This window comes from Sciurus vulgaris, assembly GCF_902686455.1.
Source record: "Sciurus vulgaris genome assembly, chromosome: 7".
NCBI classification, from domain to species: domain Eukaryota; kingdom Metazoa; phylum Chordata; class Mammalia; order Rodentia; family Sciuridae; genus Sciurus; species Sciurus vulgaris.
Window position 1 is genome coordinate 156,086,005 of NC_136467.1, and position 129,010 is coordinate 156,215,014.

The 129,010-nt window shown below is 42.1% G+C and overlaps 3 long non-coding RNA genes across 3 annotated transcripts; 1 reads left to right on the forward strand and 2 right to left on the reverse strand.

The window, feature by feature from the left end:
• Positions 1–16,639: 16,639 nt before the first annotated feature.
• LOC306666577 lies at positions 16,640–117,667 on the reverse strand. Its single transcript, XR_013765336.1, has 3 exons — positions 117,649–117,667; positions 18,327–18,945; positions 16,640–18,296 (listed from the first exon to the last, which is right to left on the reverse strand). It is a non-coding gene; the product is annotated as an uncharacterized lncRNA (long non-coding RNA).
• On the reverse strand, positions 27,644–49,041 carry LOC306666575. The gene is made up of 3 exons (XR_013765334.1): positions 48,423–49,041; positions 39,040–39,114; positions 27,644–27,928 (listed from the first exon to the last, which is right to left on the reverse strand). It is a non-coding gene; the product is annotated as an uncharacterized lncRNA (long non-coding RNA).
• On the forward strand, positions 49,929–54,590 carry LOC306665302. The gene is made up of 2 exons (XR_013764965.1): positions 49,929–51,274; positions 52,514–54,590. It is a non-coding gene; the product is annotated as an uncharacterized lncRNA (long non-coding RNA).
• Positions 117,668–129,010: the final 11,343 nt, after the last annotated feature.

The following is a 129,010-nucleotide window of genomic DNA, read 5'->3' on the forward strand; positions in this document are numbered from 1 at the left end:
GCGATGGCTTGGTTCCTCTGCCGCAAATCCATCCATTTAGGCCATACGGCTCTCAGCTGGGGAGATCCGCTGTCCACAGGCAGGATGGCACTAGACCCCCATCTTGCATCACCTTAAAAAAAAAAAAAAAATCATCTTGGAATGGATCAAAGACCTAGATGTGTGATCCCTGAAAACTATTAGAAAGCGGGAGACAGCACAGTGCGCATGCCTGAAATCCCAGCTACTAAGAAAACTGGGGCAGAAGGACGCCAAGTTTGAACTTTGAAGTCAGCCTGAGTAATTTAAAGAATCCTGTCTCAGAAATAAATAGGTCAAGGATATATATAGTTCAGGGAGGAGGAATAGTTCTAAACGTGTTTAGGCAATGCTTTTTTTTTTTTTTTTTTTTTTTTTTTTTTTTTTTTTTTTTGGCGAGGGGAGATAAGACCCTGAAAACAGGCAACAAAAGCAAGCATAAGTGGTATTATGTCAAACTAAGATTCTTCCACATAGCGAAGGAAATGAGTGAAGAGACAACCTGCAGAATGGAAGAAAATACTTGCAAACTATTCTTCTTACAAATTAATATCCAGGGTATATAAGGAACTGAAAACCTCAACAGCAAACAACCCAGTGAATACCACCAAATAACTCAGTAAAAAGATGAGCAAGTGATCTGAGTAGACATTTCACAAAAGCAGATTTACAAATGGCCAACTATATGAAAAAATGCTCAGATCACTAATCATCAAGGCAATGCAAATCAAAACCAGTGAGATATCTCCCTCCAGTTAGAATGGTCATAATCAAAAAGACAAAAGTTAAATGCTTTCAAGGATACGAAGGAAGGAAAGAAAACTGTTCCACTGTGTTGGTAGCAATGTAAATTAATAAACCTTGGAAAACAGCATGGGAGTCCCTCAAAGAGCTAAAAAATAGAATTTCCATATAATCCAGCAATTCCACTACCAGGTATGAATCCAGAGGAAATCAGTGTGTCAAAGCGACCTCGTGTTTACTGCACCACTGGTCACAGTAGACATGATATGGAATGAAAAGGTGTCTAAGAACGGAAGAATGCATAAGGAAAATGATATAAATTCACTATTCTTTTACAGAGTAGATTACAGAGACTAGGGAGGGTAGGGAGAAGGGGAGCCAGAGGGAGGTCTGGTAATAGGACCAAACGCACTTAGATAGGTGGAATACAGGCTAGTGTTCTACAACACAGCAGGTGACAATAGTTTGCAACTATTTATTACATATTTTATAAAGAACTAGAGAGGAGGAGTTTGAAGGTTCCCAACGCAAAGAAATGATAAATATTTGAGGAGATGAAAATGTCAATTACTCTTATTTGACCATTTTGAATACTATGCACTTATGGAGTTATCACACTATCCCATGAATGTGCATATTATTACGTTTCAATTAAAATTGTAAAAGAGGGAAGGTGTTCTTTGCTAGTGAAACTATTTTAGACACTTTGCTAAAACATTTCATAGAATAAATGGAATAGATATTTTTGGAGTATTTTCTATGCATATAGGTGACAAAATCACATTTTGCAGGGGTGGGGAGGACATGCAGTAGTACAACTTTAGGAGCTCCAATCTTTTAACCACTGTGGAATTTCATTGTGTGATTATACCATTAAAGTTCTAACCATTTGTTAACATAGATATTTGGGTTGTCTCTGATTATTTTCTGTTAAAGAAATGCTGTAATGAACATCCATGTGTATGTGTATAAAAGTACTAGGATTGAAATTGTTGGCTCCAGTGTCATTTGCATGGTAATGTTTTATAGGAACATTTAAATTGCTCTTCAAACTGGTTGAGACAATGCTGGATGGCAAGGACCTTTCTTCACAGTTCGTCCAACAGGGATAATCACTCTTTTTAACGAATACTTGGGTGATACACTTTTACTTAACCATTAAATGTCCTATTTCGCACAAAAATGACTTCTCTGCAAATCCAGCACCTCTAATTGTATCAGGCACGTTGTGGCACTCATTGTATCTGTCATGAATGACCACTTGATGCCACATTGATCTATTTATCTGCCTTTGCCCCCAAAACTCAATGTGTTCTTTACTGTAAATTAATGCAGAAGTCCTCCACTGTTGTTATTTTCCTTCGTATTGACTTGGCTATTTGCATTTCCATAGAATCATTGTCAATTTACACAGAAAATGTTGCTGTGGCTTTGATTGCAACTGTATTTAATCCACAGATCAGTTTGGGGAGAATTGATATATGATATATTGAATTTGCCCACTACTGGCTTGGTCCTTCATTTATTTAGTCTTTCTTAAATTTCTCTCAAAAAGATCTTATATTTTTCAGCGTAGAGGACTTGAGCATTTTCAAAAGAGGACCCCCCAGAACCTGTGACTGTTACTTTGTAGAGGACTCTGCAGATATGATGGAGTTAAGGAGCTCGGGTGGGGCGATCACCCGGGATTATCCGGGTGGAGCCCCGTTTTAATCACAAATACTCCTTTAAGAGGGTTAACCTGCAGTTGCTTGAGTGTTCAATTAGTGAACTTGACTGGGTACTTGACTGGGTCGATTTTAATTGTACGACTAAAGCCACGCGTGCATTCCCAGTGGGACTGCAGTGCAGGGGTGGCCTCGGTCTTCCTGTGTCGGAGCCATGCTTGGCATTCACCTATGAGGCCCCCGGAAAGCAAGCCCGTGTGTCCCTGGGGTCCCGGCCGCCTGCGTGCGGTCGTGGGCAGCGGGCTGGGGCTCTGACTCTGCCCAGAGGCAACACTGGGGTTTCCGCTTGGATCGTGGGGGCGGTGGAGAAGTAAGAAAACGGGCGAGCGCGCCCCCGGCCGACGGCAGCCGCGGCACGTCCCTGGGTGGGCTCGAACCACCAACCTTTCGGTTAACAGCCGAACGCGCTAACCGGTTGCGCCACAGAGACGCGGCCGGCGGGGGCCTTCCGCTGCACGCACAGGAGCTGCGCCTCCGCGGTCCCGCTCGCCGGGCGCCGTTCCGAAGGGACCTTGCGCCCGAATCGCAGCGAGCGGCCGTGGCTGATGTCACCGCTCGTGCGTGGCGCGTTTCGGATCGGCGTCACGACGACAGCGGTGTGGCGCTCGGAGGAGCGAGGGCAGGCGAGGCGAGCAGACGTGAGCGGAGGACGCCCGAGAGGACCTACTCCCGGGGCAGCGGGGCCCGCGCCGGGCCTCCCGCCGCCCACGTCAGCGAAGGGCGGGAACCCAAGCCCTCCCGCGGCTGCCTGCTGTCCGCCCGGGCTCCTGCGGACCCGGCGCTGCAGGTCGGCGCGAGCTGCGGCGGTCAGACCCGTTTCGTGCGCTCAGGGCCGGGTCCACTCGGAACCCCGACCCTGGCAGTCCTCTGTGCGCTCTCTGGCTGGGGCGTCTGCCGAGAGCCGGGCACTGTTCCGGTCACCCGGACGCCGCCGACGGCGACGGAGCCCGGAGCCGAGGTTAGGAGGGAGCAGTGCCTGCGCCGGGAAGAGGCGAGGCTGCGGGGCAGCCTCCCTAGCCATTGTGACTACAGGATTTTTTAAAAAATTCATCCTATTAAAAAGTGTATCATTCAATCATGTGTTTGTATATTTTCTGTAGGGTGTTTTGGTGTTGGTTTCTAATTCCAATTCCATTATGTTCTGATAAGATGCAAGGAATTATATCCCCCCCCCCTTTTTTTTAATTTGCTAAGAGTTGCTGTGTGAACTAAAATGTTGTTTTTGAAAATATTCCACAAGCCACTGAGAAGAATGTGTACTCAGTTCTTGTTGCATCAAATGGTCCATCGATGTCTGTTAAGTCTATTTGATTTACAATAGGTCCAAAAGAGTCTTCACTTAGCTCCAAAGACTCTTTACTGGATTTATCTCCGAATGACCTATCTACTGGTGAGAGAGGCGTTTTGATCATTCAGTATTATTGTACTAGGGTCTCTGCGGCTTCAATTCTCTTATGTAATTAGGTGTAATGATGTTTGGGGCATATTTACTTACTATTGTCATATCTTCTTGTTGGCTTGTTAATTTTACCATATGAAGTGACCTTATTTGCCTTTTCTAATTAATTTGGTCCTGAAGTTGGCTTTGTTGGCTATGAGAATAGCTAACCCTGCTTGCTTGAGGCTCTGTTTCACTTTCAGTCCATAGCTTTCTTTGCCTGTAAGTTTAGTCTCTTGCAAACAATATATAGTTGGCTTTTGTTTTTTAATTCATTCTTCCAGCCTATGTTTTTCAATTGGAGAATTGAGACCAGTTATAGTCTGTTATTATAAAGAGATTTATTAATTTCCATCATTCTGATTTATTTTTAATGTTTAGTTTGGTCCTGTATCTCATTTGCTTAGCTATTTTTCAAATGAGATATTTTTCATTTGTGAGCTCTGAGGTTTGTTTTTGATTTCTTCCATGTGGGTTATTTCTTCAAGTGTTTTTTGTGGTGCAGACTTAGTAGTTAAGAATTATTTTCATTTCTGCTTATCTGGAAGCTTTTTATTTCTAATACAATTTTGAAGGATAGGTTTGTTGGATATAGCAATCTTGGTTGTCAGTTATTTTCTTTCAGGACTTAGAACACATCACATCAAGTCCTCCTGGATTTTAGTTTGTGCTGAGAAATTGGAGGGTTTTTTTTATTGATTTTCCTCTTAATGTGACCTGTTGTTTTTCTCTTGAGACAAAATTCTTTGTTCTGTATGTCAGTCATTTTAATCATGATGTAGAAGTTCTTTTTTGATCTTGTCTGTTTGGGGTTCTGAATGCCTCCTATTTTGAATGTCCATGTCAGTCTGAAGGTTCTGAAATTTTCCATTACTGTTTCCCTAAAAAGGTCATCCATTCCCTTAGCCTGCCTCTTACTATCCTCCCCAACCCCAATGAGTCTTTTTTTTTTTTTCACAGCAGGAACTCATTTATTGAGGAAATCACACAGCTTTTATGTAGGGTGGGGGCTAGGCGGGAACCAATCAGCTTAAAGGTCAGCAAGGCATGGCAGGGGGTGGGGTGGTCCGCAGGCGAGAGTCCCATAGGACTATATGGCAAGCACGAGCTGATCACGTCCACAGAAGTTAACCAATCCCTGACGGAGTTCTGATTTATCCTCATTAACCTTTGAAACCACCTTTGAGGCCTTGATCTTGCTCCCTCGCCAGGGAGTAAGGAGTCAGCCTGAGTTAGTTAACGTGTCATTAGTCCCAACACATCCCCCTTTTTTGTTTTATATTAAGGGTGTGTCTGTCTTAGGTTGCCCCTGGGAGGGTCTCACCCATCATGGAACATCGCCCTAGCAGTTTGGGGGTCCGCCTTACTTGAAGGTGTGCCTGTCTTAGGTGGTCCTCCTCTGAGGATCTTACCCGTATTTGACTACCTCCTTAGCGCTTCAGGAGGGCCCTCAGGAGGAGCAGGGCTTACGGGAGAGACACTTAGACCCCAGTGTCCTGATACGAGTGACCCATGATCCTATAGGGCTCCCAATCATCATCATGAAGGGCGGCATAAAGCTGTCGGACCACCATGAGCTGCACAGACTCAGCCTGGCTTTTCAGTAAATGGATAAGCTTATTGATTATGCAAGGCCCAAAGGTGAGCACAAGGACAATGGTGATTAGCGGTCCCCTAAGCGGGAGGAGGTAGGGGAGCCACCCGTGTAACCCAGTCCAGAGGAAATTAGAGTGGAGCTCGCCCCTACGATGTCCCAGACCTTCCTGTAGGCTTTTGATTTTACCTTGTACAATGCCAGAGCAGTTGGCGTAGAAACAGCACTCTTCACCAAGGAACAGGCAAAGCCTTCCTTCCTTCGCCGTTAGCAGATCTAAACCACGATGATTTTGCAGGACGACAGCGACCAAGGAATCAAGCTGAGCCTGTAGATCTAAGATGGTAGAGCTGCAAAGTGCAATGTTAGGAGCTCTGTGTCGCTCTCAAGGAAGTCCACTGTCCAAAGTCATGAGGTCAGAGACCTGAATCTCAATCACTGTTGTCCCATTTTTGCTACTGCGCATTACACGCTCTCTTAAATGTCATTTTAAGAAGTTTACATATATCGAATCCTGAGTCTACATGAACATTAGTTAACACAATTTAACATTATATCTAAACATGAATTAAAGAAAGGCTGAGAGAGCTTTTAACTTTCGTGTGGCAAAGTGGCAAAATGTTTTCATGTTTCACAGTATTAACCTTTAAACAAATCAGGTTCTAACCTTTAGAAATACATTTACACTAAAAATTTTTATCTCGGTGTAAAAAGTAACAAATTTTACATATACCCTATTGATAACAGGTCCTATAATAGAAGATTAAATGATAGAAATAAATCCCCAATAAAATGTACTCTTTATAAGATTGAAATTACCAGTACAGACAAGTTTAGTTTGGAGAACAGCAGCTTGATAAATTTCCTGTTTTAAAAACTTGTATACCTGGAAAATATGAACACATACCTTGACACTCCTACATTACTAAATTTAGTTTTTAAAGAAAAATTTAGACTCTAATGTAGCAAAATACTCCAACAGCTCTCCAACCATAACTGCACAAACCTCAATTTTTAAGACTAATTGTTCTAAAGAATAAAACTTAATAGACACAAAGTTAAGAGTGAATTAATGTTTCCAAGAAATCCCCGTCATTTTACCATATAGACCAAACTTTGGTTTATATCAGAACACCAGCATTTCACCTTAGGAAAAACCTTAAATAGCTTTAACTGTGTCACATACATACAACCAACTTAGTTACATGCCAACTTATTGAAACTTGCCCTTTACAGACTTTCTTAGCACTGATTTAGGCCCTTGTGTATTTTATCACATAAGCACTTTCTTACCCAGAAACATTTTGTTCTTCACTAAATATGTTCCCATATCTAGAACCTTTTATTTTTTCTTTCCTATGTGTTGACCTTTTTGTTCACATTCTGAAACAACTCTAAGAAATTTCTTGACTTATATAAATTACTCCATTTTAATAAGATTAAATATTTTGTTATTTATAGTACTCTAATTGAAACACAGTTGAAACTTTTGGAACCCTTCGTATATAGAATTGTACCTATTAGGACATAACTCTTAGTAACCTTGTTTTTAGTCAAGATATTAGACAAGTGTTGTGAACAGTATTTGCCATCTTTTTTTTGTTGAAGGAAAGTCCTAGAAAAATGGATGTTAGACATTTTATTAACATCAACATTTTATTAGTTTGACCACCTAGAGACTAACGAGTTATTTTCAAAGGCATTTTACTTTTATTAGTTTACCCAATTTGAATTGAACCTTTTTAAATCATGTGAGTTAAAAGTATCTGGATCCATTTTTAAATTTTAATTTTAGGAGCGCTCAATTTTGATACAGACAAAACACGACATCAGACAGCACAACATACACATAACACAAAATCAAAGGCCTTGTAACTTTATAGGTGACTCTCCATTGCAATGTAACAGATGTTCAAAAACTCTAGTTGAATAAAAATTAGAACTGATCAAAAAGTCATGAGCTCAAAAGAATATAGAGTTAAAAAAAGAAAAAAAAAAGAGTCCTGGAAAAATGATACGACAGTTAATTACTTTAATAAAGAACCATAAAATTTACTTTTGCTGGAGTTTAGGTAAGACTCTTTTTACCTTTTTTTTTTTTTTTTTTTTTTTCTTCCTTGGGTTTGAGATCAGTCTCCTACTGAGCCTTCAGTCTTTCTCCATTTACATTTCAATGTAAGCCTTGACTGAGATCTGGATCTGAAAGGGGCTAAAATGTTCTAGCAGAAACTTGATGCCTAGGGCATTTTAACCCTTTTTCCTGGTTAGTAATCAATTCAGGTTTAGATGCAGAAAATTGTGAAATAATTATCTCCTGTTACTTGTGGGGAATGGGTTGCTTATATCATACTCCTTACTAGGACATGCCACTGATGGTTGGGCTGGTTACTCCCTCCACACCAGCATATGTGGGACCTCGTGGCAGGAGGACTAGGTGGGCTGGGCCGGGAATGGAAGCAGAAACAGCTGAGTCTAAGTTGGAGGAGGAGGAGGGATTAAGAGGGGGAGAAGAAGGAAGCATTCGAGTTTGCAGGAAGAGCATAGAAGCACAAGAAGGAAGAGACTTAAGATAAGGAATCCCTTTCCATCTGCCCGCTTGCTCATGGAAGCTGTGTGCCAATATCTTTGGTAGCCACAATCCACCTTCCCATGGAGTGATCTTTCATCCCTGCACAGGCCAATTTGTGATCGGTACTCATTCCTTCCCAAACTAACATTTTAACATTTACAGGGAAGGCCATACAGGGAGGGGGGATGTTAGAGTCAGTGAGTTCCCTCCAGTATCATCTTTAGGTGGCGGCTCTTTGGGGAGAAACTTGGAGCCCCCTTTGGGAGGTTCTGGAGAAAGCAGGCTTTAAGGGCGGATAATGTAGGGACTCCGAATGGGGGACCCTCCCCTAAATTGATTTCCCTCTTCCTAACAAGTTGTTCTACACGATCCCATGTGGACCAGTCAAAAAGATTAGCAGCAGGAAGCCAAGGGGCCACCCGAGTAAAGGTGTCTCAGGCTTTCTCCATCTGTGTATCAGACAACTCAAGGCCCCTACTATTCAGCATGAGTCTAAGAGCTGAGAGTTCAGGGTCACCATGTGTGGTGTGTGTAAGGAATCCCACGAAAACCACACCAGACACGGGAAATCACATAAGGGAGTTTATTAAGCAAATAGACTGTCTCCCTGCAGGATAAGAGAGAAAATGAGAGGAAAAGAAAGGGAATGAGAAAGGGTGCGTGCAAGAAAGTGTGAAAGCCAGGAGGATAGAGAAAGTGAGGAGGAGAGACAGAAGGATGAGAAAAGATGGCGGGGTAGCTACAGTAAACAGTTGAATTCCACCCGGCTAACGGGACCAATATCAGAGAAGGACACTTGCAAGCTGACTGGTGAACAAATAGCTGGCTAGGATGTTCACAGATTGACAAGTGGTTGGGAGGCGGGGAAAATGTCTGTAACAGAAAGGGCAGGGGAGCAGCTTTATACATTATATTCCCCCGTTTCTGTTTTTCTAAGAAAATCTTTTGCTCTCCAGTTCTTTCTGAAGCCTTCTCTCTCCTTCCTGCCTAAGTGGCTGGGGCTGGTTTTGCAGGTGAGATGTAAAAAGTCCATTCTCCTTCCAGAATTCCAGAGGCAGATGGTTTTCATGGACTTCATTTCCTCGATTTGACTGATCCCCTATTTCTACACTAACTGCCTGTCCCCAATTCTGACTCATTCACCCCTCTAATTTTAGGAACTCCTTCACTGCTGTAGGGAAAGGGTGTGATGACCAATCTGGCTTCTTCGAGCTGGAAGGGGGCAGCATGGGGCAAGCAGTTTGGAGTTCCCTTTTTAGAAATCGGGTCAATTGAGGGGTCCAAAGTATAAGTCCAGTTGGGGAAGAGCAGGTTGTAAAGGCATCTGGGGATGGGTGCTTTCTGGAGCCATTCTAACATGCAGCAGGGTTGTGAGGCAGAGCCTTATCTCAGGTAAGGCAGGGCTTCCTCTTTTGCCATGACCAGCATGACCAAATTCTCAAGTTCAGTGAGGGACAAAGAAGTATTAGAAAATAAAGGTTTATAAACACAGATTTTGAAGATTAAGCCGAGATCAGATGGAACTCTGTTCTCTGATGGAAATGCAGATCTAAAGAGTTATGTCAGCAATCTTTATATATGTATGTAAGCATTATTCTTTGTTTTCAGGAAAGTTACAGAGACTAGAACATTCACGTAACTTTTTTCAGAGCTGCAAAGTGCAATGTTAGGAGCTCTGTGTAGCTCTCAAGGAAGTCCACTGTCCAAAGTTACTGTAAGGTGAGCAGGAACCAGAGAAGGAAGCGGATGAAACACTGGTTATCTAGCAAAAGAATTCCTTCCTGTCCAAGAGCTGTGTGCCTGAGATCTGCCACAGCAGTTAGGCATCTTGTGCCCCTGCACAGGAGCACTCCCAGGCACCAGGCATGCCACAGCCATGAGGTCAACAGAGACCCCAATCTCAGTCACTGTTGTCCCATTTTTGCTACTGCGCATTACACTCTTTCTTAAATGTTATTTTAAGAAGTTTACATATATTGACTCCTGAGTCTCTATGAACATGACTTAACACAATTTAACATTATATCTAAAACATGAATTAAACAAAGGCTTTAACTTTCCTTTTGTGTGGCAAAGTGGCAAAATTCTTTCATGCTTAACCTTTAAACAAATCAGGCTCTCAATAACTTTTAGAAATACATTTAACATATTTTATATATACCCTATTGATGACAGGTCCTATACAGAACATTAAGTGATGAGTTTAAAATTACCATTACAGACAAGTTTAATTTGGAGAATAGCAGCTTGATAAATTTTCTGCTTTAAAGGCTTGTATACCTGGAAAATATGAACACATTTACTATACAAAGAATAAAGTTTTTAAGTATGTTACTTCATGAAATAACTTAATTAGATGTCTCTAACGAACACATTTGAGTAATCCCATACATGTCGACTCTAATTCACTCATCTTATTGTAAAAAGACAAAAACAAAAACCAAAAAAAAACAGGATATCAGACAAGTGTACCAACAGTATTTGCCGTCTCTTTCCTGTTGAAGAAAAGTCCCAGAAAAGTTGATGTTAGACATTTTATAAAAATCAACATTTTATTAGTGTGACCACCTAGAGACTTATGAGTTAATTTTAAAGACATTTTACTTCTATTAGTTTACCCAATTTAAATTGAACCTCTTTAAATCACGTGAATTAAAAATATTTGGATCCATTTTTAAAATTTTAATTTTTATGTGCGCTTATGTTTAACACAAAAGTAAAGGCCTTGTAATATTTATCTCCATTGCAATGTAACAGATGTTCAAAAATAACTCGAGTTGGATAAAAAGAACTGATCAAAAATCATTAACCTAGGCCTGTAGGATCAAAATTGTGAGCTCAAAAATACAGCATTTAAGAAAAACAAAAGTCCTAGAAGAAAAATGACAATGGCCATTAATTATCACATGAGAAAATGGGAAAGAGAAGGGCAGAGAGAAGAGGAAAAGGGGGAGATAAAGTGTTGTGTTGCAGCCCAGGAAAATTTTAAATGGCACTATTTTTTCCTTGGGTTTGAGACTGGTCTCCCACTGTACCTTCCTCCATTTACATTTCAATGTAAGCCTTGACTGAGATCTGGATCTGAAAGCAGTTAAAATGTTCTAGCAGAAACTTGATGCTTAGGTCCTTTTAACCCTTTTCCCTGTTTAGTAATTAATTTAGGTTTGGATGCAGAAAATTGTCAAACAATTATCTCCCGCTACTTGTGGGCATGGGGCTGCTTATATTACATGGGGAAGCAGGGGAAGATGGAGAAGCAGGGTCTGGAGGTGCTTGAGCCTGCAGAAAGAGCCAAGAAGCAAGAAAGCAGAGACTTGAAGATAAGGAATCCCTTTCCATCTGCCTGCTTGCTCACAGAAGCTGTGTGCCATTACACAAACGGATTTTGATGGCTTTAAGTCAGGGGTCGGGCGCAGGGTTCCCAGGGTTGAATCTGCCAGATTGGAGGATCCAGATTCCATGATGGGGACTGATACAGCCGAGTCTGTGCCCTGGTGTCCCGAGTCCACAGAGTAGTCGACTGGAGACAAGAAGGCGGCACATAGATGGTGTCGTCACACAAACATCAACGTGGGGCCAGGCAAAAGCCGAGAAGAGTTGAGGACCTCATATCAGTTTTCGAGTGCAAGTGCCTAAGCGTGAGATGAGCCTCAACCCTGAGAGAGAATCTCCACCATAAAATCAGGAATCCACCCAGCAGATAAGACTGACTATAGGGGCCAGCCGTAACTATAAAAGTTGTGGCTGGGGGTACCCCCACACCTCAGCCGCCTCGAGGGTATAAATCGGCCTAGAGGAACCAGCCTAGAGGACTCACCAACCTGAAGTCTGGTGATGAATGCAGAGCAGAGCGTCTGGGCAGAATGGAAGGTGGGGCCATGTCTGGGGGCACTGGGGCATCGGATGGGGTTCCACTCACTTAAGAGACAGTGGAAGATCCCATCCCAAGTCAGGGCACCACTGTAAGGAAATCCCACGAAAACCACACCAGACACGGGAAATCACACAAGGGAATTTATTAAGCAAACAGAGTGTCTCCCTGCAGGGTAAGAGAGAAAATGAGAGGAAAAGAGAAAGGAAACGCACAAGAAAGTGTGAGAGCCAGGAGGATAGAGAAAGTGAGGAGGAGAGACAGAAGGATGAGAAAAGATGGTGGGGTAGCTACAGTAAACAGTTGAATCCCGCAGGGCTAACAGGGGACCAATATCGGAGAAGGACACTTGCAAGCTGACTGGTGAACCAATAGCTAGCTGGGCTGTTCACAGACTGACAAGTGGTTGGGAGGCGGGGAAACGGCTGCAACAGAAAGGGCGGGGCGCAGCTTCATACACTGCAGTGTGTGTTTGCCCCATCTTTTCGGGGATGCCTTACCTCAGAACTCACTTGGCCCGATCTGCCGGTACTTTTGGTTTCGAAGCTGCCTCTTCGCTTTGGCTGCGGATCAGCCTTGAGGGGCCCAATGTTGGGCGCCAGATGTCGGGGTCTTAAGCCCCCTTGCTCTTCTCGACCAGCAACAAGGGAAGGGGGCACTCCCCAACAAGGTCAGACCAGGACAGGTAGGGCCGACGGACCGCCCGCCCCAGCCCTCCAGGTGGAGGACGATCAGACTCGGGAGGCCCGTCACAGCAGGGGCTCCCAATGATTCTTGAATCTGGTCTCTGATGTTGTCGCAGAGTTCTTCCACGCTCTGATCATGGTTACTTGTTTTCTCTGATCCCGAGTATCCAAGACCGCTCACTTTTCCTCCTAGCTCTGAGACTGTCTTCAGAATTAGAGACTTTCCATTGAACATTTGACTTATTGTGTCTTTCATTTCTAAGCTTCGTCTACTTCTTTTTCAGAATCTCTATCCCTTTATTGAGTTTATTCATATCCTGTACTGACTTCCGTGATTCATTCAGTTGTTCTTCTGTTTTTTTCAGAATTCACTGGTCATTTTTATAATCCTTGTTTGGAATTCTTTATCTGATATTTCTACACTTCATTGTCTTTGGAGTCAGTTGCTGGTGATACAGACTTTAGGAGGCATCATATTACCTTTTATCTTATTTTTTGTATTGCTGTGTTGAATTGTGTGCATCTGTTGGGTGAATTTCTCTTCCACTTTTTTTTCTGTGGGCGGGGGGTGGGTACCAGGAATTGAACTTGGGAGCACTCAACCACTGAGCCACATCCCAGCCCTATTTGTATTTTATTTAGGGACAGAGTCTCACTGTCCCTGCCATTGTAGAGGCTGAGTTTGAACTCTCGATCCTTTTACCTCAGCAGCCCGAGCTACTGGGATTACAGGTGTTTGCCACTACACAAGGCTTTCTTTCACTCTTATGAGTGGGTTCTTTTAGAGCATGCCTTCTCTTGTCAAAGTGTCCTAGAGTGGTTTAGATTGAGTACCTTTAGGAGTCAGACTTAACTTTATTTGTTAAGGGCATGGGAGCAATCTAGATTAAGCCCCTCGTAGATGTGGTATACACAGCCTTTTTGTTGTTTTTGCTATATAGTGAATATTCATGAGGGGGGCTAGGGGCTCACCCCTAGCCAGTCCTACTTGGTCTGTTTGGATTTTTGTCTCTTCTATTCTTTGTATTAATTACACAACTGTAGTTTGAGTGTCATTACTTTGTGTGTGGAGCAAGGTGTGTTGGCTTTTTGCTGAGTTTAGTTCAGCAGCAGAGTCTCTAACCTGTGACCTTGTAGTAACCCTGTACATTTCCAGCACCACACAGAAAGGGTTGAAAAACAACAGTGACAACTGATGCAAATAATATACAAAATTAAAATAAAAACTTGGTGCCTGCGATGACATACATGTGCAGCACTACCACAAAACAGGAATGGTGGGGTCAGAAATTGCCAACAGCGAAAATGTAAAAATAACTGTGAATTAGATCTGGCATTAAAGTAAACAGCAGGTGTTACCTATGTCACCCACAACAGCAATAACTGCAACAGTATGGTTGGTGGAGCAGGAGTTATATAAAAACCAAACAGTTCTAAAAGATGGTACAAATATATAGTTCAGTTAAAAAAAGAAAACGTGCTGGGAATGGTAGCACACCTATACCACCAGTGGCTCACGTGCCTGAGGCAGGAGGATCACAAGTTCAAGGCCAGCCTCAGCAACTTAGTGAGACCCTAAGCAACTCAGTGAGACACAGTATCTAAATAAAATACCAAAAAAAAAAAAAAATGTGACAGGAAGGTAGAATAGTTTATAATGTTCAAAATGTGTGAACAGATGGACAAATTAAAAAATGTGAACAGAGAATGCAGAAGAGATGAAGCAAGTGATGGCTATAAAGGAGAAGAAGAAAAAATAGGATAAAGTAAAGGGGGGGATAAGAGAACAAGAGAGGAGAGAGAGAGTGAGCTGGAGATAGACGTAGAGATACAGTCAAAGAAAATGAGGAGGAGAGAGAGCTAGAGATAGATGTAGAGATACAGTGAAAGACAGTGAGGAGGAGAGAGAGCGAGCTAGAGATAGACGTAGAGATACAGTCAAAGAAAATGAGGAGGAGAGAGAGCGAGCTAGAGATAGATGTAGAGATACAGTGAAAGAAAGTGAGGAGGAGAGAGAGCGAGCTAGAGATAGATGTAGAGATACAGTCAAAGAAAGGGAGAGTAAGCCGAGTGTTAACTGCCTCTTTCTGGTTGCTCCCCGAGCTGCCAGCTGCAGTAGCTTAGAGAGGCAGATCTCAATGCTCTTGGATATGTGTACCCAGAAGTGGGATTGCTGGATCACATGGGACTCTGATTTTTTGAGGAGCCTCCATTAGAGCTGGTTGAACCAGCTCTCAGCTTCCCCTCTCACCAGTGCTTGGTAGGGAGGAGTGGGTATACTGTCGCTGGAGTGTCATCTTCACAGAGCAGATGGAGCTGCTGCAGAATCCCATGAGGAGTGCTGGTGGCTGGGGCTCAGGTCTCATCAGGCCTCGGGCTTTGTAGGGTGGTCACTGCTCTGCTTAGATCAACGCACCCTGAGGACCTGGCAGATACTGATCTCTGCTGGGAGTCTATGTTAACATGCAGTAGATTATATTAGGACATATCTGTCAAGACTTTTAAAAGCTTGTTTTTGTCACACTTGTGGAATTGTTATAACAGACTATTAATATTTGTAGAACTTCTACAAATACTTTTTTCTTTCTTTTGTAGTGCTGGGGATTTGAACCCAGGGTCTTGTGCTTGTGAGGCAAGCACTCTACCAACTGAGCTACATCCCCAGCCCTACAAATAGTTTTATTGTTTTAATTAGAGGTGTCGCCTCTAATTAAATTTTTAAATTTACATTTTAAAATTTACAATTTTAAATCTACATTTTTAAAAATTTCATTCCTGCAATGGTCATTCATATCTTGGAAACACAATCGACACTGCCTAGGACATTTGTACCCAGTGAGTATTCACCAGGAACTTTTTTTTTTTTTTAAATAAGTTACAATGGCAACATTGAGCAATGAGTGTGACGTTGCCATCACAGGTGACCTGAATTCTCCCAGGGAACACAACAAAACCTGGACAACAGTTTGCTATTAGAATAAAGACAAAAGGACTTCTGCTGTGAAACGAAGGGTCATGTACACTTTCCACATAAAAAGTGCCAAGTAATGTTATAAACGAAGACAAAGCACACAGAAACACCAGGATGGATCTGGTTGCCTGAATGCTGGTTTATGGGTCCAGAGGAAGGCTGTTTGTATGGACATACAGGATGGTTACTGGCGTATGGTCTGGAGCAAGGTTGTTTCTATGGACTTGCCAGATTTGCTGATAGTGACTATGCAGGTGACATATCATGGAGCATAAAGAATTTAATTCAAAGACTTTTTTTTTTAAAAAGTTCTTTCATAATGGAGACTACTTTTGATACCTCACATAAGTGCATTTGTGATATTTGTCCTCACATGGAAATGCAGTAGCTTAGAGAGGCAGATCTCAATGCTCTTGGATATGTGTACCCAGAAGTGGGATTGCTGGATCTCATGGGACTCTGAGTTTTTGAGGAGCCTCCATTAGTGTGTAAGGGCTCTAGTTTCTCTGTATTCTTTCCAATGCTGACCTTTTCCCCTGTCATAATAACCATCCTAAGAGACGTGAGATTTCTTATTGTGGTTTTGATTTACATTATCTTCATGAATAGTTGAGTATGTGTTTTTCGGAGAAATGTCTACGTTCTTTGCCAATTTTTAAAATGAGCTATTCTTTTGCTGTTGAGTCGCAGGGCTTGTTTGTGCGTTTGGAAATGAGCCCTTTTCCAGACGCATGGTTTGCAGACTTCCTCCCATTCTGTGGTCTTCACTCTGGCGAGCTCCTTCCAGTGCGGAGGCTTTCCAGTCTGTGTATTTCCGGTGTCACACAAAGACGTCACCATTAAAGCCCATGCCGTGATTCCCCGTTTTCTAGCAGTTTAACAGTTTAACATTTCAGTTTTTCATCATTTTTGTTGTGGTGTGTGGGTATAGTATAAGAGTTGCATTTTTTTTTTTTTTTTTTTACATGAAGTCAGTTTTTAGCATCGTTTGATGTTCCCCGTGTGCTCTTGACACGTTGATCAGCTGAGCATGCACATGAAGAGGTCTGCTATGCTCCATTGTCTTTAGGGCTGTTTTTATGCCTATATTGTACTGCTTTAATTGTATGTTTCTAATATGTTTTGAAAACATCAGTGTTTTCATCTTTGCTCTTCTTTCTCAGGATTGCTTTGGTTATTTAAGGTCTTTTGTGGTTCATAATTAATTTTAGTTGTTTCTGTAAAAAATAACTCCATTACTATTTTTGAAGGGAATGGGTTGAATCTGTAGATCACTTCAGGTGTTGGACATTTAAACAATATTAAGTATTCTAATCCATGAACGTGGAATCTTTCCATTCGTGTCTTTTGTGTTGTGTATTTTCAGTGTATAGCTTTTTCATCTCCTTTGTTAAACTTATTCCTAAGTATTTTACTTTTTGTAGCTATCATACATGTGGCTTCTTTATTAGCACACAAAAATGCTGACTTTTGTCAATTTTGTACTTTGAATATTTGCTGAACTTGATTCTAACAATGAACTGATGGGGCGCTTAGGATTTTCCCTATTAGTGACCACAGCATCTAAGCCAGGGACAGCTTACCCTCCTTCCCCAGGTGCAGTTCTTCCCCTTGTGTAACACCCTAGCTAGGACTTCAGCGCTGTGTAGCACAGGACTGGTGTTGTGGGCATTCTTGTACCATGCAGGTCTTGGAGAAGCAGCTTCCTGCTGTCCCCATTCACTGTTACCTGTGGCTTTGTCATAGACCGTCTTTATTGTATTAGGTTACTTTCCTTATATTCCTAGTTTGGGGAGTGGTTTTATTATCAAGGAGTATTGAATTTCATTACACTTTCTGCCTAGGTTGAAATGATCATGCTTTTTGTCTTTGATTCTGTTGTGGTGTATCACATCTGAGGATGCTTCATTGAGGATGAATCCCCATGCAATCAAGGTGAATGAATATGCTGCTGAATTCCATTTTGCTAGTAATTTGTTGAGAATTTTTGCATCTACGTTTATCATGGATGTTGGTCAAATTTTACATTTTTTGGTGGCCACAAGAAAATAAAGACAGGTGAAATTTGAGTAATAAATTTTATTTGAAACAATATATCTCAAATATCATTCCAACATGCAATCTATATAAAATGTAAAGGAAATACTTTACAGTATGTTTTGTATTGAGTTTTTGAAATTCATAGTGTATCTTAAAGGGTTTACACATCTCAATTTGGACTAAAATTCCAAGTGCTCAATAGAGACATAAGGCCATTTAGTGGCAGTTCGCTTCATACACAGTGCAGATATTTAAATGTTTATAGAGTAGAAAGGAAGTCCAGAGTTGTCATGGGACTTTCTTCAAAGTCTTCTTGCTTTACTGTGGTGGAGCTGGGTTTATAATTCCAATCTATTCACCTACTTGTCTTTTATTTTTGCACATGGCATGGTAAGAACCTAACATTTTTTCTCTTCAGTTTTTACCTACTAATCTAATGCCATTTATTGAATGATCCTCTCTGTGCTGAATTAAAGTAACACCTTTCAAATATTCCAAGTTAAGTTCTCATATAAATTGTAAATCTGTTTCTGAACTTTCTCGTTTACTGTCTTTGGAGGAAAAAATAACCTTTAACCTTTAATTTCCTGATTGTACAGCAGAGAACACTTTGTGGTGTGTTTTCATTTACCTGTATACTGCTAGACCAAAACAAACAAACAAACAACAAACAACAACAACAAAAAAACACACACAAGATTTTAAAGGCACATGTATCATATATGAACATGTAATCATGTCAAAACATGATACATACATTGGAGTGGGTAAGGAAGCTGCAGTTTGTGGAGCAGGGCACAAAAAGGAATGAGCTGCAGAGGGTAGCCAGATGCCTGTATATGTGTCCTCTACATATCTCTGGCTGAGGGCTGGGACCCTCAGGTAGGGGCTTACCAGAGTGGCTGGTTTTGTACTGAGAAGATCAGACACACTAGAGGTTAAAAGTGGCTGGAGATCAGGTCAGAATAGAACTTGTTCTATCCTGTGAACTTAGTCAATACACAAAAAAGTTTTAATATTTGAAGTTATACAACTGAGACCTTTTGGAGACCTAAGAAAAGTCTAAAGTAAGATCTACAGGGAACACAGAGTATGACTAAATCGCATCAAATAAGAGGGACTTGGCTTTCCTAAGAAAGTAAAACCCAGCTTACACAATTTCAGGGGACAGAAAGTAACTGAACTGCTAAAATGAGAGGGAAATCTAAGAACCTAGTCTTTATGATTTATCATTCAATCATTCACAAAGCCTAGTACACAATCAGTAATTATTAGACATATGCATGTCTAATAGACATATGCATGTGTCCAGGCACACACACATGTGGACATTCACACAGAGGGATTTGATTCAAAGGGGGAAAAAGTAATCAACAGAAACAGCCCAAGATGTCACATAGCTTGGATCTAGAGTAGGATGGACGTATACATGCACACATCAAACTACACATATATGTATTTGTCCATTTTTGTAAAAAGAAACAAATGAAGGATGGGTCACCTTTAGGGAGGTAGAAATAGACTGGGCAAGATAAGGAGAGGGCCAAGATTTCTGAGTGAAGGTTTTTGTAGTGTCTTGGCTTCTGAATTGTGTTAATGTTCTATATATTAAAAAAGTAAAGTGTGAAAAAAGCAAATCTTTATACTTAATAAAAATGAACCTGACCACATATCAAAGCAGTAATACAACAACAAAAAACCATTCAGGTAGTTTTTGACACAATAGCTACTCCTGTGGTGGGATATATCCTAAGGGTGGAGGGAAAAACTCAAAGAAATCTTAATCTTACCTAATAGTCAGGTTGTTAGCTTTTATTATTTTGGGGCACTGGGGTACTCTACCATTGGCCTACACCCCCCATCTATTATTGAGATAGGGTCTCCCTAGCAGATGGGATTACAGGTGTGCAGCATACACCTGGCTAGTTGTTTAGTGATTTTGAAACTTTTCTGTATATACTGTAGATAACACAGATGTATGTTGAGAATCTGGTCCCTCAAGTATGGGTCATCATGGATGTCAAAACGATGCCCACCACTGAATTAAAGGGAGAAAGGCACCTTTACCATGGAGGTACCTGGGGTCCACCCTTTAACCAAGGGCTTGCGTTCAGCACTGTAACGGGGCACACAGACCCACGTGCCTCCTGACAGGAGCCAGAGGGAAGTGCACAAATCACCTCGGAGGTGGAGAGTTACCAATACCCTCGTTCCTAAGAGATCTAAGTCCCAGTATTCAAGGGTGACAGGCACAATGGCTGCAAACCACATTCAATTGGAAACACTAAGGTGTACAGATAAAGCAAAAGCGTTAACACATTAGGTAGTGACATGGCACAAACATTATAAAAGAAACTGGGACAGTATGAACAGGAGTGAGCGAGCAGATGAGACTCTTCCCTCTGGGCATCTTGTGCAGGAGAAGGCAGAGTTCTGGCACTCCATTCCCAAGAGAGCAGCAGAAAGACAAAGGGACGGTCTGTTCATTTACCATGCATTATTTCCTATTACTGTACAGCAAACCACCTCACATCCAGCGGCTTAAAACACTCACTGTCCACTACTTGGTGGCTCAGGAGCCTCTGCTGGATGTTTCTCCAGGTGGAAATCTCTTCTGAGGCTGAGGACCTTTCCAAACTTACTGTCAGCATGATTTGGTTCCTTAACTCTTCAGGACTGAAGACCCATTTCCCTGTTTGCTGTCAATCAGGGCGGCTCTGTTCCTGGACGCCGTCCTCAGGCCTTACTACATGGGCTCCTCCACAGGCCCTTTGCAACAGGGCAGCCTAGGTCAATGCCAGCGAGCACCTTGTCTAAGCTAGGTAGTCTTGTAATGTACTTGGACTAATGCGTCCCTGTGTGACACGAACTAAGGGAGTGCTTGTATTCTCTGGTCCCACGTAAGCTCAGGAGGAGGACTGGTTACAAGACACCTGTGCAGACCCTGACCCGCTCAGTTCACGCGCGTTAAGTACCTACAGCACTGGAGGCACAAATCTGGGCGCCGACAACACAGGAGCTGTCCGCGCAGGCCTGCTCTGCTTTCACTGAGTGTACGTTGTAGAGGGCTGGGTAGAAGTGCACCTTAAAAAAACTTATGCTTAGTGAGAAGCAAGTTACAAGAAACTAAAACTAGCTTGTGAGTGGTAAAGTGATTTCTTTATGACTGAAAAGGCCTCTCTGGAGAGGCAACATTTTAAGATGGCAATTCCAGGGAGTGGGAACAATTAGTGTAAACAAAACCAGATTTGAGTCTTAGAAGAACAGAAAGGCCTGCAGGAAGCGCAGGGCTGTCGGGTGGCATGCCTTACAGTTCACATGTTGGATGTCAGCATGACATTCCTCGCTACGTCTAGATTCTGTTTATTTAAATAAAAAGGCTCTATGATTTCTGACACTTCTTAAACAGTAGACATTTTCAGGGCACAAATCCCAGCTATGTACAATAAATATCACTTTTGATTTCATATAATCTCTTCTGCTTTCACTGGTGGAATACTTCTACGAAGACATTTTTCTTTTCTAAACTGTTTCGATTCTCAGTGTCGTTTGTACAGAAATGTAGGCCAAAGGCTAGCCTCTTTTCCCTAACTACTGATCCAGAGGATGTCTTGGGCCCCTAACGCCCCTCAAATGAGCCCAATGAAGCAGCCATGACAGGGCAGCACACTCCGTCCCCCCAGCTACTCCAGAGGGTCACTTGAAACCACACACCCAGCCTGGGGAACAGAGACCCTGTCTTACGTAATAAAAACGTGCCCCACTACTTTGCTTCTTGGCTTAACCGCATATTTGAAGTGATTCAACCTCACCATTGTCGTCCTTGTTGCTGCTGGATTCTGACTCCCCTGAGCACCTTCTGAGGCTGTGCTGACCTCCTTGCCAGATGGCATGACAATACTTGTACCTGAGTCACCTGGACAGTTCCTACCCCGAATCTTGTACCAGTTATTTCTCCAAAGATCCCTGGTTCCGTTAGCCAGAGCTGTTTCCACACCACGTTAGTGCAGGAGTCTTATTCTTCTCAGTCATTTCATGCTGTTCCATGGACAGGTGTGTGAGGAGAACTCTGTGAGGAACGCGACCCGAGTTGGGCCGCAGCAGCACATCTTACCTCTGGTGGGCCAGTCCAGCTCTTCAGGAATCCGGGGAAGCAACAGCCTTTCCCCCTGGAAACCTGGCACACACTTCCAGGAAATTCGCTAATCAACAGCTTTCATATTTGAATAGACAAGGCAGCACTTAGCAGTATCCAGGAACAGAAAGCAGAATATGGAGGAAATCAAGGAAAACTGCACTGCCTACCTAGATAGGAGTTTAGACAATGTCAAGATGATCTTGTCAGAAATAACAGAAGGCCAACTTAAGGAGGCATAGGGAAAAGGGATTTCCTTGGCTTGTGTCACTGCAAGGCCACAGCTCCCTCCAGGCAGAGTCCCTGGCCATCTCTTGCAGTCCTTGTCTTCCATCACTGCCTAGTCTGTGCCTGTGGAGTGGTGGGCTGGTGTGGAAGGGTTTATGTGCGTCTTCCCTTAGTTTAACTGGCTCAGCTTATGTGTCTACCCTGGACCCACATCACCAATCAAGACAATGCTATGTCCTAAATTAGCTTAAGACTAACCTTCCAATTAAACCTGAAAAGGAAATGGCATTTCAACCTGGTGTTGGGCTCAATTAACCAAGCCACATTCTACTACATAATGCACGAGGGCAAACTGCCCACTTTGCATTAACTGTTGATATAGTTTAAAAGGATCAAGTTTCAGATGCCTGAAAAGTTAGAAAAATAGAAAGGTTGGAAACACAGAATCAGTACTCAACTATGTTGCTAATACAGAATGGGATGGGGGACAGGTAACTGGACTGCAGCGTTGAGAGCATATCTTCCTCTATGGCTCAAAGGAGGCTGAGGTAGAGTATCACAATTGAGGACAACCTCAGCCACTCCGAGAGACCCTGTCTCAAAAAATAAAAAGGTTTTAAGCTAGTGAAATCTGAATGGGGGCAGAGAGAAAACTGGCAATATTAAAGGCAGCATTTTTGTTTTTCAACAGAGAATGAAAGAACAGCCATGCCCATGTGAAGACAGAAAAATCTTAGTGAAGAAAATGATCAACAGAGGAGACCAAGACAAGGTTCCAGAGGTTACTAAAGACAACGTGACAGAGAAAGATGGTCAGAGATGACACAGGTGCTTCATGTGCTGTGGGTTTCTCCTCTCAAAGAGTAACTTGGAGAATCACTTCAAGGAACTCGTGTGCACTGGAAGGCACCTCTTCCACTCCCCCAGCGCCGGGCCACCTTTCCCTCTCAGCTACTTCTAGGGCACATGGCTAATATTTTGCGAGAAACGTTTCCACCTCACTTTGTTGGGATTCAGCATCATTTTAAGCAAGAAAAAAAGCCTGAAGGCTGCAGGCCAGTCTGGTCACACTGCCATGGGAATGGCAGGAGGAAACTGAACCAATGGCTCCATCTTCCCTTCCTGTTTTTCATCCAGGCAGAGAAACCTCACCTTCTCACAACGAAAGCTGTGACCTGTTCTGTGACAGCAAACAGGTACAGCCTGGGGACGTCACAAAGGGGGACATCAGAGCAACCGTTTTCATACCACCTCCTCCGCCCACTCTAGCCCAAGTGATAAAACAGAGGAAGCATTGGAGCCAAATGTGGATTCTGCCAGGAACTGCAAATTCAAAATGTTCCTTTAACCTTATGGGTAACAATTACCCACACAAATACACAGCTTGTTGCTACTCTAATTTAGCAGAACCCCAAATATGGTTGGTTCAAGCTACTGCTCCACCCTGTGCTATTTTTATAACAGAAAGATCCAGTGTGCAAAGCAAAACACACAGGACAGTCCTTCCAGGTGTCCACTGCTCTCTGCCTTGGCCTCAAAACTCCTGAAATTCTGAAGACTGCCCAGTGTGATCACTACCACCAGGCCTAAGTATCATGTGAATATCTGCTTACCCTAACACAAGTATAGGGGAATGCTAATTTCTTATAGTATAGGGCAGACAAAACTGGAGTTTTTTCACAAATGTTTATTAAGAATTAAGGGAAACAAAACGTTAAGCATAGGAATACATTGACTGAATACAATTTCTCATTTGGTCTGAAATATTGAAAAAGTTACTCTAAACTACTACCTGAGGTAGATTTAGGTTGGCACTGCTTCAAGGGAACCTCCATCCATCCCAGAAGTTACCTTCTAGTTTTGGTTGCAGGCTCCCAAGTGGTCCTCTCCAACCTCAGGTTATGCTATACGAATAATACCAATCCAGTGCTTTCCCCCATGGCTAACGGCCCTCAGACCTGCTTCTCAGCCCCAAAGGTCTCCACCTGAGGGATGGCCCATGGCTCATTTAAAACTAGAGAAATCACCAGTAAGATGAGTTGAGAGAAGGGCATGGCACCGGCCCTGCTGAGGACACACACCTACTCTGTCCCTTCTCCAAGGTCTAATTACTAATAAGCAGCCAAAAGGACCCATCTTCGTCACTGCCATGCTACACCCCTAAGACCTGTAGGTGTTACAACCGTCATACTAGGGATAGGCATGACCTTCACAAAGGAAAAAACACATCCTGTGTGTTTTATCACACTGGGCAACTGTTCATGACATAAGAGCCATTTATAAAAATTGTGGAAACATGTCAAAACAACTAAAACTTAACAGGACATTTTCTAAAAGAAAAAGTTCCAGAATCAGATTCTTTGATATATCATTAAGAGTTACAGCCACTGGCCCTAAGACTATCAGGCTCACTAGCCTGCAGTTAGATCAAAGCTTCCGTCTCACACAAGGCAGCTGTGGGCCGACTCCATGAATCCAATGCCAATCCCTCTGGAGTTCAGGGGTCTGCTAAGAGAAGTCAACCAAAAACAAAGGACTCTGACCAGAAACGAATCATTCACCTGCCTGTAGAGTCCCAAATACTGTAGGAATTTGAAGTATTGTATTAAATGTCTTTTATCTGATGGGAGAAAAAAAACCTGAGAAGTGAACGTTTTCAATTCTTGGTATTTTTACTTCTAAAGAACGTTAACCACTACCCTGTTAAATGGGAAAACAAGCATTTATTCTTAAACTTCCAGTGGATCCACCAACTATTTACTCCCTTCTAGCATTTAGAATCCTGCATTCCAAGCCAATATATATATATACCTTATATTGTGATGACTGCAATCCTTTCCCTGGGATTAAAATGTATTTTTCTCTTTCCTTGGAAGAACTGAAATAAATGAAAAGATGTATCATTATGAGGCTTGATTTGCTACAAACAGCAGGATAATGGAGAAATGCAGGCTGTGAAGTCAGGATGCTCCCAGTGGAACCAGTCTTGGTCCTCCATCGACAGGCACCACTGGGAGTCTCACTGAGCCCACTCAGGTGTGACCTTTCTTTCAGCCTTCCCCAGCCATTCAGCCAGGAACCCAAGGATGGCATTTATCACTAAAAAGGACAATAAGTCAAAAAATATGGACACTGACCACATCACAACCATTATCCTATAATTTGTATTTAGAGTTGCAAAGAAATGAATCCCTAAATTTGAAATTTCAAATACTAATGATAACCCAGAAGATATTTGAGGGAAAAGAGAAATTCTGAGGGTTTGCCTCAATATACAATAAAGCTAAGTATTCTTTTTTATAGGTCGATCCTGCAAAGGGGCTGAAACTGTTGGGAGACTTAATTTAGGATAACTACTTCCTGGCTTCTTGGGCTTCTCACAGCCAGTGAAGGGTTCCTATGTCACTACCAGAACACTAGTCCCATTCTAGCCAAGGGTGAAAGAAAGAAAAGATCAGTATTCTCCTTTCCCAAACAGTGACAAATGCCATGTCTTCTACTGCAAGGTGACAGTCCTTTCCTTTATTGGATTTCTGAATTTTAAAAAGTGAAAATAAAGCAATCATTAAGTGGTTCAGATAAAAGAAAAGTATCTTTACCTGAGTTACCCATCAGGTCTATTATGACCTGCCCCAGCTCTTCCCAGAACAAGCTTCTGGGTATCTAAAAAATGATTTCCATACTGACTCTGCTTAAAGTTCTACCACATGGGTCAACTGAGTTTGAGACCAGTTCGTACAAGTACTATATATACACAGATTCTCACCCACAATTAACAATTAGACTTCTTAATGAGGCAAGCTTCTCTGCAGAATGGGTTCTTGAGCCCAATAAAATAGGAGCTACTAGCAAGGCTTTCCAGACTCAGGTATTTGTGGGTTTTTTCACCTGTTTGAGCCCCCTGACAAGCTTTTCTCATTCAGACACTTACAAGATTTTTTTCTATTTTCTTTTTTTGGTTCAAACCCAAGGAAGACTCTCCAGCTAATGCTCTTGTCACACTCATAACAAATATACAATTTTTCACCAGTATGTCTTCTCTGGTGGGTAAGAAAGTCAGAGTTCTGTTAGAAGCTTTTTCCACACTTGCTGGGGCTTCTCCCCAGATGGGTTTTTCTGGTGTCCAATGAGATGTACATCCTGTCTGAGCTCTGCTGATACTGAAGGCATTAAAAAGCTCTTCTCTGGGGTGAACTCCCCTGCAATGAGGAGGGCTGAGCCCTCCTAGAGAGCTCTCATGTGCACTGCATGCTTCCTACCTGTGTGAATCCTGCGGGGGAGCGAGCTCAGACTCCAGGCTTTCCCAGACTCAGAGCCTCTGTGGAGCTTCTCACTGGAGTGGCTGTTAGGGCGGTACTTCCAGGTGACACATTCCTCATGCTTCCCACAACTGCAGGCTCTCTGGTCCCCACTGAAGTTTGAGCCCTGAGCCAAGGCTGAGATTCGCCTAGGGTTCTCGATCCCAATGAGCTCTACGATGTGTAATTTTATTTTTCATGGTATCATGATTCTTGCCTGGTCAAGACATTTGTGAGGCTTCTGAAGCATGAGGAGGGCTGAGCTCGAGAGCTTTGTCACCCACATTACAGATATATGGTTTTTTCACCCATGTGCACTGCCTGATGTTGGAGCAGGGCTGAGCTCTGGTGAAAGCTTTTCTCACACCCACTGTACTTATAATGCAGCTCCTCCGTCTGAGTTCTCATTTTCTGTTGGGCGACAAAGTCCATACCTAAGAGGAAGCCACTCTCACATGTAGACCACTGATGTGGTTTCTCTTCCACGTGAATTCTCTGATGCACGATAAGGTCCGAGCTGCAGCTGAAGCCCTTCTCATACTCAAGGCATTTAACGTGTGAGTGTGAGTTGCCTGGTGCCTAATGAGGTTGGCACTGCGAGTAAAACTCCTCATGCATTCCAAGCATTTATAGGGCTTCTTCACCTGTGTGGACTCTCTGGTGCACAATAAGGTCTGACTTCTGGCCAAAGCATTTCTCACAGGCACCACACTTGTAGGGCTTCTCCCCCGGTGTGAACTCTCTTATGTACAATGAAGGCTGAACGGTGTCGGTAACTCTTCTCACACTTGTTACACTTATAGGGCCTTTCGCCAGTGTGTGTTCTCTGGTGGCTGATCAGGTCTGATTTCCCACTGAAAGCTTTTTCACACTCTAGACACTTAAATGGCTTCTCACCTGTGTGAGTTCTTCGGTGCCTTATTAGGTTGGTACTTCGACTAAAGCACTTATCGCACTCACTACACAGATATGGTTTCTCACCTGTATGACTTCGCTGGTGAACAAGCAGATCAGAGCTCTGACCAAAATTCTTGCCACAGATGTCACATGTATAGAATTTTTTACCTGCATGTGTTCTCTGGTGTCCCGAAAGGGCCAGGTGGTGCCAAAAGCTCTTCTCACATTTGCTGCATTTATAAGGTTTCTCATAATTGTGGATCCTCTGGTGGGAAATAAGATCTGAGCTCTGGATGAAGGTTTTCTCACAATATCACATCTGTAAGGTTCTCCCCGTGTGGGTCCTCTCACACATAATAAGAGCTAAGTTTTCACAGAAGTCCTCGTTCACGTTCAAGGCACTCGTATATCTGATTATCTATGGAGCAATCTGACGCACATGAATGAAAATCTTCTTACCCTTCTGAGGGCGCGCGTGAACGTTTCCTTTTCTGAGTTCGCTGATCCCGTCTCTCTTCTGAAGTGTACATCTTCTATGGCTCTCTCCTAGGGCGTGTTCCATGGGTCTTCTTGCCCCATCCCTGCCTCCTTAGTCATTTTCTTGGTAAGGACTTAGAAGGTCCATCTATGCCAAGCCTTTCAGTCATGGGCAGTTTGCCTCTGCAAGTTTCCAGCATCATATACATGGATTTCTTACTTGGTATCTCCAAACCTATAAGACAAATAAGATAATATATTCCTACATTAAGAATTTTTAAATTAAAATCACTATAGGAAAAGACAGAAATCTGTATCAGGATCTGTAAGTCTTTTTGTTTTACAAGGATTGAGCATCCCCTATCCCAAAATGCTTGAGAACAGAGTGTTTTGGATTTTGGATACTTTCAGAATTTGGAATATCTGCATACATATAATGAGAAGTCTTAAGGATGGTACCCAAGTCTAAACACAAAATTAGTTTTTGGTATACACTTTATACATGTAGTCTGAAGGCAACTTTATAAAATATTCAATGATTTTGTGCATGAAAAAAGTTTCATTGTGTGGAATTTTCATGGCATCATATTGGCACTTAAAAGTTTCAGTTTCTGAGCATTTTGGATTTAGGATTTTAGAATAGGAATGCTCAACTTGTATTTGGTTTCCTCTCTACTAATTTAAAAATGAGACCACACACATGAGAAACTACCAGTAAGAACTCTTCTATGAACCTGGGGAATCTCAAAACCAGGGCTCTTCTTTCCTTTGCTTCAGCTGAAAACCAAGAGGGCTCTTAGCCACGAGCATGTCCGTTCAGGAGAGGAGGAAGCAAACCTAAGGGCCAGTTCTGCGTCCTTCCCCGGCACTCTCTCCAGGACCTCTGCGTGTCTGACCCCCACATGACACTGCCATCCCGCCTGAGGAGCGTAAGCTGAGTTTTGTACGCCCCTGTTTTACTAAGAAAATGGAAGCAAAATGAAAACAGTGAAACACACACACAGGCAGAGACAGAACCTGCAGGTTCCCTCCACCTCAGCCAGCCTCTCGTGGTCCCCACTGTTCCTTCTTAACCTTGGCTCAGTCCAAGGTCAACCTTGCCACTGGTGCTGGACTCTGCCTGCCTTTTTCACAAGATCATCTGTCCCAAAATTCTACTCTCCTTTGTGTATTCTCATTTTCTTTCTTTCTATTGGATCATTCTACTTAGCAAACTGGCAGTTATCTCTCTTCTAAAAACCAACAAGACCACCTCACTTCAAGCTATGTCCCACTTCTCTGTTACTCTTTACATAAAACTCCTCAAAAGAAAGCGATCTGTTCATTGCCTCCATTTCTTGTCTTCCAAGACTTCTGGAACATACTCTAAACCCACAAGCACCTTCACCACCCCTGTGACTGCTCCTGTTAGAAACCTACGAGCCCTGGCAAATCTGCCTCGAGGTCACCACACTGACTGGTTCTCTACTCGACAGGCATCCTGCCTTTGCTGTCCAACAAGCCAGACCACTCCCACTCAGGGTGTGCACACCTTGGTCACTACTGGAAGGAGGGCTCTTCCTCTGCATCTTCAAGGTTTTCTCCCTCATCTCCTCACCTCTGCACAACTGTCACATTCTCAGTGAGGCTGTTCCTGACCATCCTATTTTAAATCATAACACATCTCCACCCCAGCTGGCCCACATGAAACACCCTGTCTTTCTTTTCCTCTTTTGCTTTTCTCCACAGGATGTTAAGCAAGCTCCTAATGGACAGGTATTTTCCTCTGATATATGTTGGTTGTTTTCTGCACTGCAGTTTCCCTAGAATCTAGGACAGTGCCTGGCACATACCTGTGTTCCAACTTGGAAAAGAAACTCTTATCTGGCATCCATAGGGGTCTTAGATAACTCATAAGGTGCCGTTCAGTACATGTCCATTATTCTGGGGAGAGTCCACAGTTCATCAGAAAGGCCCCTTGTTTAAGAAACTGATATTGGCCTGGAGCTTAAATGTTCATCTGTGAATGAAAACAATACTGAAGCTCCATGACTCCGGCACACTAGAAAGCACAAGGACTTGAGCACCTGCACTCAGAAGGCAGTAAGTCAAAGGACAGAGAAGACTCAGCATGCTGTTACCTCTTGGTATGTGATCAAGTGGGTGGCTTTGTACTACTATGGCTTTGCTAACTACTTTTCTAATTTTCACTCAGCAACTTGTATGCTTTCCTCGTGCAAATCACAGATGATCGCTCTTTTCAATAAGAAAAGTTACAGAAATAAAAAAAACACACCAAGGCTTCACGTGCCAACTCAGATATGTTCTGAAATTTAGTATTAGAAGATAAGGGAAGAACTGAATGGGCTTGCGAGTAGTGTGGTTCCCTCAGTTAAGGCATGCAGATCCATAAGAAACGCACAACTGTGACCAGAGAGGGACAGAGGAAGAAAACATGCTAGAAGGCAACAAGACTCAGGAGGTCAGTTAAGAAAAGAAAGCAGGTAAACTAAACAAAACAGGACATGCTGTGCTAAACACAGTGACTGCATCTCATATTTCAAATACCCATCCTTTCTCTGTGCTCCTGCATGTTCTAGAAATCATACACACCTTCTTCAGTCAAATCTCATCCTTTAGGTGATCCTCAAGGTATCACAGAACTCCTTGCAAGACCATTTCTCTCTGCTCACTGGTAATGGGTGACCTAGGAAGTGCATCTACAACTCGATCCTTCTAGCATATGAACACATCAGCTAATAAGAACTTCTCTCTGCATTTACTACCAAGATGCTGAGTCAGAGTGCCCATGTTTCATACACACAGGTCAGAGTCTCCTAGATGGCCCGGAACTGCATGTCCATGAAACCCTGCACTGCTTATCTATGCACCAAGGGCTTTAGTTCATAGTTATCAGGTATCACCACAAACACACAATGTGTTACGCCCCAGAGCATGCTCTGTCCCTGCCACAATAAAGCGTCAAAGTCAAAAGTGTCACAGAGAATATTACTCCTATTATTACAGTTTACAAGCTAAATGCCGAGAATCAGTTCTTGACGTAGAGCTTGTCATGGTTTGAATACATGGTGTTTCCCAAACCTCATGCCTACAATACCAGGAAGTTTGCAGGTGAAATGAGTGGGTTATGAGAGCCTTAACCTAATCACTGCATTAATTCACTTGACTAGATTAACGGGGGTGGTAATGGTTGACAGGCAGGCTGCAGCTGGAGGAGGTGATCGGTCACTGGGGGCATGCCTTTGACGCTGCATATTTTGTCCATGTGTAGAGCTCTTTCCATCTGTGTTAAGTCATGTCCCCACGTGCTCTTCTGCCATGATTTGTCTCACCTTGGACCCAGAGCTATGGATCGGTTGTTTACATACTGAGGTCTCTAAAATTGTGAGCCAAATAAACTTTTCCTCTGACTATTCTTGCAGGTCTCTCGGTCACAGCAACAAAAAAGCAGACTAAAACAAGTCAAAGAATGTCATCAGAGGACCTATACTGATACTGAGCTAGAGATCAACTCCAACCATCACCTGTCTCATTCCAGTTTATAAAAAATTCATCCTTTATTTCCTCAAGCCAAAATCTTGAAGTCATCCTGCATTCTGTTCCTTCACATCCCACAATCAAGTCATCAACAAATCTGGTGGCTCCATTTCAAAACACATGAATCTAGAAATCCAATCACTTTTCACCACTTCTGATACTACCAACCTGGCCCAAACCACTTTTGTTTCTCACATGGACTATCACGGTAACCTCCTAATTGGTTCTCATCTATTATGGCTTAACTGTGTGCTGCCTCTCAAATCATATACTGAAATTCTAACCCCTACTCTCTCAGTAGCTATGTTTAAAACACAGGGGTCTCCAGAGAGGCCTTAGGGCAGAGGAGGAAGGCGGTTTGTTAGAGGATGTGCACTTGCCTGCAGTGTGCCAGACTGACAAAGCCGGAAGACTGCCCCTCAGTGAGGTGAGTAGCTCAGGGAACTCATGAAACCTAACACTAGACTGTAAAAGAAACAGAGATACAAAGTCAGAACAAACAGAATATAAAAACTATTAGAGATGTGCCAGCTTGGCTGCCTGTAAAGGGAGCAGTGGCACTAGAGGGAGGGGAGAGGACAAGGCAGAGAGGGAAGATGGCATGTCCACCAACCAAAAATTGTTTAAACAAAATTGGCTGGGAAACCTGTGGATTACAGGGGAGGCTGATCTTAATGGACACCATTGGTGGGGAAGTGGTCAGTAAAAAGCTACCAAAAGGGTTGGGATATAGCTCAGTCAGTAGAGCGTTTGCCTTGCAAGCACAAGGCCCTGGGTTCCAAATTCCCGCACACTGCACACACACACCAAAAAAAAAAAAAAAAAAAAAAGCATAGCTACCAAAAACTGCATGCCCAATCAGTGGGACTCAAGGTTGTTGCTGGAACACGACCTTGTGTGTGGCCGGGAACTAGAGCCAGAAGACTGGGAACACATAAAGGAAGCTGTGATAACCTCCAGAGTGTGCTTGAGCCAGAGGTGACTGAGACAGGCAACAAAGAGAGCTGTGCCCTGCACCACACGGGCTCCCAATCACCAGATTGAGAAGTCCCTTTTGTCAACGGCCCTGTAAAAGCTACTGGGAAGACACGTAGATGTGGCTACGTGGGAGCGCATGCACTCCAGGGTGACTCCTGGGGATTACCTTCACAGTGGTGAAGCTGAGACTTGCGGAGGGTAGTCCTTACAATTTAAAGACTTGGGATTTATCAGAGGCCCCAGATATCCAGAGGTCCAGCAGAGATAGCAATCCCCAGTAACAGGGGATGCACTGTATCTTAGGTACCCACTGAGTCCCAAAGGCAACAATGGCTAAACCCGAGTATGGAAGCTGCCACTCCAAAACTCCGCACCATCCCCGATACCGTAGTACACAGTGCTGCCCAGCCTACCCACCCCAGCTGGACGTGGAGAGCTGCTACGCGTGGCGGCCAGTCAGATGGGGAAGAGAGACATCAGACTCAACCGCAGCCCTTGACCCAAGGGTTTAGAGCTAAACTATGAACGTGAGAAGTCCGTCCCTGCCAACCGTTCTGACTGCCACAGCAGAAACAAGCCCTTTATTTCTCATTAAGATTCTCTCTTTCCTTATTTCTTTTCTTCCTTTATATTCAACTTAATTATTTTTATTCTTTATTTTTTTAAGTTTTAACTTTCTAAAATTTTTTTCCAACATCATTCATCATATGATTTTTTGCTTTTTCCACTGTTCAAGATTGCGTGTGTGTGTGTGTGTTTTCTCTCACTGTGTGGATGGACAGGTTCAGAAAATACATATTCATATAATTTAACTTTCATATTAATTGCTTTCTCCTGTACTTACTATTTAGCCTTGATGTGCCTTAGGTGGAGTACAATACTATGGGGTTTGAGCTGTTTCGATCTTATAGTTGCTGGTTTATTCATACCTTGGTTCTTGTCTCTCTTATTACCCCTTCTTCACTCTCTTCGCCAACCAGCAGCCACATTCTCCTGTTCCCTCTTCCTCATTTTGTTTAATTTTTTATTCCTTCTTCCTTATAGTTGACATCTGCAAGCGATCGTCCTTGCCTTTGTTCGCTTTTAAAATATTTCAAACTTTCTTTTGCCTTCCTACCCTATTTTATCTTTATTTAAGAAACAGTAATTCCACAAAATAATAGAATTATATAGTTTATGTAATTCCTATCCCATTCACATTGCTGGATTATTAGCACAGTGGACGATGTAGTAGACAGTTGCTGTTGAATGCCTGATGTAGTTCTGAGTTTTTTATTGTTGGTACTAATGTTAAACACTGATCCCACCATTCCAATACAAGTGGCAATCAGCGTTACAGATGTCAAAACAGACACCAGACATTTATCTTAAGGTTGTGCATTTGGTGTGAATGTTAGTGCTATTCCTGGCTCCCCTCTTCCTTTGTGGGGCATTTCAAGTTCACACAGAAGAGAGTCAAGCAATGTCAATCTCACCCCACGCAAGCCTCAACATTACTTCAACTCATAGAACTAGGGAGACAAAAAAACACACACCAACAACCAGGCTCCAAGAAACAACAATAAGAAGAGGTTCTCAGGTCCTAGCCCTGGACATCAATTCATATACCAAAAACAGAAGTCCCAGAACAGAAAAGATAACTATACACAAAAGGATGTGTGTAGAAGAAGAAGGGAACATATCTCAATTGATACACAAGTCCAAGACCTCTGAATATGTGAGAAAACAGGCAATCAAATCTCTCCCAAATTCACAATCTCCTAACAAAGGATTCTACAGATATGAAAGTAGATGGAAATCCAGAGAAAGATTATAAAACTATGATTATTAAAATATTCAATGAACTAAAAGAAGATCTAAGGAATGAATTAAGAGAGCAAATATAGGGGATGAAAGACGATTTCCATAAAGAAATAAGAGATGAAAAGGAAACCAATCAGAACTCCTGGAAATGAAAAGACCCAATAAATAATTAAAAATTTACTTGTACATGAACTTGAGTACTCAAATATGCAAGGGGAAAAAAAGAGAATATATTCAGAATATTCAAGAATTCTGGGACATAATGAAGAGACTAAAACTGAAAGTCACTGAGATAGAAGAGATCTTGGAGACAGGAGGTGAAGGACATTAAGAACATTTAAAATGAGATAGTAACAGAAAACTATCCCCATATAAAAAATGAGATAGCCATCTAAACACAGGAAATATATGGAACCCCAAATATACCAGATCAGAACACAAGCTAGGACACATCAAAAAATAAAATTCCTAACCCCCAAAATAGGAAAAGAATGTTAAAAAATGCAATAGAGAAACATTAGTGCTCATTTAGAGGCAAATCAATAAAGCTAACTTCTGATTTTTAAAATCAGAATCTAAAATCAAGGAGGGCCGAGGGCCTGGAATAAGATACTATAAGATTAAAAAAAAAAAAAAAAAAAAAATCAAACCATGATTGATATACCCAGCAAAGCCCTCTTTCAAATTTGATGGGAAAATAAAAACCTTTTGTGACCAAGATAAACTAAAAGAATGACCACCAATCCAGCATGATAAAGAATACTCAAAGATACACTGTACACAGAGGAACCCACAAACAAATCCCAAAGCTCCCAAACATGCGAAGATCAATAGAAGAGTAACAAACTGAGTGAGAATTCAGACAGAATGAAATATAGCAAACAAAACAAAATTGCAGAAAACCATCAACACACATTCATAACAACAATGAACCTAAATGGTCTCAATACCCCAATAAACATAGGTTAACATAAACAGCATCTAACTATGTGAGGTTTACAAGAATTATTTCATAGGCAAAGACACTCTTCACAGGCTGAAAGTAAAAGAATCAAAAGAATATCCCATACAAACAGAGTCCCAAAACAAGCAGGAATGAACAGGAATAGCTATTCTCATTTCAAGCAAAAATCAATCAGAAGAAACAAAGAAGGTCATATCCTGGTAAAGGGAATGATCCAACAAGAAGATATAACAACAGCAATAAGTATATATGTCCCAAATGTCAGCGTACCTAATTACATTAAAAACGAACAAATAAAAACGCTTCTTGACATTGAATCCCAGATAGATCCCAATACTATTGTACTGGGTGACTTCAACACACCCTCTCACCAACAGGTCATCCAAACATAAAATCAAAAGATGTTTCCAATCTAAACAGTACCATAAAAGACATCTACAAAATATTTCACCCCCAAACACTTGAATTTACCTTATTCTCAGCAGCTCATGGAACCTTTTCCAATAGACCATATTCTAGGTCACAATATCAATCTAAATAAATTTAAAAAAATTCAATATAATTCTGTGTATCCTTATCAGACCATAATGGAATTAGAAATAAATAGTAAGAAAAATTATAGAAATTATATAAACACATGAAGATTAATATTCTTTTGAACAAAGAATGAATTACAGAAGAAATCAAGAAATTCTTAGAAACAGATGAGAACAGATAGCATATCAAAATCTCTGAGACAGAATGAAAACAGTTCTAAGAGGAAAACATATAGTATTGAGTGCCTACATTAGAAACAGAGATTCCAAACAAATACGCTTATGCTCCACCTCCTCAAGACCTTAGAAAAGAACAAACTAATTTCACAATTAGTAGAAGATAAAATAACTAAGATCAGAACCAAAATCAATGAAACTGAGAACAAGAAAAAATACAAAGGATCAATAGAATTAAGAGCAGATTCTTCAAAAAGATAAGACTTATAAACCCTTAGCCAAACAAACTGAAAGAGACAGGACCCAAATCAACAAAATTAGAGACAAAAAAGAAGACATCACCACAGAAATTCCTGAAACTCATATTGTCATCAGAAATTATTTTGAAAATTTATGCTGCAACAAACTGGAAAATCCAGAAGCCACCAACAAATTTTTAGACACACACGACCTATCCAAATCAAACCTGGAAGATAGAGAAAACCCTAAACAGACCAATATCAAGTAATGAAATTGAAACAGCAATTAAAAGCCCACAACAAAGAGAAACCTGGGACTAGACAGATTCTCAGTTGAGTTCTATCAGACCTTTGATGAAGAACACACACTAGTCTTTCTCAAATTCCATGAAATTGAAAGGGAGGGAACACTCTCAAACATATTCTATGAAGCCAGTATAACCCTGATACCAAAATCAGACAAAGACACATCAAGAAAACCACAGACCAATTTCCCTGATGAACATATATGAAAACATTCTTAATAAAATGTTAGCAAACTACATTCAAAAAAACACCAATATATCATGATCAAATGAATTTCATCCCAGGAATGCAAATTTGGTTCAACATGTCAATCGATAAATGTATTCACCACTTACACCGAACTAAGGACAAGAATCATACAATCATCTCAATGATGCAAAAAGGGTCTTTGTTGTTCACTCTCACCACTTCTACTGAATATACTTCTTGAAACATTAGTCAGAGCAATCAGGTAAGAGAAGAAAATTAAAGGGATATAATATGAAAAAAAAGTCAAACTCTCTCTGTTGCTGCTGACATAATCCTACATCCAGAAGACCCCAAAAACTCTACTGGTGATGAATGAATTCAGCCAAGTAGCCAGATACAAGATCAACACTTATAAATCAGTAGCTTTCATATATTCCAACTGTGATTCTGCTGAGAAAGAAATCAAGAAAACCATCTCATTTACAATAACCTCAAAAGAGATAAAATACTGGAGAATCAATCTAACCAAAGAGGTAAAAGATCTCTACAATGAAAACTGAATAGACAAAATATTGAGTTCTTGTACAGACAAAATATTGTCAAAATGGTCATAATACCAAAAGCAATATACACATTCAATGCAATTGCCATCAAAATGCCAATGACATTCTTCAAAGAATTAGAAAAAAAAAACAGTCTTTAAATTCATTTGGAAGAATAAGAGACCCAGAATAGCCAAAGTAATGCTGAACAAAAGTAATACAGGAGTCATCAATTTATACTACAGAGCTATAGTTTCTGTGTGGTACTGGCATCAAAATGTCTATTTTGAAACAGGAACAGGAACAGAATAGAAAACGGAGACAAACACATACAGCCATCTGATAAGTGATAAAGGTGCCGAATATACACGTTGGAGAAAAGATAGCTTTTTTAACAAATTGTGCTAGGAAAACTAGATAACCACATGTATAAGAATAAAAGTAAATCATCCCTATCTCAATGATTGGGCAAAAGAACTAAACAGACATTTCTCAAGAGAAGAAATACAAATGGTCAAAGGAAAAAAAAAAAAAAAGAAAAAATATTCAACATCTCCAGCAATCAGGAAAATGCAAATCAAAACTACACTAAGATTTCATCTTACTTGTCAGAATGGCAATTATAAAAAATACAAACAAAAATAAATGCTAGCAATGATGTGGGGAAAAGGTACACTCATACATTGTTGGTGGGTTGCAAATTAGCACAACCACTCTGGAAAGTAGTATGGAGATTCCTCAAAGGACTATGAATGGAACCACCATACCACCTAGCTATCCCATTCCTCTGCGTATGTACAAAAGAACTAAAATCAGCACACTAGTATGAGTGATACATTAATGTTCACAGCACCACAATTCACAATAGCCAAGTTATGGAACCAGCTCAGATGTCCATCAATGAGTGGTTTAAGAAAAAGTGGCATAAGTACACAATAGTTTTAGTCAGTCAAAAAGAATAAAATAATGGCATTTTTCTGGTAAATGGGTGGAGATGGAGAACATCATGCTAAGTGAAACAAGCCAGTCGCAAAAAAATCAAGGGTCTAAAGTTTTTCACATTAGATGCATGTATAAACACACACAGGGAATTTCACCTATGTGTATATGTAGAAAGAACAAATCAAAAATAAATAAATGAGTGAAAGGGGAATGTTGGCAGAGCAGAAGAAGGAGAATTGGGGAGAAGAGGAAAGAATAAGGAGAACTGGAGGGGGGGAAACAGAAGAAGGGAGGAAGTGGAACAGGAACTGTGATCCAATTCCATGCATGTATGATTTTGTCAAAATGAACTCAACTACTATATATAATCCTCCATTAAAAAAAAAAAAAAAGGAAGATTAAAAACAAACCGTCACAAGAAACTTCATCTTGGATTTCTAGCCTACTGAACTATGAAAACATGATGTTCTTTAAGGCACCAGTCGCCAGCATCTTGTCATGTAGTCCTCGCAATGTAACACATCCTTGAGCCCCTGCCCTCCCAACACTTTTAACTCTCAACCCTGCAGCCAGTGCAATCACTGTCCTCAATGGTGTCCTCTCCCACTGGGTCCTCACCATGGCCCAGAAGGTCTCTCTGAGCTTTTTCTTGCTTCTCTGTGTTCTAATTCAGCCATGACCACCTCCCAGGTGTTCCTCATCCAGACACACTCCACGTAGGGTTACTGCCCTTCTGTCTACAGCCTCTTCCTCCAGCTATATGCATGGCTCCCTGTCAGTTCCTTCAACGACGATGTCTTCACCCATACTCCAGCACTACCCATCCCCCATACTGCTTTACTCTTCTCCATCGTCCTTATCACCTTTTAAAGTACTATATAATTCACTTATTAGTTTATCACCTGTTAAAATTTTGGAAAGGGTGCTTGTTTCGTTTGGTGCTCTTTCCCTAGTACAGAGAGTAGTGCTAGCATAAGGATGGTGCTTAATAATGTGTTATGCATCAATGAATTCTCATTGAAATTCTATTTCTCTCCTTACCTGATAAGGAGAAAGGACTGAAACGTTATAGGGGGATAGGCACTTGTCTGGGAGAAGGCACATTTCAAAAGACTGAAGAAACTATAACTTACCTAGAATCTAGACAGAAGAAAAGTTGCATTTACTTCCTGGTCCTGAGAAATTGATTTCTCAAGGCAGATAACATTCTGCAAAACACAAGGACATGAAAAGGACAAAAAGCCATAAGTGGAAGGATACATGACTAGATCATTAATTCTTCAAAGGACATAACAACAGGTAAACTTAAGAGTTTCCTTCAAAAAAGCAAATAAAGAAAAATGAAGGAAAAAAAAAAAAGACGATGAATTTCCTTTAAGCCCTCAAACTCAATTGTGTAGAGTAACCATAGTCCTAACTCCCCATGACTCTCTAGAAAAAATAAAACTAAAGAAAAACATTATTATCTAATTATAAATAAAAATTCTGCTTATTTTGAAAAACAGATAAACCACTAGCTAACTTAATGAAGAAAACAAGGAAGAAAACACATTTATAAAACAGGATGAGCAAGAATAACCACTGAAACAGAAACAAACAGGTACAAGACAGTATTGCAGATCTCTGCCTAAATAAATGTAATTTCCAAATGTAACCTGTGAAATATACTGCTTTCTCAAAAAACACAATTTATCAAAAATCGACCCCACTAGATATAGAAAATTTTAAAACATCAATTTGCACAAACTAGTTAGAAATGTATCAAAGATCTATCCTGCAAAAAGGCACTAGGGGAGAGATCCAAGATGGCGGACTAGAGAGAGGCTGCGTTCCTTGTCACTCCATAAATTGGGTTTCAAGCAGAGGATCTGTTTCTCAGTGAGGCAGTTTTGCTGCTTATCGATCCCCTGCTGTTTACCCCATTTGTCTACTGCGATCACCTGCAATCTGCCAGCATATCGACTACTTTTTGAGTGCATATTGCTCACTGCCTATCACGGCCATTTGCCTGCCTCTTGCCTGTCCATTGCCTGCCTTTCAGCTACCCATCACCCACCACCTGAGGTTCACCTGCCGAACATCTGACAACAGCCAGCAGACCGCCAGTGGATCACCAGCTGCCTACTGTTGCCTGAAAGTTCACTGTCACAGTACCTGCAGGTTTGGTTACATGTGGCTGCCGCCATTTTGAGACAACAGCCAGGACATGCAGGACCCCTGGCTGGACTGACAGAGCACTGTCTCCAGGACCCTTCAGCCCGACCAACCACTCCCTGCCTCCAAGACCTCCAGCTGACCACACCCACACCCTGAGCTGCAGCTCCCCATTTGCCAACACATTAGGAAGCCAGAGCAGACATCTTGGATTATCCTGGAAGTGGTAGCTCCCATTGGTAGGTGGGGCAAATACCATCCTGAGATGCCAGCTGGAGAATGGAAGCTCACTGCATCAGGCTACTGATGCAGGCCTCTCATGCATCAGGCTACTGAAGACTGGGAGGTTTGAATACTATATGACTGTTTTTTCCTTTTTGAAAATTTTTAAGTTTTTATTTCTTTACTTTTCTCACTCTATTTTCCTTTTGTTTACCTATTTCCTCAGAGTCTCTTTCTCTCTTTTCTCATGCCAACAACCAACTTATTTTGATTACACTTTCACTCTTTCTATGATCTAAAACTTCTATATACTCTTTTCTTATCCCATTAACAGCTACATCCTCTTTGTCCTCCATTAGAAACTACAGACCTTATTGCAAATCTATTTGTTATACTGTAGATAATAATTGAACTCATCCTCTCCATTTATTATGACAATATTATTAATGTCTTCATAGGGGTTACTTGGGTTAGGGTTGCATATTGTCTGTACTGGGCACTGTTTATATTGATCTTCCCCTTAAACAAAAGGTTTTGGAAACCTATAGGGTCACTATAAGCCTATGGGGGGGAATTGCAATACCCCAGATCTGCACTGCTAGATGGGAAGATACATGAACAACATGAAAAAACAAGAGAAGAAAATGATCCAAACAAAGCTAGATTCTATATTAACAGAATCCAGTGACAGCATGGTAGAAGAAATATCAGAAAAGGAGTTCAGAATACACATAATTAAAATGATTCATGAAGCAAAGGATGAGATAAGAGAGCAAATGCAGGCAATGAATGCCCACTCCAATAAGCAGTTAAAAGAGCAACTGCAGGAAGCAAAAGATCATTTCAACAAAGAGAGCGTCTCAAAACAAAACAAAACAACAATAAAAACCAAACAGAAATTCTTGAAATGAAAGAAACAATAAACCAAATAAAAAACTCAATGGAAAACATCACCAACAGACTAGATCACTTGGAAGACGAACCTCAGACAATGAAGACAAAATATTTAATCTTGAAAATAAAGTTGCCCAAACAGAGAAGATGGTAAGAAATCATGAACAGCACCTCCAAGAGCTATGGGACATCATGAAAAGACCAAATTTAAGAATTATTGGGATTGAGGAAGGCACAGAGATACAAACCAAAGGAATGAACAACCTATTCAATGAAATAATATCAGAAAATTTCCCAAACCTGAAGAATGAAATGGAAAATAAAATACAAGAGGCTTACAGAACACCAAAAGCACAAAATCACAACAGATCCACACCAAGGCACATTATAATGAAAATGCCTAACATACAAAATAAAGATAGGATTTTGAAGGCTGCGAGAGAAAAGCATCAGATTACATATAGGGGAAACCAATACAGATATCAGCAGATTTCTCAGCCCAGACTCTAAAAGCTAGAAGGGCCTGGACCAACATATTTCAAGCTCTGAAAGAAAATGGATGTCAACCAAGAATCTTATGGCCAGCAAAACTTACCTTCAGATTTGAAGATGAAATAAAATCCTTCCATAATAAACAAAAGTTAAAAGAATTTACAAACAGAAAGCTTGCACTACAGAATATTCTCAAGAAAACATTCCATGAGGAGGAAATGAAAAACAACAATGGAGGTCAGCAAAGGGAGGAACTAAATTAAAGGAAAAAACAATCAAGAGAAACTAAGGCAAGTTAAAAAACAAAAATAAGCCCAAATTGACTGGGAATACAAATCATATCTCAATAATAACCCTTAACGTTAATGGCCTAAACTTATCAATCAAAAGACACAGACTGGCAGATTAGATTAAAAAGAAACTCGTCTCATGGATAAGGACATCCACAGACTAAAGGTGAAAGGAAGGGAAAAAACCTACCACACACACACAGACTCAGTAAAAAAGTGTGTGTGGGGGGTTTCCATCCTTATTTCAGATAAAGTGGACTTCAAGCCAAAGTTAGTCAGAAGGGATAAAGAAGGACATTTCATACTGCTTAAGGGAAGCATAAATCAGGAAGACATAATGATTGTACATATTTATGCCCCAAACAATGGTGCATCCATGTACATCAAACAAATCCTTCTCAATTCCAAGAATTGAATAGACCACAACACAATAATTCTGGGTGATTTTAACACATGTTGTCACCACTGGATAGATCTTCCAAACAAAAACTAAACAAAGAAGCCATAGAACTCAATCAATAACTTATACTTGACAGATATATATAGAATATTCCATCCATCACGAGCAAATACACTCTCTTCTCAGCAACACACAGAACCTTCTCGATAACAGATCATGTTACACCACAAAGCAGCCTTAGTAAATGCAAAAAAATAGAGATACTACCTTGTGTTCTATCAGATCATAATGGAATGAAATTAGAAATCAATGACAAAATAAAAAACAGAAATTACTCCAACACCTGGAGACTGACTAAAATCAGAGCTGAAATCAATAAATTGAAACAGAAGAAAAAATTCAAAAAATTGACAAAAGTTGGTTCTTTGAAAAGGTAAACAAAATAGACAAACCTTTAGCCACATTAACAAAGAGAAGGAGAGAGAAAACTCAAATTACTAAAATTCGTGATGAAAAAGGAAATTACACAACAAACACCACTGAAATATATAACATAATGAGGAGTTACTTTGAGAATCTATACTCCAACAAGATAGAAAATACCAAAGACATTGACAAATTTCTAGAGACATATGCTCCTCCCAAACTGAACCAGGAGGACGTACACAATTTAAACAGATCAATATCAAGCAATGAAATAGAAGAAGCCATTAAAAACCTACCATCCAAGAAAAGCCCAGGACCAGATGAATTCTCAGCTGAGTTCTACAAAACCTTGAGAGAAGAACTCATTCCAATACTTCTCAAAGTATTCCAGGAAATAGAAAAGGAGGGAACCCTATCAAACTCATTCTAGGAAGCTAATATCACCCTCATACCCAAACGAGACAAAGACACTTCAAGGAAGAAAATTTTAGACCAAATCTTTGATGAATATAGACACAAAAATCCTTACCAAAATCCTGGCAAACTGATCTAAAAACATATTAAGAAGATAGTGCACCACGATCAAGTGGGGTTCATCCTGGGAATGTAAGGTTGGTTCAACATACGGAAATCAATAAACGTAATTCATCACATCAGCAGACTTAAGGTTAAGAATCATATGGTTATTTCAATTGATGCAGAGAAAGCGTTTGACAAAATACAACACCCCTTCATGCTCGAAACATTAGAAAAAACAGAACATAGCTCAACATTGAAAAGGCTATTTATGCTAAGCCCACAGCCAACATTCTTAATGGAGAACTAAAAGCATTCCCTTTAAAAACTGGAACATAACAGGATGCCCTCTTTCACCACTTCTACTCAACATCATCCTTGAAATACTATCCAGAGCAATTAGACAGACTAAAGAAATTTAAGGGATATAAATAGGAAAAGAGGAACTCAAGTTGTTAGTATTTGCTGATGACATGATTCTATATTTAGAGGATCCAAATAATTCCACCAGAAAACTTTGAGACCTCATGAGTGAATTCAGCAAAATAGAAGGATATAAAAATCAACATGCATAAATCTAAAGCATTTTTATACATGAGAGATGAAACGTCTGAAAGGGAAATGAGGAAAACAACCCAGTTCACAATAGCTTCAAAAAAAAAAAAAAAAAAAAAAAAAAAAAGTTGGGAATCAATCTAACCAAAGAGGTGAAAGATCGCTACAATGAAAACTACAGAACATTAATGAGAAATTGAAGAAGACCTTAGAAGATGGAAAGATCTTCCATGTTCTTAGATAGGCAGAATTAATATTATCAAAATGCCCATACTTCCAAAGGTGCTATACAGATTTAATGCAATTCCAATTAAAATCCCTATGACATTTCTCACAGAAACAGAAAAAGCAATCATGAAATTCATCTGGAAGAACAAAAGACCCAGGATAGCCAAAGCAATCCTGGGCAGGAAGAGTGATGCAGGAGGTATCACAATACCAGACCTTAAACTCTACTATAGAGCAATAGTAACAAAAATGACATGGTATGGGCACCAAAATAGACAGGTAGACCCACTAATTAAAAACTGTTTTTGGAACAATAAAAATAAAATTCATGTTTTGTTTGTATGTGAAACAAAAATAACATTGACAAACTAAACCCAATGAAGAGAGCACAAAAACATTTACAGCCCAGGATCACTATCAATGAGAAATACTAACAAAGATCAACATCACATTAATAAAATAATACACCATGACCAAGTGGGTCAAGGAATCTAAGATTGGTTCAGTATCAGGAAATCCTTCAATATTTGGGAGCCCATTAATATAACAGCTTGTATGGAGAAAAGTCATACCATTATCTCCATAGATGAGAAGGGATGGATAAATAGGTGGAGCGCAGAGAAGTTAAAACAGTGCAACAATTCTAGATAAAGGGTAGACACGTGTCCATAACCATGTGCCAATCCCAGAGTACAACGTGAAAGTGAAGCCTAATGCAGACCATGGAGTCTGAATGACGGTGGTGTGATGGTGGCAGGTTCAGACTGTGACAGGTGCACCACTCTGGGGTGGGGTCTCAGCAGAGGGAGACACTGTGCTACATGCATCTTGGAGGGGACTTTCTACACTCATTGACTGATTTTGCTGTGAATCTCAAGGTACTATAAAAAAATGAAGTTTATTTACTAATGAAGTCCTCAAAAGAAGTACACAAATACTGTTTTCCACCAATCAAATTGGCATACATCAAAAGATACCATTCATTCTACTGTCAAGACTGCAGGGAAACAGACACACCACTTGTTAGAGGTTGTAAACCTGGTACAACCTCTCTGGAAGGAAATGTGAAGATATAAAACGAAACTAGACATACATTTACTCTTGACTCAGCAATCTGATTTCTAAAAAGCTGAAGATATACCTCCAATAACATAAAATTACACAGCACAGCATAGTTACTCACTGTACATTGCTTATAACTGAAAAATATTTTAAAATATAGGAAAGTGGTTGAATCAACTATGGTATAAACAAACATAATGGAGTACTATGCAGCTGTAAGAAAGAACAGTGAAATCTTTATGAACTGAGGTAAAGTGACTTCCAGCGTATTTTAAAAAGTGTAAAAAAACTGCTCTTTTATGTAAGAAAGCAGAAATTAAGCTATATGAACATCTATTTGGCTAAAAAGAAATCAAGAAAAGATAAACGTGCAACTAATGGGTTAGATCATCATCACAAGGCAAGTGAAAATGGGATCAAAGACAAGAAAATGAAATTGGTGTTAAAGGCAGGAGGAAGAAAAGCCACATTTCTTTAATAATGTTTTTGTGTATATACAGTGAAACTTTTATAACCATATTATTTTATGTACTAATAAATGAATAAACCAAATAATTTAGTAGACAAAATGGGGGAAAAACTAAAATACAATTCAAAAACGAATGTGTTTGTTTTCAAATGAAAAACAACCACCCAGAAAAGGGTGTGAAAGCAATTCTTAGCACAGTAATGCAGTGTTGGGACTATATAAACTCAAACCAAAGATAAATAGTCATAAGCAACTACTGAGAGCCAAGTGCCACCGGGCACATTTGTAATCCGAGCAGCTTAGGAGGCTGAGGCAGGAAGACTGCGAGTTCAAAGCCAATCTCAGCAACTTAGCAAGGCCCTAAGCAACTCAGAGAGACCCTGTCTCTAAATAAAATATAAAATAGGGCTGGGGATGTGGTTCAGTGGTTAAGCACCCCTAGGTTCAATCCCCAGTACTAAAAAAACCCAAAACCAACCAAAACCCGAAACAACAAAAGCAATTACTGAACCCTCTAATTAGGATTTTTGTTTTCTTTCCTCATAGTGGTGGGATACGCTAGTTAAAAGTTCATCCTGGATTGAACAAATAAATACATGTGAATGTGCTGTGAGTAATGGCACCCAGATTCCCCACTATCAGGGAAATTACAGATACAGAAAAGGTTAGAATGAACTCCGTACCGTTTAACTGGAATCAGAGGCAGACACCAGAATGAGGTCAGGGAGAAGACAGAAAGGTATTGTATGAGTGAAATGTCTGTGGTTTTTTCTAGTACTATCAGCAGAGAAGTCACAAAAATGAAATCCTCGTGGCAATGAGTAAACCAAGAGCCAGATTTTGGTTCTCCACTGAAAGGAAACAGGACTTCTTGGCAAAATGGCTGATTACAGAGCTGGAAGCTACAAGATGAGCTTGGAATACCCTGTTGTGCCAGAAAGTAAGGAGGTGCTCAAAAAGCAGAGGTGTGCCACAACAGCCCAGGAACCGGGACAAGGAGCTGCCGCTGTGCAAACCCAAAGCAGAGCAGAACAAAACAAGTAAGGACAGCAGTGAACTAGCTCCAGGATCCAGGCCTCTGCACTCACAGAGGAACGGGTAGGCTTTTCACAGCAATGAAATGTAAAAAGAAACGGTGGGGTTTAAAAACAATCGCCCAGGTCTAATCACAAAGACTACATAGAGTAACGTCACAGTATAGGAACCGGAAAGACTTCACCTTCAACCAAAATACCAAGGTCAACATCCCCAGCAACCAGATAAAGCAACTCCAGGTGCCTTCTAACCCTGCAGAGAAGAACACAGCACCTCTGTGGCCAAAACCAAGAAACCAAATCCACTCACAGGAAGCCTCAGGCATTCCCAGACTAAGGGACACTCTATCAACAAATGCCACGGTTATCACAGTCTGAGAACATGTTGCACAATAAAGGGCAACACCATACTCAAACAGAATAAATGATGCTGGATTGGATCCTGGATAACAGACACCCCTCCTTTGCTAAGAACATTATTGGAACACCTGATTAAATTTGAATAGTGTCTGTAGATTAGATAGCAGTACTGTGTGAATGTTCATTTCCTGATTTTGATATTATACTGGTAATTTAAAGGAATATTTTTGATTTTAGGAAATAAATAATTTCCTCAATTAGGGTTCCAGGAGAGAATGAAACACTACAGAAAATATATTTGAAAAACTATTTTCTCAATTCTCCCAAAAATAGCAGGTAGCTAGCAGACTTGTACATGTATACACAGCATCTAGAATACATTTGTTAAATGAATAAAAAATACAAACAAACAAATATCAGGACAAAAAAGGGCCATCATCCTTGGATCTCCAGTAGTCCCGACTGGTCCATCTGGCAAACCCAAACACATCCTTTAAGACTTAGCTCCAGGATACCCTCCCTTTACAATGCTTCTCTTAACCCATCTTAGGAAGAAACTGGTATTCTCAAGTCTAGGGTCAGAATATACAAAATAACCAGGCAGGCAACAAAAGTTCAAGCAGATAGGTTGAATCACAGAGCTTAAGAGTTCAAGGTTTTCTTTATAGTCAAAGTATGTATGAGATAATTAAAGTAATTACTTAAAGCATTCCTAAGAAATAAACAGCGCTGACTATATAGGCCCTTGGTTAGGGATACCTCATTTAATCTTCCCAAGAACCCTGTAAAAGAGGTATTAATACCAGTGTTTGCACCTTACAATAGAAAATCTGATGCTCAGGGCAGTTAGCGAATCACCCAAGAACTCAGCTGGTTAAGTAGCAGTCAGGAGTTAAATACACATTTTCTGACTCCAGAGCCTGCCTCAGCATTGGGCATATTACCTTTTTTGTGTGACATATTAATCAAGAAGCAATTACTGTCAGTCAGTCATGAAAACACAGGAAAGACAGAAAGGATTAGAACATACTCCTGAATTGAAAGGAAGGGTTCAGTCTTACTTTTTTACTATGTTAAGAACTAAGGCCATTCTCTTCTCCATGTGTTTTCTCCCATTCCTTCCTGTTCTGCCCTCAAACCCACATTTATATAAAAACACAGGGTCTAGGGTGGGGAAGGCCTACACCTAACCCCAACAACTTAGGAGGCTGAAGTATATAGGATCACAAGTTTGAGGCCAGCCTGGGCAACTTAGCAAGATCCTGTCTCAAAAGAAACCACAAAAAGAGCTTGGGGATGTGGCTAAGTGGTTAAGCACCCCTGGTTCAATCTCTGGTACCAACAAAACAAACAAAAAAAACCACAGCAAGAGACAGAAGAAAAAAGAAAAAACAGAGCCTGTTATGCCACTTACCATTAAAGTTTCAAGACTGTCGTCTACTGTCTTCCTTTTGGCTCCAAAAGGTCTCAAGTCCAGAACTCCTCCCTCTCCTAAAAGAAAAATAAAAAATGTTCAAGATAACTTCGTGATATTTATAATTTTTCTAGAGCTAGGCACTTAAATACTGATCCCAAACCGGGGCCACAGCACACACCTATGATGCCTGCTACTGGGCAAGCTGAGGCAGGAGGACCACGAGTTCCAGGGCAGCCCGGGCAACATAGCCAGACCCGTCTCAAAATTAAACAAAAACAGGACTTAAGGTGGAGCTCACTGATGGATTTTGCCTGACACGTGCAGGCCCTGAGTTCCATCTCTAGCACTGGAAAAAAACACAAAAAAGTAAATACTGGCCCCATTTACCGTCCAGTCCTGTGAGCGTCCTTCAAGCGTAACTCAGACCTCTCTCCACCACTGCTCACGCTGTCTTCCTGCAAGCAGAGGCTACTCAGAGGCTCCTTCCTGACCTGCTTGCTCCGCACAAAACGTCAAGCTCACGCTGGACTCGGCCGCACAACAAAGCCCGAGGCCCTGCGTTTCGCCCTGCTATCTGCTTCAGTCGTCTCTCTCCCCACCTCTGGTCCAGGGCCCTCCTTCCGACGCACCGCGCAGCTGCCTCTACGCCGGCCCCCAGAAGGACGCCGCGGCAGCCTCTACGCCGGCCCCCAGAAGGACGCGGCTGCCTCTAACGCCGGCGTCCGAAAGGCGACGGGAAGGGAACGCACGGAGGAACCGGCTCCGGCGGCCCGGCGCGTCTCCCTGGAGGCGGGCCCGTCCGCGTCCATACCAGCCGCGCACGCCCGCAGCGGCGCGTCCCGCCCTCGCCCCGACGACCGCGCCCCCGGGCCGTGCGTCCAACTTTTCCGAGGCTACCCACGGTCCCCAGCGCGGCGCAGAAGCTGCGCGCACCCGCCGGCCAGGCCGGGCCTGCACCGCCCCGCACCGGCCCGGCCCCGCGCTCACCCGCGCCCGCCGCCCGCAAGCCGCCCAGCCCACCCGGCCCGGTCCTCACCCGCGCCGCGCCGCCCCTCGGCCTCGGAGGACACTTCCGGTGCCTCGCGGACGCTCGCATCCGGTGCGCGGCGACCGCAGGCTCGGCAGCGGGGAGCGGCGCGCCCGGCTTCCGGAAGGAAGGCGAACGGGCCCGGGACGCCGACGGAGCCAGAGCCACCCCCGCCGCGCAGCTCGGCTGGGGCCGCCGTCCGCGGGGCCTTCGGGGCCCACCAGGCCGCGGCGCGCGGAGCTGTCCGGCCCAGCTGGGCAGCAGCCGCCTCAGCCCCGCCCTCAGCCACGTGACATGCGCCCTGCGCTCTCCGCCGGCCTCGCGGCCAAGGCGGCGGGCGTCGGGGGCGGGGCCCACGGGGGGCGCGCGTGCGCCCTGCGGCGCCGGGCAGGCCGGCGTGAGGGGCGGGGCCTCGCCTGCGGCGACGGTGGGGCGACGGTGGGGCAACGGTGGGGCGACCCGCAGGCGTCTGCGGACGGGACCGGGATGCCGGGCGCGGTGCTCTCGGACTTGGACGGCGACCGGAGGCGCGCGCGGCGCTCGGCAGGGAGCGGTGCGGGGCTGCGTCCGGCGGCTCTCCGTGCGGTCGCCTGCTCCTGGCGGCTCGTCCGAGGGAGGAGCGCCGACACCCGAGACCTGGAGGGGAAGGCTATCGAGCGAGCCCCGGGGTTGGGGGCGGGGGCGGCCGAGCCCCCGGCTCGAGGTGCCCCGCGCCCCGGCCCAGGGCTGCTGTCCTGAACCGTCTCGTGGGGCCTGTAGAGGGGAGGTGGGCATGGCCGCCTCTGCAGCAGCCTTAGCCTTCTGTTTTTCGTTTGTTTTAAATGGAAACTTGTAAGACGAAACTTCCACCGAGGGTCCTCGCAGTCTTTAGGTGATGCTCAGTGACCTTTTTTGAGTGTGTGTTGTGGCTCCAGACACTGTCCTCCTGCATTGCCATTTAGTCGTAACAGGTTGAAAGAAGTGTGTATTACGGTTTGAGAAGGAAAGTGTGCGCAGAGATTAGCTGCCCAAGATCGCACGTTTGTTAACGGCGGAAGCTGAAACTGATGGTGGATCTTGTGCCTGGGGTCACTGCACTTGCGGTTACTTCAAGAGTGGAGTGTATTGTAGAGAAGAATAGGAGTGAAATTAAACTGGATTCTGATCCTGCACTGCGCATAAGAAGGTCTGAATAATTGTTGAGCCCTTCGACCTCTTCTTTAAAGGGAAATTGGCTGAAGCAACACTCATGTTAGTTATTTTATTCATTTACCACTTATTGAGCACCTGATACTGTGCTGGATGTTAGGTATTTAAAGACAGCTAAGACTCAGTTCCATTCCTTTAAAGCTCACAACCTGGTATGGAGACCTTAGGTGTCAAAAATGGTGTGAGGCAAAAACAGAAAGTTATTCTCCTTGTAGGTATGATATGTCAAAATACATACCACTGTCATATATAACTCGAAAGAACAAATAAAAATTTTAAAAAACAGTGTGAAGTAGAAGTTGCATAGGGTGATCTGGGAACATAGGTCAGAGAAGACTGTTGAAGATAAGGTATGGTAAATGACTAGAAACAAGGAGTTGAACTGAGACCGTGTGGAAGACAGGAAGTAAGTCCCAGAAATATCACAATAAGATTCCAGTTGGTGGACTTTATAGGAAATGATGACCTTAACTGGAATTTTAAGTATGGAACTAGCTGAGTTATCCCTGAGGTTAGAATCTTTAAGAAGTTTTCTGTTGTTTGTTTTGTTTAAGTGTGGAGCCGGGGATAGAGAATAAGGACAAATAGCCATGGGACTCAGTGTTAACAGGACACATATCCTAACTGAATTGCGGTAAGTACTGATCCTAAACTGTCTCCCCAGTGAGTCCTGCAAGTCTTTCCACCTGGAGAACCTGTACCCATAATGTGCATGGTGCTGAGTTTTTCTCCCCAAATAAGGAGGGTGTGGAAAGCCTCATTTACCAGTTTTCTCGGTGCCCCATTGAACGAGGGCACAAAGTCATAATTTTCAACCATGCTTACAGAAATCAAAAAGGCCTCCATTACCTCACTAATGGTCTCAAGGACTATTACTTGCCTCCAAAAGTTGTGTACAATCAATCTATAGTTCATGATTCTCTTTTCACTCTCTCTATTTGTTCAGGAATCACTATAATCCATTCCCATAATTCTCTGTCATGGCCCTTGACACTGTCTTCTACACTCCAGATGATCATTGCAGACTTTTTGGATTTGCTGATGTCAGCTCAGTGGTTACAGATAAACTTCTAATTGTATGTTTGTGACACACATCACATTGTATCTCTTAAACTAGTAAGGAAAACACTGTAATAAGAGCAGAGATGAGCCCTGAAATGGTGTTGTCATTTCTAATGTCGTAGCTCCTGTTGACTTCAGACCCATTTAGGAGGCATAGCAGTATAACTAGGGCTGTCATCAGAACTGATCACAGAGAAGGAACCAGTTTGCTTAGTGATATCCCTGAACTCATCAGAAATATCCAGATTTAAATTTTATAGTTGGAGGGAGAGGGTCCCAAGAGAATCATTTTGGAAGAAGTACAAGAAAGATACCAGCTACCTGACAGGGTGTGTCTTTGGGATGTTTAGAACCAAGGATGTTGGAAATTTGGAGTTCAGGGACATAGTTTTCTTCATAGGTCCCCTACTGAAGTGCCGCCTAGTGATTATGGAAGCAGCTAGTTGTGGTTTACAAGTTGTTGGAATTGCTGAGGTGCTTCCAGAAAATCTTATTTAATAATACGAGCTTTCAGTAAAGTCTTTGGGCAAAGGATTGGAAAAAGCTATCTGACAACTAAAGTTAGGGGCATTGTTGACTCTAGAAAATATCCTTCACATAGCGAAGACTTTACACCTGGAGGAATGTTGCAGAAAGAACAGAAAAAGCGTACAAGTAGGACACAGGAAATAAGCGATGCTGATGGACAAGGGACTGAAGGGCTCCCCTCTCGCTGCGACACAGTAACAGGATGAGTGTTCGCTTTGTCAGCTGTGTTCAGCTGTCTGTCATCTTCCAGATGAATGGCTTAAATTCTTTGTTGATGTTGCAGTTGGTGCCATTGGGCAGGGGTGCCAGGACTCATCAATATCCTCAGCGAAAAAAGCTGTGAGAACCATGAGGTGTCCAAAACCAGACAAAGGAGGCCTGGGTTGTGAAAGTTTGAACAGTGGTAATGGTTCTATTCAGACCATTGAAAAAAAATCTTGCTTTTTTTATTTTTAAAGTTAATTTATTAAGTTTTGCTGCCTCTGTATCATTCAGTGTTTTATTTTGAGGGAAGATAAATGTATGCAATTCCCAAGTGTAGAAACTCAGGAATTATTTAAAATGTAGGAGAGAATGTTTAAACTGAGGTGTGCCATTTTTTAGATTACTGAAACCTAACAGAGATATTTTAAGATCATATTTTGAGAGAGCTTTGGGTGCTGAATGGCCAAACATTTCTGAGTTTTTTTGGCCAGTTTTTAGTGTTACACCATTAATCAGCTATTTATCAGATATTTTCAAGTTTTCTTTAGGGAAGTATAACAATTATGAAAAAAACTTTAAATCATGTCTACATATGTTCATTAGACATTAAGTCAAGCTCTTAGAACATTTTCCTGGGTCCACTCAGTAAGAGTTATGCATACTCAGCATTTCCTGGAAGAGGATGTTCTACCAGTTACCAGGTTGTGTTGAGCACCTGCTTGTGTGTGAGATTTTGAACTAGACTCTGCCATTAAGGACCACAGATGTGTTCTCCCTGGTAATCATTCAAATGACTTCTTTTGTTGTCATGGTTGACATGAAATGATAAAGTAGTCAACATGCTGAAGGTGCTCATGCCAGTTGACACCCAGGAAAAGTCACGGCGTGTTCCAGCACTGCTTCTGTCCTGTCCTGCATGTTCTCCTGAGGAGTCTTTGTCTTCATTCATGCTTATGAAGAGACATTTGCCTTAATTGCTGGTGGTACTGCACAAAAATCCTCCACATTTTCAGTGTACGTTTGATCCTTTGTACTTTTGTGCTTTTGTGTATTCTGAGTAGAATGTATGAGGTGTGCCATCTCAAAGCCAGCTGCTACCCTGTCCTTTTGATGAGTCACTGCCCCTCACCGTGACGAGTGATGTCTGAGAAGTTTTGTAGTGTGCACAGAGCCTTTACCCAGAATGTCTCGTCTATAGCAAGCCAAGTCTGAAACCCTGAGGGACAGTCTCTGTGGGTGGATGTTGACTGTGCTCATTCCCCAGACCCGTGGGTTTTCTAACTGCACAATATACACATGGTGTGTATTGTGATTTCTTTTGAACTCCTTTTATTTTTTTAATTGTAGATGGACCCAATACCTTCATTTTGTTTAGTTTTTTTTTTCTTTTTTTTTTTTTAATGTGGTGCTGGAGATTGAACCCAGTGCCTCACACATGCTAGGCAAGTGCTCTACCAGTGAGCCCTAGCTGCAGCCTGAATTCTCTGAACTCTTGAGAATAAGTTTTTATGAGAAAAGGATGTGAAGTCAAAACACTGACGGCACTTGTGGTGGGTGCACTAGATGGATTTTATCTTGATTGTGATTCTGCACTTTTTTTTTTTTTAAAGAACAACATTAACAGAATTCTTACCCTTTAGATTACCACCAATTTAAATAAGTATATTTGTGTTTTGTTAGTATGAAAATACTAATGTAAGAATTCAGTTTCTAAAATCTAGAAGTTAGGGATTCCTTTGTTGAAGAAAAATGGATTGATCAAACCATTTCATCTTACTAGGATTTTTATGCTTTGAAACTGACATGAATATAACATAAAAATGCCAGTATTCATAGTAGAGTGAAAAATAGCTAATATTTGGTTTTATTTATTCTACTTAGCAGTTTTTAAATGTATACTACTAGATTTTTTTTTCTTATTTTTTCTCAAAATTGTTATTCTTCAGTTGTTCTTTAAGATGAAAATAGAATTTAAAATTACTTGATTTTGCATGTTAAGTGTAATTTACAAGTTTAAATTATTTTCCCTTTTTTAAACAGATGGAATTAAATTCTGATCAGTATGTAGAAACTGTTCTACCCTGCTACCTAAACATTTATTTGAAAGTGAACTGCACTGATGAGGAATTTATTAAAAGTACATTCTGTTTTATTTGCTATTACAGTTGCACATGTAAAACTACACGTTGTGTTCCAAAAAATAAAGGCAATGATGATGTTTTACATTTTGACCACAAAGAGATAAATAAATAAGAGTAAGCAGCAGAGCACATGATGAGGAAAACAAAAATAGGTCATTATCAAGGGAGGAAAGTTTCCTTTAAGAAGGTGGGTCAGCAGTGTCAACTACTACAGACAGAGTTAAGCAACCAAGACTTAATGTTTACTGCTATGAACTATGTTCCAAGCACTGTCATAAGCATTCATTACATCATTTTTTCAATAACCCCAGTTTACAGATAAGGAAAATGAGGTTCAGTGATTTAAGCAAGATCATACAGCTGATAAGAGACCCAGTGGGGACTTAGATCCAGGCGGTCTGGCTTCTGAGTCTCTGCTTGATACCACTGTTCTTGCCTCTGAAGAGTGGAGTTTAGTAAGAAAGAGGTCCCTTTCATCTTTACTAGTGGCAGCTTCCAGGGAGCGTAGGGGAAAGAGGGACCCAAGCAATGCCTTCTGCTGAAGCAGACTCCTGGCTATGAAGGGGAACAGAGAGCCCATAACTACCGTAGAACTCAGGACCCACAGGGGCAGGGCCTAGGGCTTCAGTGTGCAAGAAATGTGAGTATGGGCTGGGGAGATAGTTCAGTCGGTAGAGTGCTTGCCTTGCAAGCACAAGGCCCTGGGTTCAATCCCCAGCACCACAAAAAAAAAAAAAAAAAAAAAAAAAAAAAGTGAGTATGTTGCAAACAGGAAAATGGCAATAGACAACAGAAACTCAGGAAGGGGCATTTGATACAGAGAGACCCACAGGAGAGAGTCTGGAATCTGCAGTAATGGAAAGGAATCAGCCTTAAATGGAGAGGTGAATCTTTATTGCTTTGGTCATCATAACCCTATTTGTGGAATTTGGAGGAAAGAGCTCCAACTGGCCACATGTACCATATTCATCAAGCTTCCAGAATGTTCTCACTCATTTACCAGAACCTGGTTCAGAGGAATTAACATTTTCACAAAATATATCCTGATTTGATCCAAAGTTAACCAATAACATTTCAAAAATGAATCACCATTAACTGTTCAACTATTCTCATAGGATAGGGAATAGAATTTTGCTCTTCACCTGATTTTCTGGGGCATCTCAGCTTTTCCCACTCAGGTATAAAAAGAACGAACATATTTACATACTTAAAATTTGGTGTAAAGTTAATTTAGAGGGCTCATCTTTAAATCATGCTATTTGCATTGTACCATATAATCTAGTTGAGCAATGGAAACAAAATTTAAAAACTTGATTCCTACCCTTTAAAGTAATAATTGAAAATGAAATAGATGTATGGAGGTCTATGGGTAAAAGTACTAGTCTTGTGATCATGGAGGTCAACATCCATCAGTGGTGACTTTCTTTTCCACACAACAAAATCCTAAGCTCAGGTTCTTTTTCTATTCAGTATCCACTGTCAGTCAACCAGGATGAACTCTGATTTTCTATCCTTGTGCCTAGTTTTATCCAATGGACTATATACCAGAGGTGTGAGAACTTTGGAGAAATTGGGTTATTCTGACTTGGGCAATGATGCAGGGCAGCGGGGATCAGAGACTACAGCAAAAGGACAGAATGGAGAAGGCAGAGCCTTCTGGAAATCTGAAGAAAAGTAAATGGACATTTGACCATATCTGAAGGCTCTATTCAAAAGTTCAGGAGTCAGAGTCCAAGGTCAGAGTGTGAGCAGGCTTGCTTTCTCTGAAGGCCCATCTCCTTAGCCTGCAGAGGGCCACCTTATTGTGCCTGTACAAGACCTTTTCTCTGTGACCCCACATGTCCAGTGTGTCTGTTGGTCTCCACAAAAAAGCTCAAGTGGGAGGAACTCAAGTTTGGAGGAGAGAAATGGTAGAGGAATATTCCTGAATATATCTTGTTCTACCTCATTAATGGCCCTTTCCTTCCTCATCAGAACTCTATCTCCCAGGGAGAAAGCAAGGAACTAGACCAAGTTTCTGTCTTGGCTCTTGATCTCATGGCCAGCCTCTGGCTGGAATAGGTATGCCTCCTATAGTGGGCATAAGATTTCTTTGAAGGGTGACATTTAGCAACATCTGGACATCTGCATTGAAAAATGATCTCTGAGTTTCCCTTGGTGCAAAGGGTAAACAGGACCCTGTGACAGAATAATTACTCTGTGATACAGGCCAGGTCTCTTAGGTGGTTGTTACTGAGCTAAGCCTGTGAAGTGGTAGTAGGAATACAGAAATGTAGACCTCTGTGTAGGCATATGTGGAAAATCCCTTTTGTTTTAGCTGCTCGGTCAGGTTAGTTTGTTATGGCAGCCCTAGTAAAGTAGTGTGAGCTGAAGAATCACATCAAATGAAATGTGCAGGAGAATGTATTTTGCTGTAAGAACCAGGAACTGAGTCTTTGCTTATGCTGTCACTTCCTGCGGTGGGGAGACGGCTCCATCCCCTCTGGACCCTCAGAGCCTAGTGTAGTACCTGAGATAGGCCATATTGTCAATGAATTATGAGTGGAATAGATGATGGAGTGAGAAAGAAGAGAGACCTTCCACAGCGGTTGTGCAGAAATAATCTGTAGTAACACTCCTCAAGTTTTCTGGTGTCAGGACCCTTTGTACTTTTAAAAATTATTTTGTTTGTCTTCTCAAAAGAAGAAATACAAATGTCCAAAAAATGCGTGAAAAAAATCAACATCTCTAGCAATTAGGGAAATGAAAATCAAAAACTACGCATTGAAATTCATGTCAGGATGACAATTATCAAGAATACAATAAGTGTTGGTGAGGATGTCGGGGAACAGATACTCTCATACATTGTTGGTGGGACTATGGACTAGTGCAACCACTCTGGAAAGCAGTATGGAGACTCTTCCAAAAACTCGGACTGGAACCACCATATAACCCAACTATACCTCTTCTCAGTATAAATCTGAAAGCTCTAACAGCATACTGCGGGGATGCAGCCACATCAATGTTTACAGCAGCACAATTTACAATAGCCCAGCTATGGAACCAACCTAGGTACCCTTTGACAGATGAATGAATAAATAAAATGTGGATGTACACAATGGAGTATTATTCAGTCATAAAGATTGAAATTATGGCATTTGCTGGTAAATGAATGGAGACTATCATGCTAAGTGAAATAAGTCAGACCCAAAAAGTCAATTTTGGAAACTAGTCTAAAATAAGGGAGGAAAAGGAGAGAGAAAGACAAAAGGTGTGTGGGGTGGCTGGAATTCCATTAAAATAGGAGAAAGATCAGTAGACTAGAAGGGGATTGAGAGGGAGGGAGGAGGGATGGGAAAAAGGAAGAACAGTGAAATGAATTTGACCTAAATTTCCTATGTGTATATATGAATATAACAGTGAAATTTACCATTATGTATATTTGCAAGGCATTAATTTAAAAAAGTACAATAGCAGATCGGTAGAGGAAAGAGAACAGGGGGAGGGAGGAGGGGAGGAACAGGGAAATACTGAGGACTGAATTATAGCAAATTATATTCCATGCTTTTATAATTATGCCAAAATTAATCCTAATATTGTGTATAACTAAAAAGAACCAATATAAAAGAAAAAAAAGTTGTGATTGTGTATTCAGTGGCCCCAGAACCTGAACCAGTGAACTATGAATAATATTCTGTTGACATATGAAAAATATTGTGAACCCAAAGATCTTTGTGGATGATATCTATCAACACTTACCATGTTAAAAATAAAAACTGAAAATTTTTAAATGTTAATTTTGTTTGAAGTAACGATCAACCTATATTGTATTACTGTAACAAATGTAAGAAGAACAAATTTTAACTCTCTTTAATGACTAGTTTATTGGAAGACAGCTATATTTTCTGTTTCCACACTTAAATTTTTTTTGTGATACAACAGAAGCTCAAGCCAATATTGTATTTGTTTCTTTTTTTTTTTCATTTTTTCATTTTAATTTATTTTTATTGTAAACAAATGGGTTACATGTTGTTTCTGTTTGTACATGGAGTAATAGCATACCATTTGCATAATCATACATTTACATAGGGTAATGGTGTTTAATTCATTCTGTTATTTTTTTCCTTCCCCCCACCCCTCCCATCCTCTTTCCCTCTATACAGTCCCTCCTTCCTCCATTCTTGCCCCCCTCGAACCCCCCCCATTATGTGTCATCATCCACTCATCAGCGAGATCATTCGTCCTTTGGTTTTTTGAGATTGACTTATCTCACTTAGCATGATATTCTCCAATTTCATCCATTTGCCTGCAAATGCCATAATTTTATTATTATTTATAGCTGAGTAATATTCCATTGTGCATATATATATATTATATATATATATATATATATATATATATATATATATCACAGTTTCTTTATCCATTCATCAATTGAAGAACATCTAGGTTGCTTCCACAGTCTGGCTATGGTGAATTGAGCAGCTATGAACATTGTTGTGGCGGCTGTATTTGTAGTATGCTGATTTTAAGTCCTTTGGGTATAGGCCGATGAGTGGGATAGCTGGGTCAAATGGTGGGTCCATTCCAAGTTTTCTAAGGAATCTCCATACTGCTTTCCAGAGTGGCTGCACTAATTTGCAGCCCCACCAGCAACCACATTTAATTTTTGAGATATGTTTTTATGAGTAGGAAAAATTGCACAGTTTTGTGGTCAGAGAAAAATCATTTTAAACAAATCACATATTGTATGAGTTAAATACATTTAAATTGTAATTTCCAGGTAATTGTGGACATGCTTTGATTTTACAATATGACAGGTGATAGTTTCTTTAGGGTTGGGTTATAATGTTGAATCTGAAGTGCTATCACTAACTTTGATGGTCTTTACCCATGTGAGATTTTGTGACATCTTGGTAATATTGATCCACTGAGGTATTTACCTCTTCCAAATGTCAAAACGTTTCAGTATGTAGTATCAAACAAGCATAAGAGAACACTATATAGTCTCATCAGGAAAATAATGATTGGGATGTTGGAAGCTCAGTTATCTAAATGAAAAATTTGACTTGAAAGCTGATATTTTTTATTCTACAAGATGTACAACTAGAAGAATACTCCATCTATGGATGAGGTATCAAAGTGCAATCTACTGTCATGTATAACTAATTAGAACAAATAAAAAGTGGAAACAAACACTGTCAATCATTTTCTTTGAAGTGACAGTCTCTATGACAATGCCAATAACCAAAGTCTGCATATATCATAGTTTTGACTGTTACTTGTTCTTTCAATGAAGATGGTGTGCAATGAATCCAACCGCTTGAGGTCACAGCTCAAGTCACCAAGACGCCCCCTTATCTTGGTACATAGCAGAAGGCTTTATCTGCACTTCCCATTTATACACAAAATATCGGGAAAGACGGGTGCTTCCGGGTGGAGGCTCGAGGCCAACCGGCGCTCTGCGGCCTCGCCCCTCCGCACCTCGGGAGGCCGCCGAGGCCGATGCCAGCGTTCCCTCGCGCCTCCGGCCCGCCTGCTTCCCGGGTCAGCGCCCACGCGGACCTCAGGGAGCAGGGGTCTTGCCTGAGAGCCTCCCACCGCGGGGAGCCGGCGCCGTGCAGGCCGCGCAGCCCGGGGCCCAGCCCGCCAGCCCCGCGCAGGCCGGGCGCAATCGCCCCTGCGCGCGCGCGACCCCCGCCGGGCCTGCTGCTCGCCGTGCAGGCTGCTGGACTCCGACATAGAAGCGGCAGCGGTGTCCGCGTGGAGCCAGTGGGAGCAGAAAGAACCGATTCACACAGACGTTCCCTCTTTCTGTGTGCGATAAAGTTAAGATTAAGGGCAACAAAAGTCCAGGGGGCTTGCGCGTCCTGCGAGTCCGAGTTGGCCACCCCCGCTAACTGACCCTCTTCGAGGCTGAGCTGGGAGCCTTCAGACTGTGAAGCTGAAGCGCCACCGCTGCAGTAAGCAGCGATGACTGCTCCGCCGGTCAGATTCTGGGAGTCATCTATTTTCTTTCCAAGAGCTGGACTGTTTCGGATTTCCAGTTTTTTAGGAGCAGGGTCACTAGTTCTCCAAAATATCCCCAAGCAAGCCGGCACTGATTCATTTTTAATCCTGCGCTCGGAGGAGCCTCATGTTTGCTAAAGGCTTGGGGCATCCAAAGAGCAGGGTGCCTAGTCCCTGTAATTTACCCCGCTTTTTTTTTTTTTTTTTTCCTATTAGTCTGGGTCTTTAGTCAAATAAATTAACAAATTGATCAAATAAATTAATCATTTGCTCCTAGCCAGCCAACTCTTATCCCTGCCCTCAGTCTCTGGTAGATAAAAATGAAAAGTGCCGCCAAGATTGGAAAACACTTTAATTTGAAAATCCCTTGTTTTTTTTTTTTTTTTTTTTTTTCTTTTGCGGTGGTGATTGAACCCAGGGCCTTGTGCTTGTGAGACCAGCACTCTACCAACTGAGCTATCTCCCCAGCCCCTGAAAGAAATCTCTTTTATCAAAGTTTTAGGACTCTAGCATACTAAGTTCCCGGACTGGACATACAAATTGTCCTTAATGATTGCTGTGGAGAGTCCAGAGACTTTGGTTGAGGTTGGGAATAAAGAATACTGTGGATTCACTTATTCTTTTTGTTTTCTTTTGAAAAAATGGTGACGTGTGTGGGATAATTATTTTAAATTTTAATGTATTTTTGGATAGTAACAAATTCACACAGTTTAACATTCACAAGTTTTCCCAAAAGGTGATCCAAGTGTTCCCAGGCAGTTGATTCCCAGGCCAAAATGCAAGCAATGTTTTGAGATGCTTGTACCTAAATATAGTTTTTGTAATTGACTGCTTTTTCTACACTGTATAAACTTTTTATCGATGGGTTTTGAATCTCTGTTTTCAGTATAAGCTCCCCTAAGTCCCCTAAATATTCTATTTTAGGCATCTGCCATATTTCACTTAATTTGATCCACTTGTCCACCCTGAGGGACTTCGTCTCTTGATGTAAGAAGTGCTGCAATTAGTAATTCCATATGTACATTTTCTGTCACATGTTTAAGGGTTTCTGATGAATTCCTAGAAGTGGAGTGGCTAGGTCAAAGGACATGTGTAACTTTGATAGATTTGCCAAATCGTTCTCCATGGGTGTGGTACAGAGTTTGGAATGCACCCATAGCGAAGGAACCGTCCTCTGTGGTCATGAAGAAAATATACCACATTTGCAGGAGTGGTATTTGCTTTCAGTAAAGATAATTTTCAGAGAAAGTGTCAGTTGTTCAAATGAGCCAATGGTTTTGTGCTCATATTTTGGAAAAGGAATGACAGCTCTTTGAAAATGGCTGTAAGAACCAAGCGGCTCTCTGCGGTCACAAACAACTGGAAGGACAGAACCTGGCAGCCTGTGCCTGTGGGTCCTCCCAACACCTACTCTCCTGGTGCCTTCTTTCTTCCTCCCAGGACTTAGACCACTTTTCCCTTTAGTGGCCTTATCTGGCCTTATCAGAAGTCTGCAGAAGTCTGCAGATGTCTGCTACAGACAGGAACTTGGAATGATTCTTCACACCCTGGGGGGCAGCTCAAGACAGAGCCTGGGGCAGACCCAAGGTCAGGTCCTTCCAGGAGAGAGGCCCAGAGCTGGGCGCATAGCGACTCCTGCCGGGGAGATCACAGAACTGCATGCTCAGAGAGTAGGAGTCTTCATGTGTGGGGGAAGGAACCCAAATAACGACTGAAGGAAGTGTTCCTAGACCCCTAGGACTCAAACGAAAGAAAAGTAAAGACAATTAAATAATGCGATTAAGGAATAAGCGGCATTGTCCTGTGTATCCTTAGTGGCAAGAAGTGAGCGCACTTGTGCTCTGCAATGCTGACGAGTCCTGAGTCAGGCAGCTGGGACGTGTATTTTCCTCTCAGAAGCCAAATCTTGGCAGTAATTACTTGAAGTTGCACTTTATAAAAAGATGTTTTTAACCTCTTTCCCCCCATTCTTTTTCATCACTTTTCAAGGCCAACTCTTGCAATTTAATTTTATTGGATGAGAAAACTAAACAGCTAATCAGAAAATGATATTAGACATGTTCAAGGTCCCAGAGAAATGAACCCATAGGGGATGAGGGCGGGTGGATCGAATTTTGGAAGCTGAAGGAACTCTGATACAAAGTTGCCACTGAATGATTTTACACTGGACTGTAACATGACTAGATTGCATTTTAGAGACAGCCAGCCATGGTGCCTGTGTCAGAGATGGTTAGAAAGAGATGAGTCAAGTTTAAAGGCCAAGGGAAGAGTTAGGGCGTTAGCATAGGGGTCTGGCAAAGATGCTGAACACATTTACAGAGCAGCGTGTTAAGCTCACTCATTCCTGCAACGCACCTTTAGTGCAGGCTGGTTTTAGTTGCATCACCTGCCATGCTTGGCTCTTCAGCCGTGACCAAGTCAGACAGTAGCCTTACATTTCTGTGTGAGGAGAAACGATAAAAATAAAACAGCAAACTAGATACTTCCAGATAGAATGGAAGTAAAACATTTGATATGATTTGAGGAAATCATCTTAAGAGAAATTTAAAAACTGTGAAAAGCCAGGTAGGGTGAAGACCTCCTGAGACTCTAAGAGGAGGGGATAGTTATTCATAGACCCTGGGACAAAGCGTGAGTTATTGACGGGGGAAATGTACGTAAGCTAACGTTTCTACCTCAGATATCAGTAGAATTGCTGGGCTTCACTGTTAAAAACTGCAGATGATCTCTGTTGGGTGCTGGTGCCTTTCAACTCAAGCAGTTTGGGGAAGATGGATTGTTGGGTTACTATCATGTTCTGTTAGTAAGTCCTAAAATGCTCATGTAACCTGCAAGTAAAGATATCAGTGAGGGAGTCAGGGATGAAGGCTGGAACTCCAGAGAGGAGTTTCTCTAGAATTCAGATGGTAGCTGTAGTCCAAACCAGGAAAAAAGAACTACATAAGGCTGTACTACTCAATATGGTAGCATGTGCCTATAAAGTGCTTGGAATGTAGCTCAGATGAAGTGAAGTGAGCTGAAGTATAAAATCCACAGCATATTTCAAAAATAGAAAGTGTGCATTATTATTACTTTAATAGATTTTATTTTTAGAGCAATGTTAGATTTAAGTAGAAAGTATGGAGTTCCCATAAACCCCAACACTCTTGCTGTGTCCTTGGAACCAGTGCAAGATTTGTTACATTTTAAACAGTAAATGGACCCATGTTAACACATTAGTATTAACTGAAATCGATAGAATTACATCAGAGTTCACTCGATGGGTTTTGACACATGTATGACAGGTGTCATACAGAGTAGTAGTTCATGCCGATTCTTCGATCCTATAGAAACTCCATCGTCCTGGATGTCTTTGGCTGCATCTTGATGCCCTTGGTGTGTGTGTGTGTGTGTGTGTGTGTGTGTGTGTGTGTGCGCGCGCGCGCCCGCGTGCATCAAACCCAGAGGCTGAAGAGTGCTAGGCAGGCGCCCTACTTTCAGAACAGGAGGAAAGGCCGCAGACGGGAGGAAAAGGTCTGGAGGATGCGGGCGTCGGTCCTGCCTCCTCTCGCGTGCTGGGCGCGCGCTGCACCGCCTGAGCTGATCCCCGCGGCCACACGGAGCCGCTTCCCCGGGTCCCGGCTGCCTGCGGGGTGGTGTCAGCCCCCAGCAGGGGAGACCGCCCCGGCTTCTCGGCCCCGCCTCGGCCACGCTCCGCCGGCCCGACGAAGGCGCAGGGCTCCCCAGGGCGGACGCGGGGCTGCTCGGAGCCCCCAGGAAGGCCGGGAGCTCGGCCCAGCCGTGGGAGCGCCGGGCTGCCCGCACGGCGAGGCCCGCCGGCCTCCACCGACCAGGGTCGCCGGGGCGGGCAGGGCGCGGCGGCCTCCTTCCCCAGACCCCGGCCCGGCCGTCCGCGCCGCGGGCCAGGCGCGGCCTCCCTTTCTCCGACTTCCACGGAAGTCCCGGGTTCCTGAAGCCGGTCCTCAACGTCCCGGAGACACAAACCCGCAGCCCGAGTGCGGAAGTCCGGCGGCCCGAGGGTCGCTTTTGCCCCACGTTTCTTTCACCGGTGCATCGCACTCGCGCGCGATGCTGGGATCTGCCGCTGCCTGTTGGTGCGCGCGCACGACACGACACGACACGACACGACACAACACGCCTGGCCTCTATAGCTCCCCAGCGTTTCCCGCCCTCACGCCGCCGACCCTCCCTCCCTGGCCTCTGCGGACCTCCCTTCGATTTTCATGAGACCCATGCCCACCTTTCGCTGTTTCATCTCCAGCTTCGGCACAGGAAAGAAAACACGTGAATCTTCACCTTCTGAGCTTGTCCTATTTTACCTAGCATAATACACCCAAGTTCCACTCTTTTCTGCAAAAGACTGAATAAAACTCCATTACACAATATATGCCACATTTTCTTTATCCATTCATCTATTGATGGACACCTAGGCTGGTTCCATAGTTTGGCTATTGTGAACTGTGCTGCTATAAACATGGGTATGCATGCATCACAGTGAGATGACCGGTTCTTCAAGAAGAATACTCTGGAGTGGTATAGCTGGTCATATGGTGGTTCCATGCCCAGTCTTTTGAGGAATCTCCATTCTGACTGGCATAAAGGTTGTACTAATTTACAATCTCACCGACAGTGTAAAAAAATGCTTCTTTTTCTCCACATCCTCTCCAGCATTTATTATTTGTATTTTTGATGACGGCCATTCTGACTGATGTGAGATGAAATCTCAGTGCAGTTTTGATTTGCATTTCTCTGATTGCTAATGATGTTGAACATTTTTTCCATACGGTTTGCTGACTCTTTGCATTTCTTCTTTTGAGAAGTGTCTGTTTAATTCATTTGCCCATTTATTAATTGCATTATTGATTTTTGGTGTGAAGTTTTTTGAGTTCTTTATATTTTCTAGACATTAATCCTCTGTCAGAAGAGTAGCTAGCAAAGATTCCTCCCATTCTGTAGGTTTTCACTTCACATTCCTAGTTGTTTCCTTTGCTATGCAGAAACTTTTTAATTTGATGCTGTTCCACTTATTAACTGTTGGCATTATTACCTGAGCCTTAGGTGTCCTATTGAGAAAGCTCATTGCTCATACCTATATGCTGGAGTGTTGACCCTATGTTTTCTTCTGGGACTTGGATAGTTTCTGATCTAATTCCTAGGTCTTTGATCTATTTTGAGTTGATTTTTGTGCAGCATGAGAGATGAGGATTCAGTTTTAATCTTCTACAGAGGGATAACCAGTTTGTGGCTGGGGGAGTTTTAAAGGTCATTGGCTATAAGTGAGAATGCAGACCTTACCTCAGTTGGATTAAGAGTACTATGAGGAAAGTTAGAGGATGAAAACATTGCTGTCAGCCCTGTCCTAGTGGTGGCTAAGCGTGGGGATATTGAGTCTGAAATAAGTTTCCTTTACCTGAAAGAATGGTTGAGCACCTGGCCCCTTCTCCCAAGTTCAATAGGCAAGAACTCTTCCATATTTCTCTTTCATTGTGGACACGGAATCAACCCATTTGACCACAGAATTATGTCCATCACGGCCTTTAGCTCTGACCCAGGTATCTCATTAAAACATCTTGGCCTCCTTGCCTCTACCTCTTTGTTGATCCAAGCCTCTGAGTGGCTGTCCATGGTGGAGAACTCCTGCATTTCCTAGAAGACACAGTTCTTGAAGCTACACTGACTTTCCTCCCCTCGAACTCTGGGAGTGATGGAGAACCTTGGAGGAGTCCAGGAAGAGAACACTTGAGAATTTGAGTCTCAGTCTGCAGATGTGTTCCTGAAGTGCTTATTGAGCACCAGGCATGGATGAAGCCCATGATCCAGAGGGAACAGCGACTGTGGCCCAGCCCCATTCTTCATTTCAGAGTGATTCACAGGTGCGGACATTAGCCACTGGCCTTCAAGAAACTGCAGCTGGTTTGGCGCACCATCAGGTGGGCCCTCCTTCATGGTCCCAGTTTACGAGGAGTGCATATCCTAAGAATTGAAAGACAGTTTTTATGGGACACAGGTAATTGACAAAACTACTTTTCTATCACAATCAACATAGGCAGTGCTGAGAGGAATCAAAACAGATTTGGGTTATGAAAAAGAGAAAAGAACGGAAAGAGGGCAATCTTGACAGCAGGGTCAGGGGCTTGCAGAGCTCCCTGCAAGCCAGTCGTGCAAAGATCAAACACCCTCTTGAGTGTTCTAAGCTCTGCCCTGACCAACGGAGCTAAATGCCACTTGATGTGTGATTAACACAGAATCTCATATGCGGTTTCTTTTGAATTTGCAATTTCAAAAATACTTTTGTATGGTTCATCTCAGAAGTTAGAGGACCTAGTTTCAAATATATCTTGAGCACATTTTCATCAGAATGAACTGTGCAGAAAGATAAAGGGTGGAATGTCACCTTCCGTGGTGAGCCAATTGACCACCAGAGTTAGTCAGCTACTTCCCTCCCTTGCAAATGTCTTTCCAGCTTTGCCTTTCTTCTTAATACCTGCCCAGCTCTCAATCTGACAGAAAACACATTTTCATCCTCTACCTGACCAAAGTGAATAAAAGCAAAATGTCGACACACCCAGACTTGTGCCTACTGACAACTCACAGGCTGTCTCCTCACTTTGTACCCAAAGGCTAAACATTTGGTTTTCTACCAACAATATTTTTTAACTTGTAGATGATGCCCCCCAAAATTGCAAGCCTGTGCAACAGTTTGGTTTTGTATATGATATATGATTTTCTTCTTTAATCTTGCAAAAAGCTACAGTGCAGGGCGGCACTGAGCTGGAGACAAACCTGGTGAAGGTGTTTACCGGGCACCACGGACAGAGGGATGGAGAGCGAGGGGACCAAAACTGGAGAATGCGGGCGTCGATCCCGCTGCCTCTCGCATGCTAAGCGAGCGCTCTACCGCCTGAGCTAATTCCCCCTGGCGACTGGTCTCTCTGGCTATTTTTATAACTAGGACAGAATATCTTTCCAGGTTTCCAGGCTGCTGAGACCGCCTGGAAACTTTCCCAGCAGGGCGAGCCAGTAACGGCCTTCTCAGCCACAGCGGAGCCAGAAGCCTCTGCTCTGAGCCGGAAGGGCACAAAGAGGCCGAGGACGGAGGCCCAGGAAGCCTGGTTCTCACTCGGGTTCTTTCTCCCGCATAGATGAAGTAGAACACGCCCGAGGTAGCACAGTGACTCCAGGTGCTCTCTTGAACGCTCTGCATGTCAATAGCACGTTTTCCAGATAATCTAAAGTAGTGACAGCTTTTAATTATTGTATTTATTTGCTATTATAACATTCAATTCACATTTGGGAAGTACAGTAAAAATAACAAGGCTATTTTCAATATGATTCTATTGTTTCAAGAAAATACAGTAAGAAAGACTTCCATTACCTTTTTAAAAAGGCAAATTTTAGATTACCATGTTAACTCAATGCTTTTTACTTTGCTGACATATAAACACTGCCCAGTAAAAATGGCTTTTCTGATTAATAAACACAAACTTTGTACTTTTAAAGCAGTCACTCTCCATTTTCCCCTCCTTTCAGCCCCTGGCAATAACTAACCGTTTTCTCTGTACAGATTTGCCTATTTTGGATAGTTCATATAAATGGAATATTTTTTAGGCTTATCCATGCTCTTGCATGTATCAATCCTTTATTCTTATAGATGAATAATATTCCATGTATTCCTCAGTTTTTTGTTGTTGTTTTTTTTTTTTTTTTTTTTTTTTTCCAGTCATCAGTTGTTGGAAATGGATTGTTTCCACCTTTTGGTTGCTGTGAATAGTGCTCTTGTGACATTTGTGTATACCTTTGTGTTTGAACACCTGCTTTGATTCTTGGGAATATACCTAGAAATAGAATTGCTGGGTCACTTGATAATTTCATGTTTAACTTTTTGAGGAAGTGCCATAGTGTTTCCTACAGTGGATGCATCTTTTACATTTCCATCAGCAATGTATGAGGGTTCAAATTTCTGTCCCAGGGAGTATTAAGTGGTATCTCATTGTAGTTTTGACTTGCATTTTCCTAATAATGATGTTGAACATAAAAAAAAAAAAATAGCACGTTTTCCAAGCCATGCCCCCAATATGGAAATAAACTCAAATATTCCTCCACTTTTTGTTCCTTCAAATAGCTTCTCTTTGTATCTATTATTAACTCTTTATCTGTTTAGGGGGATTGAGATCATTTCCTACCTACTTCCTCCTTGAGTCTGGAGTGTGGTGTATCTATCTATTGAATATCAGATCTTTGAATTTAGCAAGCCTCTCCTCCCCCTCCTCCTCCTCCTCCTCCTCCTCCTTCTTTTTGTCTTTCCAGACATAAGTAGATCAGGAACTCACTTGTGTTAATTTACTTTACACAGTTCAGAGTTGTGAAGCTTATTAAAAACTAAAACAAATTCACTGAGGTATTTCCATTCGTTTCCTAGGGATGGATAGCAAAGACCTCAAGCCCAGGGCTAAAACAAACATGTCCTGTCCTGGTTCTGGAGTTGGGAGTAGGAAGTCAAGGTTTCTGCAGGGCCCTGCTCTTTCTGGTGGCTCTAGGGAGAGCCCACCTGGAGTCTCTGGCCTCTGGCATTTCCAGGGGTCCTTGCGCTCCCTTGCTTTGATGTGTCACTCCTGTCCCGTCTCCTCCCTATGTCTTCAAGTCCCCTTCCTCCTGGCTTTATCTGTCTCTATCGGAGTTTCCCTTTTCATGAGGACACCAGTCACATCAATTTTGGGCCCACTCTAGAGGCTTCATATTAAGTCGATGGGCTTGGTGAGGATCCTTCTAAGGTGCTGGGGTTGGGAGTTAAATGTGTCCTTTTAGAGGGACACAGTGCAACCCCCCACAGAGCTCTCATCTCAGAGGCTTCCTCAGGGCTCCTGCTGTTCACCTCCCACCCACCAATGTAATAGAGTTTGGTTTGCTCTTGAATTTAATGCAGCTTGCACTATTTTGTCTTTTTTTTTTTCACCCGGTGTGTTCTTGTTGCTGCATGTACCAGTGTATGTTCTTTAAACTGCCTACCCTTCCCTGGTAGAGCATGACAGAAAATCAGTGTTCATGTACCTGCTGATAGGTGCTTAGCTACTGTGGAAGAAGCAGCAATGAAATTTCATGTGGGCTTTTGTGGGCATATGCTTTAGTTTCAGTTGGGGCAAAAGGACATTGTTAGCTCATGTATAGGGACATGCTAAATTTGATAATGCACTACCAAAATTTTCCTCCAAACTGGTTGCTCAAATTTACATTACCACCATCAACGTGTGAGAGGTCCAGTTTATTCACATGCGTCCAGCTCTTGATGTTGTCAGTCATTTTAACTGCAACCATTCTAGTTCATGTGCATTATTATTTTTGTTTGAATTAATGTGCATTTCCCTACTGATTAATGGTATTGAGTACCTTTTAATGTGCCTATTGACCAGGTATGCATCTTATTTTGTATGCATCTCAAATGTATATGTCATGTATTCATTCATTCATGTACACCCCACCCCCATTATAGAAAGAGTGAGAAAAAAACACGTTTTCTCCCTGCCACAATTGTAAAAGGTACACTAAATGCAAAAAAAAAAAAAAAAAGAATAAATGGTGTCCTGATACTGTGATAAATTAGGATTGATTGACTTTCTGATGCTGAACTAATCTTTCATAATTATGACAACCTCCTCTAATTCATGGTGTATTAATCCTTCATAGATGGTGCTGGAATCAACTTGTTAGTATTTAATGTTAATGTTTACCTCTGTGTTCATTAAGTCTGTTGTTTTAGTCAGCTATTTTGCTGCTGTGATTAAAGGACCCAATCAGCACAATTGTAAAGGAGGAAAGGTTCATTGGGGGGGGGGGTCACAGTTTCAGAGATCTCAATACATGGACAGTCCACTCCATTCCTCAGGGCTCCAGGTGAGGCAGGTGAGGCAGGTGAGGCAGAAACAACATGGTGGAAGTGTGTGGCAGAGGAAAGCAGCTCACATGGTCATCAGGAAGCAGACAGAGACTCCGCTTGTCAGATACAAATAGATGCCCAAAGCCACGCCCCCATTCCCACCTCCTCCAGCCACGCCCACCTTTTCAGTTACTAATCAGTGAATCGCTACCAGGGGATCTCTGGCTGACTGGGTCAAGATTCTCACAGCCCAATCATTTCTCCGCTGAACCTCCTCGCATTGTCTCAGCATGAGCTTTGGGGGGACACCTATGAACCTACACTTTCTTTTTATTGCAAGGCCTTCCTTTGCTTTTGGTATCAGGGCGATGCTGGACTCAAAACAAGATAAAACATATTTCCTCCTCATGCATCTCTAAGATGTCATGCTTAATTGGAAATTTTTTCCAATAGTGTTTAATAAGCTATACCAGTGAAAGCACCAAGGGCTCTGTGGAAAGTTCTAAACTTATGAGTATAATGTCTTTCACAGACATGTCTTTGATATTTCTATTTCCTCTGTGTATATTTAGGTAGTATGCATTTCCAATTAATTTCTTGTAACAGATTTTTCCCAAAGAGTTGTTCATAATGTTCCCATTTCCCTTGCTATTGTACACAAGGTAACTGTTATCTTTTCTAGTCTCTATGGTATCTTTGATATAATGTCCTACTTATTATGAGGAATTGTATCTTCCTTGTTTTTTGTCAGATTATCTAGTTTGTTAATTGTGTTGATATTTTCAGAGAATCAAATTTTTTCATTGATTCCCTTTATTCTTGTTCATTTTCTGTTTCATTGCTTTAAATGTCTCTTATTTCCTTTTTAACTTGTATTTAATTTTCTATTTTTCAGCTTCCTAAGGTGATGTCTTTTATCATGAATTAAGACTTTTTTCTTTTCTGGTATAAGTAAGTCCAGCTATAGATTTTCTTCTATCACTGCTTCAGCTGCATTCCAATTTTTTTCATATGTTGTGCTTTTATTGTCATTCAATTCCAAATATCTTTCATTGTCTGTTGCTTTCACACGGCTACTTTGACCAGCAAATTACGTAGCAGCATGGTGTTTAATTCCTGAGGCTTGGGGACCTTCTGGTTGCCTATTTGCCATTGCATTCTAGGTGAATTGTGCTGTGGTCAAGAGATCACGCTTTCTACAGGAGCAGTGACTTCACACTTGTTAAGGCAGTGTGCCATCTCAGTGAAAGCACCAGTAGCTCTTGTCTCTGACACGCTCAGCTCAAGGGACAGCCTTCTCATCCACCACATTGCTGCTTCAGGCTTTTCTACATCACCCACACTATGGAGTGTTCTTTTGATCACAAATCTAGATCTGAGACTCATTACTTCACAAGTGTTGAATGATTGCCTATTGCTATCACCAGGAAGGCTTTACTATCTCAATATTGAATGCATCTAGCATCACTTTTCCTACTAAAATTCATACAGAACTATTTCTGGCTCCTTAAAATAAATGAAAACCTGATACTGGATCAACCTCAGGCCTTGGTATTTCTCTTAGATTTCTAAGGCTGCTATAACAAAAATACTATGGTTTGGGGGTGGGGGATCCTCTCTGGTTGTCTGTTTCTGTGTTTTTTGTATCTGTTACTAGCCCTTTAAGGCATGGGCCATGCTGCATGAATCTTACAGGTAGTCTCTTGGGAAAGATCTTGGCTGAATGGGCTACCTATAGATATAAGACAGTTCAAGAGAAAGAGGGTTTACTGTAATGATCTAACCTTTATGACTTTCTGAATTATTCTGAATCATTACACAGTCTTGCAGCTGGAGTTAGTCTGTCAGAGGTATATACATAGAAAAGATTCTGTATGTGCAGGTATTTATGCAGTTGCATGATAAGGAGTCTGAACAGTCAAGCTCTAAGCCAAAGGTACAGAAGGCACTGCTCAGTTTGCAAGGATGTCAGGACACTAGAAAAAGGGTCAAGAGTGACTTAAATCCTTTCGACCCAGTGACGTGGCTCCCAGCTGACAAGTCGCGTGGCCAGCCTACTGGTTCCTGCAGAGAAGAGGCAGTCGGGGTGGGCTGGAGCACCGAGGGCAAGCCCAGCCTGCGTCCCTGGAGCCCACCACGTAGGCAGTGCAGTCCCGGGCACTGCAAACCCAGGGGCACCAACCCTTCATCCTTTGGCAACCAGGCCTGGGCACAGTGCAGAAGCCTACTGCAAAAGCCCACTCCACGCGGTGCCAGCCCAGACCTGCAAGCATAGACCACTGATGACCTCAACCTCCCGCTTCCTGACCTACCGTGAGAAAATGGAAGTGGGCCAGATCTGAGTGGAATTTGGGACTCCAGAGTCGACCAATGGTGTTTGTGTGGTCCCAAATGCTAATTACCATAAGTTTGAACAGATAGCATTAGTATGTTTTCAAACCCTCATTAGTGTAAGTTTGAACCAATAGGTTTGGTACTTCTTCCAAATCCTAATTAAGTTTGGACCAGTAGCAGTGACCCAAGTGCTATATAAACCCCTAGACTAGCCCTAGTCCATCCTCTCTTGTGCAGCCAGAGGTCTGTTTTCCACAAATTGTACACTTGAATTCACTTGCCCTGCACTGTGGATTGCATTCTTTGAATTCATCACACAAGAATTCTGAAAGAAGAAGAAACTGATGGTATGCTGCTGGGGTCTGCTGTGATACTGGAGGGCATGGTCCACCATCAAAAACTGCAGCACTTCTTGGCTGCAGAGTCTGGCAGCTTGTGTGGACCCCACCCGCCAGCAGAAGCAGTGAGTCAGATTTATCTCAAAACTCCAGCTTCTATGCTGGCATTCCCTCCACCGCTTCTTATTCCCACCCAAAGCAACCCCAGATCATCTCCATATGGGTAGAAAAATAGGCAAAAAAGACCTGGTCTCCATCCTGCCTTCACCTCCTTTTGCCCTTGGGAATAAAACCGTTGTTTGAGAATGGACTCGGTTCACCAATTCTGCTGGCAGGTGGGTCTGTGGGCTGCAGGTCTTGCTGATTTCTTTCAGAGTTCTGGTCTCATAGGTTCCAAAAATGAAATCCACGGATGGTGGCAGAGGATAAAAGTGACAGGAGCAATATTTGTTTGAATGAGAGGAGGAAAGATGGAGCCCCTGTGATGCAAGGGGGAACCTGGTAGAGGGTTTTCACTGGGGTGTGCTGCTCTGGGAGCATTGTGGTGTCTGCATAAGGGCATCGATTGGGATCCATACTGGATAGATATTTTAAAAAGTGTTGGGGTGTTATGGTTTAGATATTAGACGTCCCCCAAAAGGTCATGTGTGAGATAATGCAAGAAAGTTTAGAGGTGAAATCACTGGGTTATGAGAGCCTCAGCCCAGTGCATTAATCCCCTGACAGGGATCAACTGGGTGGTAACTGAAGGCAGGTAGGGTGTGGTGGAGGAGGTGGGCCACCTGGGGTGTGCCTTTGGGGTTCATATTTTACCATAGTGAGGAGAACTCTCACTCTCTGCCTCCTGATCATGTCCTGAGTGGATTTCCTCCACCATGCCCTTCCACCATGATGTTTGGCTTCACTTTGAATCCCAAGGAATGGAGCTGGCCTTTGTGGACTGAGACCTCTGAGATGATGAGCCCCCAAATAAATGTTTCCTCCTTTAATTGTTCTTATCAGGTCTTTTAGTTGTAGCAGTGAAAAAGCTGGCTAAAACATGCGGCCTCTGGTTGGAATCTATATTGTACAAGTTTTGCAAGGTACCAGGGCTGTTGGCTTGGCCCATGATTTTCCAGTTGGCTATGTCCTTTAGTCCTTGAGTCTGAACTTTTTTGGGTCCACCTCACTTCCATTTTCCTGCTGCTTTGGGATGAAGGAGTTGGCTGGAATGAATAAAGTGCTTCTACAGGTTAACTTCATGGGGCGCTCTTCTACATTTATTAAAAAAACCTTAAGTGGGGCCCATTACCCTGATTGCCTGACCACTAACTACCCTATCTTATTTAGTGGGTGAAGACTGCCAGTCTAACAATGGGTTTCAGTGCTGTTGGATTATAACCTGGGGAGAGAAACGGTCTCCCCTCTTAAGATCTGATAGGATGCCCATTTGGCCAGGGGACACTTGTGGGTGGAGCCCTGCCTATTGCCACAGAGCTGAAATACAAGGACCTTCCAGAGTCCCATGAATGCAGACACCTGTCTCTTGGCCCTGCTGATTTCTGCAGATAGAGGTCCCTCACAGTCTCTGTGCTGTTAATGTGACCTTCATTGGACAGACAGTCCTGGACATAAGAAAATCATCTTCAGTGGACAGAGGCGGCAAACTGACATAAACCCCTCACAACCAATTGATATGCCATTATGGTAATGCCTGCAAGGAACAGAAACAAAATCAACCTGTATTCTGTTGGCAAGCTCTACGAAGGGAGCCTCAAGGAAGAATAATAAAAAAGAATGGAAAGGGCCTCCTCCACTGAATACCAACATGCCTACTGTAGAAAAAAGGCCCACAAGGGGACTCTGGGTACAACCGACCATGGGGAACTTGCTTAAAGTTGATGACATTATGATAATGTTAAGGGACATAAGTCAAGCTGAACAATATCTGGTGTCCAACCCCTTGAATGCAACCTGGGAGAAAAAATGATTAAGGCACAGTTGATTTTTTAAGATGTCAGACTGTCCAATTCCTTTCCAGAGATGAAATTTGTTGTGTACATTAAATGCACAGATAACATTCTCACCTAAAAAGCAACAAATTCATTTGCAAGCACCTCCCAGGAAAATAAAACAGTCTGTTCTGCTGGAAGTCTACTAAAAGTGAGTAAGGCCCTTTGGCCAAAGGAACCCTGGGTAGAGTGATTGATGCTATCTTAATCAAAATTTTGTTTAAGGAGGAATTAACTTGCCCCAGGAAGAAAAAAATGCCCCTCTTGAGAGGCATTAATGGGGATCCATTCTTTTATGGACAAATTTTTAAACATGAATTGAGTCAGTTTAGCCATTATGTTCCACAATATGCCTTTCTGCCCATTAAGAAAACTCACACTGATGAGTCCAATTTGTGCAAGACTTGAGAGCTATAAAATATATAAAGTGTAATGTTCATTGCTTGTGAGATTTTTCTTTGGCAGAGAAAAAGATGGCTTAACATGTTGAGTAGGCTTGGTTTCCAGGGGTTACCTAAAGTTAACAGTTAAAAATGAACCAAATTTTATTTAACATAAATGGGATTTATTCTTCATAAATGTTTGTTAGAGGAGACATCTGATTAATTTGCAAAGTTAAAATCCAGTATTTCTACCTCAAGACCTGTGAGACTGGCCTGCTGAATGTTTAAAACCAAAACTTGGAGGCCAAAGTCAGGGAAGTAAAAGGGCCAAGGAAAGAGCAGTCAACATGCTGGCCCTTGCCCTCTAAAGTCAGCCAGGTCTCAGGGAATGACAGGACTCCTTTAAGGGCCCTGCAACGCTGGTGAGTCACCTGACCTCCCCATCAGGGGATGAGAGTCTTCTAGAGAACAGGAAGCCGTCCAGTGCACATTCTGCAAAGAGGAGGGTCATTGGAGGGGGAAATGTTTCCAGAAGCTGCCAAGGGAAGCCCCTTATGATCAGCAAGACCCTGATTCATCCTGGCAGATGGCACAACTGGTAGAGGAATAGTTGTTGGTGGAGCGAGTACTTTCTCGAGCATATTAAAAGTAGCCCTAATTTAATGACATGTCATATAATGGTTAACATGGAAATGCTAGTTCCTTTACCATTCTTCATGGGGGTGAGAAACTGATCCTCAGAGTGTGAGTGATGGTCCAAGGTTACCAAGCTGGTAAGAGTGGGACCTGGGGCCTCAGCAGGAAGCCATGGAGATGGAATTCCACCAGGAGTCATAATGAAGTCTTTCCACAGGGGAGTGCTCTTCACCTGTCAGACACGGTGTTGTTCCCCATAGCTTTCTGAAAACAGGGTGCTGAAAGGAAGCTCCCAAACCAAGAAGTGTCCAATGAAAAAGGGAAAAGGGAGCAGCAGAAATAGTGGAAGTACGGGAAAAAGAGGAAGAGGAAAAACACAAGCTTCACGAGGATAAGACAAGAATCACATGAGAACCGTGACACATTTTTCTTTTTTGTGGTGCTTGGGATTGAACCCAGGCCTTATGCATGCAAGGCAAGCACTCTACCAACTAAGCTATATCCCCAACCTGATACTGTCTAATTTTAATGGGATTTAACATCAGCATGAAACGAAACTTTAACTGATTTAATGTGTAATACTTTTTTCTTTGGAAATTTTATTTAAGCTTTGGCATTATTTTTTCAGGAAAAATTTATCTCATTTAACAGTCCTGTAATCCCAGATTTTTCAGCAATTGTTTTATATGCTAATGATTGATATGCAATTTTTAACTAGTTTTAAATTTCTAATTTTTTGTTGTATATATATATTATTGTACACATATACATTTTAAATTAGAGCATTATAGTTATACATAGTAGTTGAGTTCATTTTAACAAAGTCACACGTGGAATTTGATTCATTCCACTTCAGTCCCCATGCAATATTCTTGAACAGTTAGCAATCATCTCTCATGAACTAGGATGACAGTGTGACAATGTTTTCATTACCATATCTTTTATCTGTCATCACCTTCTCCCTTTACTCCTCAGTTGTAAGGAAGCACTAATCTACTTTGCCTCTGTCTTCCTATTCTGAACATTTCGTGTGAATAAAACCACATGTAACCTTCTATGACTGATTTCTTTCACATTGCATAATATTTTCACGGTTAACCTATGTTGTAGGTTGTAACACTACTTTATTACCAAATAATATTCCACTGTATAGATACAGTGCCTCTTTTGTTGTTATTGTTCCAATTGGTTGTACATGACAATAGAATGCATTTTGACACATGATACACAAATGGAGCACAACTTTTCATTCCTCTGGCTATACATGGCGCTGAGTCTAATCATACATGTACGTAGGGGAATAATGTCTGTCTCATTCTGTTGTCCTTCCCATCCCCATCTCCCCTCCGCTCCCTTTCCTTCCCTCTCCACAATCAAAAGTTCCTTCATTCTTCCCTACCCTGTCCCCTCACTATGGGTCAGCATCTGCTTATCAGAGAAAACATTGTGCCTTTGGATTTGGGGATAGGCTTATTTCACTCAGCATGATATTCTCTAGCTCCATCTATTTACCTGCACATGTCATAATTTCATTGTTCTTTATGGCTGAGTAATATTCTGTTGTGTATATGTACCACATTTTCTTTATCCATTTGTCTGTTAAAGGGCATCTAGGTTAGTTCCATAATTTAGCTATTGATAATTGAGCTGATTTAAATATTGATGTGACTGTATCACTGTAGTATGCTGATTTTAGGTCCTTTGGGAATAAACTGAGGAGTGGGATAGCTGGGTCAAATGGTGGATCCATTCCAAGTTTTCTGAGGAATCTCCACACTGCTTTTCAAAGTGGTTGCACCAATATGCAGTCCCACCAGCAATGTATGAGTGTACATTTTCCCCTGCATCCTTGCCAACACTTATTGCTCGTATTCTTGATAACTGCCATTCTGACTAGAGTGAGATGAAATCTTAGGGTAGTTTTGATTTGCATTTCTCTAATTGCTGGAGATAATGAACACTTTTTCATATGTTTGTTGATTGTATTTCTTTTGTGAAGTGACTGTTCAGATCCTTAGCCCATTTATTGATTGGGTTATTTGCTTTTTTGGTGTTAAGTTTTTGAGTTCTTTATAAAACCTGGAGATTAGCGCTCTATCTGAGGTGTGTGTGGTAAAGATTGTCTCCCTAGGCTCTCTTCGCTTTATTGTTTCCTTTGCTGAGAAGCTTTTTAGTTTGAATCCATCCCATTTATTGATTAATTTTACTTCTTGCACTTTGGGGGTCCTGTTAAGGACGTCAGGTCGTAAACCAACATAATGAACATTTGGGCCTACTTTTTCTTCTATCAGGTGCAGTGTCTCTTTTATTGCCTAAGTCTTTGATCCACTTTGAGTTTGTTTTGATATACTGCCTCTTGTTTATGATACTATCTGGCTTTTTTAATTATATTCTTTCTAAGGGGTATCTTATTGTGGCATTGGTTTCAATTTCCATGATGATGATTTTGGAGCATCTTGTCTTGAGCTTATTGGCCATTGTATGTTTTCCTGGGAGAGATGTCTGCTGAGGTCCTTGTCTGCATTACAGTACTTACCTCTTATTATTGATCCTGGGATCATGTCCCTTATTAGATATGATTTGAAAATATTTTCTCTTCTCACAAGGACCCTTCCCTGACAAGCCCCTAGCAATGGCCTAATCCCCTCTCCCACAGGCTGTAAGTGGAAGAAGGTTTCAGTCTCCACTGGGCCCCTCTCCACAGGTTTGTCCCAAATAAACCTGTGTTAGAAAACGTTTTCTCCATTCTGTGACTCTATCTTCCACTTCTCTGTGTTCCATAAAGCATGAAAGGTTTTACTTTGATGGAAACCAACTTATTTTTCTGTCGTAATGTGTGCTTTTGTGTCGGATCTAAAAATCCTTGGCCATAAACAACACCATGAAGGACTCCAGTCATTTCTCCTAAGAGCATTGTGGTGTTAGCTCTGGCGTGAAGGCCTTGAGCCGCTGGGAGTTCATCTGCGTGTGGTGGGTTAAGGTCCAGTCTCATTCTTTTGCCGGTGCTGATTCAATTGTCCCAGCACCACAGAAAAGACTGCCTTCCCCCACTGGCAGGTTTGGCGCCCTGTCAAAAGCAACCAGTCGCATGGAGTGCACAGGCGGTTTGTAGGCTCTGAACGTCATGCGGTCAATCCATCATCTGTCCCTGGGCTAGCTCACTTATTCTGCAGTGCCTTTTGAAGTCTGAGTTCACATTTTTAAATTGGGAAGCATTAATCCTCCCACTTGGCTCTTTTTTTGTTTTCTTCAAGATTTCTGGGTCTAATTGGGTCCCTTGCAGTTCCGTGTGAATTTTAGAATAGATTCATCCCTTTACAAAGAAGCCTGCTGGAATTCAGGCGTGGATTGCACTGTGGCTGCACATCAGTCTGGGGTGCATTGCCATCAAAACAGCAAGTCTTCCTGTCCACGAGCACAGGCAGTGTTTCCATTTAGATGGTCTTGATCTCTTTCAGTAAAATTTTGTAGTTTTCAAAACACAGTTTTGCATTTCTTCTGTTAAATTTATATCTACATATTTTATTCTTCTTGAACTTGAACATGAAATTGTTTTCTTGATTTCACTTTGAAAGCATTTATTATTACTCTATAGAAATGCAACTGATTTTTATATTGATCTTATATCTTTCAACCTTGATAAACTTATTTTAATAGTTTTTGTGAATTCCTTAGAATTTTTTTAAACATATAAGATCATGTCATTCACAAATGTAGTTTTACTTCATCCTTTCCAACCCAGATGACTTTTATTTCTCTTCCTTGCCCACTTGCTCTGGCTAGAACCACCAGTACAATGTTGAAGGGACAGGAGTGGACATCCTTTTCTTGTTCCTGACTTAATTATTATTAAAATAATCATATATTTTTGTCCTTTAGTCTACTGATATAAAGTACTGAGAATCACCAGCTGATTCCATGTCTCACCCCAAATTCATCTATCCTGAACCTCGCTAATTAACCGGTGAGACATCGGTTTATGTCCGAGACACACAGAGGACTCAAGTCTGAAGTCACATTAGTTAGGTCTTATGATCGGCTCACACAGCAAAAGCCTCAAAAAGAGTTAACCATAATGCTTGTGAACAAGAGAAGTGAGTGTGACTCATGGCTAACGAAGACATTCAGCAAATAGTTACTGACATGCTCTTTGTGCCCAGGAGTAAGTAAGCACAAGAAGCCTAAGAATAGCAGGACTTGAGCTTCGAGAAATGTGAAAAACAGAACAAGCACCCCGAGAGTCAATATGGACACTAGCAGAAAACATAACATAGACTTGGCTCTTACTAGCAGAGATGCCACCAGGAGCAGCCACGTTGGAAGGGGAATTTAGTCTTTTCCAGGTCGTGTCCTTGCTTTGACACAGGGATTTTGTCGTCTGAAGCACTTTCTGCCCTTATGAAGATTGTTTTCATTGCGATCTGTATCCCAGACTTCCTTTCACCTCATCAGCCTGTCCTGTGGAGGAGGAGAGTGGGTTTCTAGTGGGGTTAATGATTTTCTTGGCCCTTTCCTTACCAGAAGCATGCTACATTCCTTCAGGCAGACTCACTCCTAGAACCAAGACCAACTGAATGAAAACATGGTGTGGTTTACCTCTCTGTTATTCAACAAAATGTTCTTGAATCCATATTTCTCCCTTTCTTCTAATACCTCCCAGTGGCACCAGTTGTGAAAATGGCTGGTGTCACGTCAGAACAGACCCAAGAAGAGTGGAAGTGACCCCATGTTCAGAATGCGGTGAAAAAGAGTGTCAGTAACCGCTACCTCCAGAACAGGACTTGTTCGGCCACCACCCCTGGCACCATGCCGGTGCTTTGGGCTAACCTCATCCCTACCCCTTATTTTGAGATCACAGATGTTTAGGGTGATTGTAGGGGTGTCTGGGAAGGGCAGTCCACTCTGAGGAAGTGAGAGGGAGACCAAGCAAATCCTACAGAAAACAAGGAGTGTCAAATACAAATAAGTAAATAGATAAATACAACAAAGCTGCAAACCTAAAACTGCTACCTCTTGGATTTCTTCTGTTTTGATTTATTTTCCTGGTCCATCTCCAAATATCTAGGAATAAATTCAATTGTTTTCCACTTATTGCCTCCTGCTTTACTCATCTTTCACCTGGTGTCTTCGTGATTATTTCTTCATTAGGGACTCAGACTTCTTATGATCTATTACCTCCCTTAGTTCTAGGACATGGAATTAACAGATCAGTTTCAGATAGCTGAATTTAGCAGTTGTTTTAGAGGAAATCAGGTCACTGAATTCAATACTTTTTTTGACATAATCAGACTGCCAAACTCATTCTGTGCTAATTAATCACATAGCCATGGAGTGGAAAAGTCTATACACGCTCATAGGCATGGATAAGAATCAACACTTTGTAGGACCCCCCCAAAAGAAAAGACCAGGGAAACAAGTTGATCCTACTAAGTTGAATTCATTAAACTTAAGTCAAAACGAGTCCATCTCTAGGGTCTCTACAGCCCTAAAAAATAAATAAATAAAAAGGGTGGGTCAGAGACAGGCTCTGCTGTTCGGGGGCTGGAGTTATTCATGGAGTGGTTTTAGGGTGGGTTTGTAAGACCCTTCTCGCCAGGTGCTGATGAGATTACCGGTTAGGTGAATTACCGGCTCACGACATGGACAGTAAGTCGTCGAATGCGTACATCTGTTCAGAGTCCTTAGATCAGATTTGGGTTTCAACAGGCTGGTGTTAAAGCAATTTGAACTTATGTCGGTGTAAGGCGTGGTTTGTGGACTTCCCCTGTGTGAGTCACAGGGCTTTTGCAAATTCATCCTCTTTCCTCCCAACGGGATCAAGCTACGTACGCACAGTTAGGGGCCTTCTGCTCTGAGAGGTCCCTCAGCGAATCGGTTAAGACGGCCTCCTTTTACAAATATGAGTGTTGAGGAGCAAACGATACCTTTACCGTGGATCCACGGGCTGTGGGCTGGGAGGAGCGCGGCCGTGTGTACACAGGGGCCTGGGGTCCCGAGGCGCGCGGCGCGGCCCACTCCGAGATGCCCGCCTTGGGCTTGAGATGCGCTTCTCCACCTTGGGCACCTGCAGAATCCTGGGTGGTACCCCGTTTGCCCCAGACGGCAGAGAGAGATCTCAGGCCGGCCCAGGGCGACCGCCACACAAGGGGAAGCAAGCGACGCGGAGAGGGCTCGGTCCGCCGCCCTTCCCCGGCCCCGCGCCTCACCGCCCCGGGTTGCGTGGAGAGCAGTGCTCTGCCCTTTCCACCGACCCTGGACGTTGCCAGCGCCTCCCCGACCTTCTCCGGATGTAAAAGTCCGGGGTGTCTTTCGGGTCGCTGACCGCGCCAGGTCCTCCGTCTGCGCGGAAGCCCGCGGTCGCCGAGCCGGACCCCGGTCTTGCAGCAGCCGCGGGGGCTTTGCCTTCGGGCTGGAGGCTCTTCTTTTCTTGGCTGCGTATTTCCCACATTCTCGCCTTCCAAGGGGCTTACCTAGTGGAGGTTGGGATGACTGACAGATGGGTCACCACATTCAGTACTGGAGACGAGGAGAGAAAGGTTTCCCTCCGATCCTGTTGTCACGTGGAAGAGGTGCGCAGGGAGACCCGGAGGACGAGAGGGGATCCCCCAAAATGCAGGGGTCCCGGGCATTTCCACGCAGCCTTGGCGCCCGCCTCGTCGGAGGGCGCGCTCAGCTCGCCCACCGAGCGGGTGCTGAGATTGCGGCTCGCGTCGTCGTCACTAAGGAGCGAGTCACAATGTCGCCCGCGGGTTTCCAGGGCCGTGATCGTAGGGCCTTTCGGCGCTTTTGACGGCAACGAGCTCAGGATTTCCCGCGGGTTTTCTTTCCGTCGTGCTCCCTCCTCCTCGGTTGCCGGCTTTAAAACGGGCGTAGAGAGAGAGGTTCGCTCCGCCGTCACCTCGCGGTCGCTTTGCGTCGCTGCTCAGGCCACAGTTCAGCTCCAGCTTCCGACCCCGGGGCCGTTCCAGCCCGTTCCAGCCCGGGCCGGGCGTGGGAGCCGAGGGAGGATGACGAGAGGCGAGAGTGTCAGAAGCGGGGCGGAAGGCGGGCCGGCCTGTGGAGGGGGACTGGGGAGCGCCGAGTGGGGCCCCGAAGCCGGGGACAGCAGGCCAGCCAAGAGGGCGGAGCGGAGGGACCGCGCTGCCCTCAAGGCCGTGGTGGACTCCTTTAGGCTCCGCTCCGCTCCTATCTACCGTGCGCGTTATCACCAAGACTCTGGGGAGCGGAAATCCCTGGGGGTTCAAGCCGGCTGCAGTGTCACGAGCCCGCGCCAAGGCACTTCCAAAAATGAATGCCGAGGAACGCCGGTTCTCCACACGCAGACGTCAGGCTCACCCGAGCAAGCCTGCGTGCTGAGAACTTGGTTCTTCTCTTTGATCAGAATGCGTCAGCCTGGGTAGACGAGCGGTTGGTGGAGCCCCGGAGAATCACTCCATCTGAGGGCACGAGGAAGAGCTTTCCAGTAGAGTCTTCAACAAGAGGTGTCAACAGACTTGGCATGTCTCCTGAGGACTATGAAAAGTGAACACGAAGACTGCGATCGAATGTCTTTATCTAGCCTTTTCCAGTTAGAGATATGGGAGTGGCTTCTCTACTTCGGTGAAAAAACGGAGTGCGTTTGTGGGGAATCAGATTCTTGCTCTGGGGGCAAATGTGTCGGAAACACAGGCTTGAGAGGCCGGGGAGTGTGGCTTCCATGTGCCTGGAGAGCAGGTGGCGAGAAAGGGGCGGTGACTTCGTTCTGCGTCAGTTTCTCTGATGTGGTCATGGAAATCCTTCCTCATGAATCACTGAAGCAGGTGACGGTGACCTTCCTCTTTAACAAAATTCTAACAGAGATTTTGGGCTTAGAACAATCCAGGAATCTCAACTTCTTCCCAGCTCCAAGACAGATTTGAGAAAACTTCCTTTGATGATTGAGCTCTTGACCTTTAAATACCTAAGGAGAAACCACCTTAGCTCAGTTGCTTAGAGCTGGGTGCTAGTAATGCCAAGGCCACCTGTGGCTTTTGTGCTGTTTGAGAGCAACGAATGCTGTGATATCAACACAATCGGAGGAGAAAGGAGAAGAAAGCTCCTGCTGACCCAGTTTTCCTGACACCAGCATTAACATGTGGTTTTGTGTCTGGAAGAGCAGATGCTGAAGGAGCTGAGGTTCCAGAAGGAAATCCCAATCTGGGAGCAAGATGTACCACAGACACAAAAGCACACGAGTGAAGACCTGGCTTTCCATCGTTTCCTCAGGTGTCCACCTCTTCCCCAGCCACACCAGCTCTTGAACGGGCTTTCTTAACTGTGTATCAACTTACTTCTTCAGAGCTGTCCTTGGATGGGCAGGCAACTCAGGTGGCTCTGGTCCAGTCCTCACCTCGATCTCCTCTTTTCACTCCCCACACTTGACTCTGGATATGCAGGTCTTCAGAGAGTCTCCCATGCAGAACACTAAGCCCCTTATCTACTGCTGGCTTGTCCAGTCAATTTGACATCACAAACCATCTTCTGAGAGACAGCACCCTCTCCTGGCTTCCCTGGTCTCTGAAGTTGTTTCCCTTCCAACACTCCCACACATCTAGGCACACCTCTGTTCTGTGCCACTTTCCAGGGTAAATCTTCCTCAATGAGCTCCTTGGGGGCAAGGCGCTTATTGCTTAGTGCTACGTATGTTAAAAGTCTGCACAAGTGATGAGGGTTGAGAAATACATGTGTGCAGGCATACAGGAAGCAGTGTTTCATGCTCCAAGTGGACTTCTCAGGACTGAGGACCACGCTGCCTCCATCCGCACGGCATGATGAACAGACTATTGGACGACAACGTGTGCTGTTTGGTTCCATTTCTCTGACTGCAACCCTGAGGCTCAGAGTGGCTCTGTGCCCCTGATCAGGGTGGCGATGGAGAGCATGCTCAGTTCATTAAAAGTCAGGGGAAGGTTGAACTTCCCTGAGGCTGAGATGGAAGAGGGACCTTGTAAGTGGGGATTTCCACTTCACTGGTCTGTAGCAGAATGGTGCATCTCAAACCTATATTTTCTACAGCATTAAAGTGACTGGTTTTGAAGTTTTTCTAAATTCAAATGATGAGAATGACTCGGAATTAATATTTACAAAATTGCTATTTATGAAATCGTTTTTTTTTTTTTGCAGACATATACAGAATATAGACAATTATAGGCCTTTAGCAAGTGAGATTCTTAGTTACCATCAACAAAGATTACACAGGGCAGGAAAGCTTCAGGCAGTGAGTTCACTGGCTCTGTCCTGACACACAGGCCTCAGACTCCAGGGTTTTCCCCAGTCTCACTCTCCAGGCGAAGTCCACAGGAACATTTCGGATTTTCTGTGTGGCTTACTCTAATTGGAGAGAATCTTCCTCCACGGCTCTGAGGTTTGCCCTGGCCTCTGGCTGATCACATCTGTTTCATGCCCATGCCTCAGTCAATCACAGGCAAGCAAATTAGGACAACTTGGTTTATTACTGACTCTGAGGTTGGGATCCACTTCCTCTGCAGAAGATGGTTCTGGGAAGCCGAATTAAACCCTTAATAGGTTGGACAAGGAACTGGAAGGGAGAATCATAAGTCACTGTTGGGTAGATAGCAAACCATAACTACTAGAACCTATATTTTATCCCTGTTTAGGAAATAAAAGGAGAAATATTTAGTAAATTTTCTTACTCATTTTAGTAATACTCTTGATGTCACAACTAGTCTTCCAGATCCACTGATTATAGAAATAACCCAAACTACAACTCTGAGTAGTGACAAAAGTAACAATGACATTAATATTACATGATACAATGGTTTTTAAATCAAAATACCATGAGTCTGGCTATCAGTTTGTTATGGTTTAGGCAACAAACTAAACAAACTATGTTAGATAACAAAACCATAAAAGCTCATGTGTGGGACAAAGTAAGGTTTAGAGGTGTAATGATTGGGTTATGGGGCTTTAACCCAATCAGTGCATTAATCTCCTGATAGGGGTTAACTGAGTGGTGACTGTAGGCAGGAAGGGTAAGGCTGGAGCAGGCGCGTCTTTGGGGGTGTGCCTTTGGTATTTATTTTGTGAGCTGAGCTTATTGTCTTTCCACTTCCTCCTGTGATGTCCTGAGTTGGTTTCCTCCACCACGCTCTTCCGCCATGATGTTCTGCCTCATCTCATGCCCTCCAGGAATGGAGTTTGCCATCTGTGGACTGAGATCTCTAACTGTGGGCCCCCAAATAAACTTTTCCTTCTCCAATTGCTCTTGTCAGGTTCTTTTGGTCACAGCAGTGAAAAAACTGACTAAAACAGCTAAAAAAAGAAAACAGGAAAAATGATGAAACATTTGACTTCACAGAAGACTTGGTCCCATTTTCTTAGTTTTAGCTCTTACCCTTGAGGCTTGATCAACTTTGAATTAATTCCTGAATATGGTGTGAGGAAGGGGTTCAGCTTCACTCTTGTGTGTGGATGACTTTTTTTTTTTTTTTGCAGTGCTGGGGGTTGAACCCAGGGCCTTGTGCTTGCAAGGCAAGCACTCTACCAACTGAGCTATCTCCCCAGCCCACTTGTGTGTGGATTTCTAATGACCTCTGTGCCATTCGTTGAGAACAGTATTCTTTCCTAATTGAATTGCCTTGGCACCCATTTCAGATCAGTTGGCTCTAAGTCTGAGGGGTTCTTTCTGGACTCTGTTATCTGTTCTGATGCCAGCATCATATAGTCTTGGTGCCTGTTGCCTCACTATAGGTGTTGTCTGGAAATCTGAGTCCAGCAATTGTGTTCTGCCTCTTGAGGATTGTTTGGGATACTCTGAGGTCTTGCAGTTATGCCTGAATGCTGAAATCAGTTTTCCAGTTTTTTTTTTTGGTGTTGGGGATTTGAACCCAGGGCCTTGTGCTTGTGAGGCAAACATTCAGTTTGCCAGTTTTGTAAAACAGAAGAAAAAAAAAAAGCCAGCTGAGGTTTTGATATGGCTTTCATTAATGAATAGATAAATTTGGGGAATACTAAACTTGGCATATCTTTCTGGATTTTTAGGTCTTCTTCAATTTCTTTTAATGATTATGCATAGTTGTAAGAGCACAAGTTCTATGATTTTTTTTCCTCAGTGTTTTCTAAAATATTGGATTCTCTTGAATAAAGAATAAATGAAGTTGTTTTACTTGTTCTTTCTGCATGGTTCAGTGGTAATGTATAGTAATCCAATTGATATTTTGTGTTGATTTTGTATGTTTGTAATATCGATGGATTCCTTTGTTAGGTCTATTCAAAATAGATTTCTTAGTATTTTCTATATACACAGTCATGTCATCAGCAAAAGAGATATATTGCTTCTTCCATTCCAACTTGGATGCTTTTAATTTCAGTTCATTGTCCAGCTGCCTTGGCTAGAACCTTCAGTAAAATGTTGAGTAGAAGCAGGCTTACTTGCATGGATTGAGTCTAAAATAATGGGACAGGCTTGTTGCCACCATGACAGGGACATGTTTTCTTTCTTTCCTAAGGTCGACAGGGAGGAGCTTTGAGCACTGGGATCGTGGATGTGAAAACAAAACAGGTGCAGACTGTTCCTCTCCAGCATCGCTTGGAGTCGCTGCTTCCCATCCTGACTTCCGGGCACTGCTTTCTGCCCTGAGACCCTGGTACACTGATCATGACATTCTTTGTCAGGGCTCCCTGTTTTTCCCAAAGAGCACTGAAGCTACTGATAAATGCAAATATTTGCACCCTCACAGAACTACATCCTGGATTGGGAAGAAACAGATGAGAAACAAATCAAGTGCATAGGCGCCGGGGTGACCTGTCCACTGTGGGGAAATCACTAGCCTAAATTAGGTCAGGAGAGTTCAGAAAGCTGCCACCTGAAGACAGCGCTCAGCCTCCTCCTTCTCCGGGGGTCTTGCCGGGATTCTCCGGCTTAAGTTTCCTGACATTGTCATAAGAGTAACTTCTACCTACCAAGGCAGCTGGGGGTGTGAGAGCTTTGGTTAGACACATGGAGCCTGGGGAAGCGTCAGAGCAATAGGGAGCACTTGGCCAGCATGACCACTGCTGTGGTGTCCCTCTCCCTGAGAAGGCTGGCTTCTCATCTGAGCTTGTATCCTAGGTCGCTTATATTTAGGGGACGAGAAATTCAGGTTGAGCTTAGCATCCAGGAATCTCTTCCTGGAAGGAACAGCTTTCTTTGGAAGTTCTGCATTGTCACTGGGTGAGGAACTAATCTTCAGACAATGCTACAACTTCTGCTCTCCATCATCAAAAAAATACTTTAATCCACAGCAGAATAATAGCAAACCATTGAATTGACCCAGTTATTTATTTCTGCTGATATTCCTTCATTGGTGATGTTCTAAGCTTCCAAGTGACTACGCGTTCAAGTTTCTGATGTTTCCTTGGTATTTTCAAAAGATCAGAAAACTCAGTCATCTGCGGAACCCAGGTCCAAATAGCAAACCTGGAGAATGCAGGCGGAGACCCCACCACCGCTCCCTGTCACCGAGCTAACTCCCCTAACTCCGGCAGGGTCCCTTCCTCTCCCGGGAGAGTGGCTTAGGAACGCATCTCAGAAAACCTGCGCCACCAAGAGTGGATCTTCTCAGAGATGGCCCAGGGCAGGAGCGCGGGGCAGCGCGTCGCTTTCAGGAAAAAGAAAAGGTGGTTGGAAACTCTCGCAGCTCAGCTGCTGCACCCGGGTCAAGTCCGCCCGGCGGTCGCCTGTTTCCTGTAGTTAGAGCTCGTTCCTGAAGCCTTTGCCAGCATCAGTGAAGGTTCAAAATTGACCAAAACTTTGCTTTCTAAGAGTTCAGAAACCCCGAGGTTGGCACTCTGGAGTCCGACTGGAGGATGCGGGCATCGATCCCGCTACCTCTCGCATGCTAAGCGAGCGCTCTACCACCTGAGCTAATCCCCCGGCTGCCCAGGGCTCGCTTCTGAGGCTTATCCGGGAGTAGATGCGGTGGTCCGCGACTCGCTGTCCACTGCAGCGCTCAGTGGCCTCAAGGCCGTTCCTGCGGAGCTCACAGCCCACCAAGACCTACCGAAAACGGCCGAGGCTGGAGCAAGCCGGCTCTCCGGACCCCCGGGAGGGGAGGGAGAAACGGCCGCCGGTGAGGCAGCGGGTCCTGGAAACGGGCGCGCGACACCTGCGCATTGCCGAGGAACGCGCGCCCACCGCACCCGGCCCTGTGGGCGCGGCGGGGGGTACGTTCCCGGCCGCGCGAACTGACCACCGCCCACGCTAACCTCTCCTCCCGGGAGCGCGAGGTGACCACAGCCCACGCTGATCACTCCTCCGGGGCGCGCGAGCTGACCACCGCCCACGCTAACCTCTCCTCCCGGGCGCTAGAGCTGACCACCGCCCACGCTAACCTCTCCTCCCGGGAGCGCGAGGTGACCACAGCCCACGCTGATCACTCCTCCGGGGCGCGCGAGCTGACCACCGCCCACGCTAACCTCTCCTCCCGGGCGCGCGAGCTGACCACCGCCCACGCTAACCTCTCCTCCCGGGCGCGCGAGCTGACCACCGCCCACGCTAACCTCTCCTCCAGGGCGCGCGAGCTGACCACCGCCCACGCTAACCTCTCCTCTGGGTTTGCGGATAAGTGCTCAATACGTGCTTCTCGTTATTCTTAGCTGACGAGCAAACCCTGTATGTTTAGGATGCACAGCACGAGGCTTTGACATGTGCTCAAACTCAGGAACGGCTGGATCCAGCGGAAGAGCGTGTCTGCTCCTTCAACCTGCGTGTGGTGAGATCGCTCAGAGTCTGCGCTCCGCGAAGTTCAAACACAGCACGTCGTTAGCTCCAGCCACCGCGCTGCGCAGCAGATCTCCCAACGTATTCCTGTGGCTGGACTGAAGTTGGTGTCCTCTGACCAACGCCTGCTATCCCCCCCACCTACCCGGCTCCCGGTTCCTGGTAGGTAACCTCCATCCCACCCTGCACTCCAGCGAGCGTGACACTTTTAGATCCCACACCTCGTGAGATCGGTGGTCTCTGTCTTTCTGTGCCCGGCTAATAGCACTTAACACGATGCCCCGCAGGTCCGTCCATGTTGTTGCCAATGACAGGATTCCTAACGTTCGAAGGCCGAATGGTGTCCCGTTGTGCATCTGTGCGCGTTTTCCAGTACACCGTCCACCGATGGTTGACTCTGCACCCTGACCCCTGGGAACAACGCTGCCGTGAACTGAGTGCAGACGTCCCTCAACCTGCGGATTTCCCTCCTTTCAGCTGTATCCCGCAGACTGGGCGGGCTTGAGCAGATGGTGCTTCTATTTTTAATTTTTAAAGGAATTGCCCCGACTGTTTCCATCATGGTTGTACTAATTTACATTCCCACCAAAATTGCACAAGGATTCACTTTTCTCCACTGGTGGGCAACTCGTATTTTTAATATTTTTGATGACAACTTTTTCAACAGGTTTGAGGGGCTTCTTGTGGTTTGGGTTTGCATTTCTCTGATGATTAGTGATGGTGAAACAGTTTCATATGTCTGTTGACCAGTTGTCTTCTTTTGCGAAATGTCTGTTTAGATCCTTTGTCCATTTTAAAACCATGTTGTTTTCTTGTTGTTGTTTGCGTTTCTTATATATTTTGGATATTAACACCTTATCTAATGTGTGGTTTGCAAATATTTCCTCCCGTTTGGTAGGTTTTCTCCTCATTCTGTTGATTGTTTCCTTTGTTGTGCAATAGTTTTGAGTTTGATGTAATTCTATTTATTCATGTTGCCCGAGTTTTTTTTTTTTTTTTTTTTTTTTTTTTTTAACCAGGGATTGAACGAGGTTGGCTTTGAACTTGAGATCCTCCTGCCTCAGCCTCCTGAACTGCTGGGATTACAGGCTTTCACCACCACACCTGGCTCTTGCCTGAATTTCTGCAGTTATATTAAAAAAATCATTGCCCAGAATAATGTCAGAGTGTTTCTCCTGTTTTCTTCTAGCACTTTAATAGTTTCTAAGTCTTATGTTTCCATCTTTAATTCATTTGTGTTTTGCACATGGTGTGATATTGGGTCCAGTTTCATTCTTCTGCAGGTGATATATAGTTATCCCAGCACCATTTAGTGAAGACAATGTTCTTTCCCACTGTGTGCTCCTGGCATCTTTATCAAAAGTTGACTATGAATGTTTGGATCCACTGCTGGCCTCTCTATGCTGTTCTGTGCATCTGTTTTTTAATGCCAACACCATACTGTTTTGATTACTATAACTTTGTAGAATAGTTTGATGTCAGGTAACGTGAGGACTCCAGTTTTGTTCTTTTTTTTTTTTTTTGGCTGATGATTGCTTTGGTTATTTGGGGGTCTTTTGTTTGCTTCCATATGAATTTTAAGATGCTTTTATTTCTATAAGACATGTAATTTGAATTTTGATAGAGATTGCACTGAATCTGAGGACTACTTTGAGTAATATGGGCATTCTAACACTATTAATATTTATTTGTGTCTTCAATTTTTTCATTAGTATTTTTTATTCTCAGTGTGTTTTTTTTAACGTTCTTGGTTAAATTTATTTCTAAGTTTTTAACTTTTTGCACCTATCGCAAATGGGATTTAAAATTCTTTTGCAAGTATTTTGTTGTTAGTGTATATATGTATACTGATGCTATTAATTTTTCTGTGTTGATTTTGTATACTGAAACCTTACTAAATTCATTTACTCTGACTTTTTTTTTTATTCTTCAGTGTGTTCTATAAGTGTATGCTCATGTGATCTGTAAACAGGGACGATTCAACCTCTTCCTTTCCAACTTGGGTGGCTTTTATTTTTCCTATTGTCTGCTCTCTGGCTGGGGTGCCTGCTATCGTGCTGAATACAAGTGGCCAGAGTGGGCCTGTGTTCAGCTTTTCATGGGTAAGCACGCTGGCAGGCGTGGGCAGGCCATTACAGCCTGTGTTGTATTGTGGTACACTTCTTATGTTCCTAAGTTGCTGAGCGTTTTCAGGATGTTGAGTTTTATCTAATGCTTTTTCTGCATCTGCTGAGATGATCATATGGCTTCCCTCTTTATTCTGTTAATGTGATGTACCCCATTTATACATTTGCATATCTGAACTATCCTTGAATCCGTGGGACAGATCCCACTTGGTCATGGTGAGTGACCCTTTTAGTGCACTGTTGAATTTGGGTTGCTAGTATCTTGTTGAGGATTCTCTCCTCTGTGTTCATCAGGAATGTTAGGTTCTAATTCTTTGTTTTTTGTAGTGCTCTTGTCTGGCTCTGCTGTCTGGATAATGAGGGCCTCATAAAATGAATTCAAAAGTGTTCCCTCCTCCTCAATTTTTTTTTGGAAGAATATGAGCAGGATTGATATTAGCCTTTATATATTTGGTAGAATTTAGCAGTGAAGCTATCAGGTCCTGGGATTTTCATGGATGGGGGACTTTTTATTAATGATTTAATCTCCATGTTATTAGTCTTTGCAGATTTTCTGTTTCTTCATGATTGGGTCTTGTTGGGTTGTATGTATCCAGGAATTTATGCTTTTCTTCCAGCCTATCCAAGTTGTTGGCTGCAGTCATTCACAGTGGTCTTTCATGGCTCCTGAATTTCTGTGGCATCAGCTGTAATGTTGCCTCTTTCATTTCTGATATATTTCTCTTTTTTCTTTGTCAGTCTAACTAAAGACTTGCTGATTTTGTGTATCTCTTTAACAAACCAACCATTAGTTTGATCTCTAATTCTTTCTGATTTTCCTATTTGATTTATTTCTGTTCTGATTTTTATTATTTTTTCTTTCTTTTTAAAAAATTAGATTTATTTTTAACTGATACATAAAACATGAAAATTGTACATGTGAATGGAGTACGAGCTGATGTTCTAGTGAATGCATGCCTTGTGTGATGTTTAAGTCAGGTTAAGTCTTCTCTTTTATCACTTCTTTATAATGAAAACTCTCCACGTCCTTTCTTTGAGCTTTGTGAAATGTACGGAGCATGGCTGCTGCCTGGGTCACCCTGCCTAAGTCACCCTGCCTAGGTCACCCTGCTGCCTGGGTCATCCTGCTGCCTGGGTCACCCTGCCTAAGTCACCCTGCCTGGGTCACCCTGTCTAAGTCACCCTGCCTAGGTCACCCTGCTGCCTGGGTCACCCTGCCTAGGTCACCTGCTGCCCGGCTCACCCTCCCTCCTGGCTCACCCTCCCGCCTGGCTCACCCTGCTGCCTGGCTCGCCCTCCCGCCTGGGTCACCCTGCTGTGCACTCCAGAGCCTCCTGCTCCTACCATAACTTAACCCGTCCATCAGCCTCTCTCCCCCTCCCTGCCCCTACTCTTCCAGCCTCTGGTAACCACTCTTATTTCCTTCTTTCTGCTAAGTTTGGGCTCAGTTCCTTTTTTTCTAGTTCTGTGAGGTGTACTGTCAGGCTGTTTCTTCAGGATCTTCTGTAATGGTGAGGCACTTTCTGCACTATACTTCTTTCCTAGAAGTGCTTTCCCTGTACCCCATAGGTTTTGGTTTGGTCTGTTTCCATTTTCATTTGTCTCAAGATAGCTTCTCAACTTCTCTTCTAATTTCTTTTTGGCCCATTGGATTTTCAGGAGCATGATGTGAATTTCAACATATTTGTAAATTTCCCCAATTTCCTCCTGTCGTTGGCTTCTAGTTTCATTCCATTGTGGTAGGAAGAGATAATTGGTATTATTTCAGTCTTTTAAAATGTTAGGACTTGTTTTGTGAAGTTCATTGCATGGTTGGAAAGAATAAGTATTTCTGTTCTGTTGAACAGAACATTCTGTGTGTCTCTCAGGTCCATTCGGTCAAGTGTTGTTCAAGTTCAATATTTTCTCCTTGATTTTCTCCCTAGATGATCTTTCCATTGATGAAAGTGGAGTATTAAAGCTCCTACTGTGATTGAACAGAACACTCTTTCCCTTCTGATCAATTGATATTTTCTTCCTGTATTTAGTGCACCAATGTTTTATAGATCACACATGGATTTACACATGGAGCTACCATTGTAATAGCCTATTGATAAATCAACTTGTTAATCATTGTTTAATGACACCTTTGTCTGTTTCGTGGTTTTGATGTAAAGTCTGTTGTCAGACGTGAGTTTATCTGCTCTCTTTGGTTTTCATTTGCAGGGAGTCTCTTTTTCCGTCTCTTCACTTCCAATCTACATGTGACGGTGAAGGTAAAGTGAGTCTCTGACAAGCAGCATGAAGCAGGATGTGGATGCGTTTTCCTCTTCCTCCTCCTCTGAAGTCCCATTTGCTCACGTAGAGGTGACTTGGTGGGTAAAGATGCCCCACTGCCATTTTGTCAAGTGTTACTGGTCGTTTTGTACTTCTCCTTTCTTCCTCTCCTGCTGTTTTTCTTTTTGATTTGATTTTTTTGTGATAGTGCTTTTATTTCCTGTCCTTACCTTCTGCATATTCACTACAGGCTCTTGCTTTGTAGTTATCCTGAGGTTTCCGTAAAACATGGTATTGTTATAACAGACTATTAATTGGTAGCAACTTTCAGTCTTTGTTCATGTGTATCCTGTGGAAGTCATGCACACATATCGTATGAGAAACAGCAAAAAACTACAAATGTATTACAGGAAGGTGTTTAAAGGGCAAGACCACATCAGTGTGGAGGAACATAAGCGGATGCAGATGAGGAAGCAACACAGGGTGGAGAGGTCAGGTGGGGCCCGGAATCCCTTTGTGTGTGTTGGAGCAGGATGCCTGTTTAGCTGACAGGTTTGCACACACACATGTGTGTGTGTGTGTGTGTGTGTTACTGGTGGGTTGTCCAGTGAGGTCCAAATTCTTGGCATTGGAAACTAAGAACTGAACAAGAAATACAGAAGTAACAGGCAGACATAGATTTATTGAAAGTGAAAGTAACACTGTAACCCAGAGAGTGGACCAGCCAGAGTGGCTCCAGGCCCCAGGGTCTGGGTGAGCCTTGTCCCCTAGGCTGAGCTGTGCCTCAGTCCCCTCTGCACAGGGACCAATGGAAGACTGTGCCCCATTTGTTCCCATTGGTTACTTGATTTTTGCCTAATTGGAATACAGAACCTGTGGAGGGGGTTGCCATGGTAATAAGCCCTCAGGGGTGGGGCTTGTTATAGTAACTGGCCTTTCCTGAACAGGGACATGGTGACTCATCTGTCCTGCACTCCTGGCGTGTCCTGTACCCTGTCATCTTGATGTCTGTGAACTATGTCAGTTGTAAAATGCCTTTCAAGGGAAATGGTATCTAAAAGCCTAGCCACTTGGGGATATGTTGGGTAGCGCATCATGGAAGCTAAAGATCTTTGAAAAGTTTACCTAATTGAAGTGATGTTTAGGGAAAGGTTTTTAGTTCATTGTGGAACCAAGGAAGAGATAGATGAACAAGAAGAAAAATACTCTAGAGGTTGTGTAGGAAGCACCACAGTTTGTCAAGAGGTTGGTGTGGAGATCGTAGAGAAGGAGTCAGGGTGCTGGGTTCATTGTCTCTGCTCAGCAAAGAACTAAAGAACAGGTCATACAGACAGACAGCAAGCAGCAGGTTTGTTTTAAAAGAGCCAATTGCAGACTTCCCTGAAGAGAAGGGGCTCCAGAGCTGGGAGTCTGGTGGGGGAGTTTTGGCTCTGTCTCCGGGATTTCCTTTTTCCTTATCTCCTCCCTGCCCACAGCTCCATACTATCATCCATTGATGCCCCTCTGTCCACGAGTCTGTTTTAGCTTTTCTGTTGGATCCCCTGCTTAGGAGCATGAGTATGGCAGTGTCTGTATGATTGGGTCCCCTGCTGTGTCCACGAGCACTTTTGTCAACCAGGAAGTTATAGGTACACATAAAGGTGGCAGCAGGGCCAGGTCAATGTCATTCTGCCTTCTTCCCTTTCCCCAACCCACTCCCTCACCCTCAAACCCCTCCTCCGCCCCACTGATCTCTTCTATTTTCATGGGATTCCACCGTCCAAAGCAACACCAAGAGTAAACACAATCCCTATAAAAATTCCAGTGATATTTGTCACAGAAATTATACAGTTCTAAAATTCACATGGAACTGTTATTGGAGGAGGCCTTGGGCAATGGTACTGGACTCCGGGGTTCCAGTGGACCAGGTCTGGCCACCTGACCTGATACTGCTGATCAGAGACCAGAGAAGAGCTTTAATCTTGGCCAGGCCAGGAAGAGCAGATACAGGGGTGCGGTGACCCCAGATCTGCCTTCAAGGACTGACAGAAATTGTGAGGTTTTATAGAAAAAGGAAGCAGAAGCAGGTGGGGGTCAGCATAGCTGGTGGGTAAGTCATCCTTATCAGGCCATGTTCTGGTTGATCATTATCTCATGACTGGTTCTTGCCAGGTGGCTCCAGAGAAGTCTGCACAACTTGAGGGGGAGGTCCAGCTATCCCAAGATGACTGCTTCTGCTTAGGGGGGGGTGGCTTAGGGGGGTGCCTGTCATGGGTAATTGCTCCCACTGGGGGTGATCTCACCATGGGGTTATGCTGTTTCCAGAATCCAAGGCGACTGCAGATTTGGGGCAGTGAATGCAGACTTCAGAGTGTCACTCTAGGGGTCTGGCTGTTGAATGTCTCTGCACATCTTGAAAATACCTTGGTTACTCTTATCTAGGTGTCCCCAGTCTTGCAGGAAAAAGAGATAAGTTAGGTAAAATGGGCTGAGAGACCTTGCATTATACTCAAATGATTAAGGTGCCTATATGCAAAGTTAGCAAGAATCAGACCCAAGGTTCAGGTAATGAAGGAGACAGATAAAAAAATGAAGGCAGAGATGTCAAGCTTCAGTTACTCAGTAGGAGTCTGCAGGCCTTAGTCAAGACTCAGAGCTTTTAGCAAAGGCAGCTTTTCTAAGTCCCTGTTATAGAACCACAAAAGACCCCCAATGGCCAAAGCAATTTTGAGAAAGGACAAAGTTGGAGGTATCGTACTACGTACCTTCAAAATACACTACAAAGTCTGGGGAATACAATTGACCAACTTACATTTCCTGCATTGTCTGCATGTACAAATATGTAACAATAAATTCCACTATTATGTATAATTATAATGTATCAATAAAAATTACATAAAGCAATAGTAACCAAAACAGGATTATAGTAGTACATGATCAATGGAAGAGAATAAGCCTAGAAATAAACCCAAGCATATGTGATGGTCTCTTGGTTTTTCACAAGGATGCCAAGAATACACAATGGGTGAGAATAGTTCCTTAATAAAAAATGTTGGGAAAGCTGGGTATTTATATGGAAAATAATGAGTTCAGACCCTTATTTCATACTAAACATGAAAACCAACTCAAAATGGATTACATATCAAAACACAAGTCTCAAAACTCTAAAACTAGAAGAAAGAAAACATAGGGAAAAATCTCCTTGACATTGGCTTTGGTGATCCTTAGCAAATAGGAAGAAGCAGGCAGTATATCACACAATCAGACCTTAAATTATACTACAGAGCTATAGTGACAAAAATGCTCATTTTGGAATCAAACTAGACATGTAGACCAATGGTACAAAATAGAAGACACAGAGACAAACCCACATAAATACAGTTACCTCATACTAGACAAGGGTGCCAAAAACATTCACTGGAAAAAGATAGCCTGTTCAACAAATAGTGCTGGGAAAATTGGAAATCCATATGTAGCAAAATGAAATTAAACCCCTATCTCTCACTCTGCACAAAAATCAACGCAAAGAGGATCAAAGACACAGGCATTAGACCAGAGGCCCTGTGCCTAATAGAAAAAAAAGTAGGCCCAAATCTTCATCATGTGGACTTAGGACCTGACTTCCTTAACAAGACTCCTAAAGTGCAACAGGTAAAATTAAGAATCAATGAATGGAATGGATTGAAGCTAAAAAGCTTCTTCTCAGCAAAGAAATCTATCAACAATTTGAAGAGAGAGCCTACAGAGTGGGAGAAAATCTTTACCACACACATCTCAGATAGAGGACTAATCTCCAGGATATATAAAGAACCCAAAAAAATTAACACCAAAAAAAGCAAATAACCCAGTCAATAAATGGGCTAAGGAATGGAACAGACACTTCACGGAAGAAGAAATACAATCAATCAACAAACATTTGAAAAAATGTTCATCATCTCTTGCAATTAGAGAAATGCAAATTAAAACTGCTCTAAGATTTCATCTCACTCCAGTCAGAATGGCAACTATCAAGAATACAAGCAATAATAAGTGTTGGCAAGGATGTGGAGAAGAAGGTACTCTCATGCATTGTTAGTAGGACTGCAGATTAGTGAACCACTTTGGAAAGCAGTATGGAGATTCCTAAGAAAACTTGGAATGGAATCACCATTTGACCCAGCTATCCCACTCCTTGGTTTATACTCAAAGGACTTAAAATCAGCATACTACAGTGATGCAGCCACATCAATGTTTATAGCAGCTCAATTCATGATAGCAAAACTATGGAACCAACCTAGATGCCCTTCAACAGATGAATGGATAAAGAAAATGTGGTACATACACAATAGAATATTACTCAGCCTTAAAGATGAATGAAATTATGGCATCTGCAGGTCAATGGATGGAACTGGAGAAGATCATGCTAAGTGAAATAAGCCAATCTCAAATAAAGGCCAAATGTTTCCTCTGATAAGTGGATGCTGATTCATAGTGGGGGGTGGGTAGGGAAGAATGAAGGAACTTTGTACAGAGGGGAGTGAAAGGAGGGGTGGGCAGGTGGGGATGGGAAGAACTGTAGATGGAGACAGACATTATTACCCTATATACAGGTATAAAAAATTTCTAAAAAATATCACTCAAATAAAGTTAATGAAAAAATAAATAATAGTTAAACTAAGTAAATAAATAAAAAGAAATTGGCCTTGGCAATTATTTATTTGTTTTTTTTTGGATAGAATGTTAAAAGCACAGGCAACAAGTGCAAAGGTAAATAGAATCACATCAAACTAAAAAACTTCTGCGCAACAAAGGAACTAATCAATAATGTGAAACTATATGGGAAAATATTTGCAAACTCTGTCTTCTAAAAGTTAACACTCAAAATATGTGACACACACACAACTCAATAGCAAAAACAAAACAGAAATAAGCATACAAAACCTCCCCAAATTTAAAAGTGGGCCAAGAACCTGAGTAGACCTTTTTGTAAAGAAGACATACTCGTGGCTGACAGGTATGTGAAGGAACGCTAACCATTACTAATCGTCACGAAACGCGAATCGAAACCCAGTGGAGTTGTCACTTCACGTTTGTTAGGACGGTGAATGTCCACAAAATAAACGGTAAATATTAGTGGGGATGTAGAGAAAAAAGTCCTTTGTACATTGTTGGTAGGAATGCAAACAGGTGCTGCCCTTATAGGAAACAGTACAGAGGATCCCGAGGCATGAAAATAGGACCGCCCCATGATCCAGCCTCCCCTCTTCAGGGTAAATGACGAGGAAGTCAAGTCAGGACCCCTGAGCGCGCGCACTCCGTGTTCACTGAAAAAGCAGCGCAGCTGCGCTGGGGTCTCTGCCTCCCCGGGGCTCAAAGCCGTTAGTCAGGCGGGAGCGGACGGAAGGAATGGCATTGGCAAATCGCTCTCCACCGGACTCCTGTTCCTGCCACGGACCACTCCGTCCGCTTGGTGCGCAGAGCAGCAGTACCGAGAAGCACCGCGAAGAGAGGCCAGTTAAGGAGAGGCGCGGGGGAGAGGGCGAGGGCAGATTAGGCTCCGGGGAGGGAGGCTAGGTAAAGAGAGGCTCCGGGGAAGGAGGACAGGTAAGGAGAGGCTGGGGGGAGAGGGCGAGGGTAGGTGAGCCTGCCGGGAGGGAGGCTAGGGCAGGGGGAGGCGCTGGGGAGAGAGGCCAGGGAGGGAGAGGCTCTGGGGAGAGAGCCAGGGAGGGAACCTTGCTGGGGAGAGGCTAGGGAAGGTGGGGCGCGGGTCAGAGGGCGAGGCAGGAGAAGAGTCGGGAGGGGGCCCGGGCTCCGCGACTCGCAGCCCGGGACTCGCCTTCCCGCACTGGGACCACTGCGCGTCCTCGCGGGGACGCCGATTTCCCCTGGTCGCCTGGAGGAAGCTCCGTCTTCGCTCACCAAGCGGCGCGCTCTGAGCCTCCACGGCGTCCGGGGAGATGCGGCCTGGCGCGCCGGCGAGCGAGCCAAGGTTCTTGGCCGCTGCGACCAGAGCAGAGCCGCGCTCGTGCCGCGTAGGCCGAGTGGGGAGTGACCGGAAGCGCGCCCCGGGTGCTCCAGTGGCGCAATCGGTTAGCGCGCGGTACTTATAGGGCAGTGTGCTCGCGGGCGATGCCGAGGTTGTGAGTTCAAGCCTCACCTGGAGCATCATTTTCCAACCCAGAATCAAGCCCAGGACCACAGCATCCTCCAGAGGAGAGCCTTCAGCCTGCCGTGCGTACCCCGCGGTTCTGACCCACTCTTAACTCCCAAGTGCTGGGAGCTGCGTACCAGGCTCCTCGGCGCCTCTGGATCCAGGAAACACCAAGCAATTTCCACCCGAGTCTGTTGTGCCGCAGTCAGTTCGCTTTTCTTGTGGCTCCTGTCGGTTTTGTCCTGCAAGCCGATCCCGGATAAAGGATACCTCGGACACCTTTGTCCCTCATCTGACTCTTACTCGTGTTGTTCCTTGGCCTCCCGCACCCCGCACCTGCCCACACTCAATGCTAGGTAGCTTCCTGAGGCCGTGAACAGTGGACTCCATTTGAGGGAACATAAAGGCAGGAAATTATTCAGGGTTCTTGAGTGATTAGAAGTTCTGGCTTGGGGAAAAATACAAAGTTCGGATTTTTCTGACAACAGTGTGGCCTCCAGTATTCCCCCTTCCTCTCCAAGCAAGAAGTTGAAAGTCCAAAGAGAGGGATGGAGGAATAGGAAGCTGGTCAGAATCGTTTCCCTAACTTCCTGGAACCCTTCGGCCAGCCTTAGACTGCCTGAAACCAGAATTCTTAAAACAAAAAGTAAATCTGTTTTAGAAGCTTTGATTAACTCCTGACACATTAAAGCAAAGGAATTCCTCCTGTTTAAACGTTTAGTTCATGGGGAAACTGGTGTAGAGAGTTAATTTCCTGCACTTCTCAGTGAGTGCTCCAGTATTCAGCAACATGGACATTCCTGCTGATCAGCCCCAAGGGCTGAGACTGGCATAACCAAGAAATAGAAATACTAGAAACATTTTAATATTCAATACTGTGAGATGTGTCAAGGGACCCTATGAAGAAGGAGAACATGAAATCTGCCCAGTAAAAGCAGAGGAAGCCAGTCATGAGGATGAGGTACTTAGAGTAGCTCTGATTTCTGGGCTGGAGTTGTTTGCAAACCTAGAAACAGGAAGGTAGAGGACACACTGGTGCTGTTTAAACAGAGGAAGAGCCAGGCACCCACTGCTCCAGCCCACGAGACTCTGAAAGGCGACATCCAGAAGAGCCAGGAGAGATAGCAAAAGCCACCTAACTGTTTGCCTAGATGGGAGCAGCTAACAGTGGCCAACACACAGCCCAATCTCAGACACGTTCATGCTAGTCACTGCTGTGACATAGTGGAGCAAGTTGGAGCTTATCAGAAAACTAAAGATCCCAAAGAGGAGGAGGTGGGAAAGAACTTGCCATGAGTTCAGTGGTTGGAGCTGTCTGCACAGGGTGGTCCTGGAACTAATGGCCCTGAGCCATCCTTTCCAAAAAAATCAGTTTTACAACCAATATCTCCTAGGAAGTTATTAGAAAAACTGTGGCAGTATATCTGGTCCCTGTGCTACAAATAATGATTGGATGAGGATAAAATATGTTTTTCCCCCCTCAGGACCTGTGATAAAAACATAGACATGTCTCACAAATATAAGGATGTTCCCCACAATTCCAAGTCCAGTAAGAGAGGGGAAGATTATTCTTTGGGTGAGGATACTCCAAATCATCCTTCTGGTTTTATAGACAGAACCAGGAAAAATATTTTGAGAAACACAAATAGGTGAAGATGATGTATTTCAGTCTGTGGATTTCTTCTGTTTACTTCAGTGAAAAGAACTGTTTGTGACATATGTAAATGGGCAGTTTTTCTTCTAGCAGGTTCTCTATATCATTCTTTGCTCTTTTCTTCTTCTCTTGCCTCCATTGTCATGGAGAGGACGCTAGTTACAATTTGGACATAAATTACTTGCCAATTCATCCACCTGCCTTTCCAAAGGATCCTTTTTTGTATCCCTGTGTCCACAATTTATATGACAGCTTTCTTTCTAGAAGCTATACTGAGGGCGGCAGCCCTTGGTTGGGTCTCTAAGCCCTGACTCTGGGTCTCCTTCCTCTTCCCTGTTCACGCTGGTCAGCCGCCTCCCGCCAGGAGAGGGCGCTGGTGCCCACCCGCCTCTTTACACACATGCACCCATCAAGGAATATTGCGCTAATGGAGTTGTGGCTTGTCCAAAAATTGCCCTTGGCCAAGTGGAGTGGTTTCCCAGGCGAGGTCATGTGGCTTACCCATCTCCCCAACCCCTGGGCAGCCCGTGGCCATAATGTCACAGAGTTTAGTTAGGTGGGACAGTAGAAAGTCCAGCCCCCTTGCCCAGGTTGGGACTAACTGGTAAACTCCGTGCCTCTGGTCTCTACGTGAGTAGGGTCAGGTCGAAGCCGATTCTTTTCCTCCCACTTGTACTGTTCTTACTCTCCATTTCTCCTGAGAACATGCAAATAGAACTCCAGAGAAACAGTTCCCATCTCAGGTTCTGGTCCTGTGGATTCTAGCCAAAGACACACCTTACTTATTCCGTCTTTTGATCTTTGTCAAACCTAGTGAGTTTTTTCCCAATTAGAAATGCCCTACTTGTAGGTCCAGCCACCCCGATGTCTCAGGTGTGATATCACTTCCTTCACTTCTTGCCAATTATGTATAGCTTCACATCTATCTGTCATTCACAATTTGGCATCCTCTCTGTATCAGACTTATTTCTAAATTATGTTCAGCCCCTCCAAACAATTGTAACACTAGCACTTACCTTGCACAAGAATGTGCATAATGTTCCCTGGCTGATCTGTTGTTGAACCCCCACCCCTGACTAACTGCTGCCCCTCCGTCACAGATCAGGTAAGAATTCTGTCTCATACAGAGGGAAGGTCAGCAGACTAGAAGGAGACTGGACGGGGGAGGGAGGAGGGACAAGAAAGGGAAGGAAAAGCAAATGAAATCGGCAAAATTATGCTGTGTGCACATATAAATATGCCACGACAAATTCCACCTTTATGTATGCCTATAAAGCACCAATTAAAATACATAAATAAATAAATAGAAGATGGGTAGAGTGGAAAAGGGAAATAGGGGAGGTGGGGGGAGCCGGGCACTGAAATGGAGTAAAATAAAGTCCATGCATGTGAGATTACGCCAAAGTGAACCAATGATTGTGTAAACCACAGTGCACCACTAAAAGCAACAACAACAACAGAATTCCTACCCTTGCCTGCACTTACGACTGCGTTGCCTGTCTCTCTTCCTCCACTGCAGGAGAGAACAATGGAGAGGTCTGTCTTCCTTCTGCTTTGCAAGTTACTCAGCGGAGCACCTGCTACCAAGTTCTCAAAAACTATTTATGAATGAATTATTAAATGAGGCTCATTGCTGTGAAACTGCACATTAATCACAGAGATGAGTCCATAAGCCAGTTTGGGGAGATTTTTGAGTCGGTCTGTGTTTCCTTAGAACTGCAGGCCTGCAGAAGACTCTTTACTTCAGATGACACATCCAGAGGGGTCTTTAGTATTTCCTCAAATGCACAGAGGTGAACTGCCAGGTTTCCACCCATCAGAGAACAACACAGACTTCCTTTAAGAGACTTCATACTGCTTTCCAGGGAGGTTGCACTAATTTGCAGTCCCATGGACAAAGTTTAAAGGTACTTTTTCCCCCACATCCTCACCAGCATTTATTATTTTTATTTTTGATAATTGCCATTCTGGCCAGAGTGAGTTGAAATCTCAATGTATTTGTGATTTGCATATTCCTGATTCCTGGAGATGTTAAACTTTTTTTTTTTTTTTTTTTGGCATTGTCGGCCGTTTGTATTTTTTCTTTTGAAAACTGTCTCTAGTTCTTTTGCCAATTCATGAATTAGGGTTTTTTCTTGGCATTAAATTTTTTGAGTTCTTTATATAATCTGGATATTAATCCCCCACCCGAGGAGCAGATGACAAAGATCTTCTAGTCTGTAGGTTCTCTCTTCACATTCTACTTAGTGAACTTCTTTTTCTTAAGTGCTCCAGACAGGGTGAATATCTAGGTCACCCTATTGCTACTTCCACTTAGTGTGTGTCTTGGACTGTTCCCACTCACACAGTACTTTGAGAGGAGACATTAAACCCTGTTTATTATAATCACTTCAGATCAAAGAAAGAAAAAGAAAAGATAGAAAAGAATAATACAAACCAAGGAAAAAAGAAGAAAAAGATGGATGGTGGGGATTTGGGGCCATAACACATAAAAGGGAAAAGAGGAGCTAAGAGGAGCAGGGGTGAGCCCGTGTTAGGAAGCAAACGTGGAATGCTTTCCATTAAGCTTTAAACATTTGAAGAAATACAATCGGATGGGTTGAGGGCACAGTTTCAAATACTAAGGGAGCAATCATTGAATCAAAACAAGGAGTGACATATGTATGATCAAAATTGACATGAGACCCATACTGCAAACCATGCCCGCGTGGAGAACACTCTTACTGAGTCTGCCTGGGTTGTGTTTCACCAGGATCTGGTGCCTCTAGAAGATATCCGTCGCTCTGCATCTCTGGGTCCTCCTGGAGGTGCTGGGGCACAGGAGCCACTTTCCTGGGGTGGAGGATTTCTCACTGGCAGTCCACCTGAGCTGGGCCGCATGCTGGGCTGTGTCTGCCGGCTGTCTGTTAGGTGCAGGAGCACTGGAGGCAGGACTCTGGGCTGCTGCTCTGACTGCTGAGGGACACTGCCCTGGTTTCCTCCATGGGCCTCGGTTACTGGTGGCACAGAGCCTGGTGGCTGTCAGAAGCACGGCAGCTGTGATCGCCGCTTCTCCGAGGGTGGTCTGGTGCAGACAGTGCCTCCTGGCTGGGGAAGACCATCTGGGTTCTGTCCCTGAGGCTGGGAAAGAAGGTTAGTGGGGCCACCTGTGTCTGAACTCTTAGTGCCTGTGGCTGTGAATCCATCGCACTCCCCTTCACTCTCTGGGCCAGAGACAGGTGGTTTGCCCGTTTCCGAGCCTCAGTGCCATGGCCTTGAATCGTGGGTGTTTGGGGGTGTCTGCACCCGTTTTTGCAGGAGCACCTACGGGAGGCCGCGTTGAGCGCTGGGTCAGGGCCAGAACCTACCGGGAGTGGTTACCTCTCTGGTCTGTGCCATGCCTCCCCTGTTCGTGGTGATGGCGGTGGGCTCAGTAACTCTCAGCTAGCAGTGATCCCTCTAGAAGTTCCTTCTGGGACTTTTGAGACATCGAATTGCAGAGGTATTATTCCCTCTGGTTTTATTTGTTGCTATCTGAAGGTGGGAAGCGGCTGTGTTGATTTAATTTCTTCTAGGTCCACACTCTGGGTTACACTGCTTGGTCTTCTTCACTAACTTTGCTGCTCCTGCTGCGTTTAATTCGGTCTGCTTTTTTTTCTACGTTCCTTGCTTTTGTGGTGAATGGAGGGGGTGGGACAGAACATAACTAAGGGGAAAACTGCTTTCAGTTTCTGTCTAGGACGCAGCAGCAGGGGACCTACCTTGGTGTCTGCTCCTCCACCTGGGTGCTCACGGTGTGCGTGAGAATCAGTCCATGCACCTCGCGAACATGTTCACCTGTGATTTCTGCACTTCTTTGTTGTAAGCAAATTCTTTTAACTCGTTTTAAAGAGTAATATTCATTTTTTTTGAAGTAGGGACTATTTCAAGTATGTAAAATGATATCAGAAACCCATGCACATCTGGCTCCTTTTCAAACAAACGTCTATAGTCTGTCTCACTTGTTTCCTCTTTTTAAAGTTCAAGGCATGGTGAAGATGCAGCTCCTTCCCAGACAGTGCTCCTCACCCAGGTCATTGCTCCCTTCTAGTGCATGTTCATTACCCGAATTGGGTACTTTCCCTACCATTCGGATTTTTCTAGTTTTACGATTTATGGACATAAAAAAAATAAAATACTACTGTTTTACATGATTGAAAACATTGAAGGAATAGTGTCTTACTAACCAATTCACCTCTTTGACCAATTTTCCCCCAGAAATCATTAACAAATAACTTATCATGGTTATTTTTTAAAATTCTAAATATTTGAGTGTTTATTTCTTTTTTTCAATTGTCTTTTTTATTTTTGCTTTTATTACACAAATTAAAAAGCAATACAAAATGGACAAAGCATACAAGGAGAATTTGTGTACCCATTATCCAATTAAAAAAATTATCAACATTGATTTTTTTTCTCAGTGCATTATAGTTATGCATAATAGGGGATTTCATTATTACATATTCGGACATGCCACAATATAACAATATAACTTGGTAAATTCTGCTCCACAGTACTTTCCCCTTTCCCTCTCCTCCTTTCTCCTGTTTTCTTTCCTCTGTTCACTAGTCTCCCTCTGGTTTTATAAGATTCCCTCCCTGCAACTTTCTTCTTCTTTTATCTCTCTGGCTTTGACATATGAGAGAAAGCATGACTGTTGACTTTCTGAGTTTGGCTTATTTTGGTTAACATAATGCTCTCAAGTTTCATAATCTTTTCCGAAGGGCATGATTACGTTTTTCTTTATGGTTGAATAAAACTCCACTGTGTATACATACCACATTTTCTTTATCCATTCATTTGTTGAGGGACACTTAGGCTGGTTGCAGAGTTTGGCTGTTGTGAACTCTGCTGCTATAAGCAAGGGTATGCGTGTATTGCTATAGTATGTTGGCTGTAAATCTTTAGGAGTGGTATAGCTGGTCATATGTGGGTCCATTTCTGATCTTTTGAGGACCCTCCATATTGATTTCCATAGTGGTTGTACTAACTTATAATCCCACCAACAGTGCAAAATATTTCTTTCCCCCCTCATCTTTGCTAACATTTATTATTATTTGTATTCTTGAAGGCTGCCATTCTGACTGGAGTGAAAAGAATTTTCAGGGTAGTTTTTATTAAATTTTCCTGATTGTTAATGATGTTGAACATTTTTTTCATGTATTTGTTGGACATTTGTATTTCTTCTTTTGAAAAGAATATTTTTAGAGTGTTTGTTTAGTTCACTTTAATCAATGTCTGCTTAGTCCACTTTTCTGCTTATTGATTGCTTTAAAAAGTTTTTTTGGTGTTCTTTTAAAATTCTTTATATGTTCTGAATATTAATCCTGTGTAAGTGTAGCTACCAAAATTTTCTCCCATACTGATATTCTATCTTTTTGTTCTTAAATTGTGTCCTTTTTGTACAGAAGTTTTTAAGTTTGATAACATTCTGTTTGTTAATTGTTGGTATTATTTTCTGAGCTTTAGGTGTCTTATGAAAAAAGTTGTTGCCTGCACCTGTTTGTTGGAGCATTGACCCTACATTTTATTTTAGTAGTTTTAAAGTTTCTTGGATCCATTCTGAGTTGACTTTTGTGCAAGTGGGGAGATAGGAATCCAGTTTCCTTCTTCTACATGTGCATAGCCATTTTTCTTAGAGCCATGTGTTGGAAAGGCTCTCTTTTCTCCAGTGTATACTTTCGGCGCCTTTGTCAAGGATCAGATAACCTCGTCTCTATGGGTTTGTCTGTGTCTTCTATTCTGTTCCATTGGTCTAGGTGTCTGCTTTCATGTCAGCAGCATGCAGTTTTTGTTACTATAACTCTGTAGTATAACTTGAAGTCAGGTATTGTGATGCCCCCAGAATTTGTCTTTTTGCTTAGAATTACTTTGGTTATTCTGGGTCTTTTATTCTTCCAAAGGAACTTTAGGACTTTTTTTTACTAGTTCAGTGAAGAATGTCATGGTATTTTGATGGAGATTGCATTGAATCTGTATATTGCTTTTGGCAGTAGACCATTTTGACAATATTAATTCTGCCTCTCCATGAACATTGGGAGGTCTTTCCATCTTCTAATTTTTTTCAGTTTCTTTCATCAGCATTCTATGACTTTCATTATACAGATCTTTCACCTCTTTCACTACATTTATCCCTAAGTAGTTTGTATTTTTTTTGAAATGGGATTGCTCTTCTGATTCTTTTAAGTGAATTTGTTATTAGTGTATAGTAATGTTACTGATTTTGGTATGTAAATCTTTTATCCTGCTACTTTACTGAAGTTGTTTATTAGCTCTAGAAGTCTTTTGCTGAAGATATTAAGATGTTCTCCGGGGCCGCTGAGGCCCGGCCCCAGCCTGCAGGCTGGTATCCGGGCTGTGGCTGACCATCTGTCAACACATGGGGGAGCCTCTGCCCGCTCGCATGGATTATTCCTGACCTGGAAGCCACAATCCCTAGTGGGCAGCACCCTTCTTGGGACCCACATTGTCAGGCTACTGAAGACTAGAGGTTTGAACAGTACAGTATAATTTTATTGTGGAATTTTTTTATTGGTAGTGTTATTACAATTATTCCTATCTTACCCACTGTTATTCCTACTTTTCTTTGATTAATATTTTTCTCACCTCTATTTTCCTCTGATCTATCTGTTTCCTTGGATACTCTCTCTTTTCTCATGCTAACAACCTATTTCTTTTAATTCTGCTTTCGCTACTCCTATGACATAGTACCTCTGTAAACTCAGTTTTTATCTCATTAACATTGCATCCTACACCCCTCCCCGTCCTCTTTTTCCACCATTAGAAATTGTGGTCCTTATTGCAAACCTGTTGGTTATGCTACAGACAATAATCAAACTCATCATCTCTGTTTATTAAGACAATATGGTTTATACACACACACACACACACATATATATATATATATTTTTTTTTTTTTTTTTTGGTGCTGGGGATTGAACCCAAGGCCTTGTGCATGTGAGGCAAGCACTTTACCAACTGAGCTATATCCCCAGCCCTGGTTAATATCTTAATAGGGACTTTTTGAGTTAAGGATGCATATTGTTTGTATGGTGTTGATCTCTCACTAATGTTGATCTCTCACTTCAAGGTGAGGTATTGAAAACCTGTAGGAACACTATAAGTCTATAGGAGGGAACTGTAATACATTGAATTCACACTGTTAGAGGGGACAATATATGAACAACTTGAGAAAACAAGGGAAGAAAGTGTCCCAAACAAACCTAGATGCTACCAATAGAATCCAGTGACAACATGGCAGAAGAAATGTCAGAAAGGGAGTTCTGAATGTACATAATTAAAATGATCTGAGAAGCAAATGATGAGATGAGAGAACAAATGCACGTAATGAATGATTGCACCAATCAACAGTTAAAAGAGCAAATGCAGGAAACAAAAGATCATTTCAATAAAGAGATAGAGATTCTGAAAAAAACAAACAAACAAACAAACAAACAAATTCTTGAAATGAAGGAAACAATAAACCAAATTAAAAACTCAAAAGAAAGCATAACCAACAGGCTAGGTCACTTGAAGATATTTAGTTGTTCTAAGTATAGGATCATATCATCTACAAAGAGTAATCATTTGATTTCTGTCTGTTCTGTATGTATTCCTTTTATTTCTTTCTCTTATTTGCTCTGGATAGTGTTTCAAGTACTATATAGAATAGAAGTGGGGAGAATGGATAACTGTTTTAAGCAGCTTTTATGCTGCTGTAACTAAATGATCTGAGCAGCAAAACTATAAGGGAGGAAGAGTAATTTGGGGGCTCATGGTTTCAGAGGTCTTAGTCTATAGAAGGCTGGTTCCATTCCTTGGAGCTCAAGGTGAGGCTGAACATCATGGCCAGAGAGGGTGATGGAGGGAAGCAGCTCATATCATGGTAGTCAGGAAGCAGAGAGAGTCTCCGCTTTCCAGATACAAAATACATATCCCATAGCCATTCCCTCAATAAACCACTTCCTCCAGCCACACCCCACCTGCCTCCAGTTACCACTCAGTTAATCCCATCAGGGATTAATCCACTGACTAGGTTAAGACTCTCAAAACTCAATCATTTCTCCTCTGAACTTTCTTGCATCATCTCACATGTGAGCTTTTGGGGGATACCTCATATCCAAACCATAACAATAGCTTTTTTCTTGTTCCTGATTTTAGAGGAAATGCTTTCAGTTTTTCTTTTTGTCCTATGATGTTGACTTAGGGTTTGCCATATGTAGACTTTAGGAAGTTAACTTCTGTCGCTGCCCGCAGATATTTGTTACCTTCTGCAGCAACAATTGCGCAGGTATTTATCAGAGGTGGACTGGAAACTAAGCTACTTCTATTATCTTTCTCTTTAGTGTGCTGCTTTCTTGCTTATTTGCTAATTCTCTAGCTTATAGAGGAAGAAAGGCTTTGAAAGGAGAGAGAGAGAGAGAGAGGCTTTGCATAAGAGAGAAAGAGAGACTTTGCTTAAGAGAGAGAGACTACACTTTGAGATCTATATCTTCTTAAAATCCTGCTGCTTCTTCTTAAAGGTGCATCCTGCATCCGTGAACTAAAGGTGCTGTCTACCTAAGGTGCTTCAGTGATGCGTCCTGCATACTGCGGTCTGCCTGTCCGTGATCTAGAGGTGTGTTCTCAGTTCTCAGCTCTGCCTTCCGCTGCTGCCTGCTGCTTCTCCCTGCTAGCTGCTGCATTTCGCCTTCTACCTACTTCTACCTGCTTATATTCCCTCCAGGAGGCGGAGGGTGGGACCACGCCAGTTGAGATCAGGCGAGGAGCCCCTGCCCAATCACGAGCAGGTGTGAGCAGGAGCACTCGGGAACGCCTGTGCAAGCATACCAAGATGTGACCAAAACAACTTCTGGCTGGCCCCCCGCCAGGCGCCATCCCAGCGCAGCGCACATGGCACAGCCCCCAACAAACTTCCTTCTAAGTAGTTTCTTCAAAGCTTTCATCACGAATTAATGCTGAATTTTGTCAAAGGCATTTCGAGATGACTACGTGATTTTTGTCCTTAATTCCATTTTTTTGTGGTGAATTACATTTATTAATTAATTTTCATATGTTGAAACAATTTGTGTTCTTGAGATGAAACCAAGTTGGTCATGATATTCAAGCATCTTAATGTGTTGAATATGAAAAGCTACTATTTTATTAAGAATACTAGCCTCTATATTTATCAGGAATATTGGTCTATGGTTTTATTTCCTGCATGTGTCCCTATATAGTTTTGGGATCACAGTGATGCTAGCTTCATACAGTGAATTTGAGAGTGCTCCCTCCTTTTCTACTTCAGAAATAATTTGAGGACCATTGGCATTAATTCTTCTCTAAATGTTTGATAGAATTCAGTTGAGAATTCACCTGATCTTTTTTGTTGTTGTTGTTGTTGGAAGAATTTTTATTACTGCTTCTACTTCATTTCTGTTATTGATCTTTTAAAAAATTTCTATATTCTGCTGTTTCAATGTTGGCAGGTCATATGCATCCAGAAAAGTATCCCACTTATTTTAGGTTTTGCAATATATTAGTGTATAAATTTTCAAAATAGTTCCTAATGATCCTTTGTATTTCTGTGATGATTTATCCTTTTACATCCCTAATTTCATTAAATTGTACCTTCTCACTTTTTATTTTGGTTAGTTTGGTGAAGGGCTTATTAATCATTTATATTTTTTCAAAGAATCTACTCGTTATTACAGTGATTCTTTGTATTGTTTTTAAAATCTATTTCATTGATTTCAGCTCTGATCTTAATTATTTCCTTCCTTCTATTTATTTTGGAATTGATTTGTTCTTGTTTTTCTAAGGCTTACAGATGTATCAGTAGGTTTTCTTTTTTGGATCATTAGGATTTTCTTATGTAGACATTAATTGCTACACATTCACAACACTCCAGAGGGTTATGGTATGTTGAATCTCTATTCTCATATGATTCTAAGAATTTTTAAATTTCTACCCTGATTTCTTCTCACACCCTTTTTTCATTCAAAGGTATATTGCTCAATCTACAAGAGTTTATGTAGTTTCTGTAGTTTTCTTAGGGTTGATTTTTTTAATTCCATAATAAGAAATGTAAGATGCAAGAAACTATATTTTATATTTTGTATGTGCTACAAGTTACTATGTGGCCTAAAATATAGTCTGTTCTAGATATGGTTCCAAGAGCCGCTGAGAAGAAAGCAAATGATTGTTGTTGGATAAAATATTCTAGAGATGTCTGTTAGGTCTATTTTATTTATAATATTTTTTAGGTTTAAAAAGACTTTTCAGAGTTTATGTCTAGATAGTATTCTATTGGTGAGAGAGGTGTGTTGAAATCACCCAGCATTATTGTATTGGGGTCTATTTGAGTCTTTAAGTTGAGTAGTGTCTGTTTGGTGTAACTAAGTGCTCTGATATTTGGGGCATAAATATTAACTATCATTATACATTGTTCTTGAATTGTTCCCGTTACCACTATGAAGTGAGTGTATTTGTGTATTCTGATTAATTTTCACTTGAAGTCTGCTTTGTTGGATATAAGAGTAACTACTCCTGCTTGTTTTCTGATTCCTCCATAGAACATCACTTTTCATCCTTTCACATTCAGTCTATGGCTGTTTTTTTCCTGTAAGATGAGTCTCCTGCAAATTACAAATATCTGCATTTCGTTTTTGAATTTATTCTGACAGTCTATGTCTTTTGAGAGTTGAGCCTATTTTCCTTCAGTGTCATAGAGAAATGTTTATTAATTCCTGGCATTTTTAATTTATTTCTAATGTTTAATTCAGTTTCACTTCTCATTTTCTTAGCTACTCTTCAAATAAGATTCATTTTTTTTTCAGTCTTGGAGTTTGCTCCTGATGTCTTTTGTATGTAGTATTTCTTTTAAGTATTTTCAGTAGTGCTAGGTTTTAGTTTCTGCTTACCTTGGAAAGCTTTATTTCCCTTCCATTCTGATGGATAGCTTTGCTGAACATAACAATTTTTGTTGACAGTTATTTTCTTTCAGCACTTTGAATGATCGAGTCTTCCTGGATTTTAGAGTTTGTTCTAAGAGATCACTTGCCTCTAACTGTGACCTAATGTTTCTCTCTGGAGGCTTTTAAATTTCTATGCTTATAAGCCCGGGGGGGGGGGGTGTCACTCAGCCACATCCCACATGGATGAGAAAAGGGTAAACTGCTGGAGGATGATGTTGGCTGTTTATCAATCATTTACCCATAAACCTATCTACCCAATAAACACAAAAGAGTCAATACTCTTTTTAAATGAGAAGGGGCTTGGTGGATCTGGTCATACCAGCTCTGGCCTCTAACAACAGTGGAGTAGCCAAACTGTCTTTTATTTATAGACACACAGGCAAAGGGAGCACGACTGGGAGGAGCTTCTTCTGTGATGGACAGGATAGGGTGGAGTTAGGGGAGCCATCCTCTTAGGGCGATTATTCCAGAAGCAGACAGGGAACACTCCCACACAGCCACATGCTTCCCAGCTGTTCCTGGAAGCCAGATGCCTGTGTCCCATGGCTCAGCCTAGTCTGATTCTGCTAAATAAGGATGACTTCCCACATCTCCCCCTTTTTAATATTTTTAAAAATGCAAATGATGGGCAGTTATTTTGAGTCTCTGGATCTTTGTTCTGAGAGTTGCTCTTGGTTCTGAGGATATGGCAACCTATCATCATGATACATAAAGAATTAGTAGCAAATATGTCATTCCAATAATAATATATCATTCAGTTTAGGAAGTATTTGATCAATCAGAAATGCAGAGTCAATGAGATCAACTTTACTTTTCAAATATCCTGGATATGGTGGTGTGATTTTATAAGATCCAGGCTCTTAATATTGCTATGTCAAATGTCCCATTGGGAAGTGTGATATTTAGTTGTAGCAACACAGGCGTGCTTGCAATCCTCATGGCATTTAAGCCTTTGTTTAAATTGGAGAGCAAAAGGCTCATTACTGTTATTTATAATAGTAGTTGTTAAAGCATTTAATTTGATCTCAATCATTTTATTAATACTTAACTTTCAGGGGCCATAGCATCTTAACAGAAGGAATCATGCCTCTAGGTATAATGAATATGGGAACAGATAGAAACCTAAAAGAATACATTAAAATATATAGGACCCAAATTATCATCAAATAAGAAATAACAGAATATAAATGTGAATTATTCATCTTTCTAGTGTAATATCAATCAGTTTGTTGAATTCTAATTTGGTTTTTATTATGTGGTTACCAGTAGCACAAAGTAAAATCCAAATAGGGAATAGTCCAGATTACATGGAGTATCAAAAATCAGAATGACTGTTTATCTAATCTTATTTTGTATTCTGAAAAGGCTTAAACAATTCAATTATTTGCCTAGTTTTTTAGCTCTTCCACGGTATTAAAGATTTAGATTAAACATGTTTTTTGTAAATTCTATTTAAGAAGTACGAGTGAAACATTTACTGGCAATGTTGCCACATTAGGCCTTTCAGACTTTGAATCTTTTTGATATAACTGTCTTTCATTAATTTTTGAAGATCAATCCAAAAACATATCCACCACCTTTAGAGATAATATGTAGCAGGGGCAAGACATTTGTATATTTTATCCATTTAGGAAAGGTGCCAGATTCTAAGATATTGGTTGATATTTTATAGAAATGGCTGACTTTTTATGAGAAAGTTCCATTCCATTAACCTTTTGAATATACAATCCTAAGTTCCAAGGGCCAGTATAACTGACTGTCCTATGTATTTCTTATTCTGCTTTTTCTCAAAGGTTACATCTAGACAGCAAGAGAGTCTATCATGGGACCAGCATATAAATAAGTTTCCACTGCAGCCAGTATAGTCAAATCCAGGCACATGGATGGGTGTAATATGTATCTGTAAAGCCTCCCATTTTATGAATATCATCAGTAAAGACTGGGATTGACTCTCCAGTCCACATCATTGGGTGTATTAAAGTGGATCTGGGAAATGAGTCCAACAGATTTCCCATATATTTCACTTACCTGAGAGCTAGCATATAAATATTGTGGTTGGAGACTTAAGATCTCCTTATTGTAAAATGTGGTACATTCTCTTGCACCTTGTGTCAACTCAACAGCTGTGAAACTCCTAATACAGATTTAAAAGAATATTTTTTGAAATTAAGTGGGTTTACATAGGGATCTCTTCCCCCTTTTTATTTTTATTTATTTAAATTGTAGAAAAATTTCTATAAATGGGAGCATTAATAACCTTAAATTGTAGACAATGGCCTAGAATTGCACAAGTATTTAAACCATAAGAAGTGACTTAATAAATATTTCTATTTGTCCAGAAAGATTCATAAAAGTTACCTATTGTTAAAGTCAATGTTATTAAGTTGAAAAGGGCATTACAATAAAAAAAGGCCCAGTTTCCACCAAATATACGATGTGATTTTGCCTCTGGTATTGGGCTGAGTTGTAAAGCTATAAAATGAAGTCAGTACAGACATTAATATTAGTCTTATGACATGTTTGTTCTGTAGGTAATGGCCTTATTATTCTAAATTAACTTAAGCTGTTATATTAGAATTGGTAGCCTCTGTCAGGATAGTGATATAATAATTTATTTAAAAAGATTTAGAATTTATGTCATTGATCCAGCAATTATATTTTAAGGGATCTATGTAAAGATAATCCTTATGTATAAATATATAGTTGTATGAATATCTTTAATAACCTTGTTTTTAAAGTAGTAAAAATAATCCAAATGTCTAACACAGAGTTTTGGATAAATGAACTATATGACAAAAATCTGGCTTAAAAGTAATGTTGTAAAAGAATACTAATTATGTGCAGTCTAAAACAATAAGCTTTAAAACCAACAATACAATTGTGTATGTACAAAATATGCATACCATTGAGCTTACGTATGGAAAGCAGTTTAGAAGATTATTTAGTAAATGTTAATAATGGTTGCCAGAGCCTCAATTTTTTTTTTATGTGTACTTAATTTTTCCTAAGTGAGTCTCTTGACAAAATCTAGGGAAGGTATCCTAATCTTGGAACCATCTTTAGAATCTTTAAACTATGAATATTATTTTATAAAACCTCCACATATAATTCTTTGGATTAATATAAATTAATCTCACATCACATTTGAAACATGAAACAGATAAGCCAAGAGCTTCCATCCCCTCTTGGGGGAAGGTGTCAAAATACTTCCATATCCCATATTGTTAGACTTTAAATAAGCCAGTATCTCCTGAATGTCCTCTAAAAATATACCTAAGTTTACTTCTTAGTGTAGAGAGTAATAAAAAGTGTACAGCTTACATTTATTTAATTTAAAAATAGTAAATAATATAATTAATTTGTTATTATTATATGTTTGTAAGAGACCAATATTGAAAAAGCTTTAGTTTGGGGAGCATCAGCTTAGTAAAATGTCTCTTCAAACCTTATATTTAAGAACTTCTTTATCTGGAAAACAAGAATACAATTAACATAATGTCAGTACTAATTACCAAGGTTAATTAAAACATAGTCACTGATGTTTTTATATTAATCAAATTTGACTTTTAAAGAGAAATTTGAAATTTGGAATGCAAGGTGGTATTTTAAAATAAGCTATTGTTTAACTAAATTGTATAAAACATAATGTTTTTGAAAAATTTTTAAATAATAGAATTCAACAGGCATAAGAAATTATTTTATTGGAATGAGAAATTAATGTTTTAAATATGTTCTTTTTCTTCTGTTCTTTAGTTAGAAGGTCCAATTAATAGGGGTTTGTGAAAAGATCTTATCTATATTTGTAACTACCATTTATGATAGAAACTTAGAATTTAAAGAATAAAAAACTTTAAATAACCTCAGCTGAGTGTGTTCATTATATATAGCCAATTTAATTATATATATAGCCAATTATATGTAGTCAATTTAATTACATGTAAATCTTTTGAAAATTATTTTGTTTTAATTTACTCAACATGTAATAGTTTTCTATTTTACTGGGTGTAAAAAAATACTTTTGGACACTTCTATATTACACCTGACAGTTTAAGAGCTAGTATCTTGGTTCTCAATGAGAACATAGAGAATAAAGGAACTTGAGACTTTCTTAATATCAACCAAATTACAAATATGTCTAATGTTTAAATATAGTTAAGAGTATCTGATATTTTCTTTTTTTTTCTTTTTTTTCTTTTTTTTTGAGTTGAAGCTTACTTTATTAAAGAATATGAAGCACCTAGCACAGCTCCTGGCCAACAGATGCTCACTAAGTGAGGCGTTATCTTTTTTTAATGAGCATAATAACCTCCAAGAAAGCCATTCAAACCTTCTGAAAGCAGTCAATCAAGATACTTTTAAGAGTACCTTCAAATTCTTATCTTTATTATCTTTATTTTTGCTCCTCCAGAGGAATGCTCACAATAAGAGATCCCCCAGAATGAGGTTGTGTGCTTTCCATAATACAGCAAGGTTTAACCCTAGTCACAGACATCCTATCTGACAGCTGAACCTTAATCTTCATCTCAATTTTGACTTACTAACCTTTGATTTCTCCAGATGACAAATGAGATTCAAAACGATTGTTGCCACTCAATACTAACATACGATTTGGAACTGTAAATATATTTACACACAGACACAAATATAGGAGTGTGTGTACACACACACACACACACACACACACACACACGTGGATATATGCATTCTTGAACTATGTATATGTTTATCTATATTGAAATACATATACTTATCTATATTTATATTTGAGAGGATGGTCACTGGATACTAAGTTGTAGTTGGGGAATAAAATTCTGAAATTCTACTGTACCGTAGAATAAAGATAAAAATAACAGATAACTTGTTTATTTTGAAAAAATGTTTTTGAATGTTTTTAACCACAAAAAAATGTTAACTGAGGATAAATATACCAAATTGAGCTTTATGTAATACATATATTGAAATGTCAGAATACCAAGTAAATGTGTATGATTTTATGTGCCAATGTTTTTAAAATTAAGACATTTCCATAAACTATGATTAAAATAATAAGCTGCTCAAAATACATAACTGGAAAGCATCTAGAATGTGATGGGTTGACATATTTGACTCCATGGAAATGTTATAGGCCAGTTTATATGGGCAATGACTAAACAGACTCCATTTTACCCCGAGACTCCATGTCATGTAGGAAATGCTTCTCCCATGGGAATACCCCCTCTATACCCATCAACAGTTGCTTAGCATAGCATGTTTGACAACAAAATGACAATTCTTATATAATGTAAAGTTGTTCTATAATTGGCTCTTATTTTTCTTAGACAATGTACAATGTCAGCAAGGATTGTCTAAATGTTAGTAACCATTCTTTAACTTGTACCCAACTAAGGTCATTTTGACCCACTTCCCCTTCTGATTTTAGATTTCATGATGTTAGTCTGTAGTTTTAAATCATAGCAACAGTCACTTATGATTGATGTATTGATTGATGACATTACAACTCCTGCTACCCTATGCTTGGGGCTGTTCTCCTAACAGCCATTTTTGGGGTGTTATGTGAGACATTCAGCTAGCCAGCTAATAAAGATTCTCCAATTTGGACTTGATATTTTGATATTGATATTTTCATATTTAGTAAGTGATATTGCAATTGATGATCTTTTAGCATCCCATCCTTGTAAATCAATTATCTCCTGTAATAAAAGCTTAGATAATTAATTTTATTTACCTCAAATTAAATTTATTTATTTTTAATTACAAAAGTCAAGAAATCAAACAAATGTATTTAACAATATTAATAATTTCTTTCCTGTTGAAGAAAACCATTAGAAACAAGGATATAGATCCTAAATATTATAGAATTTAGCAATTTTATTATTTATTTGACTACCTGTAAAAATGTGAATTAATTAAGAAGCCTTTCTACCTGGAAAACTGTGAGTTAATAGGTATAAAGAACCTTTTTTTTAATTTCTAATTGTTTACCCTACATAACTTAAACCTTATTAATTCACATGAATTAAAGTTATATGGATCCATTTTTATTTTAATTTTAAAATGTGAGCATGCTCATTGAACTGTAAGTAAATTTTGAAATCATGTAAATAGAGTCATGTGCACACATTTAGAGATCAGTCAAAAAAAGGAAATTTTTATAATTTCTTGTAAGTGAAGCTCCATAGCAATGAACAAACATGCATTAAATATTGATTTAATTTGTCTAAGAATTTAAGATATAAAAAGAAAAACAAAAATATTTTGGGCTGCTGGTTTTTGTCCTGATGATTGCTATTAAACCTTTAAAATCATCCCTAAAAAACAAAAGATTAATCTATTAGAAAGCACAATTAGACCATCTTTTATTAACTTCAGAAAAATTTCTCCCCCTTGGGTCTGAGAGTGGTCTTCTAGAGAGCCTGTATTGGGGTTTAATATCAACCAGTCCCCAGAAAGTCAAAGTGCACACATGGCAATGCAACTCGCACAACGAGGTTTTATTGCAAGCTCGAGCCTGGACCGCAACCAGCCTCTCAGACCACTACCATGGCTGAGTGGGGAGCGGCCCCGAGGGATGAGAAAGCACTCTACTTAAGAAATTTCCAAGCATTCACATACAAAGACCTGTACATTATTGGTTAACATTCGAACAGTTAAACATTTGTTCTCTTTGGTTGGGTCCCGCCAATTTATTTGAATCTCCCTGGGTCCCGTCAAAACTGAATGGTCCTGGAGGAAGAAGGGAGGAGGGAGGAGGTGAACTATGCAGGAGATGAGTCAGGGCTAGGCCCCCTCCCCTGTCCTTGATAGATAAGGTTTCTGGGCAGCTGCCCATTTCTCGGACAGATATCTCTTAACACCTTTGATAAACCCTGAGGGCCCACCCAGTACATCCTGTTTGTCCTGTGTTGGCTCTTGAGGGTAGCACCTGTGCACCCTTTCCTGGGGGGAGGTTTTACAGGCCAGTTCCCGAAATGGCTTGTTCATACAACATGGCTGCATAGATGTCACCTTGTTCTCCACACCTGCAGGCTTCCTCCATTTACATTTTAATGTAAGCCTTCACGGAGATCTGTAAGGAGCCAAGGGAAATTTATTGTCTGAGCAGGAATTCCAGGGAGTACAGAAGTAGCAGATTGTAGCTAAGGTTTTAATTTCCTTTTTTCTTGTGCTATAGAATTGAGAAGAGTTAGTGTTTAAACGTAGGGGAGCAGTGGAGAGGGGCTAGAAATGAGCCCATGAAAAACCTGTGGTTTCGCCTTGTCGTCTCTGAATTCCTTACAGTTGGAGCAAGGCGGGTCACTGGAGAACAGTTCTAATGCAAGTTACAGAGGCCCGTGCTAACTCATCCTCCTTTGACTCTGAATGTTCTCCAGTCTTCTGAATAGAGATTTTGCCCCCACCCTTCAATCTCTCTTTGTCTATGGGGAACTGCTTATCTACCAAAAGCTATATAAATGTGTTCCCAGAAACAAAGAGGTCCTGGAGGATGAATATTCTGAATCTTAGAAATAAAGCTCTTAACAGCATTTCTAAGTCCCCTGATTAAATCTCCCAAAGTCCATAAATCAACATGTAGGTCCAAATAAAAGCAAATTTCTGTTTCTATTACGGTCCAAACTCTCTCTTTACTTTGAATTGTACTCCTAGGCACTTTAGTGGACATACAACGTACCTATGATTCCTTGCATAGTTTTTCACAAGTATGCAAATCAAGCGATTCTTTCTCAGAAAACCTTGGGCAAATTGCCTGAATTGCCTCTAAGAATTGAGCAATATCAGCTCTTTGTACATAGTGTCCCTTCTGTTTTAAGATGGTTTTCAGGATAGCTAAGTAACTTTCCCTGTCTGTAGAGATTTACCTGAAATCCTGATTAAGATCTTTTCTTTCCAGAATTCTAAACTTTGTACCCATCTCAGCAAAGTTAGGTCTCAGTCTCATACAGTCAGAAACGCAGGCAGACCTGCCTGATCGAGTCTGCAATATTTAAAGCAACCAGGTCTCCCTTTACATTTCAAGAACTGTAGGAGTTGTGTTCTTTCCACTGAATTTTCACTCTGGCTAATTACTGAGTATAGCTGAATAAATTTTATTTCTCTGTAGAGAGCGAATTCCCCAGGCTTAATGTCACACAATTAAATTACCTTGCCTTTCTTACTACTAAACTTATTCATATGTATGTGCTTCCCACGGGAAAGGGACCAACACCTTACCTTCATTTTTTGCTTCTAAATCCTCTTGAATGTTCAGGCGCCAAAGGTGGGCGTCTCTCAGCTATGAACCATGTGGATGAGAAAAGGGTTAACTGCTGGAGGATGATGGTGACTGTTTATCCATCAGTTACACATAAACTTACCTACTCAATAAACACACAAGTCAGTACTCTTGTTAAATGAGTGGGGACGTGACGTTAGAGGCTCTGGCCTCTAACAATGTGGAGTAGTCATACTGTCTTTTATTTATAGACACACAGGCAAAGGGAGCACGACTGGGAGGAGCTTCTTCTGTGACGGACAGGATAGGGTGGAGTTAGGGGAGCCATCCTCTTAGGGCGATTATTCCAGAAGCAGACAGGGAACACTCCCACACAGCCACATGCTTCCCAGCTGTTCCTAGAAGCCAGATGCCTGTGTCCCGTGGCTCAGCCTAGTCTGATTCTGCTAAATAAGGATGGCTTCCCACACTTACACTTTACAGTAGGCATTTTAATTGTTGTATGTCATGGAGAGGTTCTTTTTAATATCTTGTCTGGGGTTTTGAATGCATCTTGTATGTGGTTGTCCACCTCATTCCCTACGTTTGGAAGATTTTCTGTTGTTATTTTGCTGAAGAGGCTGTCTAGGCCATTAGTCTGCATCTCTCAAGCCTATTCAGTTTCAGTGGTTCTTAACTTTTGTCTCCTAACATTGTCTGATCTTGTATGTTCAGACCATGGTATTTCTATTCTTTTCTATAATACTCTCTGAAAGTTCAAGGCTGGCCACTTTGTCTACCAGCTCTTTGATTCTCTCTTCTACTCTGATAGGGAGACTTTCAGCTGATTTTTCTTATTTTATTTATTGTGCCTGTTTTCTCAAGGTTTCTTTTTGGTTCTTTTTCAGTATCTCTTTTTATTGAATTTTTTACTCATATTTTGTACTAAGTTCCTTAATGATTTCAGATGCTTTTTTGTGTTTTCCTAGAATTTGTTGATCATCCTTATAATCATTCTTTTGAATTCTTTTTCTGATATTTCATTCATTTCGATGTCCTTGGAATTGATTGCTGGTGAATTATGAACCTTAGGGAGCATCATGCTATGGTGGTTTTAAATCCAATCTAAAAACATAAGAACCTCTTCAGTGAGATAATAGCAGAACATATTCCTCACCTTAGAGAGATTGACATTCACATACAGTAAGCACACAAATCTCCAAGTAGACCAGAAAAAAGAAGAAAGAAGCTCTTTAAAACATATCATAACCAAAATGCCTAACATAGAAAGCAAGGAAAGAATATTAAAAACTGCAAGAGAAAAACATAAGGTCACATTTAGAGGCAAACTAATGTCTCACTTTTCAGTTTTCAACTCAGACTCTAAAATTAAAGAGATATTCCAAGCTCTAAAAGAAAGCAACTGTAATCTATGATTTGCTATATTTAACAAAGTTATCTTTAGAATTGATGGAGAAATAAAACCTTTTCACCTACAGTAAGGATATGCTAAAAGAATTTGTGACCACTAAGCTGGCACTACAAAGAGAATAATTCAAGACATACTGCACACAAAAGGTCTGAAAAACAAACCCCAAGCTATTCCAGAGATGAAGTTCTCTAGATGAAGTTTTCTAAATGAAAACTAAGACTAATTAAATGCAGCAGAATTGGTTTTTAAAAGATGGGTGGGTGGATCCTTCTGAATTTCCAGTCTCATTTGTCATTTCACATAAGAGGAATAGAACAGCCACTCAGGGCACCAATGTGAGCTTCAGTGTACATAGGTGCAGCAAGGTGACACCTGCCCATGTGCCTGGTTAGGGCACCTCTGTGAAAGCAGAGTTCCCAGGGCTGGTCATCACCTGTTACAGCCCTGTGCTTGGAGAGGCCTTGGAAATGAGGAAAAGTGACACTCTGTCTCTCATGTCCAGTGTGGGTGAGGGTTTCTGTTGAAGCGAAGGGCTGGTTGTAAATTAATTGACAAGAAACTTATTTAATAGAAGAAGAAACAGGAGACAATCATCTTTTGAATCAGGGGTGTGATGGATTGAGGCATGCTAAGGATCTGGCTCTAGCAATGCAGGAGCTCACACTCTCTTTATTTATAGTGGTACAGATCACAGGGGAACCAGTAGGAACTTCATCCATGGGAAACAGGATGGGGTGGAGTTAAGCAAGTCCTTCTGCTCATCAGGGTCTGCAAATTCCAGTGGTGAACCATAGCACAGAAACCACATACTGCAGGCAACCTGGAGCAATTTCTCATGACTGCCAGTTCCTGAGAACCAGATATCCGTGTCTGACAGCTCAACAAGCCTGGTTTTATTTGCTGGTCATGGATTTGGTGGTCATGGACAGTGCCCCACAGGACACTCTGTGTCTCAGAAGCTGACCCCTTTCTGGTTCAGCTGTGGGCCTCTGGGAAGGGGAAGGGAAGGCCAAGACATGGGAACTCAGACACAGAAACATGGCTGGTTGTTCACTTTCTCACTTCACAAACTTCTATTAAAATAGTTAAGCCCCGGGTTTTCAAGATGGCGGCCTAGAGGGTGGCTGCATTTCATGTTGCTCCAGGACTCAGGATTCAAAAGAGGAGATATTGAGACACTTGGGACCAACTCAAAGCAGCCGGGTGAGTCTCTCCCATTGGGGAGGCGTCCGGATGGGACAGTGGTCCCGGAACGCAGGAAACTTTGTGAAGTAGAGCTGCCGGTGAGACGCCCCTCCCCCCGCTGGAGCAGTGAACTCGGACAACTAGGAGCGCCTTAAAGGAGGCCGCTCGGCACAGCGCTGGGACTCGGAGCAACCACTGGGGCTCCGGCGGCTGCCCAGGGGAGGAGTGGCGAGGAGAGCTGTGTGGACTCAGGACACCGGGGCCTGCCCTGAGGAGGAGGAGGAGGAGCGTGGCCACTTGGATTCGGAGTGACTGCACCAGAGCTACAGGCGGTTGCCAGAAGAGAAGCTCCGCGGCGAGCTGTTTGGACTCAGAACGACGCTTCTGAACCCCAGGGCCTGCCCTGAGGACGAGGAGGAGGAAGAGGAACGCGGCCGCTTGGATTCGGGGTGACTACACCAGAGCTTCAGGCGGTTGCCAGAGGAGAGGCTGCGTGGCGAGCTGTTTGGACTCAGACCACTTCTGAACCCCGGGGCCTGCCCGGAGGAGGAGGAGAAGCGCGGCGGGTCCTTTGGACTCGCAGTGACTGCATTAGCGCTCCAGGCGGCTGCTCAGAGGAGAAGGCGAGTGGTGAGTTGTTTGGACTTAAAGGGACAGCGCCTGAACACAGGGGGGCTGCCTGGAGAGGAAGCGTGGTGGGTTGCTTGGTCTTGAGTGGCCGCACCAAGAGCTCCGGGCGGTTGCCCATAGGACCCGTGCAGCGGGTCACGTGGATTCAGAGCCACTCAGAGCGACCACTCCTGAACACTCGGGGGGTTATCTGGAGGAGGAGGAGGAACGGGGAGGGTCACTTCGACTCGGAGTGATTGATTGCCCAGGGCTACGGGTGGTTGGTGGGAGGTGGAGGCACGCAGTGAGTTTCTTGGACTCCTAGTGACCGCACCGGAATACTGGGCAGCTGTCTGGAGGAAGAGGCGTGTGGCGGGTCTCTGGGACTCAGAGAGATTGTACGGGGCCCCAGGTGGCTGCTCAGAGGAGGGGCCGCATAACCAGGCAATTAGGGGCAGAGCAGGGTCCCAGGATCTAGGAGGCTTCTGGGTGGAAGAGCCGCACAGAGACAGGCTTAGGGCGGAGCGAAGGTTCCAGGCCTGCGGGCAGATTCTCTGAGGAGGGGCAGCCTAAGGAGATTCATCTGCGAAGGGTGAGGCTCCCAGGCCCAGGAGGTAGGGCCGGGCCCCTGAGAACTTTGCAGAGGAAGGCAGCCCAGCCCAGGCGGTAGCTGTAATTGAGGGGAACCTCTAGGAGGGTACTGACCAGTGAGACCTCTCCACCGGGTGAGTCTTCCCTGCCGGGTGAGGTTTCCCCACAAGGACGGTAAAACTAGAGACTCAGGCCCAAACAGGCCTTGCCTCAGCCCGCAGCCTAGGTCCCCTTTGGATGACCATTGGTCAACAAGTGGAGGCACCTCTGCCCACTAGCAGGGATTACACCCCTCCTGAAGGCCACCACTCCTAGAGAGGCAGCTTCCTTGTGGAGCTCCGCATTATCAACTTCCTCCAAGACTTCAGCCTACTGAAGGCTAAGGGGGGATATATATAGAAATCTTCAGGGATATTGTAAGTCAATAGAGGAAATCTGCAATATCTCAGCGGTCAACTGATACCTGAACAATATGAGAAAACAAGGAAAGAAAATGCTGCAAACAAATCTAGATGTTACATCAATAAAACCCAATGACAGCATGGCAGAAGAAATGACAGAAAAGGAGTTCAGAATGTACATAATTAAAATGATCAGAGAAGCAAACGATGAGATGAAAGAGCAAATGCAAGCATTGAATGATCGCACCAATTGACAGTTAAAAGAGCAAATACAGGAAGCAAAAGATCATTTCAATAAAGAGTTAGAGATATTGAAAAAAAACCAAACAGAAATCCTTGACATGAAAGAAACAATAAACCAAATTAAGAACTCCATAGAAAGCATATCCAATAGGACAGAACACCTGGAAGACAGAACCTCAGACATTGAAGAAAAAATATTTAACCTTGAAAACAAAGTTGAACAAACAGAGAAGATGGTAAGAAATCATGAACAGAATCTACAAGAACTATGGGATATCATGAAAAGGCCAAATTTAAGAATTATTGGGATTGAGGAAGGCCTAGAGAAACAAGCCAAAGGAATGAACAATTTATTCAATGAAATAATATCAGAAAATTTCCCAAATCTGAAGAATGAAATGGAAAATCAAGTTCAAGAGGCTTATAGGACTCCAAACACACAAAATTACAACAGACCCACACCAAGGCACATTATAATGAAAATACCTAACATACAAAATAAAGACAGAATTTTAAAAGCTGTGAGAGAAAAGAACCAAATTACATTCAGGGGGAAACCAATATGGATATCAGCAGACTTTTCAATCCAGACCCTAAAAGCTAGAAGGGCCTGGAACAACATTTTTCAAGCCCTGAAAGAAAATGGATGCCAACCAAGAATCTTATACCCAGCAAAACTTACCTTCAAATTTGACGATGAAATAAAATCCTTCCATGATAAACAAAAGCTAAAAGAATTTACAAAAAGAAAGCCAGCATTACAAAACATTCTCAGCAAAATATTCCATGAGGAAGAGATGAAAAACAAAGCAGCAAATCAGCAAAGGGAGGAATTATCCTAAAGGAATTGTCAAATAAAGGAGGAAACAAGTTGTGTCAAAGAAATAAATAAATAAAATTTAAAAAATGAACCAAATGACTGGGAAACCAAATCATATCTCTATAATAACCCTGAATGTTAATGGCCTGAATTCATCAATCAAAAGACAAAGACTGGCAGATTGGATTAAAAAGAAAGATCCAACAATATGTTGCCTGCAAGAGACTCACCTCATAGAAAAAGATACCCATAGACTAAAGGTGAAAGGATGGGGAAAAACATACCATGCACATGGACTCAGCAAAAAAGCTGGAGTATCCATCCTCATTTCCGATAGTGTGGACTTCAAGCCAAAGTTAGTCAGAAGGGATAAAGAAGGTCATTTCATACTGCTTAAGGGAAGCATAAATCAGCAAGATATAACAATCATAAACATCTATGCCCCAAACAGTGGCTCATCCATGTATGTCAAACAAATCCTTCTCAATTTCAGAAACCAAATAGACCATAACACAATAATACTAGGTGATTTTAACACGCCTCTCTCACCACTGGACAGATCTTCCAGACAAAAATTGAACAAAGAAACCATAGATCTCAATAACACAATCAATAATTTAGACTTAACGGACATTTATAGAATATACCATCCAACCAAGAGCGAATACACTTTCTTCTCAGCAGCACATGGATCCTTCTCTAAAATAGAACATATATTATGCCACAAAGCTAATGTTAGCAAATACAAGAAGATAGAGACACTACCTTGTATTCTATCAGATCATAATGGATTGAAGTTAGAAATAAATGAAAGAGTAAAACACAGAAACTATTCCAACATCTGGAGATTAAACAATATGCTATTATATGATGAATGGATAACAGAAGATATTAGGAAGGAAATTAAAAAATTCTTAGAGGTAAATGAGAACAAAGAAACATCATATCAAAATCTCTGGGACACTATGAAAGCAGTACTTAGAGGGAAATTTATTTCATGGAGCGCATTTAATAAAAGAAGTAAAACTCAACAAATAAACGACCTAACGCTACAGCTCAAAGCCCTAGAAAAAGAAGAACAGACCAACACCAAAAGTAGTAGAAGACAGGAAATAGTTAAACTCAGAGCTGAAATCAATGAAATTGAAACAAAAGAAACAATACAAAAAATTGACAAAATAAATAGTTGGTTCTTCGAAAAAATAAACAAAATTGATAAACCTTTAGCCACACTAACAAAGAGAAGACGAGAGAAAACCCAAATCACTAAAATTCGGAATGAACAAGGAAATATCACAACAGACAGGATTGAAATACAAAACATAATTAGAAGCTATTTTGAAAATCTATACTCCAACAAAATAGAAAATTTCGAAGACATCAACAGGTTTCTAGAGACATATGAATTGCCTAAACTGAACGAGGAGGACATACACAATTTAAATAGACCAATTTCAAGTACTGAAATAGAAGAAGTCATCAAAAGCCTTCCAACAAAGAAAAGTCCGGGACCAGATGGGTTCTCAGCCGAGTTCTACAAAACCTTTAAAGAAGAGCTCATTCCAATACTTCTCAAAGTATTCCATAAAATAGAAGAGGAGGGAACCCTCCCAAACTCATTCTATGAAGCCAATATCACACTGATACCTAAACCAGACAGAGACTCATCAAGGAAAGAAAATTTCAGACCAATATCCTTAATGAATATCGTCGCAAAAATTCTCAACAAAATTTTAGCAAATCGCATACAAAAACATATTAAAAAGATAGTGCACCATGATCAAGTGGGTTTCATCCCAGGTATGCAAGGTTGGTTCAACATCAGGAAATCAATAAACGTAATTCACCATATTAATAGACTTAAAGTCAAGAATCACATGATTATTTCAATAGATGCAGAAAAAGCATTTGATAAAATACAGCACCCCTTCATGCTCAAAACACTAGAAAAAATAGGGATAGTGGGAACATTCCTTAACATTGTAAAGGCCATTTATGCTAAGCCCATGGCTAATATCATTCTAAATGGTGAAAAACTGAAAGCATTCCCCCTAAAAACTGGAACAAGGCAGGGATGCCCTCTTTCACCACTTCTATTCAACATCGTTCTCGAGACTCTGGCCAGAGCAATTAGACAAACCAAAGAAATTAAAGGGATACGAATTGGAAAAGAAGAACTCAAACTATCCCTGTTCGCTGATGACATGATTATATATTTAGAGGAACCTAGAAATTCCACCAGAAAACTCTTAGAACTCATAAGTGAATTCAGTAAAGTAGCAGGTTACAAGATCAATGCCCATAAATCCAACGCATTTTTATACATAAGTGATGAATCTTCGGAAAGAGAAATTAGGAAAACTACCCCATTCACTATAGCCTCGAAAAAAATAAAATACTTGGGAATCAATCTCACAAAAGAGGTGAAAGACCTCTACAATGAGAACTATACAACACTACAGAAAGAAATTAAAGAACACCTTAGAAGATGGAAAGATCTTCCATGTTCTTGGATAGGAAGAATTAATATTGTCAAAATGGCCATACTACCTAAAGTACTATACAAATT